A 144,179-nucleotide genomic window follows, 5' to 3' on the forward strand; every position below is an offset into this window, starting at 1 on the left:
ATGGACAATTGCCTTAAGATCCTTGGTTTTATATCCTCTGCTATCCGTTCACCAGGGTGTTGTCCCCTCACATGGGGGCGAAATGACCATATAACCTCCCCTCGGGCAGTGTGTTTGGACAGGGAGGTTAAATGGTCATTTCACCCCCATGTAAGGGGACAACACCTTGCTGTCCGGTCAGCGGACAGCAGAGGATAAAAATCCAAGATCCCTCACATTGAATACAGTTAGGACCAACACTCCTTCCCCCCCCCCCCTTCTTATATGATGTACAAACGTTTCTCTTATCTTAATCTAAGGCCGTACCTTTTCCATCAAAAAAAAAAAAATCTCATTGGCCTGCACACCCCCTTAGTTTATATGGGAAAAAGAACGTTAACCAGTTGTGTGGCCCCTGATTAACACGGGACCAATGAGAGCCCATAAGGGCATTCAACAGGGTAGGATTTTTTATATTCATAAGGGTAAGGTGGTCATTTACTTTTCCTTTGCATGGACGCAAATGCCTTGCAACTTACCTTCTTTTTTCCCTCATTATTATCATTTTTTAAGTCCGTAAAATAGCATAATATCAATGTAACGTACCTCTACTCCCTCTAGTAGTTGCAAAAATTTTGAAAAATAAAAATATAGTTTTTACTTATCGATTTCAATTTGTAGGGTTTTTATAGATTTCAAGTGCGAAAGCAAAGGTAAAACAACGTACATTATGACTAGGGGTGTCAATTGGTCCGGTATTGGGTTATTGGTCTAATTCTTTAACAGTTTCGGTTATAAGGGGTCAAGAACAGAACCGAACCAATAAATTAATCGATTCCAAACCTGAGATCCATGACCATTAATTAATAATAGGTGGACCGGTTCTGATTCCTAAACGGTTTCGAGTAGTTCAAAATTATTAAAAAAAAAAACAATTCTCTAATACATGTTACATATATTCAACAATATTACAATAAGGTATTAATTTCATTCCCATGAGATATGCAGCTCACTATCATTTTTTTTTCTCAACTCATGGAACTAGTCTATATTACCTCTTGTTTTGTGTTCAATTAAGTTGTAGGAATGCCACCACCCTCATAAGTTAGGATTATTTTAAAGTATATTCTTAAATTAACCCTCCCAAATGGATATTTACATTAATAATCAAATCTTTGGTAAAATAGCATATGAGATAAGTGGTACCAATCAACATGAAAGACTAAAAAAATAAAGGGTTTGACTTCAACTCTCATGACTCTAAGTCTTAAGAATATTATAATTTATAAGGGTTAGGATGTGAATTTATAATAAAGGGTTTGACTTATCGATAGATTTTGAATTAGACCAATACACTTCTTGGGTGGGTTGGTTCTGATTTGGTTCTCGATTCTAGTCCAAAATTGGCACCCTTAATTATAATCCTCCTCAGACCCACGGTGGCAGGAGTTGTGCACTAGCTACGCCTTTTATTTTAATTTTTTCTCTATAGGTTTCAAGTGACTCCAACATGATTCAAATAAGAATCAATGGAGACTGATCCAGTGTCTTATTCTTTTTTTCTTTTTTTTTTTTGGTAATTATCCTGTGTCTTAGAAGTTCTGAAATGAAGCTACATATCTGTTGGGCGGGAAAACTAGCTATAAAATAGTAACATTATTTAGGGTACATAGGGGTAGAGTTGTAAATTTAAATCAAACTGTATTTATGCTATGCACGGGAGTCATCGGGTCAAAAAAAAGCAGGAGAAAGGACGAAAAGAAGAAAAAGAAGAAGATGTTTAATGCAGCTTTTGGCTTTTTTTCCCTTGGCCGAAATTACGGCTTCCGTTTCGGCTACGTATATTCAACCTGTCACTTTGACAAAATTGCCCTTAATAACCTCACATTTCACATTATGACGAAATTAGGGCTTTGTTTGAGCAAAGGAATAAAATCTTACCACACGATGTCAACTGAGAGAAAATGCGTGGAACTGATATGCAGAATTGTACTGCTGGCAACTTGTCGGGCATGGTACGGGCTTTCAGATTTTCGATCCGTTTTGTTAAAACAATAGTCTATCATAAAAGTGCAAGAGATCGTGATATCTGGGTGTGTAGCACTTGCACCAGCATGGGGGTCAATGAGAGCATACACAGTCATATAGGGGGCATCAACATAGATGTGGTTTTTAAATTTATGGGATGCAAGGTGGTACTTTCACACATTATTGGGTCTGGTTTCAGGAACCAAGTGAATGGCTAGTATTTTTTTTTTTCATCATAAAATTATCCAAATTATAATGTAGGAAAAATTACTTGTACACCCCATGTACTATTGCCCGATTGCTTAGTACCACCCATTTTTCAAAAAACTTACTTGAACATCCCCTGCTTTTTATGATTTCTTTCATGTAGGTCCTGTCCATTAGTCAGCCATTGTTTAGTGATGCCGCCATGGATTAGAAAAAGCCTAAATGCCCAAACTACCCTTTAAAGGTAGTGACATGACCCTCATACCCTCCTCCTTCTTCTTCTTGCAACCCCACCGCCCCTGTCCCCTTTTACCCTCCTCCTTCTTGTTGTTGAGGTTGGGACATGGGCAACAAAGGAGCTTGTGATTGAATCTGTATTCCAGCTTTACCTGTTGTTTTGAACTTTCTTTTTATTTTCTTGCCCCTTCTATAGATTGATCAAGCAGTTAGTTCTTCTATCTCAGATTTTTGTTTGTAGCGCTAATTGACTGTAGCACTAAATTTTTAGAGAGGTTTATGATTTTTTCCTCTTTGTTAGATTGTTAATTTTTTCCCTCTACCCCCGTTTAATTATTTCTTCTTCAGAAACTCCTTTTCTCGTTACTGTCCTAGGGTAACAACAACAAACCCTTTCAAACCCCTTTCTTCCCATCTCCCAACACCCCACCTTTCCTCTTCCTTCTTCCCCGTTGTGACAATGATTCCAAAAAAAAAAGTTGATTCTGTTAAAAACAGAAGTCGAACTGAAACCCAACCCTCCCCTGCGTTATCAATTTCCACCTTCTTTTCGATTTCCATTGAATCCCAACACCATAAAACCCTGACCCATCCTGTCACGCTTCCATCCCGATGTAATATATATGCTGTCACATAGGGGGTGACTGGGACAACCCGTGTGATCCCACTACCTACCAAGATCACAGATACAGTGTTCCGAGCCACAGTCCACCCTGTCATCACATCTTGATAACAGATGGGAACGTACCAATATGGAATAAGTTGTCCCAGATACAGAGTTAGCGGAAGCAAAATTTAATTAAATCATGTGAAATTATAGAGCATCGGTTCTCTAATGATAACACATAGTACACTGTTTATAAATGTAACCAATCAATCTCTCCTATAATTAAACACATAGTTTATACTTGACTGCGGAATGAAGACAGAAAATTAAATGATAATTAATTGCCACAAGAGCACCAATCTTGGGTGTACATCTACATCCAAGTCACAGTCACCGACTCCACTTGATTCGCATCCAACAGTGCTCATCTAAGTAGTATCTCCTGCATAACAACTAAAAATGGGTTGCGCAACGGGGTTAGCTACACTAGCTAGTGAGGGAGTAAAGAGGAATGCACATACACCATACAATCAATATCAATCAGAATGATGCATACTAATGTTAGATTCATTTTCCACCTAGCACACAATTCTATCGATCAAGTATATGCTACTGTGATAACTCTGGAGACACTGAGGGTCACTTATCCTATCGCCCCAGTGAAACCTCAATTATCATAAGGAGACTTATGCTGGTAGAAGCCATCATGACCACCCAGTGGTAGACCCCGATAGCCATCACTACCCCTGTCTTGGCCTCTCCCACCTCCACAGACCACATGTGCTCAGATTATCCAACACATAAACCCCTGTTGGCAAGGGTCATAGCATAAGGGAACAAGCATCCTAGCCGCAGATATACTATATGCAAGTCCTATCGTCCCGAGAGGTATTTCGGGTGCATCAACGTCCCATTCCATCTAGTACCCGGGTACCAGCACGGCACGGCACATACAGATCAGGATGACATATAGTAGTTTTCATAATTTAAATAAATTGGGGTTCCGGTACCGGCACACCCGGCACCGTAGTCCGATACAATGGTGAACATACTATCACATTCATAACAGTTCAAAATTGAATAACAATGCAATGCACACAATGCTTATAATTATATAATAGCATGCTTAAGATTTCATATTAAATATATATTCAAGTCCAACAAATCACCCAGAACCCACTCACCTAACACGGACATCGCCGTGTGTGGTTGACATGAATCTCACCTGGGCTCCCCGCTATCCATCGAGTTGGGTAGCCTAGGAATACAAAAACAATCATTAAAGCATGCATAGAAGGGTCCCACGCTAGGCCCTCAAGGTTAAAATTAGATTTCAACCAAGACAGCACGAGCAGACTCACGAACGGTTTCAGCAGAAGTGAGTCCGTCCTTGACTCTGTTCAGGACAAAAGGTAAAAATAGAGCAAGCGGACCCATGAGCGGAACATTTCACTTGGATCCGATTGTGCATCCGTTCGACATTAGAGACACACCTAAAAGGGAGCGGATGTGCTTCTTGGGTCCGCCCCTGCATCCGTTCATTCTCTGAGACACACCCGAGAGCAACAGGCCCCGGGCGGAGGCAAACAGAGTGAATCCGTGCCTTCGTCCGCTCAGGCTAAGGCACAGGGTTTGTACTGGGTGGACTGACGGACGGTACCACGATTGGTGGATCCGATCGTTCGTCCATCGGCAATCTCTTTCGAGATTTCAGAGGGCTTTTGCTCCGGCTTGAAGCTTGGAGTGCCCCAAGCTCTCAGGGACAAGGGAGAGGTGTCTAAGCCTTCCTAGGGTCACTAGGTCCTAGGCTCACCTCAAGGATTCCAAGATCTTACAAGGTTTGGTCTCACATTGGTCCAAGGGTTGGGTTTCATGGCTTAGGACCAAGGGTTCACCAACAATGGCTGCAATGCAGCACATAGAGGTCTAGATTGGCTCAATTAGAGCTCCCAATTAGGCCAAACATCACCTTGAGTCTCAAATGGAACCCTAGGTTAGCTCAAGCTCAAGAAACCATCAAAATCAAGGAGGGAATGGGGGAGAACTAGGTTTGGGGAGCTTACCTTGGTGAGATTCTCCTTCCAACCATCCTCTCCATCTCTCCTCCTCCTCTTTCTCTTCTCCCTTGGGTCCGGTCAGCTTGGGGAGGAGGTGTGGGGCTGCCAGCCATCTTGGCATGGCTTTCATCTTCTTCCTTTCCCCTCCTATTCCTCTCCTACTTCTACTTCTTCTTCTTCTACTTCTTTTTTCCTTCTTCTCCTTCTTCTCTTATCTCTTCTCCTCCACGATTTACTTAGGAGGAGGAGAGATAAGAGAATAAGGATTCTCTTATCCTTTTAAGGGTCAAATGGGCCTTAGGCTATGTTTGGTTTAGGCACCCCCAAACACTTAGTGGCCCTTAGGTCTTTAAATTAGTTTTAGTTAGGTCTTAGGGCTTGTTTGGCCTTAGTCATGACCATTAGGTCCATTAGGTCATGTTTGGGGTGCACCCTAAGTCCATAGGATTTAATTGTCCACTAAGGTCTGTTTGGATTAGGTTAGGATATATAAAACCCATTATTCATTTAAGTTATGCCTTGTGGGCCCATTTTCATGGTTTAACTAACCATCTAATGGCAAGGGTAGGGGTCCACATGGTCCAAGTGTTCAGTTATAGTGTCCGGGATACGGGGATGTGGATCCCACAGGAAAATAAACCAAAAAGGCAGATGACAAGACGGGTGGATCTTGGAGCGGATTCGATGCAAGTGAGTCTCTTGACTCCGATGTCGCTTTCAAAGCCGTGATTTCAAGAAAAGTTGCGGGGCTTTGGCCCACACTTCCAGAGCTTCGAGGGGATACTTTTAGTAATATTTTAAGTCTAAGGTTACAGGTGTTGGCCAGTGCCACCATGGCATTGCCCCTTAGGTAAAGGTCTAAACTATCTCGGGGTACAGGGGTATATTTAGAGTGCGGGTGTAATACATCCCACTCTTTTGATTCTTGCGTTATCACCCTTCCTTTTGTTTCTACAACTTCATTCGGCCCATCCCTTCCTCAAGGGTTTCACCGATTGAAAAAAAAAAAAAAAAAAAAAAAATTTAAAAAAAAAAAAAAACAACACCTGGTTTGTCTTGCGGTGGATTGGCAAAATTGTTTTGATAAGGCCCATCCTTACTGTACCAAGGGGAATGATGATTAGCAATTTTGATCATTAGATAAAAAAAAAATCATGGTATAGATTCGTTACATGTCAAATTTGATAGCCTAATTCAATCCAGGGCAAAGGTTTCCCACACCCCCAGTATGAACAAAAATTCACCCAAAAAAACAGTATGAATGAAATCTCCAATACCACACTAACCGGGGTGTACAAAACAATTTCTTCAATAAGGAGCCCACATGGTCAAGGGTGAAAGAAAATGTCAGTGCGAGCCCATATGGTCATGATGCTAGAAACTACGAAAAACCATCTTTAGATCCACATTGACGATGTGATATTTTTTCCCCTTCAATCAAATATCCTCTTACGTATTGGCACACATTTCCATCTATGCCCATGCATGCCTCTGGTACTCCAACAACTACCATGGACTCTTCATGGTCCAGAGTTCTTAAATCTATATATTGACATTTGACAAGTTTTGTTTTGGTTGAAATTTTACATTTGAAGTCTAAGGAGGAGACTTTAGGGTCTACTTGTCTACAAAATTTAGATCTTATTTGATTGCCACATGACAAATATTTGGATCGCCTTAACTAAAATTAAGGTGGATCCTACTAAAAAAGTTTTACTCATGTATATTCATCAAAACAACAATCGAGCCTATTTGCATACTACTTATTCATCAAAATAGTAGATTTTATAAATAGGGAGAGGGTTTCCCACGATGTCATTGTAGGGAGAATCTCCACGCCACACCAATGGTTGTGCGAAGAATGGTATCATTCACATGGAGCCCATTGGTTATGGTAGGAAAGACAAAACAGTAATAAAAAAAACATGGGCAATAGATCGTTGTCTGGTTGTATAGTGTCTATAGAGGCCAATGAGAGTGCACGCAGAAGGATCTATTTGAATGGAAAATTATCCGCTCCATTTTCCTATCCGGTCCATTTTTTCAAGTCCCTCTAATAAGGGGGAGGGGTTGGACCCCACCTGAGCAAGGGGTAGGGTGGTCATTTTTGCCCCCTATTAGAGGGACTTGGGGAAATGGACCAGACAGGGAAATGGAGCACATAATGATCCCTATTTGAATGGGGATTTTTAATTTCATTAGGGGTTGAATAGTAAATTCATGTGTTCTTTTTTTTTTTTTTTTTTGGTGGAACACGCATTCTTGTGACTAGGCGTAGGAGCCACACGACCAATTAGCATTCCTTTTCCCCAAAAACACATGAGAGGGTAATAATATACTAACGGTGATCTTTTTCCCAAAAAACATATGAGAGGGTAATAATATACTAACAATGTTCTTTTTTTCCTGTTTACCTAAAAAAAAAATGTTCTTTTTCCCAAATAAATAATAGACTTTGTTTAATAATAAGAAGAGGGCTCCCCATGATTTTACCAAAAAAAGGGGGGGAGGGGGGGCGGCGGCTCCCCTTGACATCAATATTGGGGGGAATTTGCACGCTATACCAATGGCAGTGAGGAGAATGGTGTCATTTACATGGGCCACCATGGTGAGAAGAAGAGAAAGAAAAATAATAAAATATCTCATGTGGGAGGAAAATACTACTCTGACCCTGGGCAGTTCTTTTTCCTTAATAATATTGAAAAATATATATATATCATTTGGTCAATTGTTTTCTGTGCTGGGGGCGCAGGCTACGCCAAACACATGGGGTGGGAAAAAATGACCACCCTGCCCCCCCTAAATGGTAGACCCATCAGCCCATGTGTCTGGGCATAGGTTGCTGTGCGGCACCGAGAATATCAGCCCATATCATTATTAGATCCAGCCAAAATTTTCAATACGGATATGATTTAAGATCCAAATTTGATTAAATTTAAGAGGATTTGCCTATATATATCAAATTTGACGGCTCCTCAATGGCACCATTCCAACAACCCACGATACTCATTAAAAGTTTTGCTACACTTAAACCCTACATTTGTTGACATCTTTTTCTATGTACTCAAGTTTGTGTTTGAGTTGATCAAATCACAATCAGGGTTTTAGGAATTGGTATCAGATTCATCGATCCATATTGATATTGGCTGTGACTAAAATTGATACTTGATTAATCAGCGAATACAATATGAATTTGGGGTTTTTGATAAAAAAAACAAAATGATGTTTTGATTCAGTATCACACCGAAATGCCGAACCATATTGGTATCAATATTGGTTTCATCAACGGCCAATACCAGAACCAATCTTGTGAATTACTTCTTTGAGCACAAGGTGCCAATACCAGAACTTAATAGGGAGGATTAGGGGAGGGGATAGGCCCCAAGGTGGTTTGAACTCACGACCTCTTATTTGAGGAACTGGTCTTTTGCCAACTGAACAGACCCCTTGGGGTTACGGTTTTACTCTTGTTTTATATTTGTGGCATAAGGTACCCCTTCGTCCCCCACCCCCTTAGTTGTGGTTAAAAATCTCTTATAGCTTTACCAAAAAAAACAAAAAAAAATTTCTCTTGAAGCTATGGTTAAATTTCCATTAGACAGATAGAATAGATTTAAAAATTCATGGTTCTAAGAATTGGTGCCTGAGTGTCGACATAGGCCAACACTGATTCCTGGCCGATCCTAGGCCAAGGATCGGTATCAACCTCTAGATTGGGTAACAATCCGGATCAGCGGATCTGATCCGGAATCACATTATAAAAAACCTATAGACCGATACAGGCTTATACTGGGCCAATCCAAATCAATATGAGCCGATACAGACCTATACTTACCGATTACTAGGCCAATCTAAGCCAAATAGCCAATACAGGGTCAATCCCAAAAAGTGATATTTGCAAGCCTTACAGGCTGATTCCCAACCGATATGGGCTGATCCGGATCGATATTGGTAGAGACCGATACCGATTCCTAAAACCATGGTCATCTTTGGGTCAACCTACCATGCTTAACTTATCAAGCTAATTAGCGTTAATTTCTTGTTAATTGGTCAAGTTAGGTAGGGATTTTTCTATAATCCTTATCTTCAATTTTAGTGTTAATATCAAATCAATGGGTTCTGTAAGGTTATTTGATTAATACCATATGACCAACTTTAAGCTAATTAATTATAATCAACAAAATGAGAATACGAATATTTCTTTTTCTATTTTGAGGTTACTTGAATCGGTTGTAAATATCTTTTTGTTTTAATTTTACATTTCACTTCAGTCGCATCTAACCAAACAACCCCATTAGAGTGTCAAATGTGTTGGCAAATTATTGGTCATGAGGTGTTTTGTCATATTTTTGGGGTTAAATACGCATACCTCCTAAATGGACCCAATATTTTTCATGTACTCCTAAGATTTTGATAATTCCACACGAACCCCTTGAAAATTTCACGTACACTCTCTATTTTTCAACCTAAAGCCATTTAGGTCCACGCCGTTAATTTAAGACGTTAAATGCTAACGGATTTGAAATTGAAGAATGTAAAATTCAGTTATACCCTTGTTAGGGTATGATTACCAAAATGCCTCATCTTCCCCAAAGCATTTCTTCTTTTATAAATGTTATACTACCACCACCACCACTACCATTGTTGCAGCAGCCACCACTAACATTGTCGCAGCAGCCACCATCACCCTTCATCAACCGCCTCTTCCTCTTCCTAATCCTCTTCTATTTTTCTGCTCCACTTTTCTTTTCACCACAACCGACATCACCTCCCTTTCTCTTTCCATTTCTAATATCTAGCATCAAACAGGAGCTACGAGCAAATAGAACACCTTTCAGTAGTATTAATACCGTCACATGGATCGTAAATGCATGAATATGATGTACCAAAAAATCTGCAGTTCCTAATGGAATAGGTAACAAAGCGACTTTGTGCATGTCAGAACTTACCCGACAAGGAATTTCGCTACCTTAGGACTGTTATAGTTAAGGCCACCATTCATCGGGGCTTCGATCACTGGCTCCCCTATCATCAGGTCACCAACTTCCTTGACCTTCCGGCACTGGTAATTTAATTAAAACTCTCAACCCAAAGAACTCACCCCAAGGAAATCGTCCTCCCAAACGACAAATGGACAAACTCCAACCCTAGCCCCAATCTATAAAAGCCCTAACCTTAAGATAATCATCAAGTCAACGATCATTCTTGCCATCTATATAACCTTCAGAGCTAAACCCACGAATCTGGCCACCAAACCTGGTCAAACCTGGTCAACTTTGAGCGCTTTTTAATTTTGTAATGAAATAAATATGTATAAATTAGTAAAAAAATCAGAAAATATAGAAAATATGAAAAAACCAGAATATACAGAAAAGATATGAAAAAACCAGAAAAAAAGAAAATCAAGGAATCACATATCAATGCATTTTGAGTTTGTACCATTGAACAAGAGGAGAGAATCAAGGAGTTGAGGATTTTTTACTCCTTTAGAATAAGGATTTACTCTTTACCGAAAAAAAGAATAAGGATTTACTATTTTACTCAAGTTAGTTTCTAAGTAAACCAACTTTATGGTTTTTTAAAGAGAAAATTACTTGGACACCCCCTGTACTAAGGCCATTTTGCTTACGATTACCAACGTTTGAAACAATTACTTGACACCCCCTATTAGTGTTTAAATGAAAATGTCTATTTTACCCTTATAACTATTACTGTTGAAACTTGGAAAGTGTAAATTATAGACTTGCCCTTTACATGTTTTAACCCTAAAAAACCCTAAGAAATTCAAACCAACTATCTTGCAACCATTGGAGAAGGAGCTTGGCAGTGCTCCATCGCCGGCGATAGGAGAGAGTGGAAATGTCTCAAATTTTCGGCAAGGATTGACCGCTGCAACTTTCGGAAAGGTATTTCTCTTCTTGTCCTCTCTTCTAATTCGTTTTGTATATGCTCTACATTACCTCTCTCTCCCACATGATCTGAAACTAGGGCAAATTCCATTGGTTTGGTTCTTTTTGTAAAATTAGGCCATAATTTGTTATTTCTTTTGTAAATTTAGTGCATAATGTGTTGGTCCTCTAGTAAAATTAGGGGATAATGTGTGGAATCGTAGAAACCTAGAAACAATTTTAAGGAAAAGGTAGCTCCCAATACTCCCCGATGAGTCCTTTGAGTCCGGAAAGTCCTCGGAGTGAGGCTCTTGACTCCATTTGGATGGTGCTGTTGACACCTCTATAGAGCAGTTGTATGAGAATATCTGTGAAATGCAAAGCTCCGATCAATCACCATCAAGGCGTAGCTATGGATCTGATGGTGATGAATCAAGGATTGATTCAGAGCTGCACCATCTAGTTGGGGGAGATATGGGATAGGTGGAGATAATGCAGGATGAGGAGAAGGAAAATGGTTCTGTCGAATGTTATTCTTGATAGTCCCTTCTCTCCTTCTCCCTCAATATCTTTCTCTCTTCTCTCCTCTCTCCTCTCTCCTCTATTGTAGTTACTGGTTGCATATCCTGGTTTGTTTCAATAACCAATATCAGAGTTGAAGTTTCAGCCCATATAGATTCAATTGAGTTTGAGTGATCATGTCAAGAAATAGTTAGAAGAGGAGATGGTTCTCAGATGGTTCTCTAATATGGCCTTTGAGAAGCCTGATTTTCAATTAGGAATATGGGTCAAATTACTTGGACACCCCCTGTCACCTATAGATTCAAAGGTGATCTTGTGTAGTCTGTTTTAAATTCCAAAGATACCATCTCTTCCATAAACCAGGTGAAAGCCTCAAAAATAAAAAAGAATGTTTTTTTCTAGATTGTGACATTAATTAATTGGATCAATTTTGCTTTTATTGTAATTGTTACTCTTTTTTTGCAGATATGATGTCTTCATCAAGTGTGTGTGATAGGACGTATGACGGGCCAAAGTATGTTAATATGGTCTGTAGATGTGGAGTAAGACCTGTTGTGAAGATATCGAAGTTTGTGGATAATAACCACAAGCTTTATTACGCATGTGGAGGTCCTAATAACAAATGTGGGTTTATCTCTTGGTGTGACCCCATTAATCCATACCCTACTGTTTCTCCGGTCACAGAAGCACCAATAAACAATCTCAATCCTCCTGAAAGTCAACAATCGAATGATGAGATGCAAAATGTGAAGCTGAGAGTGCTGATGTTGGAGAAGTTCAATGAATCACTTAAGTGCTTTGGTCAATTTGTATTTGTTTTCTTTCTTGTAATCGTTGTAGCTGTTATTGTGAAATTAATGTAAAAGTATGATGAAGAGCAACATTTATGGGCACTGGTACTTATGCTTTTTGTGTAAAAATGGGGTTGAAATGATTGGAGAAGTAATGAAATGTTTCCTTGGTTCACAACTTTGTATTTGATCTGATTCTCTATGGCTTTTGTGTAATCTAATCAAAGCATTTACATCTAGGAAATGGATAGCTCTTACCTAGACAAACTTACTAAATATTCAGTGCAACCACACATTAGGTTGGAATGCTCATATAAGGGATACTTGCAATGTTTGCTTGCAAAACAAAGTAAATGGATGTACTCCATATTCATCATCCATTTCCCAATCCATTAACAACACATCCCCCGCTAACTCTAATTAACAATAACCTGTTGAATCCATGAACTAAAAATCCATATTGAATACATCCATATAGGTCATTACATCCATATTGAATATATGAACAAAACAACCTGTTGAATCCATGAACTAAAAATCCATATCACAATCCATAGGTCATTACATTAATGTCAACTCCCAAAATAAACATCATCTAAACCAGTACCATTATCGAAAGAGAATTAAACACACAATCCATAAAACAAACCCAAATTTTTGTCTTGTTCCTCAAATACAATACATTCATTCCCAATGTCTGAAATAAACAACAACTATATTTGCTGCCATATTTCTATTCATTTATTCTGCTTTTCTACTATTTTTGCTTTCCTCCTTACAATCTTGGCAGTCATTCTGTCCCTTATCTTGTCTTCTGGACACTCAACTATGGTCACATTAGATGCCTGCGATCTAATAACTCTCTGAGAGCTGCATGCCTCCTCTTGGGTTTGGGTCTCAGTTCTTGTTTTTCTCTACATAAACATGAATGTCATCAGTCAAAGATTAAGTAATGAAAGAAGCTTAAATACACTTTCACAATCAAAATTATACCTTTACACCAGCTATTCTAGTACTAGATCCTCTCTTTTCCTTCACTAATTCTCTCTGGACTTTTTCCTATATTAGCATGAAATTAAATCTCATCAGTACTTCATGGCTCAGATAAGTATACATTATAGGATAAAAAAATCCAATAAATATACCTGCACAACAGCCTTAATCCTACTACTAGATGTTCTCTTGTCCTTTACTAGTGCTCCTTGGCCTTGTTCCTATATTAGCATGAAATTAAACCATAATACATTAGAGGGACACCCATCAATACTTCATGGGCTCAAAATAGCATGCTCAAACATAAATATAGGATAAAACATTAAGAAATTATACTTACACAACTGTAGACACTGAATTTTGTCACCCCCATGGCGATGATGGCGATGGGACACGGATGATGGACATCATACTCCTCTTTCCCTTTCCTAAGACCCAAAAAGACAGGGCCCATGGGTCCAAACACATCCAAAACCCCAAAAAATCCCATTTAATGCTTAAAAAGTAGGAAGAGAGGGACCACATTGTCCACGGTGTCGTGGACAGTGCCCCACGGCACCATGGAGGCCTCCCACGGTAAGGGTGTACCGAGCCACGCCACCATGGAAGATTATGACGTCGGTAGGATGACGTTGTCTACGGGGCCGTGGAGAAGTCCCCCACGGCGCCGCCGCCTCCGTGGAAGATTATGACATCGGCAGGATGCCGTGGAGATCTCCACGGCGCCGTGGAAATGGGACCTCCCCTATAAATAGGAGGGTCCCCCTCCCTTCATTTCAAGCAATCCCAAGCTGAGGGAGACCCTCCCAGCTCATTTTTTTCCCTCTATCAAGCCTTTGTGAGAGAGTTTTGAGCGACGTTCTGAGTTGTGGGTTGATCCTTTGATTACCCACTTGAGTTGCGGGTAGATCCATCGATTACCTGCTCGAGTTGTGGGTAGATCCGTTGATTACCCACCCATCTGAAGAGCGATCCCATTCCGGTCAAGTCGTTATTCCGTCTGTATACGGGTAACGAAAGGTCCTTTTTATAGCGATTGTTCTATCCGATTACAGATAACGAAACTTTCTCTTTACTAGCCGTTATTCTATCCGCTTACAGACACATCCAGAGAGCCATTACCCTATTCAAGAAACCAGGTGTTGGTCTACTCGTTCGTCTTCCCCTGAGCCAGGGGGTCGTCAAGATTTGAGGTATACCCCTGTGAAGGTATAATCATTGCATTTTAGTCGTTACAATATAGTTTTTTGTGTTTTCCCGTTTTAATGTATATATTGTAAATATAGGTATAATGTACAATATATGGCCTCATTGTCATAGAAAGAGAGAATATTCATCCTTTTAGCATCTATAATAGGAAGATTGGTTTTCGCCGGGCAAGATAGGTGCTTAACACCTTCCCATGCTTGTAACATGACCCCTTACCCAAATTTTTGACCAGACCATATGGAGCTCTATAGCCCGTTTTCGTTCATAATGGATAGGGCTACATCTATTGGGTCCTAGGCCCTAATCCTAGGTGGCGACTCTTCATTTTATTTTAGTATTTTTATGAAGTATGACTCTTACCCCATGATAATGTATCAAAATGACCCCCACAATATCAGACCCGATAGTCTGTTGCAAATAAGGCTGAGGAAACCTCGTCGCAGAGGACCACGGTACTTACAACAACAGCCTTAGTCCTATTACTAGATGCTCTCATGTCCTTTACTGGTGCTCCCTGGCCTTGTTCCTATATTATCATGAAATTAAACCATAATACATTAGAGAGACACCCATCAATACTTCATGGCTCAGAATAGCATGCTCAAACATAAATATAGGATAAAACATTAAGAAATTATACATGCACAACAACCTTCGTCCTACTACTAGATGCTCTCATGTCCTTTACTGGTGCTCCCTAGCCTTGTTTCTATATTAGCATGAAATTAAACCATAATACATTAGAGGGACACCCATCAATACTTCATGGCTCAGAATAGCATGCTCAAACATAAATATAGGATAAAACATTAAAAAATTATACCTGCACAATAGCCTTAGTCCTACTACTAGTGCTCTCTGACATTTCCTTTTATTGTGGCCCAACTGCTTGCAGGTGTCACATCTGACAGTTCGATTCCTCTTTTTGAATTCAACAACAGGAGTCTCATCTTGTTCTCTTCTTCTATTTACATGAGGTCTACCAGGCATCCTTTTCTAAAGAGGAGGTTGCACCACATAGTTCATAACATCTTCTCTCAACCCATCCAGAGCAGGAAGTGGGGCAATGAACCCCGCATATGCTGCCATATACTTCTGCATATTGTAATATGCATCACAATATGTCTCAAGTAACTCCTTTTTGTGTAAGATAGCTGCTGCTGCATGTTTGCATGGGATACTAGTAGACTCCCATACTTTGCAACAACATGTACGATCTTTTAAATTAACCACACATCTACTTCCAATGTTGTCTATCACTTCATACTGAAAGTCATCTGCTAGTAGGACCCAAAAGATCCTAGACTCTTCTTGGACCTTGTTTAACTTGCTTTTAGCTTTTGGTGTTAATGTATCATGATAAGTGCACCCCCTTGAATATATTTTGTAAAATCTGTCAATTAGTTTGCTCCTTAATTCATCAACCAATATGAGAATGAGTTTGTTACTCAGATCTGTAATCCAGTTGTTGAAGGACTCACTCATATTATTTGTAATATGATCACTTCTCGCTCTATTGTCAAAAGTATGCCTAACTCACATGTCTAGCTTATTTCTCATCAACCACAGGTAGGCATCATTATCAATCTCCTTGACTGCATTCATTTCCTTTCAAACACAACAAGAGTGTAGGATCTCAACACTGACAACAAATGATTCTTCAATAACAATCCAGAAATTTTTTTCCTGAAATTTTGGTATAAATGCCTACTGTAACACCTTTGATGTGCATGTGGGAAGGTTGCAGTATTGCATCTGACAACCCCTACAACATATAAAAACAGAGAGTCAAAGTCAATCATTTATGAGTATTCATTTGACAAGAAAATTGAATATATCCATAACTATGAAGTTAGATTTTTTACCTTCTGTCTATCTGACATAAAGATCAAATCATTTGTACCATTGTGGAGAGCCTCTGCTAACATCTCTAGAAAAAACAACCAACTACTTTTGCATTCAACCTCTACTATTCCATATGCAACAGGATACAATGAGTTATTCCCATCAACAGAAATAGCTGAAAATAAAACGTCTCCATATTTTCCCTTTAGGTGGCAACCATCAAGTCCTATAAAGGGTCTACATCCCCTAAAAAAGCCTTCACTGCATGTTTTGAAGCAAACAAAAAGCCTCCTAAATCTTGAATTTTCAGACATGTCTTGCCTGTTATCGTATCTGAGAATGAACATGCTCCCAGGATTCTTTTCTAAAACCAAATCAGCATAATGTGGTAATATTGCATAAGAATGAGCATGGTTACCTTCATTGATTTTTTCAGCAATCTTTTTTGTCCTCCACAACTTCATGTAAGTAATTGTAAGACCGTATTCCCCAATCAAAAAATTCATTAAAGGTTTCACTTTCATTTTCGGGTCATTCTGGAGTCAATGGTCTCACCTATTCATATACAAGTGGCATCCTTATTTATACTCAACTTTGCACATGTATGTAAAGCATTATATGACTTCACCATAAATGTTTTACCATTATCAGCAAGGGAGGCATAAATTCTCCAAGGACATCGAGAACTTTTACACAAGACAAACACTTTATGTTTCTCATTCTTTCTTCTCAAAACCTCAATACCCTCTTGTATTGCATACTTTTTGAGGGTTTTCCTAAATGCATATACATCAGCAAACACATGACCAACATCAAACATTATCTTACCTTTAACAGCAATACCTTGTGCAGGCTCCAAAAAACTCTTCAGAATCATATTCAGATAAGTCACATGGAGACACAACTTCTGTGCCATCACCATCCATCAAACCATCAATCTCAATTGGAACATCATTACCATCAATACCCTCATCACTCCCATCATCACTCTCTTCATCACTCACCTCATCACTCCCCTCATTAGAAACAACCATGCATACACCACCACCCCTTCTGACATTATGCTTTGACCTATTATACCAAGCACTATCTCCTAGCAAAGCAGTCTGACCATAATCATCAACTATGGAAGCAAATTCACCTTCTATATCTCTTTGATTTTCCTTTTCTCTTTGACTTTGTCTTTCTCTGTAGATTATACTATTGTGAAACCCATTGATTGTATAAGTCTCACTGTCAGAAGGACTTTCTTCAGTATCATGAACATAGAAATTTATGTCATCCAAACCATGAGAAGTAAAATACTGATACAGAGCGTTATCATTTGTCACTTTCACTTCACCCTGGCTCAGGAGTATACTTTTGACCTTGAATTTGAGATTATGTCCTACAGGGACATGGTCAATGACTGAATGACAGATGTAAAAGACCATGTCCACATACCTATATCTATCTGGGTCAAACCATTTTCTTTTCACTATACCATTCCAGTGGAAATAAATAGGATACTCCATGCTCAGTGTTGGACATTGGAGAAAAAAAAACCATAATACATTAGAGGGACATCCATCAAGATCACCATATTACATAGACAATACAATTCAAATTTAGATAAAAAAAAAAGCATAATCTTCAAGTATGTAAAAATTTATTGCTGTATAAAATCCAACAATCCAAAGTAAGTGTGTGTGTATGTGTTCTTACTGTTATAATAAGAAAAGTTCATGTTTAGACAACACTTCTTAATCTCCAACCTCAACAATGAGCTTCCTCAACAATGCAACTTACTACCTATCTTGAATCAAGACCCAGATTTTGATACACAGACATGCAAACAGGAAATAGGGATTACATATGTATTTCTTTACTGACTATTGATATTCTCAGGGATACAATGAAGAAAACTATACACCCACCACACACACATACAGAGATCATATATCAAGTTCACAGGGAGACTCTACTCAAAGTGGAATCTTTATTTTTTTTAAAGAAAATTTACTCAAAGTGGAATCTGGTTGAAACATTGAGACAATAGAGTGCATGCATCTAGTGTGTTTGGATATGGCCGAATGAGACTTAGGAAAGCAGAAAATATGGATAAAGCACAAGTCCAGAAAACTGACAAAAGATTATTTTATCAACCCCATCAACTATGAGCCAAAGTAAATTTCCTAAGGTGCTGCAATGCGGGTCATTCATCTAAAGTAATGGAAGGATGACTATTAATCTAAAGCAGTGACACTACAACACAAAATCAAAATATTCAACGAAAGGAAAAATCGCCAATATATTATTATAAGTAGTGGGAGAAAAAGCTAATGTTGCAGAAAAAGCCTCAATTTCAAGTGACAGAACAAAAAGATAAAAAAGGAAGTAAAATAAAACTTCTTACCTGCTTCACATATACAGAGATTCAGAGAACAAGCAAACATGTAGGGCTGTCAAACTTTGCTTAAGCATAGAAATGAAAGTGCCGCTCATAGCATACACACAATCTTCTCTTTGGATTTTCTCCAAACATGTGGTGGATATCACAGTCTTTCCAGTTCCAAAGAATCAGATGGTGCTTCAACCGAATTTGGGAGATTCTGCCTATGAATGCTGGATTGGAGTGTGGTTGTTACACACTCGCCGCTGGAGTTAGGGGAGCGGTAAGGTGAGGTCGCAGGAGGTAGGGTCGAGGTTGGGGCACCACTGAAGGTTTAGTATGGCTTACGATGAAGGTTCTAGGTTAGGGTTAGATATAAGAGAGAGGGATTCAACAAGAATTTGTGGTATAAAGGTTAGGGTTTTGACTCGGAAGATTTTTGATTCAGTCTCGTCATATTTTACCTTAGCCTAGTCTATATGATTTTTGACCAGGTTTTTCAAAATTTTAACCCGACTAGGATGGCTCGCCCCAGTCAAAACCCGATTTTCCAACAATGGCGTGTCATTTACCCCAAATAAGAATTAAAAAAAACAAACATCACCGATTTCAAATAAAATGATAAAATAAAAATAAAAATTCATGAATACCGTTAGATTGCATTATGATCATATGATGTCGTCAAATACACAATGGGGTGTAGTGTAGTCGTGTAGGCCAGTCGGAAACGGTATATGGCCGCAGGATCATCCATCAAGAAAACCCTAAACCTCATATTTTCCAAAAGCCCAACAGGCAAGAACTGCAGCTTCCCTAACCCATTTCAAATCCCATGGATGTGAGTTTGAAAGCACCGGTCCACCACCAAAAATTTCACAAATGCTAAACACAGATTCTCTTCATCACTGCAACTGAAGTTTACAAGCTCTAACATTCATCAGAAAGGATTGATTCACACTAATGGCCACTAAGCTTTTTTCTCCTTGGCAATCTGGGTTTTTCTCTAGGATTTCTGGAGTTTCTAGCCGCCAATCCTCCCTCACCTTCCTCCGTGGATTATGTTCAGAAGATACGTCTTCAGTCTCAGAGATCCCACCAATCGAGTCTCAGTCTCCTTCGACTGAATCTGATACAGCCCCGAATGTGGATGTGAAGGAAGAAAATGCAGTTGGAGGAGTTGAAGACAACATTCCTCGAAGAACCTCACGTGGAAAGCATCCTCCAAAACCAGAAAAATTAGAAGATACAATCTGCCGAATGATGGCTAATCGGGAGTGGACAACTCGATTACAGAGATCGATCAGGGAGCTTGTTCCTGAATTCGATCACTCTCTTGTCTGGAATATTTTGCACGGAGCCCGTAACTCTGAGCATGCTCTGCAATTCTTCAGATGGGTCGTTAAGACTGGTTACCGCCATGACCGATCGACCCACCTGAAGATGATTCAAATCTTGGGCAGAACTCGGAAGCTCAACCATGCCCGATGCATTCTCTTTGACATGCCCAAGATGGGTGTTGAATGGGATGAAGATTTTTTCATTGTTCTTATCAGTAGTTATGGAGAAGCTGGGATTGTTCAGGAGTCAGTAAAAATGTTTCGTAAAATGAAGGAATTGGGTGTGAAAAGAACTGTCAAATCTTATGATGCTTTGTTCAAAGTGATCATGCGTCGGGGACGATATCTAATGGCGAAACGGGTTTTTAATGAAATGCTGAGTGAAGGGGTGATGCCAATACGCCACACATATAATGTTCTGCTCTGGGGTTTCTTCCTTTCTTTGAAGGTGCAAACAGCGAATCGGTTCTTTGAAGACATGAAGAACAGGGGAATTTCTCCTGATGTGGTGACATACAATACAATGATTTATGGTTATATCCGGGTGAAGATGATGGAGGAGGCAGAGAAGCTTTTTGTGGAGATGAAAGCGAAGAATTTGAACCCAACTGTAGTCAGTTACACTTCCATGATCAAAGGATATGTCTTGATGGGTCAGGTTGATGATGGCTTGAGATTGTTTGATGAAATGGCTTCTTTTGGAATCAAGCCAAATCATAGTACTTATTCAACCCTGTTACCAGGGTTGTGTGATGCAGAGAAGATGCCTGAAACTCATAAACTTGTCGAGGAGATGGTGGAGACACACCAGGCTCCTGAGGATAATTCGATATTCTTAAGATTGATCTCTTGTCAATGCAAGTCGGGTAATTTGGATTGGGCTGCTGATGTGCTCAAAGGGATGATTCGATTAAACGTTCCAGTGGAGGCAGCACACTACGGCGTCTTGATTGAAAGTTTCTGTAAGGCAGGGGCATATCAGAGGGCCATCAAGCTGTTGGACAAGGTTATTGAGAAGGAGATCATCTTGAATTCATCAAGTTTGTTAGAGATGGAATCGAGTGCATATAACCCTATAATTGAGTACCTATGCAACAATGGGCGGACGGTGAAGGCGGAGGTTTTTCTCCGGCACCTGATGAAAAAGGGTGTTCAGGATCCAGTTGCATTTAACAATTTGATCCGGGGACATTCAAAGGATGGAACCCCAGATACTGCTCTTGAGATTCTTAAGATCATGAGTAGACGTGGGGTTCCTTCAGATGCAGATGCGTACAAGTTATTGGTTGAGAGTTTCTTGACGAAAGGGGAGCCAGCAGATGCTAAGACTGCTTTAGATGGTATGATTGAAACTGGGCATCTACCAGATCCTCTACTCTTTAGCTCAGTGATGGAGAGTCTGTTTGATGAGGGTAGGGTTCAAACTGCAAGTCGAGTGATGAAAAGCATGGTAGAGAAGGGGATAATGGAGAACATGGACTTGGTTGCTAAAATCTTGGAGGCCCTGCTCACGAGGGGTCATGTTGAGGAAGCCCTGGGAAGAATTGAGCTGCTGATGAATAATGGCCATGTTCCCAACTTTGATAACCTTTTGGTTAGTCTTTGTGAGAAGGATAAGACAATTGCTGCTCTCAAGTTGTTGGATTTCGGTCTGGAAAGGGATTGTAACATAAGTTTCTCAAGCCATGATAAAGTATTAGATGCACTTCTGACAGCCGGAAAGACCCTCAATGCTTATTCCATTCTCTGTAAGATTATGGAGAAGGGTGGGAACACGGATCGTAGTAGCTGTGAAGATTTGATCAGGAGCCTCAATGCAGAGGGAAATACAAAACAAGCTGATATTCTCTCAAGGATGATCATGGGAGGGGAGAGCATCCGCAGTGGCAAGAAGGGGAAGAAAGTTGCGGCTAGTATACATTGAGTTCTGTTGAATCACTTTCATCATTTTCCTCTTATTGTCCAATTTGAGGATAGATTGGGCTGTGGGTTCTACTTGGAGGAATCATTATGGGCGAAATAAATTTGTAACAAATTTGATTTGGTTTCTTTTTTTGATTATGGCCCTTTTCCTGTATCCTTTTCTCTTATTCTGTTTGAATCTTTTGTTCCAAACAGAGGCTCAGTCTCGAAGTTTCAAGTTATTTACCAAAGAATTGAAGGGATTTATTTCCTAGTTCTCTTTTTGTTATAACTTAATTTCTATCATCCATTAGTCTTTCTGTTTGTATCATGAAAGAAACATTACAAATTCTAAAGTCTGGGGGATGTTATCTTCTGGTGCATTGATAGAGATAAATTCTTTATGGGTTTTATTGCTTCACTGAATTGTCCAGTTTCTTTGTCCAGTTTTTTCAGCTTGGTTGCAAAAATATTTCCTGCAGCCAGAAGGGGAAACCCATTTTGGTAGCTGGAACATGTCAGTTACATTTTTCCTTTGTTTTGGAGTCGACTGTAGATAATCCTAGGAAAATAGTTCTTCTGTGATGGTTTCCGATATCTTGGGTGTTGCTTTTCACGCTATGACATAGAATTTCCAAAATGATTGGTTAATATTATTAGTTCGTTAGTATCATCTATCTACTTAATTTTGGGGAAATGTTTGTCATTTAATTTTTTTTTGTCATGTAACTGTTAGCTGATCATTCATGTAATGCTGTCTTACTATCTGATTGTAGGTGTTATATGATATAGAGGGCAACCTATCTGCTTTTGGAATATGTAATGCTGTTTTATTCTAAACATGAATAAATGGAATCAACTATATTTCAGGTTGATATGAGCAATCCAATCATCATATATCCTTATTAAATCGCCATGATACTTCTAAATTATGTGCCCAGTACTCTATTGGAGCAAGGCTTTGTCTTTGTTGTTTAATTGTTGAAAAATAGGGTTGCGAGTAGATTATAGAACATTTTACACCAGGATTTATTTAAGGTAGGGCATGAATGGAGTGGGCATAAATGAATCTGACTTATGTCCAAAGTCTATAGAAAAATCTTTGTAATGATAACCAATAGGTGCTTCCCAAGACTTTTGGAGTTGAAGTTTCATATTTATTGTGAAGGTTTTCAATCAATGTATCATCTTTATTACCAACCAAGCTGATATACGAATTCGGTGTTCCAACTAATTCCATCCTTTCAAGTGAAATAGTACCCATTAGAATATTATTTAATGATTATCCTTTGTAACTACTACTTTGTCATATATTTCTTTGGATGTCTGATATTCACAAGTAAATACCTGAAAAATATTTGTTTGATCATTCTCTCTCCCTCACCCTCCCTCCCATAAGGCTACACGTTATGGGTTTGTAACAGACGATCTGTCGACAACAAGTTAGCCCCCCTCCCCCCCCCCCAAAAAAAAAAAAAAATCTAATCAGAATTTAAAGAGCGAACAAATAGATACAGAACAGTAGATAAAAACAAAAAAAATCTATGATGAGTTCTAGAGAATAGCAGTTGGAGATTGATTTTGTCTGTGAGTCTCGATTAAAGGGCATCGGGTTGTCATCGTAAACCCTCTTTTTCTCAATTAAAGGGCGTTGGGTTCTCATCACATACCCTTTTTGAGGTGGTTTGATCTATAAACAGCAATTGGAAATTTATTTCATCTGTTGTTCCTCCTCCTGCCTCGTTGATGCCTGCATTCAACAACAGCTTTGAGAAGGGTCAGTCCCATTCCAATCTGTCGTAGGCCTTTAACATGTCTAATTTTATGATAGCATTGTGGCCCAAGACCTTTCTATCCAGATTCAGCATTGACTGATAGGCCAAAATAGGCTATTGACTCTTTCCTTCTCCTTGCTTTCAGGTAGACTGGCTAGTCCGATGTGACTCCTAATAATAGAATATGAAGATTCGTAGTCTTCCTCCCTATCCTTTTTGTATTGTCGTGGCAACGGTGGTCGAGCTGATCGTAGGAAAAGAACTTGCTAATCCAGGGATCTGTTTCCAGCTCTTTATAGGAAGCAAGCAAGAAAGGAGGAGAGCATTTCATTCTCCCTGATCTGTCTTAAATTGGGGAAACAGGATTTTCGAGAGTCAATGCCTGTTCCAGATGAATTGGATGGCTTACCTACCAGCGCGCGGATAGATAGGGTGGCCGAAGCGCGAAGGGATGGATGTCTGAGTGGTTGAAAGAGTCGGTCTTGAAAACCGAAGTGTTGATAGGTCTTTGAAAGGCGGCTGCAACAGCTGCAGTAGCATGAATGTCAACTGTCTTTGCTGCCCTAACATCTCTAACCAACACAAAGCACTGTATGCACGATGAGATAGTAAAGGGGTTTTATTCGATAGTCTCGAAGGTAATTCTGGTCATACAGACAAAGAATGATGAAATTGCACCATTGATCTCTCGAAGCGTGAATCTCGGCAGCGCCATTGTGAACAGCCCCGGGGTGCGCAGCATGGGATGCACATCATTTTGACTCAAGCGAAAGCGAAACGTGAAAAGCAGTTGGAGATTGATTTTGTATGAGAGTCTCGATTAAAGGGCATTGGGTTGTCATCGCAAACCTTCTTTTTCTCAATTAAAGGGCGTGCAACAGCTCTAGATCTATACTCTGTTATTTGCCCCGGAATATGATCTGCTGCTATGATTCTGATTCAGAGAAGCCCCAAATCGCAAGCCATAGGTTTGATTGCTTCCCCTTTATTTGTAATAGATTCACAGCTCTAGATCAAGACTCTGTTATCTGCCCTAGAATTTGATCTGCTGCTATGATTCTGATTCAGAGTTCTGGTTCTTGTAATCTGAACTTTTAGGATGATGGAACATCTTGATTTTGCTGTTATTGTTTTTATGGCTGAGGCCCAATGCTGTTACTCTTGAGCCATTGTATGTTTGGCAGGTACCAATTCTACGGATGACACAACATAATGTTCAAACTGTGTAATGTAGGACAGAGTTGAAGGTTCAACCAGTCCCAAAGCAGGATCTGGATTCAAGGGAAATTGGTTCAGTTCGATGGGTTATGTCTGGGATGGTTTGATAGGTTAGAGTTTAGGTCAAGTGTTAGGTTTAGTGTGAAGATAAAAGGGGTTGAGCAACTAAATCTGCAGCAGGGTTGTTGTCCCTGTCGATTTGAGTTGTAGCCTGAGGAACAGGGTTTGAATGGAATTTAAGGAGATTTTCTATAGAAGGCAATCTGCAGGTCAGATGGGGCTAAGCATGGGATCGATGGAGGTCTTGGGGAGGGGAAGGTGTGCTCAGAATTTGGAAGACAGTTAATGGCTGGATTGAGCAGGGGAAAGAGGTGATGAAATTAGAAGGTTGGTTCTAAAATAGAAACTAAGCAGGAGATGCAGTGGAGGCAGCAGCAGTGAGTTTCGGCTGGAGTAGAAAGGTCTTCTAAGGTCTTGAAAGCTTTAAGAGGATGAAGAACAGAAACAAGAAGGGACCTCCTGGGCTTCCCACCACAAAGAGTCAGCTAGATCAGACACTAAGGATCAAACACCAAGGAAATATCTCATAGAAGCAGAGCAAGCTTGACTGCAATGTTGAATAGCAAAATCGTTCTTGCCCTCTTGGGTTGCTTTTATAAACTGAAATAAAGAGAGCAAGGATTCAAAATTGGAGAGTCTCAAAATTAGAAACTTCCAACTTTGGACCTTACTTGAGTTACAGGACACTACCAGCCCAAATAAATCATGGCTGATGTGAGACTGACTATTCTAATAACAACTTAAATAAATAAAAGACTCAACTAAACTATGGGACCAGACTGACTTAAATTAAACCAGCTGAACCAACCGGTTCACTGGTTCATTACAACTACTGCATAATGGCATTGATATGTGACGCCCATGGCATTGGTACCCATGTAAATATCGTATGTTTATCAATTTGTTAGTTAATTAATCAATGCTTTCAGTTATTAGATTGTTGGTGCGTTGTTCCATTGCAACTTAATGTACAAGAGTTTGATGTGAAATAGCACAACTGTTCCAGACCTTATACTTAATTCATTTACATCTTTTCCAACTTCTGATAGTTCCATATAATTCATATTTTCAATTGTAACTCTAGGTGAACACCATTTGTTCATATCGTAGATTTCTAATATCTCTTCTTTTTCCGTTGCTTTAGAAAGCATTACTGATTTCTTTCTTCTTTTTGGAGCATGGTTGCTCAAGAAAACATTTTGCTAATCTGACAAACAGAAAGATATATTCCTTTCATATTTTGTAATTAGTTGTGTACTCTCTTCTCCAATCCATGTTAATACCTTTCATTTCTAATCATTTGTTTTGATTTTGTTGTTTTCCCTGGATCTCAGTGGGTGTGAAATTTACAGCCGAGGGACTAGATGTCCATCAAGTCAGGGCTTACTGAGAAAAAAGAAAATAAAGAAATGCATGGTATTCTAAATGAGTACCTTGATATTTGTCTTCATGCAGAGGTATTGCGTATTTTTCTTTTCCTTCAACCACTTTTGATGTTGGTTTGCATTGCAAAAACAATGGACACTGTATAGTTAAATAAAGCAATGCCCATTTGTGAATTGACATTTTATTGTTATTCCTTGAATCCATTATTTCAAAGATGCAACCTGCTATTGTTTCATTACTTAACTAATTATGGATCGTATCTTACAAAAAAAAAACACTGATTATGGATCATCAATTGAACAATGATTCCGACACTTATATGATTGTAATTTTGGCGTTAGGTTTGCACGATTTGATTAGGTTTTACATGCATAGTCTAGATCTTGTATCAAGTATGACCGTGGATAGAGCCTATTGGAGGGCAAGGATCCATGTTGCAGACCCCATTTATCTGAGATTCTCCTGACTTGCTGGGCTGTGCCTCTTTCCTCTTACTTTCATCTGTCTTTTATTTGCCATCTTTCTGTTGTCATTTTTCATCTTATTTCCCATCTCTTCATTCCCTTTTTTTTTTTTTTTTTTTTTGTGTAGACCTCAGTTTTCCCTATTTTGTTCTGTTTGGATCCATGTAGCCGACCCCATTAAGTAGGGATAAGGCTGAGTTTGTTGTTGTAGGTTTGCATTATTTGATTCTCCTAGTTTTTAAAACCCACTTTATTATTATTTCTTAAAACTTCCATTTCTTCTAAATCCAAATACCCCAAAATCTCTGCACTTCATACTTTATTATGCGGTTCAACTACTGTACCCATGTCCATGAACTTCATTTCTGTTGCTGTGACATTAGATTTCTGCGATTTTACCTTGCTGTGAATCTGCACCCATTTATTAATTCGTACAACATTTTTTCCAAATCCAAACACCCCCTCTTCTCCCACCTCCCCCCCCCCCTTTCTCTTTCGCATTAATCTCTGGCTTTTTCCCCTTTTTTTTTTTTTTTTCTTCTTATTTAGTGCCCGCGATTAGCAAATCTGATGGATTCAGATGAATTTCCTGGCTTACTTTAATGGGCGAGTTGTTTAATTTCTGGGCTTTGCTTCTCCATTAGTTTGATACGTTTGACTTTTTTTAATACTCAACTACTGAGAAACAAGGAATTATTTGGATTCTCTGAACTCTTTCCTAAGTACATACTACTTTGAAGGGATAGAGCCAATAAAAAACAGTGTTCTCCTTATCTCTCACAACTATCGACAGATACCTTTTTGTGCTTGGCTTTAGCTTTTGATAAAACTTACAGTTGGATGTTTGGTGAATCAACATTGACGGAATATTGATTATCTACTATAAATTCATGATTTACTGTTAAAAAAGTGTTTGTTCTCCCTATTCTCAATAGCACAAAAGGGGAAAAAGGCGTTCTCTTCGTTTTGTCCTCATCAACCTCCTCTCTTTACACTCTTGAGTTATGTTAGGAACTTGGAGGCTTCAAATCTTCAATGCAGTAATCTGCGAAGGGAAAAGAGGGGGGGTTATAACGGGTAAGCTTCAGCATGCACTCATCCATCCATGCTGTCAGTTCGTATTAAGCTTTTAAATGGCAATTTTTTTTGAGAAATTGGCATGGAGGGTAATGTCAAGATCTACTAGATTGTCATTCAACATGTCTCTCTCTCTCTCTCTCTTCAACTCTGTTATTGCAAAGGTGCGCTCTTCAACTTTGTTATTGCAAAGGTGCGCTGTGGTCACTCATAGCCATAGGTGGTAGCATGACTTGAACAATGTTGGAGATAGCATTGTGGTTATCCCGTACAAGCTTTTTTAATATTAAAAACTCTATTGAGTATTTGATATTTTAATTGATTTCCAGATTGGTGTCACTCTTAGTGTCAATTTAGAACTATGCTTCTTGTGATCGATCGATTGCTTAGCTTTTAGAGAACTTACAAGCACTGCAAAAGAGAAGTACTTTGTCCTTTTAATTTCAGCAACAACCCACTAAATGTCCATTCCTGCGTTGACCATGAATGGTCACCCTCAAACTACACTGATTACCAGGACATTCTAATTTAGTTCCTTTTAATGCTGGGAATTAGCTATGCAAAGCTTGTAAATTTGCCTCCTATAATTGGTCTTTGTGAGTTCTCCTTTTTTATTTAATAATGGATGAGTTTTTCTATTTCCTTTTCGTTTTTCCCCTAACCTTCCATGAATGGGGATTTATGCCGACTCCAGTATTGTTCCATCCATTGATCTGGTCCTATTTTTGAACTCCATTTGTTATTTCCTGTTAGCTTCCTTGCATTACAGGTTGCAGCCAATACAACCTTCTACATGATATTGTATAATGAATACAGAATTTAGGTCCATTGTAGCAATTGCATTAAACTAATCTTTTATGATAATTATTACTCTATTTTTGAACTTGGTTCGTTGATTTCCATCATCTTATTGCAGAAGATTACAACAAAGGGAATCACATGATAGACTGTAACAGGGAGGTTTTTCACTTGAAGCTTTCACCCATGCCAAGTCCAATAAAAGAACTGCAACCCTGACATCATAAGTAAGCCTTTCTTTTCCTTATTCACTCTTTACTTATACATTCACCTCGCCCTGCCCCCGGCCGCGCCCCCACCCCCCCACCCCCCAAAAAAAAAAAAAAAAAAAAAATCGGCTACATGTTATTGTGTTTTAGATTTTTCTGTCATTACTTCTTTCTCTCTCTGCTCGCTGTACTTGTGGATTTCTTTTGCTTTTCATATCCTTGGCCCCCCCCCCGCCCCAAAAAAAAAAAAATAAAAATCAGCTGCATGTTATTGTGTTTTAGATTTTTCTGTCATTACTTCTCTCTCTCTCTGCTCGCTGTACTTGTGGATTTCTTTTGCTTTTCATATCCTTGGCCCCCCCCCCCCCAAAAAAAAAAAAAAAAAAAAAAATCAGCTGCATGTTATTGTGTTTTAGATTTTTCTGTCATTACTTCTCTCTCTCTCTGCTCGCTGTACTTGTGGATTTCTTTTGCTTTTCATATCCTTTTCACGTGCGATCTATAATTTTGTGGATTGCAATTACATGTATAGAAACAAGTGGAGGGCAAGGATCCATGTAGCCAAGTCCATTTAGTTGGGATAAGGCTGAGTTGTTGTTGTATAGAAAGAAGTGGGAACTGGGAACACATTTTTTTTTATGCAGAGAAATTAGGTTTTATCTCCCGATTGAGGTGTGGGTTGCAACATGTTCAACTCAAATCTCAGGTTAACATAAAGGATAGAGATATGGGTTTGATGCACAGACCTGATCATGGAGATTGAAGGAAAATGATTACCCCCCCTTTTTATTTTTTATTTTTTATTTTTATCCCAATTAGAATTTACTTTCCCAGACCCCACAGTGGCTGTAGCCTTGTGCACTGGATACCTTTTTTATTTTTATTTTTATTATCCCAATTAGAATTTACTCTCTTAAATTCTTATCATAAGGTTGCATATTTTAAATCTACTCTTTCATTTCTCTCTCTCCTCCTGTTGAGGTTTTAAGGCTAGCTCCTCTCTCAATGTCTTCTACTCTTCATCACATCACTCCACTTGTTAGGAAACCTTATATACATTCCAAAATTTTCACTGAAAAACTAACTCCTATTGATCTTTACCATCTTATCTCAAAGGATTTGAAAATGAGAATGATATATAACAATCAAATACGGTAGGAGAAACTTTATTAGTATATATATGAGTTCCGAGAAAGTTTTTTGAGGTGGCATGGTCATGTTCAACAGAAGCATTTGGATGCTCCATTACAGAGGAGTGATTTGATTCAGATTGAAGGAACTAAAAGAACCAGGGGCATACCTAAATTGACCCTAGGTGAAGTGGTGAGGAAATGCATGCATAACTTAGGCCTTGTATCAAGTATGACCTCGAATATAACTGATTGGAGGGCAAGGATCCATGTAGCCGATCCCATTTAGTTAGGATAAGACTGAGTTGTTGTTGTATACTTGTATACCGTTCTCCTTTTACAAGGACATGGTCCTTGATTATTCTAACTAATCAAGGTATTTGAATCCTTTTTTCTTCCATAAATTTATTTTTATTATGTTTCTATCTCTGTTTTCAGTGGTTAATCTCTTTCAATCTCTGATTTTGTGCTTATGAGTTCTATGTACAACTCTGTCATGCTTATGAGTTCTATGCCCAACTCAGTGCTCCCTCTCAATCTCAGTTACTCTCTCTCTCTCCTATAAGGTAGTAGGTAATCGATGGACTATTACCACTTCAATGAGACACAAAAAACAAACCCATGACACAGCGAATGAACTGAGACACAAAAAACAACCCCGAATGAACTGAGTTACCACTTCAATGAGACACAAAATGGAAGTCCATGGCTCTTACTTAAGTATTCAACATGGATGGAAAAAGCCTTCACCTGTTCAATACATAAGCAGGGGCCACAAAAAATTCTTGACCATCCAACCTTATGGGATGGGAACTTGATGATGCTATTTGAAGACCATGGATTTGCCACGACTTAATACCCTATTCCCTAACCATTCAAACAATTCATGAAAACCTTCACTCCATCATTGTTTGTAGGAAAAACACTGTTGTTGCTATCTGTCTGCTTCTGTGTTATAAGTTGGGGACTACACTGGACTATCTTCAACCTTACCATAGGATGGGAAACTGGTTCTGTTTTTTTTTTTTTTAGGGTAAATTACACGTCACCCCTTGATTTTCAAACGAAACTCAAATCACCCCTGTATTAGATCCCAATATGATAAATTAGTCACTACCGTTAGTTTTATGCAGTTAAGTGATGATGTCAACCAGTTAAATAAATTAAATCCCTAAACTACCCTTGTCTAGTGTAGAATTACTTTTTTACCCTTGATCTAAAAACCCCAAAACCAAGTGAAGTCTTACTTTTTTTTATTTTATTTTAATTAAAACAAGGAATTGGAGAGGGAATATTCCCTGTCCTTCTTCCCCAACTCGCTAAACCGAGAATGGAGAAAACCCATTTAGGGTTTTAACAACCACCATCCCGGTCTCTTGCGGCGACCGAACCAAAGGCCGGGTGCCAAACTCAGGTACAGCGAACGACCGTCAGGGTCCAACAGCCATAACCCCGGCCTCAGATGCCTGTGAAACCCCAAAAAACAAAAAAAAAACCCCAAACCCTTTTTCCCTGTTCGGTGAAGGAAAAGGGGTTGGTGTTCAATGATTTCAACGAACCCACCTTTTCCTCTCTCATCTCCCTCCCATGTTGAACCCTCACTTTAGGTTCCTGCTACAAAAACTAGATTTTTTCGATATGGACTTCGTTGATAACAAAAATTATGCCTGTAAATTTTGATCTTTATACCCAAATTAGGTTAATTAATGGTATAAATTTCAGATCCATAGCTATTTCTGAATGGGTTGTTTTAGAATCAAAGAGAAATTCGCAAGTTAAGAGGAAGAGGAATGAGGGTTTGAAAAGGGGAGAGCAGGCGGTAGCTAGATGGAGGAAGAGACGAACTCACAAGCAAGGAACCTTTTTTTTTCCCCCAGCTTTTAATTTCTTATAAGCATTGTGATGCAGTTGCCTTAGCCTGGCTGGATTGGCATGACCCACTTTGGAAGCCCAAACCAAGGATTGGTCCTAAACCGGTTTTCTGGTCTGGCAAGGGCTGGTAGTTTAGTTTAGGATGCAATATTTGTTTTATTTCTTGGGTAGATTACGTAGGAGCTTATTTGGTAGTTTCCTTTTCTTAAATATGTCTTATTTTGGTAGTTTCCCTTTTGGTTAGTTTCTATTTTATGTGAGGGTATTTTCCTTTAAATTGATGTACTACGGTAGAAGAGTCAGACTTGAACATTTGATTAATGAGAAGATTTATTCGTGAAGCTTTGTGAGAGTGTGTGTGTGAATGTGAGTTCCCTCTTCCCTCCCCTCTTTTCTTCTAATTCTTCTACTGTTCCCTCCGTGAAGCCCACCATAGCAGACCACCCTCCTTGGTTCTGCATTACATTTTGAACAGAATCCACTGTTAGAGTTGTGAGAAGTTATGTAAGGGTAGTTTGGGAACTAGCCTTTTGTCTAGTTGCCCCATTATGTATTTTTCTATTTTCTCCTTTCTTACCTTGTACCTCCCTAGGGAGGTGTATGTAATATTCTTATTTCTAGTAATGAAGTAATATAGGTGTTAAGTGTAGAGTCATTACACTCTAACACATTACAACCGAATCCTCTCTCTTGTCTTCTCCTTCTTCTTCTTCCTCCTCCTCCAACATCCTCTCCTTCTCCTACTTACATTCCTAAATCTAAAATCTAACTTGGTATCAGAGCATTTAGGTTTGAGAGTCCTTTTCGGCTCCTCTCTTTTATTCTTTTTCTTCTCTTTGAGATCCTAGTTCACAAAGGATTTCAAGGAGAAGACTCCTATGTAAGAAAGCTGTTAAAGAAGCATGAAATAGGTTTGATATAACCTCTTCAAGTGTTTGCAAGTGTTATCTGAGTAGTGTTGAAGCTCCCATGATGTTTTGAAGTTCACCCAGTCTCAGCTAGGGTTACTACCAGCTACAAGTTGTAGGTTTTGCTTCTCCTTCTCTCGGCATGTGTTTGGGGCTTGGAGTAACTCACTAGGATCGTACAAGGGTCCTCTTTATGCGTCTTGTGTTTTCCCTTGATGGATGAGAACCCTATTTGAGCATAGCTCATTTTCATGGTGCTCCTTTTTCTGCCCAGGTAAAACCGAGATTACCTTTATTTCTTGCTCTTGCTTTTTTGGTGTACAATGGGCTTCTCTCTTGGTGGAAGAATGATAGTGGACACCTTGTTTGAGATATTGGAGCTTGTTTAAGTTAGTATTACCTCTTGGAAAGTGTTAAGGACCAGCTTATACCTGTCTTCTTCCTTGCTGGAATTTTTGTTTTGTCTCGGAATCCTCTATTTGGGTTTAGTGTGTACTCCCCACTTGCTGTTGGTAATCTGGTTTATGGTTAAGTGTTGTTTCCCATACAATATAGTTGATTCGGGTACATCTAGACTTGGTTCGGTTGATTCACAGCCCACTCTAGCTGCTTCTCAGTTGGTTTATGAGAGCACACATACACAGATTTCCTTTGTGAAACTTGATGGCACTAACTACTTGGACTGGTCACACTCTGTGAAGCTTTCCCTTAGGAGTAAAGGGAAACTTGGGTACATTACTGGTACTATTAAAGCTCTTGAGCCTGGTTCACCTACCTATGACAAATGGGAGACTGAAAACTCTATAGTCATGACTTGGCTAATTTTCTCAATGACACTCGAGATTGGGTGAAGGTTTATAAGAAAAGAAACTGGCAAAGCAATCTGGGACAGTATCTCCCAGACTTTTGATAGAGTGGGTGACTCTGCCAAGGTCTATCAGCTTCATAAAAAAATTAACTCAATGAGGCAGGGTGACAGGACCATTTCTGTGTACTACAATGCTTTTCTTAGTCTTTTGGAGGAGTATGACCACTACAGGGATCTTCACTTGACCAACCCAGAGGATGAAGCAAAGGTGTATCGGACTCTTGAAAAGGAGCGTGTCTTCACTTAACTTGGTGGTTTGAACCCTGACTATGAGCCAATCAGGCTCCAGATTTTAGGTCGGTTTCCTCTTCCATCTCTTAGTGAGGTCTGTAGTTACTTACAGAGTGAGGAGACTCGGCGTGTTGCTATGGAACCAATACCAGCATCATCTCTTGAGAGGTCAGCTCTCAATTCTAGTTCTTTCCGAGACACCTATGAAGGTGGTAGGGGCCAAGGGCCTAACCATGAGGAAGACAGAGCAATGGAGATAGTTGGTGCCAGTGGACTTGGGAGAGACAGGTTTAAATGCGATCATTGTGGGAGAACTGGACACATCAAGGATAGGTGTTGGTCTCTTCATGGTCGTCCTCCTGGCACACGAGGTCGTGGTGGCCGTAGAGGGGGGGAGCTAGAGCACACTCTGTGATGACTGAGGCAGATACTACACAGGATGACTCCACTTTGGCAGATGCAGTGTTTCGCAGGGTCATGTCACAACTGAGCATATGTCTTGAACCCACAGTGGCCAGCTCTTCTTCATCCTCAGCTTTGTAGGTCTCCACCTCAGCTTCTACTGCAAACCAGTGGGTCATTGATTCTAGTGCCACTTACCATATGATTGGTACACCCCATTATTATGATTCCTATACCATTTGCTCTGGTAAGGATAAGGTTAGGGTAGCTGAGGGCTCCCTTTCCTTCATATCTGGTAAGGGTAGTATCCCTGTTACATCATTTATTCCCCTTTTTTCCGTTCTTCATGTCCCTAACCTTACACTTAATCTTTTATCTGTGAGTCACTTTACTAAATCTCTGAACTGTTGTGTCACATTTTTTCCTTTTCACTGTCTTTTTCAGGATTTGGTGACGAAGAGGATTATTGGTAATGGACGTGAGGAGCAAGGCCTTTACCTTTTTGGCCCACAGCTCAGTCTTATGTGTGTGGACGTAATGATAGTAGTTCTGTGGAGTCTGTTATGTTATGGCATCGTCTTCTTGGCCATCCATCTTTTGTTGTAATGAGGAAACAGTTGCCTTACTTATTTTCTTCTATTGCTTCTTCTCATGTTTTTCAATGTGAACCATGTATGTTTGCCAAACATTGTCGTTCTTCTTATCCATATCATGGTAATAGAACTGCTGTTCCTTTCCATATTGTGCATACTGATGTTTGGGGACCTTCTCCTACTAGCTCTTTATTTGGATATCATTATTTTGTGTCATTTGTTGATGATTTTTCTCGTGCTACTTGGACTGTGCTTATGAAACATAAAAGTGATGTTTGTGATGCCTTTCAGAATTTTTATCAGATGATTCTTACATAGTTTGATACTCGTATCAAAATTGTTCGGTCTGATGAAGGAGGAGAATATATGTTTGATGGCCTCCAAGCCTTCTTTACTAATAATGGCATTATCCATTAGCTCGTGTGTGTTGACACACCCCAACAAAATGGGGTTGCTGAGAGGAAAAATTGCCACTTATTGGAGGTCACTCGTAGTCTCTTGTTTGGTATGCATGTTCCCAAGACCTTCTGGTCTGTAGCTCTTCTCACTGCTTCCTTTCTCATCAATCGCATGCCTACCAAACTTTTTGATTTCAAATCACCCTTAGAAATCTTATCTCCACAGGTTTCTGCTTCCTCTTTTCCTCCTAAAGCCTTTGGCTGTGTTTGTTATGTGCATGTTAACAAATCACATCGTACTAAACTTGATCCCAAAGCTCTCAAGTGTCTTTCTTGGGTACTCTTCTATAACCAAAGGTTACAAGTGTTATCAGCCATCTTCTCACAGGTGCCTAATCTCCAAAGATGTCACTTTCCTTGAGTCTGTCTCTTTCTTTGCACCATCTCAGCATCCTCTTCAGGGGAAGAATTGTGGAAATGAACAGGCTGCTGATTTTCTTCATTATCCTTTGCCTATCTCTCCCTTTAAGCTTGACATTGGAAAGCACAGAGCTCTGGATGTGGATGTGAATACAGATTTGGTTTACAGTGGTAAGGAGAAGGATTACCACATTAAATACAAGAGAGGTGAAGGCTTGCATAATGAAGGAAAGAAGACCTACCAAGGGTCATCTTTGGATCCAGATCCACATCCCGAGATTCATTTTCCTCAATCAGGTGATATCCCTTCTCCTCCATCTGATTTAGACCTTCCTATTGCTGTTAGAAAGGGGAAAAGAGCTTGTACTAGTCCTATAGCCTAGTTTGTTTCCTATGATGTTCTTTCTCCTGCAGGTCTTGCCTTTATTGTTGCTCTCTCTATAACTTCTATTCCCAGGAATGTTACTGATGCTATGTTTGACTCAAAGTGGAGACAAGCTATGTTTGAGGAGATGATGGCCTTTGAAAAGAATGGTACTTGGCAATTGGTGGATCTTCCCAAGGGACGTGTCCCAGTTGGATGCAGATGGGTCTATACTATCAAGTATAAATCTGATGGTACTGTTGAGAGATACAAAGCAAGGTTGGTGGCCAAGGGATACAGTCAAGTCTATGGGATTGACTATCAGGAGACATTTGCTCTTGTGGCTAAGCACAACTCTATAAGAGTTCTTCTATCATTGGCTGCCAATAAAGATTGGCCATTATATCAGTTAGATGTAAAGAATGCCTTTCTTCATGGTGACTTGGAAGAGGAAGTGTACATGCAACCCCCACCAGGTTTCAAAATACCTTCAGTTGAAGGGAAGGTGTGTCTCCTCAAGAAGGCACTATATGGACTCAAACAGTCACCAAAGGCATGGTTTGAGCGCTTCCGACAAGCTATTTTGAAGAATGGATATTCACAGAGTCAAGCTGACCACACTCTCTTTACCAAGCGGGGCAATGGTACCATCACAGCCCTCATTGTCTATGTTGATGATATTGTAGTCACTGGAGATGATATGGCTGAGATAGATAGACTGAAGATCTACTTGGCTAAACAGTTTGAAATCAAAGATCTGGGTCCCTTGAAGTATTTCTTAGGCATTGAAGTATCAAGGACCAAGAGAGGAATCAACAGATGTCAACGAAAGTTTGTGCTTGATTTGCTGATAGAGACAGGGATGTTAGGTTGCAAATCAGCAAGTTCTCCTATTGAGCAGAATCACAAACTAGGAGAAGATTGTGGTTCTTCTCTTATTGATGCAGGAAAGTACCAGAGTCTAGTTGGAAAGCTTATTTACCTTTCTATGACACATCCAGATATTTCTTATGCAGTGGGAATAGTAAGCCAATTTATGCATGTCCCCAAGAGTGGTCATTTAGATGTTGTGTATCGTATTCTTAGATATTTGAAGTTGTGCCCAGGGAAAGGACTGTTGTATGCCAGGCACAACCACCTGAGAGTGGAGGGTTTTACTGATGCTGATTGGGCTGGATCATCACAGACAGGAGGTCTTCCTCTGGCTATTGTACCTTTGTGGGAGGTAACTTGGTTACATGGAGAAGCAAAAAACAGCCAGTTGTAACTAATCTAGTGCCGAGGCAGAATTTAGAGCTATGGCTCATGGAGTGTGTGAACTTATATGGTTGAAAAGACTTGTTCAGAAACTAGGATTTGCCACTAACAGCCCTATGAGACTTTACTGTGACAACAAGGCGACTATTAGTATTGCTCACAATCCAGTGCAACATGACAGGACCAAGCACATTGAAGTGGATCGGCACTTTATCAAGGAAAAGATAGACTCTGGATGCATCTGTACTCCTTTTGTGAAGACTGGTGATCAACTGGCGGATATCTTCATCAAGGCTCTTACCTCTATTTAGTTTGGTACTCTCCTATGCAAGCTGGGAATGCATGACATTTATTCTCCAGCTTGAGAGGGAGTGTTAGAGTTGTGAGAAGTTATGTAAGGGTAGTTTGGGAACTAGCCTTTTGTCTAGTTGCCTCCTTATGTATTTTTCTATTTTTCTCCTTTCTTACCTTTTACCTTCCTAGGGTGGTGTATGTAATATTCTTATTTCTAGTAATGAAGTAATATAGGTGTTGAGTGTAGAGCCATTACACTCTATTCAGTTTGGTACTCTCTCTTGTCTTCTCCTTCTTCTTCTTCTTCCTCCTCCAACATCCTCTCCTTCTCTTACTTACATTCCTAAACCTAAAATCTAACTTCCACTTCCTTTCCTGTGAAGAAAAGTAATCCCAACATATCGTTAATTATTTCTTTGAAATTGCTCTCTCAAGCCCAAACTCCATTGATTCTTCATGGCTGGAAGATATCGAAAATGATGGACCATTTTTCTGTTTTGGTTACTTTCCCATTTGATTGCTTTTAATATGCTGCTCTCTTTTTTCTGTTTTGGTTAGTTTCGCATTTGATTGCTTTTAATATGCTGTGTGAGTTTGATTGTCCCTATCATTCATTCAAGTGTCATGACAGTCAGGAGGGTAAATCTCTAAGCTTAGATGCCCAGGTGGTGGAGAAGAAGATGATGTTTGCAAGTCAGTTGCAGCTCTACAATGGAGTAATGTTTGCAGGTTTCGATCATGGCTGTGGCGGTGGCAAAAGGAATAAGGAGAAGAAGAGCAGCAGAAGCAAAGAGGGTATCTAAAGTGCATTTTTTACAAACGTTGGGTACCTCAATTGCCATTGTTTATCTTATTATGGTTGAGGTTAAAATTGTCATTTCACTTTTTGGTTTGATTTAAGTTAACACTGTTACTTTAGAGGGGGATGGTTGAGTATTTTCAAAAACCAGGGGGTGAGTTGAGTTTCGTTTGAAAACTAAGGGGTGTCGTGTAATTTACCCTTTTTTTTTTTTTATAATTTTAGATGAGTAGTGTAAGGAATGGGTATGAAATTAATCGATTCCTATTTAGTGGGGTAAGTAAGTTGCAGTAAAGATGAGTAAAGAGAAACAGAGGGAGAGAGGGTAGTCTTTCCTTTACGGTATTATACACTAATGATGTATGAAACACGAAGCTGTCAATCAGGCTCAGGGAACACCCCTCTTAAGTTAATCATATGGGTACTATTTTCTACTCCAACCGAGCATTCATGTCCTCCATTAAAGACTTTCCCTATTTTAGTTATGCTTCGTTTTAATAAGCTTGAAGGCCTCTTCTCTCTCTCCCCCTTTCCCCCCAAAATGAACTACACTTGGTGTGTGTTGTTTCCTGTATGGTGTATATATATTTTTTTGGTAAATAAATATATTACCGAATCCCAAGAGGGGGAAGGGAGAAAAGAGGGGGGGGGAATATACAAAAGAAGAAGGGGGAAAGAAAGAGGGGGGGGGGGGAGAACAATCAACCAGACCTACGCAAAGGTGGGAGACTGCAAAAGATGCCAATCAAGACCTTAGGAGACAACAATATGCTTGTTCCTTGGGTTATCCAAAAAATGCCTATGACGAATGCAATTGAGCTTAGAGGACACGTCAAAGGAGATGTGTTAGAACTGTAGGGGTATTTTGGACCCTTTTCTTATATTTTTTTATGTTTCTATTATGTGGGCTTTAGTCCCACATTGCTTATTTGTAATTCTGTCCACTATTCTCAATGATATAAATAAAGAGCTTGGGGTGATCATTAATCATCCAAGCCTTACTCTAATTCTAAATCTGTTAACATGGTATCAGAGCAGGTTTTGAATCAGTCCTCTACCTTCTATTTTCAGCTCCCTCTTTCTCTTCTCTCTCTCTCTTCTCTCTCTCTCTCTCTCTCTTGTCTTCTATTCTCTCTGTTCTTCTTTTGTTTTCTATTCTTCAATAGGGCAGCACTGATGAGGTGATCCATTGATCCAGTACAAGTTTAAGCAAGCACTTTACGGGCTGAAGCAGTCACCTAGAGCTTGGTTTGGTCGGTTTCACAAGGCCATGATTTCTGTGGGCTATAAACAGAGTAATGCTGATCACACTCTCTTTATAAAGAGGGCTGGAAAAAACCTCACTGTTCTTATAGTCTATGTCGATGACATTGTGGTTACTGGCAACGATGGTGATGAGATCAACCGGTTGAAGAAGTTTCTTGGACAGGAGTTTGAGATTAAAGATCTAGGGAAGCTACGGTACTTTCTAGGGATTGAGGTTGCCAGGTCTTCTAAAGGCATCTTTCTTTCCCAAAGGAAGTATGTCCTAGACTTGTTGTCTAAAACTGGTTTGTTAGGATGTCACCCTTCAGATACTCCTATGGAGGCTACTGTTCGTCTCAAAGAAAAGGAGGGTGAACCTGTTGATAAAGGCCGGTACCAAATACTAGTGGGGAAGCTGATTTTTCTTTCATACACACGTCCAGACATTGCTATTGTTGTGAGTACTGTGAGTTAATTTATGCATGACCCCTATTCTTCTCATATGGAGGCTGTTCTTCGGATTCTTCACTACTTGAAGTCAGCTCCTGGAAAAGGCATTCTTTTGTCTCCTTATGGTCACCTACGGGTAGAGGCACATACCGATGCTAACTGGGCTGGTTCTGCAGATCGAAAATCTATTTTTGGGTATTGTTCTTTCGTAGGGGGCAATCTTGTCACTTGGTGTAGAAAGAAGCAGAATGTGGTGGCTCGTTCTAGTGCTAAAGCAGAGTTTCGTGCTATGGCACAGGGCATTTGTGAGTTACTTTGGCTGAAAGGTTTGCTACAAGACCTTAGTGTTCCTGTTCATCTTCCCATGCTGTTGTACTGTGATAACAAAGCTGCAATCAGCATTGCTCACAATCCAGTACAGCATGATCGCACTAAGCATGTTGAAGTGGACAAACATTTTATCAAGGAGAAGTTGGAAGATGGATTGATTTGTTTTCCCTTTGTGAAGTTTACTGATCAGGTTGCTGATATTTTCACCAAGGGATTGTCTGGAAAATTGTTCCATCCTAATCTAGTCAAGTTGGGCATGATTGATAACTTGAGGGGGAGTGTTAGAACCGTAGGGATATTTTGGACCCTTTTCTTATGTTTTTTATGTTTGTATTATGTGGGCTTTAGTCTCACATTGCTTATTTGTAATGCTGTCCACTATTCTCAATGATAGAAATAAAGAGCTTGGGGTGATCATTAATCATTCAAGCCTTACTCTAGTTCTAAATCTGTTAACAAGATGGCTTTCCAAATCAAATCAAAAGATCGAGAGTTGGAAGTCCATCTCCTGAGGTTTCTTTTCATCCAGATATGATAAATAACGGCGCCAAAAACAAGCTTCCCAATAGTTTCACAAATAGAGGTCCCAGAGAAAGTAATGTTCAGCCAAAGCCATTCTCGCTCGAAGGTAAGGCTTCTCCTGCTACGAAGCCATATCGAGGAAAGGGCTTTTTTCCAGATGGGGGAGGTGAATGGGTAAGCAAAGAAGAGGTGGGGGAGGTCTTCATAGCCATTCTAACATAGGATACAAAAAGGGGAGACAGGGATATTGTGGCGGATGAGGAAATCTTGGGTGGTCAGACATAGTCTAAGGGTTCTCCAGACAGTGAAGCTGTGGCAAGGGATGTGGCCTTTGAACCAAACTTAGCTTGTGCCAAAGGACAAAAGGGCAAGAGTCACGAGTAAAGTTCCAGGCTGAGCTGGAGGTGAAGAGGCCGTTGGGGGAAGGGAGCCGAAGAACCTTATTCGCATTAGGGGGGGAGTGGGAAGGATGAAGAGGAGGGAGGGAAGCCCATCTTTGGGAGAGGATAGCGGGGTTGAGAGAAGGGGGGGTCTAAGAGCCTAGAGAAATAAGGGATGAGAGAGGGGTTGCTTTTGGGAGACCAGAAGAGTAAATCGATCTGGGACCAAAGAAATTATAGAGGACCCCTAAAGGGTGCCATGGGTCAAGCCAAAGAGAGGTGGTGGAACCGTCAACAATGGAGGTTGAGATACCGCGGAGGGCGAGGGACCAGAATGAGAGAATCTTACGCCATATCCAAGAGGAGTCAGATGGGATAGAGACAATTCAGATGGAGTCCGTCTTGAAGAGGTGGGAGTAAACCCAATTGACCCAGATGAAGCCCTGACGGGAGGAGATTTTCCAAATAAGCTTGAGAATGCCGACAGTATTAAAGTCACGAATGCGACGAATGCCAAGACCTCCCTTAGATTTGGGAAGACAGATGGATTTCCAACTGATGGGGTGGAGGAATTTAGAGGTGTCAGTCCCTTTCCAGAGGAAGGCACAGAAGATGCGCTCCATAGCCTTGATGGTGGCTTTAGGGATGCTAAAGATACCACTCCAGAAGATATGGGAAGCTTGAAGGACCAAACAAATGTACTCAAGTTTGCCTGCATAGGATAGGATTTTACCTTTCCAAAGTTGAAGACGCTTACAGATATTGTTAAGTATGGGAGTGCAATGATGGCTAGACAGCCTGGCAGGAATTAAAGGGGGGCCTAGATATTTAACATGAAGAGATCCGATAGAGAAGCTAGTAAGACACAGGAGGGTCTCTTTGTCAGAGTCTGGAATGCCAGAGAGAAAATTTTTGGATTTGAGGAGATTGATGCGGAGACCCGAGAGAAATTTAAAAAGACGGAGGGAATCCATGATGGCAGAGATAGAGGATGGGGAGGCCTTTGAGAAAATCATCAGGTCATTTGCAAAGGCCAAGTGGGTGAGGTTGATATGCTTGCATTTGGGGATAGGGGAGATGAGATGGAGGTCAGTTTTGGATTGGAGACTCCTAGAGAGGATTTCCAGGGCAAGGGGAAAAGAAAGGGGGAGAGAGGGCATCCTTGGCAGATGCTGACTTTAGAGTGAAAAAAGCCGGCGGGGGAGCCATTGACAAGGACAGAGAAGGAAGGGGAGGAGATACAAGCATAAATCCAATGCACAAAAGTGGGGGGGAAGCCCGTATGAGAAAGCACATCGCAAATGAAGTCCCGACGGAGGGAGTCAAAAGCTTTATGAAGGTCAGTTTTCATAAGGGCCGCCAGGGAATGAGATTTGCGATCAAAACCTAGCACAATCTGAGAGCATATGATGATATTGTCCGGAATGCTTCTGATAGAGATAAAGGCCAATTGATTGGGGCTAACAAGGGAGGGAATGACCGCTCGAATTCTATTGGCAAGGATCTTGGCAATGAATTTGTAGAGAAGATTGCGGAGGGAAATAGGACAGAAGTCAGACAGAGATGTAGCTCCATCCTTTTTAGGGATGAGGCAGATGAAAGTCTGATTGATCTGAGCGAGCTGGCTAGGCTTGAAAAAGAAGCTGTGAATGGCTTTGAAGAGATCTCCTTCAATTGAGTCCCAGTAGCTAAGGAAAAAACCCATGCTGAAATCGTCAAGGCCAGGGGCTTTGTTAGATTTGTGGGAGAGGACAGCCTTAGAGATTTCCTCATTAGAGGGGATGGTAAGGAGGGAATCAACTAAGAGAGGAGGGATAAACTTATCGATAAGGCCAGAGGGGAGGGGGGAGAGGGGGGATTGAAAAGAGAAGAGAAAAAGGAAATGGTTTCCGACTTGATTTCAGGACAGAGGAGAGAGGGGTCTCATCGAGAGCATGAAGTAAGGTGATGGAGTTGAAGTTCTGCCTAGCTTTAATGGATCGGTGGAAGTAGGCAGAATTGGAGGCTCCGAGATCCAACAACTTAATGCGGGATTTTTGGCGCAAGAAACTTTCCTTGAGGAAAGAAAGAGAGGATAGTTCCTCGGAGAGCCGTTTCTTCTCAATGGCAAGATCAGGGTTGAGAGGGTCCGATTGGAGCTTAAATTGGACAAGGGAAAGATTTGTCCGACAGGAGGAAAGCCGGGAAGGAAGGTTGCCAAAAGTGGATAGATTCCAACTTTTAAGGGCCGACTTGGTGTGGCGGAGCTTCCTAGCTAAGGCTATGAGAGGGAAGGAGACAGGGATGCGCCAAGCTTTCAGGATGGTGGGGAGGTAGAGGGGATGGGAGGTCCACATGTCAAAGAATTTGAAAGGGATGGGACCAAAGGAGGAATAGGGCTGAAGAAGGATGTGGCAAGGACAGTGGTCAGACAGATCCTAGAGGAGGAAAGAGGCATGGGAATGGGGAAGGGAGGAGAGCCAAGCTTCGTTGATGAGGAATCTATTAAGCTTGCAAGCAATGCGATCAGGGCCCACTCGGCGATTGTGCCAAGTAAGGGGAGAGCCCAACCAGTGGAGATCCTCAATGCAATCATTGAAGGGATTGAAAGAAGAAGGATCAATGGGCCTACCCCCAATTTTCTCCGATTGGGACCTCACAACATTGAAATCTCTACCAACTCCCTAAGGGAGGGAATCCATCCCAGCTTTGAGGAGAGAGAGATCAGTCCAAAGGGACACATGATCGGCAGCCTGGTTGCAAGCATAGATCACGGAAATAAAGAAGGAGGTGAGGGAGTTAGGAGTGGAGAAACGGAGATGGAGAAGCTGGGAAGAGGAGTGAGAGATGGTAATGTGAATTTTAGAGGGGTCCTAATGGACCCAGATACGACCGTTGGGGGAATGGTTGTAATTGGACAGGAGAGACCAAGAGGGGGCAATAAATGCGGTAATGCGGGTCGCATTCTCCTAGAGAACACGAGTTTTAAGAAGAGTGCAAAAGGAGGAGTGGTTGGACTTAATGAGGGATCTAATATCCTGATGCTTGGCCAGGGAGTTAAGACCCCTGAAATTCCAAATAAAATCAGCCGACATGGGAAACTAGAGGGAGAGGGGCAATATCGAAGATACGCTAGATACGAATTGTGCTTCTGCTATGGCGGTCCCCCCCTCTCGAAAGGCTCACCCCCTTGATCCCCCTCCCCTACCAGGGGTTCCTGTAAGTGGGACAGCGTCGTATGCTTCTGTCGTTACTCGTACAGCCTCTCTGCCACCTGTCCATGTTGAAATTAAAAAGCCCTCTTCGCATTTTGGAGACCCCGCGGTCTTCTTCTCTAAGGAGGAACTCGCAGTCTCTGAGAGGGCTTTTACGACGTCGCTTGTGGCCAAGTGTAGTTACGGGAAACCGCCTCTGTTCCAGATTAAGGACCATCTACAGAAGATGCTCTTCCTGAAGGGCGATGTGTTCGTTTCGACCCTGGACCCTCGCCATGTCCTGTTGCGGTTCTCGAACCAGGAAGATTTCGGGAAGGTTTGGCTTGAGGCCCGGTTGCATATCCAGGGCTTTTTGTTTCGCTTCATGCGGTGGTCATGCGATTTTGTGTCTGGTTGGGAGTCCTCAATGGCCCCGCTGTGGGTCTCTCTGCCGGGGTTGCCAGTCAATCTATACCAGGGGAATTTTCTCGTCTCAATTGCAGGTGCCATTGGCAGAGTTTTGCATGTTGACGGAGCGACGGCTAATTGTACTAGAACCATGGCTGCGAGGGTGTGTATGGAGGTTGACCTGCGTGCCTCTCTCCCATCGAGGATCTGGATTGGTTGTGGGGCGTCGGGGTTTTACCAGAAGGTGATCTAGGAGAGCAGGCTAGCCTATTGCGATATTTGTTCCAAGCTGGGGCACAGGAGTGATGAGTGCAGGAGACCTGTTCGCAGGAAGGAAGATGTTAGAGCAGGTGAGAGTGCTGCCGCTGCTGCTATCGCTAATGGAGATCAAGTTGACAAGGACAGAGCTGGGGTTTTTATACCTAGGGGAGAGGGAACTTCTCGTGGAGGTACTGCGGCTTCTGGTGAGGTTGCACCTAGCTTGGCGAGGCCTCGCCGTCGTAGGGGAGGATGGTGGCGAGTTGCAGGTCTACGCGAAGGGGTGGCCAGTGATGCCCTGCCTGCTACTGGTGCTACGGTGGACAGGGAACTTGAACCTGCTTGCGAGACGGAGTGCCCAGCGATGGTTGAGGGCGACTCTCTTCAGCCTGTGGGGGAGGATATGCAGCCCAGCTTTGTTTTCGAAAATGCCAGGGTGGAAGAGGGACTCCAGCTGTCGCAGCCAGTAATGGAGGAGGGCACTCAGGCCGTGGAGGAAGGTGAGTTATGTGCTGGCAATTTTGAAGTCAGGGGTAGGGATGTCAGGTTGGGTAACCCGTGCTTGACGATGGTGGACCTAGTAGCCTTTGGCCGTTCATTTGGCAGTGACAGTGGTACACTCAGCTCTCAGTCACAGCCTGAAGGGGTCAGCTCGCAACACTATTTTGCACATAGAGTTTTACCGTTGGGGTCCAAGGATGATGGCTATGTCTCAGCCATGCCCGAACCTGAGTTGGAGCGACAATAGGTGGTGGAGAGTTTGAGGGCCTTCAGTTCCACTCTGGATGAGAGGGTTCGCATTACACTTGGGAGGTTAGAGCAAGGGAGCAGTGCCTCCGCGCCAACAGGTAGGCGGATCCGTAGTTGTGTGCACCCCAAAACTGTATTCCTTGGAGCAGCTTTTATGTATGACAGGAAAAAGATAAAGAAGACTAGGCAGGGAGGACATAGCAGGGATACGGTCCAGAGACGTGTTACGAGATCGATGCGATCGACGGATGCTCTTCGCAATGTTTCCTTATGAGTTGCATCTTTTGGAATGCACGAGGTGTTGGAAATAAGCCCACTATTAGGCGGCTGAAATCTTTGGTGAGTTTACACAAGGTGGACATTGTGGCTATTGCTGAACCTAAGGCCCAGGCTGCGAAGGCTCGGGTTGTGATGAGGAGGATTGGACTGGAGTCTTTTCATGTGCTGGACAGGCTTTGGATCTTTTGGAAGGCCTCTTTGACAGTTCGTGTGGTAGAGGAGCATGATCTGTTTATTACCCCTGAATGTGAGGAAGCCAGCAGGGGGACATTTCTTTTTTCTTTTGTCCATGGCCATTGCTCGGCTGTGGAAAGAAGGGTCTTGTGGGAGAGGCTAGAGATGTTCTCGGGGGAGGTGACGCACCCTTGGGCAGTGGGGGGTGACTTTAATGCGGTTGTGTCCCCCTTGGAGAAGCTGGGAGGTCGACCGGTTTGTTCGCTTTCTGTGGCGGAGTTTGGGTCATTCGTGAGTAGGGCTGCCCTTGTTGATGCGGGCTATGTTGGTAACTTGTTCACGTGGACAAATAATCAGGTGGGGGCGGGTAGAGTGATGACAAGACTGGACAGGTTTCTGGTTAATACTGCTTGGTTGACTACCTTCCCAAGGAGCTCTGTCACCCACTTCAACAGAGCGTGTTCAGATCATGCGCCCATCGGGCTTTCCTTCATGGTTGTTGGACAGCAGGCCTACTCTTCTTTCAAATTTCAACAGATGTGGCTCAGGCATCCAGACTTTCATGATTTTATCAGGGATCAATGGGCCCAGCCGGTCTTTAGTTCCCCTCTCTATATGCTGTTTTTGAAGTTAAAGATCCTTCGTAGTGTGCTGCGAAAATGGAATGAGGAGGTCTTTGGCAATATACGCCAGAAGGTGAGGGACGCAGAGGACTCTGTGTGCAGAGCGAAGGTGGCTTTTGACCAACAAGCCTTTGAAGAGTCTAGGGAGGCGTTGGTGGCAGCAAAGGAAAATTTGAAGGAAATACTCCTACAGGAGGAAATTTTCTGGAGGTAGAAGTCCAGGGTGACCTAGTTAAAAGAGGGGGATCGAAACACTAAATTCTTTCACGCTATGGTGAATGTTCGACGGAGGCAGGCATACATCTAGAAAATCAAGGGGGGGGGGATAGAGAGTGGATAACGGACCCTAAGGGGATCCAAGAGGAGGCGGTGCGGCATTTCTCTAACATCTTTACTTCTCAAGGTTGTGGTGGATGTTGACCTTCTTTCTGTGGTTCCCAAGGTTGTCTCTGAGGCTGATAATGCAAGACTTCTAGTGTGGTCCACGCTGAAAGAGGTCAAGGGGGCAGTTTTCTCCTTGTCTTGTGAGAGCGCGCTGGGTCCAGACGGCTTTACTGGCTATTTCTTCACCTCGTGCTGGGATGTCATGGGTAAGGAGGTTTGGGCTGCGGTCCAGGACTTTTTTTGCTGGAGGGGAGCTACCCAGGAGCTTTACCTCTGCAAACTTGGTCCTCATTCCTAAGAAGGAGAACCCCGAGGTAATGTCTGATCTCCGTCCTATTAGCCTTTGTAATTTTGCTTACAAGATTATTGCCAAGATCTTTGCATCCAGGCTGGCAGGTATCCTTCCTTTAGTAATTGCAGAGGAGCAAGGAGCGTTTGTGCAGGGCAGAAGTATTCATGACTCCATTTTCATTGTGCAAGAAGTGGCCCATGACATCAACAGGAAAACCAGGGGGGCAATGTTATCCTCAAGCTGGACATGGCGAAGGCCTATGATCGCCTGGAATGGGTCTTTCTCTGGCAAGTCCTCGCAAAATTTGGTTTTAGTGAAGCTTGGATCAGCTTGATTAAGAAGATGGTTATCAACTATTGGTTCTCTACTGTGTTGGGGGGCAAACAGTCGGGTTTTTTCAAATCATCTAGAGAGGTGCGGCAAGGTGACCCCCTCTCTCCAGCTCTTTTTATCATCGCTGAGGAGGTTCTTAGCAGGGGAATTAAAAACCTGTTTGTGGAAGGGCATGCCTCCTTTTACAAGCTCCCTAGAGGGTCCCCGGGGATTTCTCATTGTCTCTTTGTTGATGACACGATCATTTTCTCTAGGGCGCTCAAGGGCTCACTTAAACAGATCATGGGTTTCCTCAGCCGATATGAAGGCTTCTCGGGTCAGCTGGTCAATAGGCAGAAGAGCTGTTTTGTGTTGAGTGATTTGGCCACGTCGACTAGAGCCCGCTTGGTTGGAGAGATTACTGGTTTTCCTAGGAAGGCTCTCCCTACCACTTACCTAGGAGCACCCCTCCACTCGGGGAGGTTGAAAATTTGCCTGTTTGATGGGTTGATTGAGAAGATTCGATGCAAGGTGGTAGGGTGGCAAGGGAGTCTGCTGTCTACAGGAGGCAGGATCACTCTTATAAAGCATGTGCTGTCCTCAATTCCACTTCATGTTCTTGCGACATTGGCTCCACCCAAGGTGGTGTCTCGGCATGTCTATGGTATTTTTGCTGATTTTCTTTGGGGCAGCTCGGAGTGGGGAAAGAGAAAGCACTGGGTTGGATGGCAGAAAGTGTGCAGGCCAATTGAGGAAGGTGGGTTGGGGATCAGACTACTAGAGGATGTTGGACTTTCGCTTAGGCTCAAAGGCCTATGGAGGGTTCTAGGGGAGCGTTCTATTTGGAGTGATTTTTTCAAAGCAAAGTTCTTTAAAAATCAGCATGTAGTACTATCAGAGGCACCTAGAACTGGCTCGAAGTCTTGGAGGCACACTTTGGAGCATAAGGAGGTCCTTTTAGCTAACTCCAGGTGGCTGCTAGGGGCAGGTAATATTCACTTCTGGCTGGACAACTGGACGGGTTTTGGTCCGCTAATAGACACCGTAGACAATGGGCTTGGGATCGATGTGGGGCTGTGGGTAAAGGATGCCTTTAGTGAGGACGGATCCTGGAAGCAGGAAGTGTTGGACAGCATTGACTCTGAGGCCATTAGAGAGTATATTTCATCAGGATCTTTCTTCTTGTCGGATTGTGAGGATGTGCTGGTTTGCACACTCTCTAGTATGGGTTTGTTCTCTACCAAGGAGGTTTGGAATGTTGTGCGGGGTCAGTCTCCAACAGCTTCCTATGCGAAGTGGATTTGGAACCAGCATGCTCCCGGTGAAGATGGGTTTCTTTTCTTGGCAGCTTTTGAATGGAAGGATACCCACAGATGATTCTTTGATGGCGCTGGGTATACCACTAGCTTCAAAATGTTTTTGCTGCGGAAGGCCCTAGAGGGAGATGATGGACCACTATCTTATTTCTGGGGGCACGACGGCTAGAGTTTGGGACCACTTCTCCAGATTGTTTGACATCACCCATCTTCCCACCCAGGATGCAAGGAGCAGGATTTTATTCTGGCAGGGGTTGGCAGGTGGACATGGCCTCAGTGCGTTTATTACTGGGATTCTGCCATCCCTGATCATTTGGGAGCTCTGGAGGGAGAGAAACTCTAGAAGACATGATGACAGGAGGCGGACAGCCAACTCCATTATCGAATGCATCAAAGTCTGGATGAGGGAGTTGCCCTATCTGGCCAAGGTAGGCCCCCATGGTTCTACAAGGGAAGATTTGATTTTACAGTGTCTGGGTGTAGCTGTTCCCACCACTAAGAGCAAGCGGCCCATCCCGGTTTACTGGTGCCCCCCCTTTTTCTTAGTAAAGTTAAACATTGATGGCGCTTGTTGTGGTAACCCTGGCTTGGGTGGAGGAGGTGGGATCGTTAGAGACTAGCATGGGGAAGCGCTGGCAGCTTTCTCTAATTTTTATGGCCCTTGTACCAACTCACTGGTGGAACTCAGGGCGCTGAGGGATGGCTTGAGACTGTGCAAGGTGTTGGGATTCATGGAGGTTGTGATTAACTGTGACTCAGAGGCAACGGTTAGAGCAGTGAATTAGATGAGTTGTAGCTTGTGGGGAGGATGGTACTACTACAAGGAAATTCAAGGTTTATTAGCTTCTACTCGGGCCAACGTGTCATTTGCCTACCGGGAGAGCAACAGAGCGGCTGACTGGTTGGCCAAGTGCGCCTGTCAAACGAAGACTTCGATTGTTTATCTGCCGGAGAGCATGCCGATGGGTCCTTTTCAAGCCATTCTCCGTGAGGACAAGGCTGGTCTACTTGTCCTACAAAGCTAATGGCTGTTTTGTTTTTGTTACACTTGTATGGGGTGGTTAGGAAATCTGGAGTGGTGCTCATGTCTTGGGTTGGGGTAAGGCGGAATGTCCCCCCCTGTATTCTTTATTATTTGCTCATGATTTTAATAAAAGCTTAGGGGCCAGCCCGGGTCCCAGGTAATATTTGGGAGAGGGGCAAGGATTTCGAAGGGGGGGGGGTAATCTTGTACCGTCTACGAGAGTAGGCAACGGCCGGGCTGCTAACAAATGGCCAACGAGGGGGAAGGGACAGAACCGCACCAGGGAGAAAGGGATGGAAGTTAGCGGACAAGGTTGGATGGCCAAGAGTAGGGGGGGGGGGGAGGGGACGGGGACACAAAAGAATCTAGGGGTGGATCTTGGGGGATAGGCAAAAGGGAAGGGATGAGAGGGTCGGAAATGGATCAGGACAGGGTAGGAGTGGGAAAGGATGTGGGTGGGTTGGGGTAGTGTTTTTGGTAAAGATGGGCTGGGGGTTGGATATTGGGAAGGTTATAAGTGAAGAAGGATTGGGGACACAAAAGAATCTAGGGGCCAGAGGACAACATATATTATTATTCAACAAAACCAACTAGAGACGGACACCCTTTGAGTGGGTGAGAAGTTATAGATCCTGCTTTCTGGAATCTCTTATTCGGATTGTGTAGTTTAGGTATTGAATCTTGGGTTTGTCTGCTTCCATATTTAATTATTTATGAAGCATTGAAATAGTTATACATGTGTTGGAACAGAGATCCACTGTAATAAATCCTGTTGCGTTAAGCAGTGTAACAGTAGCAGCTAAAACTTTTGTAGTTTAAATTACTAATGAACTTTTTGTGTATTTTATTAGCTGTGCTTGTGTTTTCCCTTCTCTATCTCTCTGCTTGTTGTACATTTTTTTTGGGATGGGAGAGGTCTGGGGGGTTCTGGGTTGGGGGAAAGGGGGGGGGGAGGGATTGTTTCTGATGCTTTTTTTTTATCAGTACAGAACACTTTTATTCTAACCAAATCTGACCCAAATTGACTGGGCTTCGTAGCATTTGCTGATGAGGGACATGACTTGACATGACTTAGTCATGCTACCCTTACTAAGGCTTTTTAGATCTGATTGTTAGAGGATCCAATTATCAATTCCCTTTTTATTTTCACATTATCTTGTGGGTTTTCCAGGCCAATTCTTGGTTGAAGGCATTATGTAGGGACTGTAAACTGGGAACAAATGATACAGAAACTGTCAAAGACTATTATAGCAAGTAATAGCATGTATGCATATTCTGGGAAATGTAAATAGAAAATATGAAAGTATTCCTTGCATTAGTATATTTGGAGCTCAAATGTGACATCAGATTATTCATTCATTAATGTAAATAGTTGGCTCAATAATCCACAATTAAGCGTTTCATTATTATAACTTGTTGCATTGAGGGTTAATTCTTAAGTATATTGTTTCTCTAACCTGGGGAACCATCCGTATTCTGATTTGATCATTTCCTTCCCATAATTCTGCCGTAATCTTTTTGGAAAATAATCATTGATTTAACAGAGTACCTATACAACAATGCAGTACCTCAAGTAGTGTTCAGTCCTTGGCTGTGAATTACTGGAGTTATTTTTCTCAATGCAACAACTGATTTGTCTTGATGCATCAAAATTGTCTGGAAAAACCACTCTTTGGAAGACCCATTAATTGCTCATTATTCTTTACTTCTTTTGCAGCTCTGGGAATGAACAATTAAGTACTGATGTTTGCTCAGTGTACCAAACTTATTCAAAAGGATGTATGCATATGAATATCATATTTCTGTGTTGTGATGAAAAATCATATTTCAGACATATGGGTAGCAATCTGCTGATTAGTAACAAATTTAATCATGAGAAACTTGCTGGGTCAAATTCACACTCTCCCTTGCATACATCTCTCACCTCCCCCCATCCCTCTCTTTCTCTCTATCTCACATACACTCTCTCACAAACACGCACATACATTCTTGTCCACGTGCAGATTTACTAGTTTGTTTATGTATGTGTACTGTTATTGTGCCAAAACATTTGTAGTTATGGCCATAAGCATCTTAAGTTTTTGATGCAGATCCAAGCATCCGCAAGAAAAAGCAGCCCTAAGATTAGGGCCTAGTATTTGGAGCCTTAGGGCATCTTTCTTATAATTTTTATTTTTGATTTTTGCCTTAAAAAATGTTTTTGGTTGCGTTTGGTATCATTTATGGAGCCTGTTTCTATTTAAAAAAGGTTGAAAAAAAATCAAAAACCAAAAAGAGATTGAAAGCCATTTATGATTTTTCTAAGAAAACTGTTTTTCGCTATTTGTGCGTTGAACTTAAGAATTTTAAAATGCATGTGTTTGCAACGGCTCTATGGTGAGGTTAAATTTGTAAAATGCCAACATAAACCTTAACTTGTCCTTCGTCCCGTCATCTTTCTTCTTCCTTCCCTTCTTAACTTGTCCTCCGTCCCGTCATCTTTCTTCTTCCTTCCCTTCGATTTCCCAACATCCCATGTCTCTACCTGAATAGCATCACCACCTGCTCCCATCTTTCTGAAACTCTAATTCAAATGCCCATATCTCAAACACTCACAGAACAAAACTCTTTTGGTCTTCACTGCAGCCCCGATATCTCGAAGCCAAAAACTAAATAGAGGAACACATCAACACAACAAAGAAACCCAGTTGATTCATACTCTCTCAATCCTATCAGAGAATCAGGAATTTTCATATATTGTTTTCTCTCAATCTCTAGGGTTTCAGCTTCACCTTCCCACCCTCTACTCCTATTGTGATTCGACTCTATTTGATTGGGTTTGTTTCAGTTCAGTTACAAAAGGAATTAGGGTTGGGGTTCTGTTGTTTCGGATCCCTCAAACAATGAGCTGTCAACGCCGAGATGATCGAAGATAGGGATCTCGGATTCCTGCTTGTACTGGCCGTCAATAATGGGTTCCTAGAGGATCTACTGCTACTATTTTCAACCCACCCAACCCACCTCCAATCTTCAATTCAAATGAATCAAATCCCAATGGAAATGGTGGAGACTCGAATTACAGTTCCGCCCCTCCTGGGGGTCGGCATAGAGGTGGCTTTGTTCGTCGAAGCTACACGGCTCGGTCGTCGTATCCAAAGAAGGAACCAGAGATTCTGGAGCCTTAGGTGTTCGATGTCCCGCAACTTGTGCAACAAATTCTAGATAAGCTTGCGAAAAGGGCAGTTGAATGCATGATTTGTTATGACATGGTAGGGAGGTCTGCCCCAATATGGTAGTGCTCGAGCTGTTACACCATTTTCCATCTCAATTGTATAAGGAAATGGGCTCGAGCACCGACTTCTGTTGATTTATCTGTGGATAAGAACCAGGGCGTGAATTGGCGGTACCCTGGTTGCCAGTCGGTGCAGCTGCTGACAGAGACGGAGATTCGATATGTTTGTTTCTGTGGGGAGCGACCAGACCCTTCTATGGATTTGTATCTGACGCCGCTTTCATGTGGAGAGCCCTGTGGGAACCCATTGGAGAGGGAGGTTGCAGGCGGTGGTGATTGCAATGATGATGATGGGTTTAAAAGTTATAAAATCCATTTTACACAGAGGTATACCAAACCTATTTTTGAATACACAATCTATTATGTCTAAACTCATATCCCTTTTCCGTCAAGGTATAGACACACCTATCGTGGCGGCTATATTTGATAAAAGGTTCCTCAAAGAGCCACTAAATGCCCTAATTGGAGGAATCGAATCAAACATGATTAATGGTTCGGTTTGGTTTAAACTTAAACCAAATTTCTTTATTTCCATCCATGACCCGAATCTTTGTGATTCCGTGGTTTTAAAAATTAAAACCGGATGGACATGCATGAAAGCTGATTTAACTGTTTTAGCGTAATTATGACTTCATACCCAACCCCTTGTTATGCCGATCAAGAACATCCGTATGCTCATAGTGTTCATGTTATTTCTAATACAATTCTTAGCAGTACGTTAAATTTTCTTGTTGATTTAAATATATTACATAATGAAAAATCACAAAGAAATTAGATAGAATGGATATTATCTGAGTCGGTTGACACACAACCAAACCATGATCTTCCCCCAAGGGCCACATTTTTATGTATAAGTACTCTTACTGAAGACCCTGACCCTGATGATGATTTTCTTTATCTTAAAGAAATTATGGATCATTGGAAAGATCGTTACAAAAATAGTTCCGATCTCGATGACCAGACCCGAATTTTGGGGATGATGCAACATCTCTATGCTGACCACCAGCAGAGTTTTGAGGCACATAAATTCATTTTGTTTTCGGACGATGATGAAGAAACCATCTATGCCGAATCCTCTTCCGAATCTGACACTACAGATTCAGAAATTGAGGCTGAACCTCCCCCAAGTGACCCTGTAGAAGGAACAAGTTCCTCTAAACGTAAGGTCGACAGTCAGGATCATCTTAATGATGATGAAGACTTCCATCCTCAAGACGGAACGCGTATATCTTTTGGTGAATCTGTTTTTACAACCGAAACAGAGGGCCTTTACACCAGAAAGGATGACCTACACAAGTATGGGTTGGCTTCTGGGGGCACCTACCTCGATTTGACCCATATACCCATTAAGGATTATGATAAGGCTATTAACGAATGGGCACAAACCTTTGCCATTCTCATAGCCAACTACAAGACTACTTGGCAGTCTGAGAAGTTCATAGAATACCTCAGTGGTTCCCTACAGGGAGATGTTTTGCAATTCATCAGAAAGTATGACCAAACTGAAGAAGGCAAAGCAACCAAGACCAATCTGTTAATTTTACAACAAAATTTTGAAAAAATTTTGGTTGAATTTATGAAAATCATAAAAATCGAATTTTGTGGTTTTCATGCTCCTGATAAACTTATCGAGGATGTTACTTTTAATTTAACAAAAATTAAATTGAACAATCTTGATGAATTTGAGGCTTTTTCTAAAAAATATATGAGCCTCTATTAGTTACTTGATTCTGCCAAGTCTGAGTACTGGCGCGATCAGTTCTTTCCTAAGTTACCACCACCTTGGGATGAACTTTGTTACACAACTTATCCTGAATTTATCAATACTACTAAAAGTAGTGATACATTGGGAAATCGGATCAACTTTGTTTTCCGTCATATTTTGGACCACTGCCTCAAAGCAAGTGCAGCCAAGGCTATCAAGCACAAGATCTCACCAGGTCTGTGTAAAGATATGCTCAAAAATGAATTTGAATTTGGTACCAAACCAAGTTATCATAGGAAAACCACACACAACACCAAACGGTTTTCTAACAGAAGATATCGATGGAAACCCTTTACACAAAAGGACTTTTCATCCCAAAAAAGAGATAAATCGTTTACCAAAAAACGGTTTATTAAGAAAAAAGCTCCTTACACAAAGAAAAGCAAGTCCGACTGTACTTGCTACCTGTGTAATGAAAAAGGACATTTTGCAAATGAATGTCCAAATAAAAATAAAAATGCACGGAAAATGATAACATTCCTTGATGAATTTGATTATGAAGTTTTTTTATATTCTGAGGTTACAAACCCAGACGAACTTCTTTATGAACTCGTTTCTGAGTCAGAAGGTGATGATTCTAACATAAACGATTTCGTATTTATGACCAATGAATCAACTTCTTCTTCTGCTATCGAAATTACCAAAGTTTCGGAGGAAGAAACTGCTTCAGTCTCTCTTAACGATCTTGTTAGGGAAGATGTCTCATTTGACCTAAATCTTTTTGACAAGATAAAAGAGATCACATATAGCGAGGTTTACAAGCTGTCCAAGCTTAACCTCTGGAGTAATCGTTTCTTTGATCAAGCTAGTGGAAACACCATGGCTCAGTCAACAGACAATGCCAGTCTTGAGATTAATCTTTTTAACCCTGAACAAATCAAGCGGTTAATTAAAAAACATTCTAAATTGAGATATATTCATATTGGTGTCATCTAGGTTGAACTCACAGCCCTTTTCCGTCAAGGTATAGACACACCTATCGTGGCAGCTATATTTGATAAAAGGTTCCTCAAAGAGCCACTAAATGCCCTAATTGGAGGAATCGAATTAAACATGATTAATGGTTTGGTTTGGTTTAAACTTAAACCAAATTTCTTTATTTCCATCCATGACCCGAATGTTTGTGATTCCGTGGTTTTAAAAATTAAGACCGGATGGACAGGCATGAAAGCTGATTGCCACAATCTTGCTATTAGCTGGAAATGCTTACATGAGTTGACAAATGTCACCTCTACTAAACTTCTGCCTCCTCCCGATAAAAAATTCGTGGAGCTTTTTGACCCTCGGCCGTTTGAATAAGAAATTCAATCACGAGTGCTTAATTGGAGAGGTATTAAATTGCCCAAAGAATGGCTAATCAATGATATCCTAGACACTCCAAAGAATCTTAGGTTGGAACAAACTCCAACTTTTGAATTACAATCCTCGGGAAACAATCTCTACATAAAACGTACGAATTCTGTTTCTGGACCATCCACCTCTTCTCTAGGTCCTTCCTCCTCTTCTTTTCGAAAAGGAAAGCAACCTTTGCCTCCTTGTCTTTCGGCACGATTATACAAGAGTAATCAACAGCTGGATGAGACTGAGACTGACGACTTCGGTGTTGTAACCATTTAACCACTACATCACTGATGGATCTGACATGATTTTTTCGACTAACCAAAGTCCCAAAAATTATACCTATATTAAAGGACACTTTGTTTTTCCTGGATTTAAATCGTACACCCTTGATGTCCTTATGGATACCGGCGCCACAGGTTGTATATGCAAACACAATGCTATATCTGGACATTTCTGGATAAAAATGGAAAAACCTATTTTTGTCAGCGGAGTCTCTGGACCTTCTATCACTTTAGAGTACAAAGCTCTAAATGTCCCAATTACCCTTGGTGGTAAAGAGTTTTTAATACTTGAAATAACTTGTTTTCCCTCAATGCATGGTGACATCATACTAGGCACTAACTTTCTTTTTAATTATATGCCTATCACCATCTTACCGCGTGTCTTCCGGATACAACATCCTACGGGCACTGTAGATCTCAAATTACTTTCATCACACTATTATATTTGTGATAAGGATTTAGTCAAGAGCCAATCACAATTTCTATTATAGAACCAACCCATTGGCTTTATGATCAGCTCAAACCCAATTTTAGTGACAATCCTTTGTTACTATGGGATAAAAGCCCCAGGTTTTGCTCAATAAAACTGGATCATCCATATGAGAGGAATAGGGATCATGCATGAACTGACTGACCATACTTACAGCAATTGCTATGCCAGGTCTTGTGTGGGAAAGGTAGATTAGTTTGCCCACTAACCGCTGATAACCACCCTTGTCAACAGGTTCACCGTCTTTCTCCTTAAGTTTTGTAGTAGCATCCATAGGAGTATCTGAAGGATGACAACCTAGCAGCCCTGTTTCAGTCAATAGATCAAGGACATATTTTCTTTGAGAAAGAAAGATGCCCTTTGAAGAGCGAGCAACTTCTATCCCTAGAAAATATTTGAGAGGGCCTAGATCTTTGACCTCAAACTCACGACCAAGGAGAAGCTTTAAATCCTTGATAGCAGCACCATCATTACCAATCACCACGATATCATCCACATAGACTATGAGAAGAGTAACCTTGTCACCAACTCGTCTGATGAACAAAGTGTGATCTGCATTGCTCTGCTTATAACCTGCTGAAATCATAGCCCTATGAAATATGCCAAACCAGGCTCTATGCGACTGCTTCAGCCCATAGAGAGCACGTTTCAGCTTACAGACCCTTCCCTTAGTCCTGCTATCAGAGAGGCCTGGTGGAATGTCCATATATACCTCCTCCTCAAGCTCCCCATGGAGGACGGCATTCTTTACATCTAACTGCTGAAGATCCCACCCAAGATTTACAGCACAAGATAATAACACCCTGATAGTGTTGAGTTTTGCCACTGGTGCAAAGGTCTCCTGATAGTCAACTCCATAAGTCTGAGTGAACCCCTTTACAACCAGACGTGCCTTATACCGATCCACTAAACCATTAGCCTTCTGTTTGACCACGAAGACCCATTTACATCCCACTGGTTTCTTCCCTGGAGGAAGAGCCACAAGATCCCACGTATTATTTTTGTGTAGTGCTCTCATTTCTTCCAACATTGCAGCCTTCCACTTTCCATCTGTATATGCTTCCTGCCAAATTTTAGGAACAGAGATAGAAGAAAGAGAAGATACAAAAGCACGAAAAGACGGAGAAAGAGAGCAATAAGAAACAAAGCAAGATATGGGATGTAAAGTGCAAGTCCTAGTACCTTTGCGATGAGCAATAGGTAGGTCGGAAGAAGAGGGGTTACCAGAAGATGAAGGATTCGGGTCTGGAGCCAGCAATTGGATGGGTACTGGTGCTAAAGGGGATTGTAGCTGCCCTCTGTTGGATCTGCCCCTTGTATAGGTGATGATGTTGGAGTTATCAATTCTTTTCTGAAATTCACCAATAGTTCTTTGGACAGGAGTCAGCTCCCCCTGGATAGGAACATTAACAACACTATTTTCTATCGTCTCCCCCTGTAAAGGATTCCTATCAGGTGAGGGAGGAACAACCAAACCATCCAAAGTAGGCTGGGCAGTAGCCGTGGGTGGTGGTAAAGAAGGCTGGACAGCAGCCTGAAGAACCTCCGATAGAGGAATCTCAAAAGGCACATCTTCACTAGAACTCTCCCCTTGAAGAGGTGGCGAAGAATAGTAAGAAAGGGACTCATGGAAAATAACATCCATACTAACTATGGTACGGCAGGAAGGGGGATGGTAATACTTATAACCTTTATGGGTCGGAGAATAACCCAAGAAAATACAATGGAGGCCTCGAGGTTCAAGTTTGCCAGGAGATCTAGTATCTCTAGCATAACAGACACAACTAAACTCCTTGGGAGGCACAATAAAGGAGAAATTCCCAATTAAAATATCAGAGGAGCTACGAGAGTTAAGAACCCCAGAAGGTAGCCTATTGATGAGATAGGCCACAGTGAGAACCACATCCCCCCAATATTGAGATGGGATATTCCTTGCAAACATCAAAGCCCTGGCCATCTCTAACAAGTGGCAATTTTTCCTTTCGGCCACACCATTCTGGGCAGGGGTATCAATACAACTAGCTTGATGAAGGATGCCATGATCAGCTAAATAATTTTGAAATTGGGATTCTGTATACTCTGTTCCATTATCACTTCTCAATACTTTAAGAGTAGCCTGGAACTGAGTTTGGACCATTTTATGAAAATGTTGAAAACATGAAAAAACTTGATTTTTTGTGTGCAGAAGATATACCCAAGTATGCCTAGAATGACAATCAATGAAAGAGACAAACCAACGATGGCCAGAAATAGATGGTTTACGACTGGGGCCCCAAACATCAGAATGCACCAAATTAAAACAAAAAGAACTCCTTTTATTTGAAATGGGATAATTTGAACGTGTCTGTTTGGTCAGAACATGAGCCTCACAAAAAAAGTCATCCTTAGTACGAAGGGTGACCAAACTAGGAAATAAATGAGCTAAAATTTCTAAAGGGGGGTGACCTAACCTAGAGTGCCATTGGTAGAGTTCAGAAGAGACCATGGAGTTTTGGTGTAGTAGAGAAGGCAATCGTGGTGGAGAGAAGTGACTGTCATCAAGCAAGTACAGCCCACCGTGCACTTTATCCAATCCAATCGTCTTCCCAGATTCCAGATCTTGAAACACATAATGAGAAGGAAAGAAAGTGACTTTGTAGTTAAGATCACGGGTAATACTACTAATGGAAAGAAGGTTAGTAGTAAAGTTAGGAATGTGCAAAACAGAAGACAAGGGAAGAGAGGAAGTGCAGTTGATGATTCCTTTTCCAGATATGGAAGAAAGGGAACCATCAGCCACCTTAACCTTGTCTTTCCCAGAAGTGGGAGAATATCTATGAAACAAACCAGAGGAACCGGTCATATGATCTGTAGCTCCAAAATCTATGATCCAAGGATGGGAAGCTACAAAAGCACAATGACCTCCAAAAAGAATACCTGACCGGGCAAAGTGTGAACTTGAAGGAGCATGAGGACTGGCAGGAGCTGATGTAGTAGAGGCAGTAGCAGCGGAAGACCTTAGCATACGTAGGAGTGCCTGTAGATCATCCTAGGATAGACCAGTGTCAGTAGCAGGGGCTGCAGTAATAGTCTCAGTCTGATGGGCCTTGGTCTTTGTCTTTGTCTTGGTCTTGGCAGCCCTCTTTGCTTCAAAGTCAACCGATTTCCCATAAAGTTTCCAGTACTTCTCTTTGGTGTGATAGGGTTTGTGACAGTGCTCACAAACAACAGTAGTAGAATCACCAAGAGAAGCAGTTCCACTAGGTCCAGGAGTGGCAGGGGTAGCAGCCTTGAGAGTTGATCTATCAGTAATAGGAGGGTGCAACATGGCAGCCCTACGGTTCTCCTCAGAGGACACCAAGGCATAAGATTGTTCAAGTGTGGGAAAAGGCTTATGGCCCAACACTTGAACACGAATCTGATCATACTCCACATTCAAGCCGGCCAAAAAATCATATACTCTGATTTTGTCCACGTGCTTCTTATAGGAAGCAATATCAGCCACTGTAGTAGGGTAGAAGTCAGAAAAGTGGTCCAACTATTGCCACAGACTGCGGAGAGTAGCATAGTATTTCAAAACTGAAAGGTCTCCCTGAGTGGTGTGAAGGACCTTCTTCCGAATTTCATATACTTGGGCATCATTGCCAAGCTGCCCATAGGTTTCCTTGCACGCAGCCCAAATCTGCGAGGCAGTGTCCAGAAGAAGAAAGTTATGTTGTAGATCTGAAGTCATAGACCTTATCAGATAAGACATAAGAACCCTATTATTGGCAAGCCACTTTTCCTAAGCAGTCCTTGTTCAGTGGGCATAACCCCAGCGCCATTAATGTGGTTGGTGAGACCACGGCCTGCAATGGTAAAGGAGGTAGATCTGGACCATAGGAGATAATTCGAGCCATCAAGTTTAATAGGATTTGGTGGGAAGCTGTGGTAGTCTGTCTTGCTGTGACTCTCATTAAGGGGCTGATCTGAAGTAGCTGAAGAATTGATCGAATCACCCATACTGACAGCAAATAAGTCCAATATATACTTCAAATTAAGGGCTGAATCACCTCTCCAAAAAATAGAACCAGTAGTACAGGAACAACCCTATATCGATATTGTCAAGGTTTTGAACAAAACCCTGAATTGCTGAAATCGATGAAGGATCCAAGAGACCAAAAAACTGAAGTGAATTGGCTGAAACTGAAGTTGAGGAGCCCTTAATAAAGGAAGAAAACACCTGCAAAAAATCAGGTTCAAGAGGTGGCAGTAACCCCAAGATTGATAGGATTCAGGGTTTTGAAAAAAACCCTGCGATGGTGGAATCGATCTCAAGGAGGTCTTCAAAAAATTGAACTATTGAAGCCCAAAGTGCAGTCGAGTGGGTCTTTATAAGTGGAGAAACAGCCTTCAAAATTTCAGAAACAACAGAGGGCCCAAACTCCTAGATCGACAATTGTCAGGGTTTTGAAAAACACCCTATTTTTGTAAAAATCGATCTTAGGAGGTCTTGAAACTGTGATTAAATCTGAGATAAGAACTTGAACCAATAAGAGGAAAATCCTGCTGCAGGTTGTGGTCTTCAAAGGGAGGAATTGATTCCTTGTAAGAGAAGTAGAAGCAAACCCCAAAAACTGAAGCTCCAAATTTTGCAGGCTGGAATGGTTGGTTCCTATCGAGCAGAATTATAAAACATGACTGAGGTAATGAGGGCAGCAGCTGGATCGCATGATCACCTCATCAGTGCTGCCCTATAAGGGGATGGAGAACAAGGGAGAAGAGAGAAAGAGAGAGAGGGGAAGAAGATCGAGAGAGAGAGAGAGAGAGAAACAACTGAAATCGAAGGAGGGGAAACAGTCCCTAGTTCAAAATCTGTTGTGATACCATGTAGAGAGACTTGAACTTAGGGAAAGGCTTGGATGATTTGAGTCACCCCAAACACCTCTTTATTTATAAGAGTAAAAGAGTAAACATATGTACATGAGCAATGTGGGACTAAACCACATACAAACAACTAAATAAATAAAGAGGAAAAAAGTCCAAAATACCCCCACTATATTCTGGCCCATATCTAACACTACCTTTCTGTTAAATATGAAGAAGAACATAAAAAGGATAAGAAGAAGAGAAGAAGAAGAAGAAGCAAGGGATATAGAAGAGAAGGGGGGGGGGGTAAGGGAATGGCCCTCTCAGCTTGGGTCTTTCACCCACAGCTATCCCAATTGTTGAAACATGGAATTCCTCCCGTAATCGATGGCAAACTTGGCCACAACTTCTATTCTCCAAAATTTTGTTTCTATTACAAGAGGGGCTGCCTAGTTAATGGAATAGGTCAACTTACAAAATTAGAAACTTAAGAAATAGTAGCTTCTAAATATGTACAAAGAAAGTTAGAACCACTCTACCGTAGGATCGATGATAGGTTGCAACAGAACATCAAAATAGCCATAAAACCAGAATTAGTAACTTAGAGAAATAAAACCAAATCAGCCCGCAGTTTGGATCTAGACTTGGATCGAGTGGAGGGTATGAGGAGAGGGCCTTGTGCTCCAAATTTCAGCCTATTATGATGGCTGGTTGCTAAGATATGAATTGGAATCAAAATTAGAAAGTTTGTTGAGATCTTGCAAACCAGTGGAAGTCTGGTCACCAGACCAAGATCAAGTGTAGGGCCTAGTGTGGGGACTTTATGGTCTAAACCTCTGCAGAAACTGAGGAGGGATTATGGAGTTGTGGGACCTTGAAGTTTGCAACCAACTGCAGCAGAAACTGGAATCCGCAGTAGTGCAATCTCCTTATTTGATCAGCAACAAGAGTAGCAGCACTCAGAAGTGTAAAGGGGTCTCAATAGTCTTCAGTTGATATCTCCAGAAGCAGCAACAGTCACAAGCAGCAGCAGTCACCTACAGGGAATCGAGCAAGGTAGCTTGCAGGAGCAGGAGTCTTTGGAATCAATTGAGGATGTATTCTGATCTTCAGGTTAAGTTCTTAATGAATTGTTGTAAACACAAACAGAAGCAACAATGGAGATCGAGCAGGGGTAGGACCAATTACATATGGTAAAAGAGGCTTCAAAATAACTTCTTCATGTCTCATCCAAATTTTAAACTGTTCCAACTCAAAATGCTTCCAACTGAAACAAAGATAACTGTTGGAATATGGGTATATCGTGTGACATGGGTCGATCCATAATATAAGATCGACCCATGGGGTGTTACTTCTATTTTAGTTATTTCCCATTCATAGTTCCATTCTAACTCTATTTAATTAGTTGGAGTTAGAGTTATAGAGTTAGAGTCATATTTGTAATAGGTTCCAGCTTTACTATTATAAATACATATCGTGGAGGGCTATCATAGTAAGCCATTAACTTATTTCTACATGGTATTAGAGCCTAAATTCGATATCTGAGAAATAATTCTGACCTCCTCCATCGTCTCCTTCCATAATTGATCTCTCCTAGATCAACTAATCCATAGTCCTAAAACCCTAAACCAACTGAGACCCTTCTTCTCTCTTCTCTTCTCTAGTTTCCTTTGTTTCAAAGGGGCGGTACTTGGAGGTGATCAAACTATGATCTAGTGCCTGCCCTAGAGCCTACCTCCTTTCTTTTATCCTTTTTTTTTATGATCTCCATGCACAGCAAGATCCCTGTTTGAAGTTTAGAAGACATGCAGATCTGTTTTTCGAAGCACTGCAGAATTCCTCTCGAGAACTGCAACTTCATCTTGTTCGAAGATCTGCAGACTCCTTTTTTGTTTGAAGACCTGCAATTTTTTTCGTTGAAGAGTTTTTTTGTTGAAGACCTACAGCAATTTTTTTTTTTGTGAAGACCTGCAGAATTTTGTTGGCAGAAGTGCAGTTGTTTTCTACTTGAAGACCTGCAGATTTATTTCTGTAACTCTGCAGTTTATCCTTGTTCGAAACAAATCTGCAGTTGTTTATTTACACAACCTGCAGATTTTTATTTTTGAAAGCCTACTATTTTTTACCTACTGCAGAATTTTCTGCAACTCTCTGAATCTCTCAGTTATTGAAGATCTCATAGTATGCCTGACTCAGATGCATCTACCACCACCACTGGCCAATCCTCTACATAAGGAAACCATCATGACTATCCTTCTTTTCCTGTCAGCCCGATAAAGCTCGATGGCACTAATTACTTACTTTGGTCTACACAAATGTTTCTTTCCATTGATTCAAGGGGCTATAAGGGATATATATATGGTACCACTGTCAAACCCAGTGAAGCTGGTCCATTACAAGACAAGTGGAGTTCCCGCAACTCTCTTGTTATGGCTTTTCTTCTTAGTGCAATGACTCCATCCATTACCCATGGCTATACACTACTTGATTCAGTCACAAGAATTTGAAAAGCTGCTAAAGGTACCTATTCCCAGGTAGGGAATGATGCACAAGTTTATGATATTCAATGAAAGATCCATGCAACCAAACAGGGCAAACTTACTTTATATGAATACTACTGTGAACTCCGTAGCCTGTGGCAAGAGCTTGGCTATTATGATAACTTTCAACTTGATTGTCCTTCTAATATTACCAAATTTCAGCTTAGGGAGGATATATTCATAGTATACACTTTTTTGACTGGCCTTAATGTGGAACATGATCAGCTTCGGTCTCAAGTTCTGAGTCGTTCACCTTTTCCCACTTTGGAGCAAGCCTACTCTATGATACAATTGGAAGATACTCGTTGTTCCACCATGTTACCACCTACACAGCCAGAGAGATCTGCTTTTCTATCTTCTAAGGGTAACTCTTCTAGTACACATTCCTCGTCTAAGAAGGAACCTCTTAAATGTACTCATTGTGGAAAGGAACGACATACTGTGGATTTTTGCTAGAAGTTGCATGGTCGGCCATGACTCTTCTGACGGTGGTGGTCGTAGTCGCGGTAGAGGCCATGGTCGTGACCGTGGTGGTCGTGGTGGCACACAAGCCCATCTTTCTGAAGCTACTGAAACAACCCCTACTACCACACTTTCTGCAGAGGAACTTGTGGTCTTTTGTCTTATGATGACTAACTTCACCACTTTATCTGCACCTGCCTCTACCTCGACTGTGGTTCCTTCTTCTGCATCGAACCTTGTTCTCTCCAAACCAGGTATTTCTTTTGCTAGTCATTGTGCTTCGGCATTATCTCATCCTTGGATAATCGATTCCGGAGCCACTGACCACATGACCAAATTTATTTTTCCGTTATTCTCCTTGTTCTGGCAAAGATAAAATTAAAATAGCCGATGGTTCTCTTTCCTCTGTCTCTGGGAAGGGAGCCATCCATTGTTCTCCTTCTTTATCTTTGTCCTTTGTTTTACATGTTCCTAAGTTAACTTCTAATTTGCTTTCTATCAGTAGTTTAACATCTGATCTGAATTGCAAAGCTATTTTTTATCCTTCACATTGTGTCTTTCAGGACTTGGGGACAGGGAGAACGATTGGAATTGGTAAAATGCGTGGTGGTCTTTACTTGCTTGACGATGATCTTATCTATAATCATCAATAAATCGGGACAGGCTCTTCTTCGCTACTTCACTGAACATCATTTATCTGAATTGCACCGATGGCATTGTCGACTGGGACATCCACCTTTAGGGACCTTAGCTAAAATTTTTTTTTGCTTTATTTCAGCATTGTAACCCTCACTCTTTATTATGTGAGGCTTGTGTTTTTGTAAAACAAACTTGTTCTATTTATTCTAGTTCAAATAAAAGATGTTCTAAGCCTTTTTCTATGATTCATTCTGATGTCTGGGGTCCCTCACGTACCTCTTCTATTTATGGTTTTAAGTGGTTTGTCACCTTTATTGATTGTCATACACGCACCACTTGGGTTTATTTGATGCGACACAAGAGTGAAGTTTTTTCATGTTTTAAAGCCTTTTATAGCATGGTTCAAACTCAGTTTCAAGCTACCATTCAAACTCTCAGGAGTGACAATGGTCGTGAATATTTAGATGGAACCTTTCAATTATTTCTAGTTACTCAGGGTATTATTCATCAAACCAGTTGAGTTGATACTCCACCCCAAAATGGAGTGGCTGAATGCAAAAATAGACATCTTCTTGATGTAGCTCGCTCTATTATGTTTGAAATGCATGTTCCTTCTCATTTTTGGGGAGAGGCTATTTTGATAGCTGCCTATCTTATCAATAGGATGCCCTCTCGGGTACTTGACTATAAGTCCCCTCTTGATCTTTTGAAGGGGTCTTCCACCTATATTATTCCTCCAAAAATTTTTGGATGTGTTTGTTTTGTTCGCAACCACTATGCCCATGGTAAACTTGATCCCCGCGGGCTCTGCTGTATTTTCATTGGCTATTCTTCCACCCAGAAAGGGTATAAATGTTACCATCCTACATCTCGTCGTGTTTTTGTTTCCATGGGTGTGATTTTTCATGAGGTGGTGGCTTTCTTTCCATCTTCGGCACCTCTTCAGGGGGAGTCCATTCCTACTTTAGAAGAAGTGCCGATTCCTATTCCTCCTCTACATGAACCTATTGATGACTATCATGTACCTTTAGATGATGATGTTCAGGGGGAGCAGCAGGTACAACCAGCAAAATACTTTAGACAACAGTATTATCGAAAGAACAAAGAAGGGCAACAATAGCCCACCACTGCACCGTTACCATACCAAGAGTTATCCTCTAAACCAGGACCGAATGAAACCTCCTCTGGTAATAATTCTAATCCCTTAGATGCTGCTCTTTCTCCTATTCCTTCTGATCCATCACTTGATCTACCCATTGCTCTTAGAAAGGGAAAAAGGTCTTGTACGCAACATCCAATTTCACAGGCTGTTTCGTATGAATCTTTATCCCCATCATTTCATGCTTTTGTTTCCTCTTTATCTTCTGTTTCCATACCACAGACTTGGCAGAAGGCATTTGCAGATACTAGGTGGAAGGAGGCCATGCTCGAAGAAATGCAAGCTCTAAAGAAGAGTGGTACATGGGACCTTGTCATACTTCCACCACAAAGAAGACTGTTGGCTACAAATGGGTCTTTGTAATTAAACAAAAACCTGATGGAACTGTTGATCATTTTAAAGCAAGGCTGGTTGCTCGCGGATTTACTCAGACATATGGGATAGACTATTTGGAGACTTTTGCACCTGTTGCCAAAATGAATACTATCAGGGTAATACTCTCTTGTGCTGTGAACTTAGGATGGAGTCTATAACAACTTGATGTTAAAAATGCTTTCCTCCATGGTGAATTAGAGGAAGAGGTATATATGGATATTCCTCCTGGTTTTTCATCTGCTGTAACTCAAGGCAAGGTTTGTAAACTTAAGCGTGCTTTGTATGGTCTGAAACAATCACCACGTGCATGGTTTGGTCACTTTCAGACGACAATGTTGACATTTGATTATAAATAGAGCAACGCAGATCATACCTTTATTTATCAAGACATCGGGCAACATTATTACTCTCCTCATAGTATATGTTGATGATATCATTGTAATTGGAAATAACTCTGCTGAAATTTCCAAGTTGAAGAATTATATGGCCAAGGAATTTGAGATTAAGGATCTAGGCATACTTCGCTATTTTCTACGGATTGAAGTGGCCCATTCTTCTTAAGGCTGTTCTTATCTCAACGCAAGTATACTCTAGATCTTCTTTCTGAAACTGGCATGTTAGGCTGTTCTCTTGTGGATACTCCCATTGAGGCAAATGTTCATTTCCGAAACACTGATGGTGAACCAGTGGACAAAGGGAGATATCAAAGGCTGGTTGGGCGACTAATTTATTTATCTCACACTAGGCCTGACATTACCTATGCTGTGAGTCTTATCAGTCAATTCATGCATGATCCTCGGTCTAATCATCTGGAAGTGGTATTCAGGATTTTGAGATACTTGAAGTCAGCTCCTGGAAAAGGAGTGTTATTCTCTCGTCATGAGTATTTACAGATTGAGGCCTACACTGACTCAGATTGGGCTGGTTCCCATGATCGAAAATCCACCTCAGGTTGCTGTACATTTGTGGGTGGAAATTGTGTTACATGGTGCAGCAAGAAGCAAACAGTGGTGGCCCGTTCCAGTGCAGAGGTTGAATTTAGAGCTATGTCTCTTGGTATTTGTGAACTATTGTGGCTCAAAACCTTGTTACAAGATTTGAGCATTCCTATTACTTTGCCTATGCGACTCTACTGCGACAGTAAATCAACAATAAGCATTGCCCATAATCCAGTGCAGCATGATAGGACAAAACATATTGAAATTGATTGTCATTTTATCAAGGAGAACCTGGATAATGGGACGGTTTGTGTTCCTTATGTTCAATCTGGAGAACAGCTGGCTGATGTGTTCACCAAAGGTTTAAGTGGAAAAGTTTTTCAACCTCTAGTGTGCAAGTTGGGCATGACTGATATCTACGCACCAACTTGAGGGGGAGTGTTGGAATATGGGTATATCGTGTGACATGGGTCGATCCATAATATAAGATCGACCCGTGGGGTGTTACTTCTATTTTAGTTATTTCTATTTTAGTTATTTCCCATTCCTAGTTCCATTCTAACTCTATTTAATTAGTTGGAGTTAGAGTTATAGAGTTAGAGTCATATTTGTAATAGGAGTCCTATTTGTAATAGGTTCCAGCTTTACTATTATAAATACATATCGTGGAGGGCTATCATAGTAAGCCATTCACTTATTTTCACAATAACAGATCCCATTACTCTGTTGATGACCTCTCTGCAGTGTGGAACTTTCTTTCTGTAATCTTCTTTCTTTTGGTTCTTCTTGAGTTCTCATCAGGGTTTCTTGTCCAGCATATACTTGATCCCATCTCAATGATACTAATTCATTTGAGTTCAAGGAGCGAATGTAATGGTCAGTTCAAATGTATGACTTTGGGATGTTGGTTGTCTAACACAAAGGAGCATCCTTTGCCTTGACAGGTAAAGTAGGATGAGAATTGGATGGACTTGGGAAGAAGAAGAGATGGAATACCTTAGTTATTTAGGTATCTAAAATAAGCTATTGCACCTGTTGTGGACTTTGTTTTTCACTACTGACCACCTGGAGCAATGATGGTGGAATCTAATTCTGATCTCATTTTGAACCTGATTACCCATGTGGACACTGGTGCAGTCCATATCAACATCATACTCTAGTTTATACGTCGGAACAAGGAGTTACTATATACTTTTGCTAATCAAGATGAAATAATCTCATAGAGCCATTGCATCCCCCATTCAGTAACAGTTGTAGTCACCCTCAGCTAAACTGTTGATCAAATCCAGGTGATTTTCTAATCCTAAGACAATTAGGATGGCAGAGGATTCCTCTTTAAATTCACCTGCTGCCAGCGTAACACAAATGACAAAACTAACATTCTGATCTTATGGCCTTTCCATGATGACCATGGTTTTCCCAGTTAAACTAAGTTTAATGGTTTTCACTATCTTTATTTGAGGAGTGTGTTAGAATTGACAATTCTACTAATCCTTGTAATGGAGTTGATGATACTGAGGTGGCATGTAGCCTCCCTTTCCAACTTCCCTGTTATTTTCCAGCTTGTAAGAACGGGCAGATTTGCTTTATTACAAAGAAAATACAAACTTATAACTAATACACTCTTACAAGAAATAAAATCTGTTTCTCCCATGATTATTTGTTGTGAAGGGGCATGTTCTATTTGCATTTTTTATTTATGTCTCATTTAGTAACATCTTACAGTTGATGGAGAATCTCTTTTATTGACTTATTGTAAAGAGGTACCCATGACTTAGATGTGCTACAGGTGCTTTTGCTTCCAAAATTTTGACACCAAAAAGTGATAAAGAAGATCAAATGCATTTGATCTTTAGTTTTTTATTTTTAATCTAACTTTTGCATTACAATGGAGTTGATATTGCTGAGTGCTACCCAGCTTCAGATGAACATAGTCCTTTCCATTACTCTGTTGATGACGTCTCTGGAAAGGTTGCTCGGACCCTAAAATCTATTTATGCTTTAGTCATCTAAGCATCAGTCTAAAGGTGTTGGTATTGTGCACTAAGTGGTTTTGAAATCTAGGTTCAATGTAAGACTGCTCTGCAGGAGGAATTAGGTCTTGCTGTCTTACCTAATTGTCCAATGGTAAGATGTGAATCCTTAACCATGCATAGCTGAAATTGGGACAAACACTTTCTATTTTTATAATTGAACTTAAGCTGGGATTCATAGATTGGATTTATTGGGAGACTGGACTTCCAAAAGGCTGTTGACCTTACTCCCTCAGCAATTCCAAAGCTTATGCAAGATGACATCCAGTTTGTAAGTCAGTCTTCTTTTATTCTCTTATTTAATGTTCTTAAAATACTCTGGTTATCAAATCCTATCTTTTTTTGGGAATATACCCTTATGAACTATCATCTTTTGTTTTAGCAGTTAACAAACATATAAACTCCTAACCTGAAGAACCTCAATATATACAATAAAAAATTGTTTGCTAGAAAGATTCAGGTTTTTAATTTCCAGTTGTCTCCTGCTTATAATTTATCCTTTAATTGGGAGATAACTAACTCAAACTATCTTATCCATTTTAGATTATGCTTGGGTCAGGGTACCCATAGTATGAGAATTGGATCAGAACAATGGATTCTACTTATAAAGACAAGTTCTGGGGTTGGGCTGGTTTTAATATTCCTATATCTCATAGAATAACTGCGGGGTATAGAAATGAACATCTGCAATATTTTTGTACCTATTACAAGACTTCTTTACTTACTAATAATAACAATGTCTAAATACTTGAAACTGTGCAGCTGCGGCATATTGTTGATGCCATCAAGATTTGAGCCATGTGGATTGAATCAGTTATATTCTATGAGATATGGAACTGTTCCTGTCGTACACTGCACTTGAGGGCTTAAAGTGAGTTAACTTTCAAGGAACTACACTGCCCAAATCATTTGTACTGGCCAAATACAAATGAGACATCTCTTTGTTTTTCTCTTTCTAATTGCAGAATACGGTGGTGGATTTCAACCCTTATGCTGAAGAAGGCAGCATTCAAGGTACTAGGTATGCAGTCTATTCTAAAACTCTTGGATTCGACATATTCTATTCCATGGTATTAGTTACTAGAAATTCAGAACTTGGTATCATTAGACACTTATACAACTTAAGATAATGTGGTTACCTCTTGTTGCAGTTCTTAAGTGGTTTCTTGTGCTTTGTGTTGTATTTTTTACGTTTTTAAATTAAAGATTCAGGGATATTTGGAGTTTTATCTCTGATGACACTTTTTTAGTTCACGATAGTAATATTGAACGGTCCCATTGGCATGCATCCAGCAGGAACCTACGAATTTTCCAATTATGAGTTGGGCGTGTTAACCATTCAACCATGGATGCTTAACAGGGATCATCGTACATCTTGAATAACCAAATTTCAATTGAAATGAAATCTTTGGGATCCAATACTTTCTCTCCCTTACTCAAAAGAACTAGACTGAACTCTTTCACACAAGAGACTCAGACATACTAGGATTGTGGTTTACCGACCAGCTCTTGTCCAGTATAAGGCTAGGAACTAAAACTGCAACGGGCAACATCAAACGGTAATACACAGCTACAAAAGACATTTTTTGTTGGGTGTCTTTTGAAGACACCCCTTGGTTGTGTCCCTTCCTCTCCTATATAAAGAGATGTGGTCTTGCCTTTTTCTTCAACATTTTTGGAAGCAATTTCAATTTCTGTTTTCTTCTCCACCATTGTTTGTCAATGTTAATGAGTTAGTGAGAATAACTTTATGGGTTCTCTATGTAATCACATTTGGTACTGCAACGTATGTGATTCGAGAGTTGTTTATCTTGAAGGTATAGGTGCATGGTCAACCCGGATTGCACAATTGGGGCATTTAAAAATCTTAAGGAGAGTATTGTTTGATGCGTCTCAACTTTACCATTTAATGTTCGGATATCACAAAAGGACGTGTATTGGTGTACTTCTTTCTACAAGGATCTTTTGATGCTATACCTATTGCTCAATATATTATATTTCTAGTCTTATACTTTCTACCCACCTTATTATATTACAACAATCTTAAGGTTTTTAGGTATAGAATACATTAAGAGAATGTTAACCGTATATATGTATATTTCATGAAATTGAACAAATGATTATACATGAGTTGGTTTGCCATTTGTCAATTATATGATCTTGTAAAAGAGATAGGTTACTATACGTTTTCTTTTCCTCTGTGTTTCCAGTGTTGATCGTTGGTACTGATATGCTTATCATGGCTAGTTGAAAAAACAATTATATCTTTGGCTTTGAGATGGGTACGGTTAATAACTTTTATTATGGATAATGGTGTTGGTATTTTGAATGGGCTGGAAAATCTATAACTTTGCTCTCACTCACCCATTAACTCTTGTTAAGAGAGAGAGAGGCATCGGTTCTTGGACCAAACCCGTGGGGAGTGTGACTCCAAACCCGTTGGGTTACACCCGCACGGCACCTGGCTGACCCAGATCAAGAAACCCAATCATGTGGGGATAGGATCCCCTTAGAGAAGGTAACAAACGTGTCCCATAAAGAAATAAGTTCTCCCACCGATCAACAATATAAAAACTCCCATTAATGATGGACTCTCTAGCCAGCCCTCTCCTAATATGACTCCTACCATGATAAGCTCAACATGGAGCGTAAGATTCACCATCTCCTAGTGAGGCACAACCTTTGCCTAGTCTTTAGCCTATAAATAGGAGGCTTAATGGTAAGGTAAAAGGGAAATCTCACTCGTATCTTCTTTAGTTATCTGCTGTTAAAGAGACCTGATTTAGACATATATATCGGAGAGTCCCCCACCCGGGAAGATCGATTCTCACTTGTTTACACGTTCCACTTTGTAGGTTGCATCTCGAAAGATCCACCTAATGTTTTTTTGATGCAACAGTTTCCCACTCAACTCTAGAAGAAGCGAACATGGCTGTGAATATTATTCATGGATGTTTATTTCATTGAAATTTGAAAGACGTTTATATGTGGCTAGTGCTCTAAGTTGGAATTTTATTTTGTTTTTTTTTTTTTGGTAGAATCGAAATTTGATTTATTTAGTACTTCAATGTGTTGCATTATGGTCATTGATAAAATGTTCAATGGAGTATGTGAGATTTTCTTATTGGTTGTATGGGCATATTCAATGGGGTAGAAATTCCGTAAGACCTGGCCACTTTAGTTTAACCTATTCTTTGGCGATTCAAACCAAGTGGATTCGTTTATTGGTTTGGTTTGTTGGCTTTTCAAGCCAATTTGGTAGTTAAGTTATTAAATGATTGTTAGTTGATCGTAAGTCTTGTTTATATGGATATTTGCTAGTATGCGTATGCATATAATATTGTGAACATGCAATTGGTATTGCTCAATTATTATGGTACAAGATGCTATGGAAGCGTGAGGGTTATAGTTTTTCCACAAAGGGCATACATATATTATTTTGACATATTTATATGAATATGGAGGACCTAATTATGTGAAGGTTATTGTGAGAATGATAAGTTGAATATCTTATTAAAGAAATAAAATAAAGTCAAGTAATATGCTTCGATTTAGTTATGTAAATGTTTGAAAGTAAATTACCTTGGTTCAAAGGTGACATGTATAAACATGTGTAGGTAGGGCGATTCATAAAATCAATAATATAAACATGGGTTACAGGTTCCACTAGGGGTGAAACAGGTAAAAAACCCAGCCCAACCCTAAGTTCTCGTAGCTCAGCCCAATCCAGCCCGGCCCTGATTGACCTTGATTGGGTTGGGCTAAGCCGTGTTGGCCCTGATTGACCCTATTTTTGTGACCCTAACTGACCCTTCTTTTTTCCATTTGCGTCGTCCTATGCATTAAAAAATTGAGAAACATGTGATTGGGTATTGGTTTGTTCATACGCAATTGACTATTGGATGTTTTTTTTTTGGGTTAAAAAAACTTAGTCCAATCTTAAAATTTTAAATACTTTCATTCAATAGATAATTAGACTTTTTTTGGGTAAACCAATAGATAATTAGATACTAAACAAAAATTGTAATATGTAAACACTAAATTGTAAAGTATAACCTAATACAAGGTCGGGCTAGGTTCAACCCGAGGCCTCAACCTTGGCCCAGCCCGACCTCAACCCCGGACCTGAAAATTCCAACCTTAACTCGCCCTCACGGTTGAAAAATCCAACCCAGACCCTGTTCGGACTCAGGGCGGGCTCGGCCCAACAGGGCCAAACTTACACCCCTAGGTTCCACCATGATTTTATTATTTTATGGCTTTACAAGAAGCTCAGATCAGAAGCCACATGGCTAAGAAAACCTAAATCAATGTCTTAATATCATGAAGACAAAAAAGGTAATGATTATGTCTTGAATATATAACCGGTGAGGCTGGTGAGATAACATTATCAACTCTATATAGTTAGGAAAATAATGTGACTAGACTTTAGATTATTAAGGTGATATCATCTAAAGGAATGAGCTTAAAGTTTGTGTCATAGATCATGTGAAGGACACCCAACCTATGTGAAAAAAGTTTAATCCTGAATTAGGTTCAAAGAGTAAAAACAAAGGAACCGGATGATCTGTTTAGTGCTACTAAAACTCGCTCATTCTAATTAGATGGAAAAGTAGTACAACCATAATAAAAGAAGGATGAATTATAGAATCTTAATCAAGCCGAATCTCATAAAATGTGGGTATGTGTTAAGTGTGGTACACACTGTGGGATGACCTAAGTAGATGTAGGAGGTGAGACCGTCTACAGAATAGAATTTTATAGTCGAATTCTTTAAACATCCATGAGACCAAGAGAGTGGAGAAGACCGGTTTTAAAAATGTTCGATTTTGTCATGAAAGGGAGTTGCATAAGATCGACTGGTAGGATATGGATGGTGTGCTTACTAGCTACACAAATGAAAAAAGGTTCAATAAGTCTTACTTCATCCGTACTGTACAATGAACTTCATCAAACCTAGTGTAGGTTCAAGTCCAGAAGACACCTGCAACGATGTATCCTACTATGTTTAATATATTTACTAGTTCAATATTTTGTTTTATTGCTATTTTGAATCATGTGGGGGATTGTTATATTTTTAACGTTTTTAAATTAAAGACTCAAAATATATTTTTTGTTGGATGTGTCTTTTGGAGACACCCCTTGTTTGTGTCCCTTCCTCTCCTATGTAAGGAGATGAGGTCTTGCCTTTTTCTTCAACATTTTTGGAAGTAATTTTGGTTTCTGTTTTCTTCTCCACTATAGTTTTTCAGTGTCAATGAGTCAGTGAGTATAGCTTTGTGGATTCTTTAGTCACATTTGGTACTGCAACCTATGTGATTTGAGATTGTTTTTATTTTGGAGGTGTGCAATTCATTTCATCACCTTATTTTGTTTAAATGGTTTCTATTAAGTTGAAATCTTTAGTTTCCTGTACTGTGAGAGCGAATCAAATAGAATTTCCCGAACTTTCTCAACTTATCTCCTAACATGGATGAATTCAAGACTAAGACTATGAAAATTTTGAAATAACAAGTGAAGTGCCACGAACCCGTTCCCACCAATGGTATGATACTGTCTGTTTTGGGAGGTATGCCTCACAGATTTAAAACGCGTCATACCAAATAAGGAGGACAAAACATATATTTGCATCCATGGCATATCCCCAGGCGATGTGGGATTTTTAGTGGTTCTACATCCACGCTTCCACTACGGATATATTTTCAACAATCAAACCCATCCCTGGTTCTGATACCAATGAAAGATAAAATATACATATTATATGTGGAGATCATATGAGCATACAAACTTGAACGGAGACAGGTATAGTGTCACGCCCCCCATCCCGATGTAAGATATTTTGCCACATAGGGGGTGACTGGGATAAAACACATCATCCCAATACCTACCAAGATCACAGATACAGTGTCCCGAGCCACAGTCCACCCTGTTATCACATTATGATAACAGAAAGGAACGTATCATAATAGAATAAAATGTTCCAATTACAGAGTTAGCGGAAGCGAAATTTAATTAAATCATATGAAATTATAGAGCATCGGTTCTCTAATGACAATACATAGTACAATTTCCATAAATATAACCATTCAATCTCTCCTTATAAATAAACATAAAGTTTATACATGATTGTGGAATGAATGCAGAAATTAAATAGTAAATAATTGCCACAAGGGCACCGTTCTTGGGTGTACAACTACATCTAAGTCACAGCCACTGGCTCCACTTGATTCGTATCCAACGGCACTCGTCAAGAGGTTACTTGCATATTAACTAAAAAGGGGTTGCACAACGGGGTTAGCTACACCAGCTAGTGAGGGAGCAAAGGGGAATGCACACACATACACACAACCAATTACAATATCAGAATGATGCATGCTAATGTTAGATTCATTTTCCACCTAACACAATTTTTACAAGTCAAGTATATACTACTGTGATAACTCGAGAGACATTGAGGGTCACTTGACTTATCGCCCCAGTGAAACCTCAATTATCACACAGGAACCTACGTCGGTAGAAACCATTAGGTCACCCAGTGGCAGACTCCGATAGCCATCACTACCCCTGTCCTGGCATCTCCCACCTCCACAGACCATAGGTACTCAGACTATCCAAGACATAAACCCCTGTTGGCAAGGGTCGTAGCATAAGGGAGCAAGCATCCTAGCCACAGATATACTATATGTAAGTCCTATCGTCCCGAGAAGTATTTCGGGTGCATCAACGTCCCATTCCATCTAGTACCCAAGTACCAGCACGGCACGACACATACAGATCAGGATGACATATAACAGTTTCATAATTAAATAAATTGGAGTTCTGGTACCGGCACACCCGACACCGTAGCCTGATACAATGGTGAGAATATTATCACATTCAAAACAGTTCACATTTGAGATAAATAATGTAATACGCACAATGCTTATATTTATATAATAACATGCTTAAGATTGCATACTATATATATTCAAACCCAACAAAGTCACCCAGAACCCACTCACCGAACATCGAGTGTTATTCGATGTGGTTGACATGAATCTCACTAGTGCACCAGCTATCCATCGAGTTGGGTAGCCTAAACATACAAAAGCAATCATTAAAGCATGTATAGAAGGGTCCTGTGTTAGGCCCCCAAGGTTAAAATCAAGTTTCAACCAAGACAGCACGAGCGGACTCACTGACGGTTGCAGCAGAGTGAATCCGTCCCTAACTCCGTTCAGGCCAAAAGGTGAGCGAATCCACGGACGGAACTTCTTACTTGGATCCGATCGTGCATCCGTTTGAATTCTGAGACACACCCGAGAGCGAGCGGACCCACGGGCAGATGTGTTTCCTTAGTCCGCCCCTGCATCCGATCGATCCCTGAGACATACCCGAGAGTGAACTGACCCATGGGAGGATGCAACAGACTTGAGTCCGTTCCATCATCCGTCCAGGTCATTTCATAAGGATTACACTGGGCGGATTGACGGGCGGTACCACGATTGGTGGATCCGGTCGTGTGTCTGTCGGTAGTCTCTTCCGAGATTTCAAAGGGCTTCTTCTCCAGCTTGAAGCTTGGAGCACCCTAGCACTTCAGGGTCATGGAGGGGGTGTCTAAGCCTCCCTAGGGTCACTAGAACCTAGGTTCAACTCTTGGATCCAAGATCCTACAAAGGTTTGGTCTCAATTTGGTCCAAGGGTAAGGTTCCATGGCTTAGGTTGAATGGCACTTCAACGAGAGGTGCAAGGGTATGCAAAGGCATCCCAAAGAGACTACAATCATCTCTCCAACAAGGGCATTGGGCCCCAAGTGGAACCCAAGCTAATCCCAATCTCAAGATTCAAAACCCTAAGCTAGTAAATAAGGAAATAGAGAGGGAGAAATAGAAGATTCACTCACCTCCAATGGAGAAGCAAAACCCAAGGCTAGGTGAGCCTTCTTGACCTCCTCCCTTCCTTTCCATCTCTTCTCCTTCACCTTCTTCTTCTCCCTATGCCCGATCAGCAAGAGAAGGAGATGTGGGGAAGCCAGCCATCTTGTCATGGCTTCTATCCTCTTCCCTTCCCCTCCTATTCCTCTCCTACTTCTACTTCTTCTTCTTCCTTCCTCCTCCTCCTTCTTCTCTTGTCTCTTCTCCTCCACGGTTTGCTTGGGAGGGGGAGAGATAAGAGAATAAAGGATTCTCTTATCTTTTAGAAGAGGCCTTAGGTCATGTTTGGTTTAGGTACCCCCAAAACACAATTAACCCCTTAGACTTTAAATGGGTTCTAATTAGGTCTTAGGTCATGTTTGACCAAAGTCATAGACCATTAGGTCCATTTAGTTAATTAGGGTATGTTTGGGGTGCATCCTAAGTCCATAGGACCTATTTGTCCACTAAGGCTTGTTTGGTTTAAGTTAGAATAGTAAAACTCATTATTTACTTTAATTTAAGTCTTGTGGGCCCACTTTCATGGCCCATTTAACCAATTAATGGTAAGGGTGGGGGTCCACATAGTTCAAGGGTCTGAGTATGGTATCCGGGACACGGGGATGTGGGTCCCACAGGAAAATTACCAAAAGGACAGATAATAGCACGGGCGGATCCTCGAGCAGATTCAGTTCGAGTGAATCCGTTCATGACTCTGGTGCTGCTGTCAGGGCCCAAACATCAAAGAAAGTTGCGGGGCTTTGACCCACACTTCCAAGACTTCGAGGGGACAGTTATAATAATATATTAGGTTCAAGGCCATTAGTATTGATCATTGCCACTTAGGCATTACCCTTTGATAAAGGTCTAAATTACCCCGGGCATAAGGGTATATTTCAGGTGTGGGTGTAACATATAGACATCCAAGATCCATGGATGAAGAACAATGCCTTCCTGAACGCTACCTTCACAATGACGGTTGTTGGTCTTGTCTACCCTCTTCTCTATTCACTTTAGGATTTTCAATGCCAAACATTTAATGGGCCTTGACTATATATAAAGTGAGTGTAGGGACTAACCCTACAAAAGGAAAGCAGAATTTGCTTTCCTATTAAAGGATATAATAGTTAGGTCCACATTGTAGTAATATTATCATACCAATTAAGTGTACAAAATAAATCTAATATTCCTGTAGTGATCACTTACCACTACTGGACTTAACAAGCTCACTCCACCAATATCAACACTTATCAATCTGGTTGTTAGAAAATCAAAATGATGACTATGCTAGCCCACCCAAAATGAAACCTTACAACAAGCCCTAAGAATAACAAATAGCATATGGACATTAATCAACACTACAACCTCTAAATAGTATCTATAGCAACTAAAAGAGTTATTTGATGAGGGAAAGACAACACATTGTGTGTTGTGTGTGTGTGAGAGAGAGAGAGAGAGAGAGAGAGAGATGATAACAACTTACCTCTACTAAAATGCAAATACCAGACAACGTCTGTAACCAACTAAGATTCACTCAGCAAAATGGAAAGGGAAGATGAAAACAAATTCTTATCTTGTAAGATTCGTCATTACATGAACGTCAATCAACATAGCTACTTTTCGGATCCGGCTCCTCTCTAGGGAGCCCAGCATCTAGGGAATGTCCAATGAGACATCCAACAATACTAGGCTGTTGGTTGCATCATGATGCACGCTGGGCATACATCCCCACATACCCAGTGCCGTCGAATGCCTCACTGGGCACTAGGGTCCCTGGAGAGGAGCCCGACACCCACTTTTCACTCTATAAATCTTTGGGGGAAGAAAGTCTCTTGGAGAGGTATATTGTAGACCATCTATATAAGATGCGGGTATTAGAATCAACCGATCAATATTGTTTGCTTTCATATAAAAGGATGGGATATTGTAGACCACCAAACCCCATAGCTAGGCAGCAATCAAGAAATGAAAGTGCGCATAGAGGCATTGGTTTGGATTTGATTTTTAGATTTCACTACAAGCTGAATGGTCTTCTTAAAAAAATATGAATAATTGAATAAAAATAATAAAAAAAATGCTTAGGGAGAAAAGAAGCATCTCAAACATTAATTTCACTATACAATAAGGCCTAATAACCTTGCTCTCTTTTTTCCTTAGGAATTATTCAATTTGTTTTTCTTGTTATTCTATTTGTTGGCTCTGCTTTACTAAACCATTGATGCAACGCACAATTTTCACACCACAAGCATAACTTATCCCAGTTTATAGTTATGCATCACGAACCCAACCCAAAAAAAAAGAAGAGAAAGTAATATGCAAAATAGAAAATAAACGTCATTGTTTTATTAAAATTCTACAGATCTATAAAGTGAAGAATTTTGATGCAAGAGTGACACACCAAGAGATGTTAACTTTGCTACAATAACAACAACAACAACAACAAAAAACTCAGCCTTATCCCAACTTAATGGGGTTAGCTACATGGATCCAAACCAAACAACGTAAGGAAAACTAAGGTTTAAATAGAAAAGCAAAGGGGAGAGAAAAGATGGGGAAAAGAGGGATGGAAAATGAGATGAGAAATGAAAAATGGAAAAAAAATCCCCACACGCCCAGCGTTGTTACCTCACTGGAGAGGAACCCGATGCCCAATTTTCACTCTATCGATCTTTAACTGAGATTATCATCTGGTATCTAGCATAACCGATTTCTAATCTTCAAACCCTCTCTGGATCCACTCAGGTTGGTCTCTCTCTCTCTCACTCAAATGTATAACACTTTGAGCAAGCAAGGTAGTCGGATCGGGAAGAAAGTCTATTGGAGAGGTTTATTACAGATTGTTAACTTGTATATTGAAGATAAGGGTGGACCGGGTCTATGACCGGGCCACCAAGATTGATACCATGTTAAATTTAAGACTGCAAACATAAACAATGGAAGAAAGTAAAGGAAGAAAGAAGAACACAAGTTTTACGTGGTTCAGGTCATAAGCCCTATGTCCACGGATCCAAGGCCTACCCAGCCATATATTTCACTATTGATTGAAATTTTTTACATCAATTGGCACCATATATGTAGAGGGTGAATGCACAATTACAAGAGATAAGTATGGTAGGTTATTTTAGGGTATCACCAACAATCTTGGTGAACAAGTCATGAGACATATTTGGTAGAATATCTTAGCGAGCCTACCCAGCCATATATTTCCTGGTAATTAAGGAAGCCTTATCACCAGCGAGTCTTGGTGGCCTGGTCATAGACCCGGTCCATCCTTATCTTCAATATACACGTTAACATCCCCCCCACGTGAAACTAAGGATCGTCCTCAGTGAGCTTGACACGAAAAACTTCAAAACGTGAAACAACAACATGCTTGGTGAGGTGGTAACGGTTTTGCATTGAACCAGCGTTGCATGGAGCTGGTGAGGAACATCAATATTGCATAGAACCAGTGTGTTTAGAGGCCATGAAGAAGCCCTCAACCTGAGGCACGCCCCAATAAGGGACCTCAACTCAAGGCACGACTCAAGGACGGCAAGAACAAAAAAGAAAGAGAGGGATAAAGTGAATAAGGTTTCGTTTTGTGGCCCAAATAGGAACCAAAGAGAAGAAGATGTGTTTAGGAGTGCTATAGTAGCACATCAATGAGTCAGGAATATGGGTACGGGTGAGATGGGAAAAGAAAATAATAAAAAAAAAAATTAAAGAAAGTCGGTTGCCAACTGGGTTTTGGTAGCTGAGAGAGAAATTTTAGGGAAGTTGGAGGAATTTTAAGATGGGATTAGGGGGAACTGGTTTGAGTTTTGGAAGAGGTAGAAACCAAAAGCGAAGGAAACACGAGGATGGGGATAAAGAAAGAAATAAAAGAGAGAAAGAAGGAGATATTAAAGAAAGGAAGACAAAAAATAGTGAAAGAAGGAAGAAGAGGCAGCGGCGGAGAGGGTGGGATTGCCAATATCGGTTATGGCTTGTTTCAAGGGAAGTTTCAGTGGGAGACAGATCAATGAACCGTTAATGGGTAAGGATGGGTAATATGGAAGAATAGGTAGAACGTGGATGATGGAATGATAGAAGGTAGTGGAATGATGAGGTGACCATGGTTATGAAAGAGAACAATGGGGTTGCAAGCCTGGGGAATCGGCTACGTAGCATCAAGTGGATGACAAAGATTGAAGAGGTAGTTGGACAGATGACCGACGTCTCCGAAATGTAGGAAAAAAATTCGAACAGAGACAAAAAAGGAGAGATGAGAGGCACAAGACCAAAACCTTAGAGAAGCCATTAGAGAAGAAGAAATTTTAAAAAAAGGAATGAGAGATTGAAGGACCGAACCTTTAAACTGATACCATGTTAAATTTAAGACTGCAAACATAAACAATGGAAGAAAGTAAAGGAAGAAAGAAGAGCACAAGTTTTACGTGGTTCAGGCCATAAACCCTACGTCCACGGATCCAAGGTCTACACAGCCATATATTTCACTATTGATTGAAATTTTTTACATCAATTGGCACCCATATATATAGAGGGTGAATGCACAATTACAGGAGATAAGTATGGTAGGATATTTTGGGGTATCACCAACAATCTTGGTGAACAAGTCATGAGATATATTTGGTAGAATATCTTAGATATGGGAGATAATTAAGGAAGCCTTATTACCAGCGAATCTTGGTGGCCCGGTCATAGACCCGGTCCACCCTTATTTTCAATATACACGTTAACACAGACCATCTACCTATGTTGTGGGTATTATAATCAACCGATCAATATTGTTTGCTTTCATATACAAGGATGGGATCACTGCAGACCACCAAACCCCTTAGGTAGTTGGCAGTAAAGAAATGAAAGTGCGCACAGAGGCATTGGTTTGGATTTGATTTTCGATTTCATTGGCAACTAAACAGTCTTCTTCAAACAATATGAATAATTGAATAAAAACCAGAAATATTGCTTAGGGAGAAAAGAAGCATCTCAAGCATTAATTTCACTATACAATAAGGCTTATGGCCTTTTATTAACCTTGCTCTCTTTTTTCCTTGGGAATTATTTTGTTTTTCTTGTTATTCTATTTGTTGGCTCTATTTTACTGAACCCTTGATGCAATGCACAATTTTCATACAAGCATAATTTATCCCAGTGTATAGCTATGCATCACGAACCCAACCAAAAAAAAAGAGAAAGTAATATGAAAAATAGGGAATAAACGTCAATGTTTTATTAAAATGCCACAGTTCTAGAAAGTGAAGAATTTTGATGCAAGAGTGACACCGAGAGATGTTAACACTGGTACAACAACAACAACAACAACAACAAAAAACTCAGCCTTATCCCAACTTAATGGGGTTGACTACATGGATCCAAACCATACAACGTAGGAAAAATTGAGGTTTAAACAGCAAAGCAAAGGGGAGAGAAAAAATGGGGAAAAAAGGCATGTGAAATGAGATGAGAAATTAAAAATGGTAAAAAGATAACAGAAAGATCGAAAATTTTAAAAAAAAAATGAAAGAAGGAAGTAAGAGGAATGAGGCACGATCTTGCAAGTCAGGAGAATCTCAGCTAAATGGGGTCTGATACGTGGATCCATGCCCTCCAATAGGCTCTATCCGAGGACATACTTGGTACAAGTATATACTTTATTAAAATCGTGGAATTATTACTTTTACAAAAGTTTAATAAAATCATTGTGAGTTTTCAATCGATCATATTCTTATGTTTACATTTTCTGTGGTCCAACTTACCTTTGCAACTATAAAATACATCAGAATCTCCTCCTAGGTGTGTATCTACACTCAATCAACAAAAGAACAGAAATTCAGAAAACATTCTAAGAACATAACAGAACAGACAAAATCAAGCTATCATGTTCTTATAACAACTTTCGTTGCAGCTAAATCAAGCTAACCTGCCCAAAATTTTTGCCCAAGGTTATGCTTGTTACACCATGATGATGATGATGATGATGATGATGATGATACCAATAAAATTAAATGATGCACAAGCCTTTGTACAAAGAGAGCATTATCAAAAGCTCAAGAAATAATTTCTCCCAATAGAAAATGCTCAAACTAACAAAGTTTTAATTATCAAAATTACAAGAATAAAATCTAATAGATGATCTACAAAGTAATTTTGACATCTTTCATCTTACCTCCTATGACAAAATACAATTGTTACACTATCCATGTTAAGAACAAAAGGAGAATAATAATAATAATAGGAATAGGAATAGGAATAACAATAAGAATAAGAATAACAATAATAATAAGAAAAATCTAAAAGAAATTTCTTAAGACATTCCTACACATATTTTCATAGATGATAGCTCCCAAGAGAAGGAGACTAATCAACAGAAGAAGAGTAAAGCAAAAATTCTTTCAGACGCCATCAACTAATGCAACACCTTTCAAATTTATGGATTATTGATTCTTCCATTTAGGACTTGAGATGAGGAAGAACGTAGAAAGGGAAGATGGAAATAAATTTCTAGGAGAGGATGGAGGTTGTGGCCTAGGACCCAAAATTTCTAATTGTGAAATGGGTGAATATGAAAGCTGAGGTGAAGGTTACTGAAAACTGGGGGAGACCACAAAGGATAAGGAGATCGAGGAGACAATAGATTCAAGAAAGAGCGATAAAGAGTGGGTGACAATAGATAATGATTTTAGTGGGTCGTGTTATGGGTGGTGGCAGCCTGTTTCCCTTAGTGCTAGCTAGAGTGATAAAGAATGGTTATCATTAAAAGTGTTTTGTGAAAATGTTATTTTTGAGAAAACTAAAAGTGTTTTATTTTGTCAAGTCGCATGTGATTGTTTGGTTGTTGTTTCTGTGTTGTGCTCTTACTATATTTTGTCTTACTGGGTTGTTTAGCTCACCCCTTATATTTATGACATCATAGAGGAATGAGGCGGAGGTATGCTTTTGGTGGGGAGTTCAAGGGTGACTCGAAGATTTATTTTTATAGTTTTCTATTTTATTTTTTAGATGGATGTAGTAAGGAGCGTTTTGAGATTTAAACTCTAATTAATTGGATTTTGGAGATTTCTTTAGTTTAGACAAACTTTAGACTGCCACCAGTAGAAGTCATTTGAGAGTTAATGCTATGGTTTGAATATTTTATGTTTAAAACTAGAATTTGATGATTATGTGTGAATGATTCTGTGTGATTTTTAGTGATCATTTGATCAGGGCCCGTGAGAGTTGAACCACTAACTGTAGCTGATTTGGGTCATTACACCTATGATCATTAAAATAAAATAAGGGAAAAAGATCTCTCCTTGGTGGTGTTTCTTATGCCCCTCTCATCATGAGACGAACAAACTCGAACCTTCTTGTTAGAAATCGAATGTGTTACTTGTTAGAGGAGCTTTCAAAAAACAACGCCTCTCACCTCCTTTCCATTATAAATCTTTATTTCACTCCTTTCCACCTCATCACTATTCGTTGTTGTAGTTTGTAGATCTATAAGCGAGCCGATGGTCGGATTTCTGGCAAGATAGCTTACCGGATATGTTTAAAATACTAAAATGAATCCCCTTCGATCTGGAGAAGGATGACATGGTCGTCTCTCCTGCTAGGGTTGACTGGAAAGAGACTCTTGACACACGTTTCTATCGTCTCCGTCCTTGAAACCCTTATCAGCTTGGTCAACAAAATCCTCTAGTCCCTCAATCCTCTCGCTACAATAATCTGTCTGTTAGGACTTGGTAGAGCCATTTGGCCGAAATTGTCGAGTCCTTACTGCTTCAGTTCCTCCCAGACGATTTTCTTCCGCCACTGTTGAGATTGTTCTTAACAAATAAAAAAAAAATGGATGATGCCAACAGAGGATTCATGCCTTGTCATTGCAATGAATTGTCAGGAAACACTGCAACAACAAATTTAAGAGGAGTGGAGCACCAATGATCTGGTTTATTCGTACAAAGCTAGAAAACATGGAAACATCGAGGAGTGGAAGAAAGAACTTGTGAATAGTGATGAATGATGAAACAATAAAATGGAAAATTTTATGCATAAATCGGGAGTAAAATTTTTCAGCGTCTTTTCTGGTAAAAACATGGGTTTTGATAAAATTTCACCTGACACAAATTTGACAATGTTGAAAACAAATGCTGGAAAATATAATTTTACGGTAAAATTTTCATTTGTATCTATTTTACGCTGAAACAAACAGAGTCTTGGGAATTATTCAAGTTGTTTTCTTCTTATTCTATTTATTGGCTCTGCTTTACTGAACTCTTGATGCAATGCACAATTTTTGTACCAAAAACATAACTTATCCTAGTGTATAGCTAAAAACACAAATTAATAGAGACAGTAATATGGAAAATAGAAAATAAGCATCATTGTTTTATTAAAATGTTACAGATCTAGAAAATGAAGAATTTTCATGCAGGAGTGACACATTGAGAGATGTTAACATTTGGTACAACATTCTTAGAATAAAGTTCACAAAAAGCGTGGAATCATTACTTTACAAAAGTATAACAAAACCATTGTGGGTCTTCAATTGACCGTGTTTTTATGTTTACATTTTCTGTGGCCCAAGCTAACTTTGCAACCATAAAAAGACATCAGAATCTCCTCCTAGGTGTGTATCTACATTCAAATCAATAAAAAAAAACCAAAAATTCATAAAATATTCTGAAAAAATAACAGAATAGATTAGGCAAAATCAAGCTATCGTGTTCTTATAACAGCTTTCTTTGCAACTAAATCAAGCTAACCCACCCAAAATTTTTGCCACAGGTTATGCTTGTTACACAATGCACATCTTTGTACAAGGAAAGCATTATCAAAGGCTCAAGAACTAATTTCACCCAATAGAAAATGCTTAAACTAACAAAGGTTTGACCGATAAAATTACAAGAATAAAATATAATCGATGATCTGCAGAGTTATTTTGACATCTTTCATCCTACCTCCTATGACAGAATGTAACAATAATAATAATAAGAAGAAGAAGAAATAAGAAGGGCTAAAAGAAATTTCTTAAAGAGATTCCTACCCACTCTTATACGTTACAATTTCACAGATGATAGCTCCCTAGAGAAGGAGACTAATAAGCAAAAGAAGAGGAAAACAAAAATTCTTCTAGACACCATCAACCAACACATCACCTTTCAAATTTATGGATTATTGATTCCTCCATCTAGGACTTGAGATGGGGAAGAACTCAGTAGGGGAAGATGGAAAAAAATATCCTGGAGAGAGTGGAGGTTGTGGCCCAGGACCCAAAATCCCTGATTGTGAAATGGGTGAATATGCAAACTGAGGCGAAGAGTACTGAAAACTTGGCGAAATCAAAGGGTAAGGCGACTGAGGAGACAATAGATTCAAGAAAGAGCTTGGGGATGGCAAGAGGAACTGAGAAGTTGGAGAAGGCAAAAGGGCAGGAGCATTCTCATGGGGAGAAGGAAAAGCATGAGTCGGCGGTGGTGGTGTCGGAAGTAAACCCGACGACGGCATGGGCTGAATTTGACGTGGAGGTTGTGTTGGCCTTGGACCTGAATCGATTATAGATTTCTGAAGGTATCTCATGTAAGCAGAGATTGGAGACTCAGCTGTGTTGGGCCAAGCTTGGTTACCTTGTGGAAGTGACGGCACTGGAGACATCGATGGTTGACCAATTAGAACTGGTCTAACAAAGTTGTTGTTAAAAAGAGGAGTTGCAGAAGAGGAAATCTGATGTCGGTTGATTGGCGTCAATGGCGGTGGACGGATCTTCTGCAAACGCATACTTGGAGATTTAGGTGGATTTTCCGGTGGTCGTGGCAAAGGGTCTTGCGAAGGTGAACCAGTCAACTGTTGAACGATGCTACGGAAATCGTTCTTGCTTATATTGTAAACTTGAGGTTGTGATGGTTGCTTTGTGTTTGTGAAATTTGGTTGATGCAGAGGACTCTTCTTGATATTCTTCCCCATTTTGTTAACACCCAGATGCTCTCCATGACTATTATTCCTCGATAAATTCGAATTCTCCATCTCAAGAACCAGTTAACACTCTTCTTCAAAACAAAAAAGATTGAATCTTTGAATCCACTAAACCATTCCCAGGCAATTCTAACAAAATTGACTAAACCACAGACGAGCAATAACAGTAAATCCGAAACAGAAATCGTATCCTCGAAGCAACGAAAACCCTCATTACCGCAGAACCCAAAAACAGAGTACTCTTTTTTATGATGAACTAAAAACAGAGTACTCCACTAATCTTTGAAGCTCAGTTTGACAGAAAAACTGAAACACTTATTAAAGCTTTGATCTTTCCATCTTTTCACACAATCGAACCTGATAAGGTGAACAAAAAAAAGGAGAGCTCAGAAAAGTTTGTATTTGACTTTGAGGGCCATAATAAGTCTATGACTACAGAGTGAGATGAGAGAGAGGGTCTTTCTATGATCCATCTCTTAGACCCATTGATGGATGTGAAGAGAATTTGAAAAACAGAGTTCAAAAAACCCTCAATTGAGAGAGAAGCCGACGAAAGCGTGAAGGTGTCAAACTCCCACAGCAGCCAAGTGGGTTTTTGCGATCAATTCCACAAGAGAGAGAGAGAGAGAGAGAGAGAGATGGTCAAAGAGGACAGAGGACCGGAGACTACGAAGGCAAGTGTCAGGTGGGTGGCGGCAACGCGTTTATGTGGATCATACATTAGATCATCCTTGGTAACTACCATTGGATTGGAATCTGAAGGATAAATGAGAGAAGGTTGTCAAGTGGGGTCCAGTTGATTTTCTACACGCTGGCGTAGATGTTTGCAGAGTTAAAATCCAGTTGGTGAGAAGAAGCCAAGAATCTGACGGATTTGGTCTTCTAGAATCACAAAAGGACATTAAAGATTTGATTTGATTTGATTTAAACCAAACGGCTGCTGGACCCTCTGGGCGTTGATTTTCTTTTACAGCACAATTTCTAGTAAACAATTTGATTCACTACCATTTTATTTGTCCTCACATTTGTACTTTATAGTCTTTATGACTTGGAGTAGAGGGAAGTCTACAGTTAAAGGAATCTCTTCTCTACACATGTTCCCATCATTCTCTCAAGTCTATTTTTATAATAAGGGTGTTAAACGGTGAATGACAAAGAAAGCCCAACTTTCCCATAAGCTTGACTTTCAAACCCTTCTTACCAAGGCAGCCATAGTTTCTTCATATCATTATGAGGAACTCTATTATATCTTTTAACTTGGAAATAGCAACTGGTAAGATTGCATACATTTTGCTCCTATCAGACCCTGCAATAGCAGGAACCTTGTGCACTGGATTACTCTTTTTTTTTTTTTTTTAACCAATCAACGTTAAGGGTTTTCTACGTTGGGTGAGTGAGAGTCAAAAGTAGTTCAAATTATTCAAATTTGCCTTTCCATGGGGGTGTGGTGGTCCTTTCGCACACCCTTGTGTCTGGGCGTAGGGACAACATACCACATGTGCTCAGGTAGTGATCTTTTTTCTATAATTGATAGTAAGACTAAATAATCATTTGGTTATGCTATTTTGAGCTTTTCTATTAGGTGATTTCTTCAACTATGATAAAGCGGAACTTGTAATCAAGTGGTGAAACCATCCATATAGCGGCATCTAGGCACCGTTAGCAGTTGGATAAAACTAGCACAAAAAACTCACTCGCTTTCTTTCTTGATTACCAATTGCCTTTCTTGATTACCAATTGCCAATTGAATCCTTTTGCTCCTAGCTGCTTCATAGAAAGAAATCACTATTTCTTTCCTCCACCGACAAAGGTTCATTCCGAGTCACAAGAGCATTGTTTTTCTTGAATGAAGGTTTCGTTTAAGTGGTACAATTTGATTCAATTCATGATCTTAGAGGTAGAAATCAAAATCAAACTGATTATTAAACAGTTATATATAATGAAATCAAACCAAATCGTTTATTAAAGCGATTATACGATTCCTAAATGATTTTATAAAAAATGTTGCACCTAACAATCTACTCTCATAGAAAAAGGCATAAACAATTTAATATATAAATCTACTCTCATATTAAAAAGCATAAACAATTATTATTATATAAACATACTCCATCTTTTTAGCTGATTGATAATTAGTTGGGTTGATGTTCTCTGTACCGCAGTGCAGCCTATGCCCGAATCATTATCGTCTAGGGTTCCCTGACCGATGCGATTCCCTAGTTCCTCTCACAAGAGGGGGGTGGGACCCACCCGGGGCATCTGACCGAACACTCTGCTCGGGTGGGGTCCACCCTCCTCTTGTGAGAGGCACTAGGGAACCACATCGGTCAAGGAACCGCATAGGAAAAAAATTTGCCTGCGTCCAGACACGAGGTCCTACCATTCAGGGGGGCAAGGTGGTCATTTCACCCACCCTCATGTGTCTGGGTGCAGCCTGCACCACTAGCACAGAAAATATTCTCCCTAATTAGTTTTAGAAAAAACATAAACAATTTCATCAATGTGGGGATAAAGTCATAGGGATGTCGAAGATTTGGGAGGGTGTTATTTATTTAAATATAAATCAAAATCTAATTGATTTAAACATGTTTTTGACCAAAATCAAACCATTTATTAAATAGTTTCACCGTTTGGATTAAACGGTTCAATTCAATTTGGATAAATGACTTCGATTTGGTTTTGACATCCTTAGGTCTTAGTATCTCTGCATCTCCCCGTCACTCTCCTACCGTCCCCAACGACATCGATCTCCCTCCCTCCCTCCTCTTCCCTCTTCCGTTTGGCTTTTTCTCTCCCTCACCGGGTCCAGCTCTCGCACCCACTACATCTCCCATCCCCGTCTCCCTCCCCTTCCCTAATTGAAAATGGTGGCGAAAGGAGGTAACCTTATGAAGCTGAAGTCTGTGATAAAGAAATGGCAGTCAAGAAACAAGTTCGTCCATAGCAACGACAGCTCGATCGTCACCATAAACCCTCCAACAACGAAGACTCCGTGGCATAGGCTGACGCATGTAGAAAGCTTCAGGGAGAATTACACATAGTATATGCTTTTAATTCTCACCGAGTTCATAAAAAAAAAAAAAAAAAAAAAGGGTAATTACTATCACTACCCTACACAGTCTATATTTATTAAAGGGGTAATTCCGTAATTACAATCACTACCCTACACTTAGCCTATGTTTACTAAAACTATCTTATCTTAAATTTCTTTTCTGCTTTTAAACTTTTACATCTCCTTCTACCCTCATATTTTTAAATACCCAGATTGCCCTTTCTTTTCACCTAGTAACTTGTTAATCTATTTAACCTACTACTCATCTTCTACTTTTTACTTTTGTTTTTATGTCATTAAAATAATAAAAAGTGAAAGCACCCACCCACTTCTTCTCTCTCCCATTTTTTACTCCGATGGTGTTTTTTTCTTCAATTTTCTATTAAATTAATTTTTTATTCAACATTTCATTCTCATTGTTCTTCTTCGAATAGATCATGGTTCTAAGTATCGGTATTGTATTGGGCAATGCATATCGATTTTGCTAGTCACCGATACCAATACCATGTCGATACTGTATCGATAGAACGGTACAAACAAGGGCTAAAATGGTTAGAAAACTTAATTTTTTGTAAGGAGATTCAGGGGTAATTTTGCCCGATACAACCAATCCAGGCCAATACCATATCGGCATAGTATCGGTTTTGCAGGTTACCGATACTCGTTCCAATACCGTGCACTAAAACCATGGAACAGATCAACTCTCTTCAAAAATAATAAAAAGTAAATTAAATAAAAACAGGAAGAGGGAGAAGAAGTGGGGTGCTTTGAAGAGAGTCGACGCACAGTATTGAAAAAGGTATCGGTAACCTACAAAACTAATACAATACCGATACAATATCGGCCTGGATCGGCTGTATTGGGCAAAATTACCCCTGAATCTTCTTAAAAAATGAGTTTTATGGCCATTTTACCCCTTGTCCATACCGTGCTACCGATACGGTATCGGTGACTAGCAAAACAAGTACGTATTGACCGATACAAGTGATACGATACCGATACTTAGAACCATGATCTGTTCGAACTTTGAAGAAGAACGATGAGGATGAAATGTTGAATAAAAAATTAATTAAATAGAAGAATTAAAGAAAAAACAAAAAAAAAAAAAAACCGAATGAAGTAAAAAACGGGAGAGAGACGAAGTGGGTGGGTGCTTTCATTTTTTACTATTTTAATGACAAAAAAAAGTAAAAAGTAGAAGATGAATGAGAGGTTAAATAGATTAACATGTTAGTAGGTGAAAAAGAAGGGTAATCTGGATATTTAAAAACATGAGGATAAAAGGAGATGTAAAAGTTTAAAAGCAGGGGTAGTTTCAGAAAAGAAGTATAAAGTAGAGTAGTTTTAGTAAATATAGGCTAAGTGTAGGATAGTGAAAGTAATTGCCCCTTTATTAAAACTACCCAACTTTAAACTTCTTTTCTGAAACAACCCTGCTTTTAAACTTTTACATCTCCTTCTATCCTCATGTTTTTAAATACCCAGATTACCCTTCCTTTCACCTAGTAACTTGCTAATCTATTTAACCTACCATTCTTCTTCTATTTTTTTTACTATTTTTGTCATTAAAATAGTAAAAAATGAAAGCACCCACCCGCTTCTCTCTGTTGATTTTTTACTCCATTTTTTTTTCTTCAATTTTTCTATTTAATTAATTTTTTATTCAATATTTTATCCTCATCGTTCTTCTTCGAACAATCGACCTGATCCTCATTGTGAACCAGTTCTTCTCCTTCGTCTCCGTTATAGGTGCGTTCCCTTCTCTGAAACCGATCCATCTTTCATGGATTCTCAACTGAAATTGCCAAGAAGGTAGAGACAATCTGATGATTGATATTGTGCCGTTCTATCCCATGTCTTTTGCTTCTGCGAATATGAAGAGGGAGAAGTAGAGTGACAACTCGAAAATCGCGTTGTTGGTTAATAAAAAATAAAAAACAGAGAAAGGTAAATTGAATAAAAAGAGGAAGAGAGAGAAGTGGGGTGCCTTGAAGAGAGTCGATATGTTCCATGATTTTAGTGTATGGTATCGGAACGGGTATCGGTAACCGGAAAAACCGATACGATACCGATACGGTATCGGCCTAGATCGGCTGTACCAGACAAAATTACCCCTGAATCTCCTTAAAAAATGACTTTTCTGACCATTTTACCCCTTGTATGTACCGTGCTATCGATACAGTATCGGCACAGTATTAGTGACTACCATAAACGGTACGTATCACCCGATACGGGCAATATGATACCGATATACTTAGAACCATGATCAGTTCGAAGAAGAACGATGAGGATGAAACATTGAATAAAAAATTAATTCAATAAAAAATTAAAGAACAAAAAAAAGAATGGAGTAAACAACGGGAGAGAGAAGAAGCGGGTGGGTGCTTTCATCTTTTACTATTTTAATGACAAAAATAGTAAAAAATAGAAGAAGAATGGTAGGTTAAATAGATTAGTAGGTTACTAGGTGAAGCGGAAGGGCAATCTGGGTATTTAAAAACATGAGGATAGAAGGAGATGTAAAAGTTTAAAAGCAGAGTAGTTTCAGAAAAGAAGTTTAAAGTAGGGTAGTTTTAGTAAATATAGGCTAAGTGTAGGGTAGTGATAATAATTGGCCCAAAAAAAAAAAAAAAAAAAAAACTATCACTGAGCGGTATCTGATCAGCATTTACGTCATTAACCACACTTTATTTTATGGTTTGGTGGATGTAATCGCTATAAGCTCGAAGATAGACTGAGGAAACTTCAAGAATATAGGGCTAGAGGTGAGATGCACGAGTTGGGTTATAATATACCTAAATAACGGTCGCCAATACTAGCACGACACATGGCAGACCACAGGTCTATGGAGTGACTCCGAACCTGTCGGGTTTCACCCACACGGCACCTGATCGAACCAGGTCAAGAAACCCAATCATGTGGAGGCACGATCCCCTCAGAGAAGGTAACAAACGTGTCCCATGAGGAAACAAGATCTCCCACTGATCAACAATGTGGAAACTCTCATTAATGGTGGACTCTCCAGCCAACATTTTCCTAATATGACAACTACAACGATAAGTTCAGTGTGGATCACAAGATTCACCGTCTCCTAGTGAGGTACAACCTCTGCCTAGTCTAGCCTATAAATAGGAGATAGGCTTAAGGATCAGGCAAGAGGACACACTCTCATATCTTCTTGAATTATCTGTTGCTAAAGAGAATTGACCTCGGCATCTGACAGTACCCAACCGAAGAAGACCAACTCGATCTCTCTTGCTTATTTGTTCCTCTTAGCAGGTTACACCTAGAAAGACCCATAAGACGGTTTCTTGATGCAACAGGTTACTATTATGCCTCTAAGTTGCAAATGGACGCACAGGACTTCCACTTCAGTGTGGCAAGGCTAAAGCTAACAGTGATTTAGGGATGAGATCATCGAGAAGCTGAAAAGGTTTGAATTGTCAGATAGTTTTGACCGTTGGAAGGGTTGGGTAGAATTGGGAACCAACCAATGCCTTGCGTAGCCTATAGACATCGCCAACTACAATCTACATTCTAAAGATGCAGATGTATTGGACCATACATGCAACCAGACAAGGGCAGACACGGGAAGGGGCGCTGTGCTCGTGCCCTATGAATTTGGCGGGGTAGGGGAAGATGCAAGGGCGTGGGAGGAGGGGATGCCGGAGTAGTGGTGGTGGAAGGGGTTCTTTGGAAATGTTTTGACTTTCATCTTAGTTTCTTCCACCATTTTAAGGTTCAAAACGAGAAGGTGAAGGGGAGTCAGAGGCAGAGAGGGAGGGGAGAAGGAGAGCCGGAGGGGAGAGTGAGAAGGGAGCTGCATAGTTCTCCCTTGAGATTCCATTAGAGGTGAATTTCAATTTCTTTTAAACACCCCCCCCCCCAAAATATTTTTTTTTTTTGCAAATTCTACCCCTTTACTTCAATTCACTAAATTGAGTTGAGATGGTAGATAAAAAAAGATAGTGAAGCAAACTACTTCAAGGTTCACCCGTCACCCTTAACCGAGAATCTTAGATGGACCATAAGTTACAAAATTTTTATGTACTGTTTTATTTTTGTTTTTACTCTATTTTATATTGATTTTTGTCTTGTAATTTATAATATCATATCGGATCAAGTTTCCCTCCACTCATGGTGAATGGGATCCCATTCACTGAGGGGCGGGAGAGGGCTGGAATGGGTATTGGGATTTGGGAGGGTATTTTGGAACATACTAAAACCCTAGGAGGGGCTTCTGATCCCTAGCATGGTAGGTGAACTGTCCTCTATGGGTGGAAGGAAACTTTGACCATATCTTATTCTTTAAAACTTGTATCATGTTTCCACTTTCTTCTTTTTTTTTTTCTTTTTTTTTTCTGTTCTCCAAATGTTTATGACTATTTTTTTCTACCACTTTGTTCAAATTAGTTGTTTTAAACACGAACACAAATTTTTTTGCCATTCCCCGTTTTAGCTAACTATGATCTAATCATGTTTGGTTGTGTGGCGTCAAGAAATCACCGAGCGGTCCTGCGAGTGCCGTCACCTGCAAAAGGACCAAGGGGTCAACAAAGAGAACCGGTGTGGTTCCGGCCTAGGGCTCTCCGATGCCAAAGTTAGATCTCCTGAGCAAACAGATGAATGTAGAATTCAATATGAGTTCAGATGTCCTCTCTGATGGTGGTGTACCTTTCCTTTTATAGTGGAGTATGATGATATGGAGAGTCCCAGTTTGATGGCGAGTGTACCGTTGAGTGGATAGAGGCCCTGGGTAGCAGGGTTCTATCCTGATTGGCCATCTCCCCACGGGAGGGAGTGTCCTGGTGGTATCAAATCCTTGGCGGATAGATACTCGTGTGTGGTGATAACGTCATTGGTGCTTGAATCCGTCTGGGTGACGTGACTTCTAAGCGGTGGCCCAAAATCTTGGTGGTAGCATAAGTTTGTAGTGACACGATTGGGTTATAGACTAGCGGCCTCGGTGTCCGTGTACATCACGTCTGCATCCATGATGCCGCGCCTAGGTGTGAGACCATGCCTGGGTGAGGCCGCGCATGGGTGCAGGCCCGCCTGGGTGTGAGACCATGCCTGGGTGAGGCCGCGCTTGGGTGAGGCCGCGCCTGGGTGAGGCAGCGCCTAGGTGAGGCTGCGCCTGGGTGTGAGACCATGCCTGGGTGAGGCTGCGCTTGGGTGAGGCCGCGCCTGGGTGAGGCAGCGCCTGGGTGAGGCTGCGCCTGGGTGCTGGCTGTGCCCGGGTGGGACCCCTGGTTGGTTCTCCTTGGTTCTGGAGCGGGTCGCTTTGTGACACGTAGTAGCCGCTAACTAGTTCGGTGAATCTTGGATGTATCATTTGTCCCCCACTCTCTTGAGATAGGATGTCCAAAAGAGTAGATGCCTTTATATAGTGAGGGCTCCGCTGTGAATGAACTTTCTTTGTGGGGCTTGCCTGTAAATCTGTTAGTGAGGTAGGAGAGGTTGGAGGTTCAAACCTTTCCTCCTACACTTTTCCTTCTTCTTTTTTGCTTTGTTTTTTGTAGATATATGTCCCCCTTCTTCACTTTCTCTTTTTTCACTTCTCATTTTTCCTCATAATTTCTCTTTCTTATTTTTTGTCTCCCACTTTTTGCTTTTTTTTTTTTTTGAATTTCTCCTTTGCATTGCACTTTTGTCTTTTGCCCTCTTTTTGGTGCCCACCATGTGCTTGTCCTTGGGTCACCTAGACTAGTGTCAACTTTTTGGTTTTTCTTCCTTTGGTTTTGGGTCCCTGTGCATGCCTTGTGCTCACTTAGTGCCTTGCTTACTTGGAGGGCTTGAGTGGTGCTTGGCTTGAGTGCCTTGTATTTGGTGGTCTCAGTCACTTGATCGTGCCCGTGGTGTGGTCGCATCGTCGTGTGTCTGCTCCCCCGTGCGATCGCCCTCCCCCTAAAGTTAGTTCAACCCCTTTTTTATTTTTTTTATTTTTTTTATGTAGGGCCGCATCTAGGTGAGGCCGCGCCCGCGGGTGTGGCCACGCCTATGGATGTGAGGCCCCGACTGAGGGTGTGAGGCCGCGCCTGGGGTGGCTGCACTTGCAGGCGTGAGGCCGCGCCTGTGGGTGTGGCCGTGCCTGCGGGTGTGAGGCCATACCCGTGGGTGCGATGGATCCTCATGCTTCTCCACTCTCCTTCTTCTTATCTATGATGGATCTGCTGTTTATACTTTGTAGGTGGTCTGCATTTCATTTTTCTTGTTAGCTTCTTGTCTTTGAGGGAGATCGCTTTCTCGAGTAAGTAGTCTATTCTTCTCTTGTCGTTCATGTTGTCTCCTAATGACCCTGGTCCTGCTTCGGTCGGGGTTGGATCTTCAGAGGAGCGTTCCCCAGGATCGCCTTCTTCTGTGTGTACTCCATCCTCTGTACCTTCCCCTAGTGCTAGTGATGGGGGTGTGGGACCTTCTAGTGTCTCTGGTCCTGGTAGGGATAGTAGGCCTTCTGGGGCGGCGTCCTCAGTTGCCGGTCCTGCTGATATGTTGGGTCATGTTGCTAGTATCTTGTCCCCTTCCGACTTGGTCTCCCTTTGTGAGGAGTTCCACACTCCCGCTGAGGTCATGTTACGTATTCCCAGACCTGGCGAGTATGCCTTCTCTCACCGGGCAGACGAGATCTGTCTCTACCGTGCCTTTTTCCTTCAGGGCCTTTGCCTTCCTATCCCTTGCTTTGTCGAGTTGGTGCTAGAGCGTTGGCACCTCACCCCTGGGCAGGTGTTGCCCAATTCTTGGAGGGTGATCCTGGGTTTCTATGTATTTTTCGCTCGCATGGGGCGTGCCGCCACTATTCCCTTGTTCTCCCACTTTTATCTGCTGAAGAAGGGGAATCATGGATGTTATCACTTTGCTCGCCGCGTGCTTAAGGGGCCCTATGCCTCTTTGAAGCCTCTCACAGGGATCACTAGCCACGTGAAGTATTGGAGGGATCGCTTCTTTTTTGCCATGGTCCCACGTTGCCCACTACAGACTGTTAGGGAAGTCATTGACCTCAAGAGGGTCAACCGGGGGCTTGAGCTGAGTGATTTTGAGGGTGACTCCCTCAAGCGGTGCCTGGATCGCGATCCATTCCACGTCCAGGAGTTGGACTCTGAGGCCTTCCTGTCCCTTTGGAAGCTGAGTCTAGGTAAGAGCACTGTCTTTTGTACTTGATTTGCCTGCTTGTATTTTAATATGTATGTCATCTGACTGGTTGGACGGTCTTGGCTTGATGTTGTCATGCAGTGGATACGCGTCTGGATTTCAGTTTGCTCCATGGTAATCTGCGGAAGAAGGCCACTTCTCAGGGTGGTTCATCTGCTGGAGTAACAGATGTTGGTGGTTCTTCCGCTCCTGTGGCTATTGGGGTGAAGCGAAAGGGTGGTCCAGGACATGCACATGTGACGAGCTTTGGTATATGTGTCCTCCTTCCCCGTACTTCTCTTGATGATGATGGTGTTTCGGGCTTTGTGCCTTCGCCTCCTACTGTCGCCCCCTTCGGGTCTTCTGTATTGGCCTTCTCCAAGGGGAAAGGGGTGAGTTCCTCCGGTGGTATTGCCACTGATCTTCCCGCTATGGATGAGTCCCTGGTGATCACCTTGGGTGTGCCAGAGGGTTCGACCTTGGCTGGGTCCGGCGTGTCACCAGAATGGGTGGACAAGGGGAGGCTTCCTACCGCGAGAGTAGCCTTGCAGAGGCTTAGTGACGCGTGTCTGGCCCAGACTCTCTACTATGATATGGCTTCTGTGAGTTATTCCTTTTGGCTTCTTCATGTTCGCTGCTCCTCTTATACTTAAAGTGTTTACCGCTTGTCATGCTGATTGTAGGTCCATCACCGTCTTGCTGAGACGGTGCTTCGACTGGAGGGTCATGCTTCTCGTAAGGTGCAGATACAGCGCACCCTGCGTGATGTGGAGAGGGAGCTCCAGGGACATATCGATGCCCGTGAGAGGGCCGAGCTCAGAGGAGCTCACGGTGGCGTCCGAAAAGCTCCTGGAGGCATCTGAGGAGCTTCGAGTGACCTCTGCCAGTGCAGCCGAGAGTTCGGCCAGGGTTCTTGCCTTGGAGGAGGAGCTTCATACGTTGAGGGGGAGTCATGAGGCGGAGCTGGCATCTGTAGGCGAGCGAGTTGTGGCTGAGTTCTAGGCGTCCCCAGCCGGCATATGAGGGAGTGATCCGGGACTTAGCCGTTTGTGTCCTGGAGGTGACCCCTGGTTATGACTTCTCCGTCCTGGGGTTCTTTGAGTTTGTTGCGGCGCTTCGTGGTGTTGCGGTGGTGGCGAGCGTTCCAGTGCCAGAGGTGGAGACTGCCTTGCCTGAGGGGGGTGCTGCTATGTGCCTTCTCGAGGTGGACCTGATGTCTCTTGTCGGGTCGGAGGTGACCCACCCCTTGTGGTCCCTTGACCCTATGGCCGTATCGAACTTATAGACGTCTTGAACCTTTTGTTTTTTAACTTAAGTTGTAACTATTATGACTTCTCTATGTGATTGCTGTTGCTTTTCTTTGATTGCACTGTCTCTTGGTGGTTGATTGCGCATTGGTGCCCTATGAACCTTAATAGTCATGGGACTTTGGTAGTTGCGTTGCGCCTTAGTGGTCATCAGACCTTGGTGGTATTGCGCCTTGGTGGTCGTCAGACTTTGGTGGACTTGCACCTGGGTGGTCACCAGACCTTGGTGGCAGTGCGCCTTGGTGGTCATCGAACCTTGGTGGCATTGCGCCTTGGTGGTCATCGGACCTTGGTGGCATTGCGCCTTGGTGGTCATCGGACCTTGGTGTAGTAGAGGTGACCCGATCGAGTAGGAGAAGTAGACAAGTATATCCGAAATCAACTATTTACTTCAAATGAAAATCTTTTGAATTATCCTTAAAAATTGCAAACCTACTGTATATTATGGCTGACAGCTGACTCTGTTACTGTTACTACTACTATCACTTTTATTAGCGGTGTTGCTTCAATGCTTCCATTGTTGCTACTACCCTTACTGATTGTATTTCTTCAGGTGCTCTGAGTTCTAGGTGCGGTCTACCTTCTTGCCCCCCGGAGTCTTCAAGCAGTAGATCCCTGGACGTATCTGCTTGGAGACTATGTAAGGCCCTTCCCAGTTGGCTGACAGCTTCCCTACCTTCTGTGGCTGTGATGCACTTGCCCTCCTTAGGACTAGATCTCCCTGGTGGAATAGCCTTTCCTTAACCCTGGCGTTATAGTACTTGGCAGTACGTTGTTGGTAGGCGACGTTCCTTAGGAGTGCTCTCACGGACCTCATCTATAAAGTCTAGGTTCGCCCATAGTCCATCGATATAGGTACGTTCATTGAAGTGCAGAACCCTATGGGACATGGCGCAGACCTCTACTGGCGCCAATGCTTCAGTGCCATATGCTAGGCGGAATGGGCTCTCTCCTGTGGGTGTCCGTACTGTAGTTCGGTACGCCCACAGAATGCTTGGTAGCTCTTCGACCCATTTTCCTTTGGCTCCCTGTAGCCTTTTCTTGACTCCTTCCAGCAGTGTTCTGTCGGTGACCTCCACTTGACCATTGGCCTGTGGGTATGCTACCGATACAGGCCGATAGTCGATGTTGTAGCTTTGACAGAATGCTTGGAATTTGGGGTTGTTGAATTGTTTGCCGTTGTCTGAGACTAGGATCTGTGGTACCCCAAACCTGTAGATGACATCATCGCGGACGAACTTCTCCATCTCTGGCTCTGTTATCTTGGCCAAGGGTTTAGCTTCGACCCACTTGGTGAAGCAATCAATCGCGACGACCAGGTACTTTCTGTTTCCCGGTGCTACGGTGAAGTTTCCTAAGATGTCCATCCCCCACATGGCAAAGGGTATGGTGTTGAGAATTGATGTCAGCTTGGTGGCGGGTAGATGGGTATTGGGGCGAACAACTGACATTGCTCGCACTTCTTGGCATATTGTATGGCCTCCTCTTGCATTCGTGGCCAATACAGTCCCTGACAGAGGATTTTATAGGCTAGGGCTCGTCCCCCCATGTGGCTTCCACATATCCCCTCATGGACTTCTACTAGGGCGTACTCTGCCCCCTTGGGTCCTAGGCACTGGAGTAGTGGTGCTGTTGCCCCCCGCTTGTACAGTACCCCATCTAGGACGGTGTACTTTGCAGCTCTCATCCTGATCTTCCTTGCCTCGGCCTTGTCTTCTGGTAAGATGTCGTTCAGGAGGTAGTTGAGTATGGGGTCCATCCAGCTAGGTCCCTCCTCGATTTCGTTAATCCGCTTTTCCTTATATGTTGGTTCATGTAGGATCTCAACATAGACTGCACTAGCCAAATTTTGGAGTTCATCGTTGGCTAGCCTAGATAGGGCATCGGCGGCGGTGTTCTCATCCCTGGGAACTCGAACCATCTCCAACTTCACGAAACTCTCAATCAATGCTTGAGCATGTGCTAGATATGATGCCATCCTATCATCTTTCGCCTTGTACTCTCCATTCACCTGGTTCACCACATGCTGGGAGTCACTCTGGGTGGATAGGTGTGTGACTTGGATGGCCTTGGCCACCCAGAGTCTAGCTAGCAGTGCTTCGTATTCTGCTTCATTGTTGGATGCCTGGAAGGTGAATTGGAGAGCATATTGGATCCGAAATCCTTCGGGGTTGGTTAATATGAAGCTAGCGCCGCTTCCTGCCACGTTACTTGACCCGTCCACGAACATGTCCCACGATTCGCGATCCTTCTCCTTGGGTTCCCCTATCTCTGGCTCGATCTCAGATAAGGTACACTCTGCAATGAAATCTACCAGGGTTTAACCGTTGATGGCTGTCCTTGGTTGGAACTTGATGTCATGCTCACTTAACTCCACTGCCCATGCTATCAATCGTCCGGAGACGGCTGGCTTGTGGAGTACCTTCTTCGGAGGTGGGTTGGTGAGGACTGTGATGGTATGGGCTTGGAAGTATGGTCGTAGCTTCCTAGCAGCGATTACCAATGCATAGGTTACCTTCTTGATCCTGGTGTACCTGGTCTCAGCATCAATCAGAACATGACTGACATAGTAGATGGGCCTCTAGACTTTGTCCTCTTCCTTCAGCAGTACTGCGCTGATCGCGACAGGGGTGGCGGCTAGGTAGAGCTACAATTCTTCGTTAGGTTCTGGTCGCCCAAGCAATGGTGGGCTCTCTAGGTACTCCTTCAATTCTTCGAACGCCTTCTGGCACTCTTCTGTCCATGTGAAGTCTTTAGGGCTTTGGAGGTTCTTCAATGTTTTGAAGAATGATAGGCACTTATCACCTGCCCATGACACGAACCTTGAAAGGGCGGCGACCCTTCCATTCAACCTCTGCACTTCCCTGACCGTTTGAGGAGGTGCCATCTCTTGGATGTTTTTTTATCTTGGATGGGTTGGCTTCAATTCCACGTACTGAGACCATGAACCCCAGGAATTTTCCTGACGTTACACCGAAGGCGTACTTTGCAGGGTTTAGCTTCATCTAGTTCCTCCTCAGTACTATGAATGCTTCCTCTAGGTCGGTTAGGTGTTGGTTGGCGTGGATGCTTTTCACGGGCATGTCATCCATATATACCTCCATGTTGCACCCGATCTATTTCTCAAACATCTTGTTGACCATCCTCTGATAGGTGGCCCCTGCATTCTTCAACCCGAACGGCATGACATGGTAGCAATAATTCTCCTTGTCTATCCAGAATGCGGTGTAGGACTCATCACCCTCATGCATGAGGATCTGGTTGTACCCGGAGTAGGCATCCATGAAACTCAACATCTTATGGCTGGCGATGGCGTCGATCAGTAGGTCGATCCTGGGCAGTGGTACTCATCTTTTGGGCATGCCTTATTCAGGTCGGTGTAGTCGACACACATCCTCCACTTCCCATTGGGCTTTGGTACCATGACCACGTTTGTGAGCCAGGTTGAGAACTCCTTTCTGATGAACCCCAATTGGCTCAACTTCTCGATCTCTTCCTTGATTGTTGCTTGTCGGTCGAGGGTGAAGTTACGCTGCTTCTGTTGGATGGGCTTCCTGGTTGGGTCGACATGTAGTCGGTGCTCTGCTATGGAACATTGTATTCCAGGCATGTCAGAGGTCGACCATGCAAAAACATCCATGCTCGCTTGGAGGAGGTGTCCAAGTCCCTCTCTCTGTTCCTTGCTTAGTAGCGAGCCAACCTGTACGACCTTAGAGGGGTCGTCCCTGCTGAGGGGCCATGAGATGACGTCTTCCATTGCTCTTCCTCTTCTTTCTGTTAGTTCATCTCTCTGGTCACTGACCATGTTCTCTAGGCAGAGTGCCATTCCGCGGGTGTTACCATTATTCTTCTTCATGAAGGTGGCGTAGCACTCCCTTACTTTCTTCTAATCTCCTCGGGCTTCGCCTACCCCATTTTCGGTGGGGAACTTCATCTTCAAGTGGAGTGGCGCTATGACTCCTCTAAGGGCTATCAGAGATGGTTGCCCTAGGAGGCCACAGACGTGACAACCATGAAGTTCACCATGATAGTCACTTGTCGAGGGTGTACCCCGAAGGTGACGGGTAGTTCTATGGTACCTCTGATGGAGGCGGTGGCACCTGAGAATCCATGGAGGTAAGTGGGCTCTGGTTTGAGCTGATCGTCCCCGAACCTGAACTATAGATAGGCGTCCAAGGAGAGTACGTCTACAGATGCCCCTGTGTCTATCAGTACCCTGTATACAGGTTGGTTGGCTACCTCCACCTGTACTACCAGGGCATCCTCATGTGGGAAGCTTAGTCCTTCCAGTACTTCATCCGAGAAGGAGATCACCGTCTCGGTCTTGGCTACCTTGCTTGGCTTCTCTGCCACTCCCACGAACCTGGCATGGGCTTTAGCCTTTCTAGTGGACTCTTGCCCCGGTCCTCCAAGTATGGTGAGGATAGGAGGTCCCTTGGTGCCACTAGGTTCTGTTGCATCTCTCCGCTCTTCTAGGCGGTCTCTCTCTTGATCTGTTCTTCTTTCTTCCCTTCTCGGTTCTACTCTGTCTCCATCACGACCTCTGTCTCCTTGGCCTGAGCGGTTGTCACGTCTCCCCTTCACATACTTGTTTAGGCTTCCTGCTCTTACAAGTTGTTCTATCTCTTTCTTCAATTGATAGCACTCCTCTGTGTCATGCCCATTCTCTTTGTGGAAGAGACAGTACTTGTTAGGGTTTCGCTTCTCTGGTCCTGCTGGCATAGGTCGTGGCCAATGGAGTAGGTCACGGTCTTGGATCTGCATGAGTATTTGGCACTTGGTGGTGTTCAGCGGTGTGAACTCAGGGCTGCTTGCCCTCTCACTTCTCTCTGGGCGATGGTCAGTCCTCCCAGATGGACGGTCGCCCTTCTCTTGTTGACGCTCTGTCCTCAACCTCTTACTTTCTTTACGGTCATCAGGTGCTGACCTCTTGTTGTCCTGCGGCTTGGCCTTGATTATCTTCGTTCTAGCTTGTAGTACCTCGGCCATATTTGCAAACTCGTTGCACCACTGCAGGAGCTCTTTCATAGTCCTAGTCTCATGACATGCCAGGTCCTTGATCAGGTCCAGGTCCCTAATACCTCCTGCCAAGGTTGCATGCTGGGTCTGGTCATTCAAGTCTCGAACCTCCAAGGACTCCTTGGTGAACCTACTAACATACTCCCTGAGAGATTCCCCAGGGTTCTGTACCACGTTCAGTAGGTTGAGGATGGTTTTCTTCTGCTTGGCACTGCTCTGGAAGCGGGTGACGAACTGTTCGCATAGCTCTGCGAATGAGCCTATAGATCTCGGTCTTAGCCTGGAGAACCATGATGTGGCTGCTCCCTTGAGGGATGCAGGGAATGCCCTACAGGAGACCACGTCCGACCCACCATACAGTGTCATCATGCCATTAAAGTAGTTGATGTGGTCATTAGGGTCCGTGGTACCACTGTAGAGTTCAAAGGTAGGCAGTCGGAACCTGGAAGGGAGCGTGGCTGACATGATCTCTGTCAAGAATGGGTGTTGTCCAAGTATGGAATGTGTCTCACCTTTGGTCTGCTTATTCAACCCTTTCAGCTTCTCATCTAGGTCGCAGAGTCTTCGATCGAGCTCCTCATCCCGTGTCTGTCCCTCACGCCTGGCAGGACGTTTACTGCAACCTTGTTCACGCTCTCTCCTAGAGGTCCCCTCCTGCCTTTAGTGTTGGCGGGATGGTGAATGGTCATGCCGTGATGAACCTTGTCGCGAAGGTGAGGGGCTTTCCTCTCTGTAGGTCCGGCTTCGTCATGGTATGTGACCTTCATCAAACACAGACCTCTGGACCGATCTCTCCGGGCTAGGCACCCTCGCCCTGGGTGTTGGTGTCCTCCCACGCTCTGACTGTGGCGGGAGGTCTCTTGTTCTCCTGGGATGCTGGGAAGGCTCCCCCCGCTGCGGAGTGGGGGTTGCCCGTCGCGCAAGTCTCTCTGATCCCACGCCCTTGGGAGATGATCTCCTAGGGTTTGGCTCTTATCGAGGTACAGACTCTGCCCTTGCTGACGGTGACATCCTTTGGCTGTGAGATGTCGCACGCTGTGTCAAGTAGTCTCGAAAGAGTTGCCGTTCTTCAAGGATTTGTCGCTGTAGGTCGTTGATCTAACCCGTTGCTGGTGCATTGGGGTCAGGTATCACCTCCACCACCACATCGTCTGCCTCGTTATTGTAGGGTTCGTCGACCACAAACTGGTCATTAAGGGGGATCTCTTCCTCCAAAGGGACATGGTCCTGGTCATTGGCTCTGCGGCGAGAGCACTCTGGGGGTGGTGATCCATTCCTCGCTACGTTGTTGGTGGAGGTAGTCTTCCTTCGTGCCATTGAATGAATATGGAAGCGAGCTAGTAGATGTAATGGCTAGCGTCATTCCCACAGACAGCGCCAATCTGTTGTGTCAAGAAATCATCGAGCGGACCTGCTGGTGCCGTCACCTGCAAAAGGACCAAGGGGTCATTAGAGAGAACCGGTGTGGTTCCAACCTAGGGCTCTCCGATGCCAAAGGTAGATCTCCTGAGCAAATAGATGAATGTAGAATTCAATATGAGTTCAGATGTCCTCTCTGAGGGTGGTGTACCTTTCCTTTTATAGTGGAGTATGATGATATGGAGAGTCCCAGTTTGATGGCGAGTGTGCCGTTGAGTGGATAGAGACCCTGGGTAGCAGGGCTCTATCCTGATTGGCCATCTCCCCGTGGGAGGGAGTGTCCTGGTGATATCAAGATCCTTGGCGGATAGATACTTGTGTGTGGTGATAACGTCATTGGTGCTTGAATCCGTCTGGGTGACGTGACTTCTAAGCGGTGGCCCAGAGTCCTGGTGGTGGCATAAGTCTGTAGTGACACGATTAGGTCATAGAAGAGCGGCCTTGGTGTCCGTGTACATCATGTCTGCGTCCACGATGTTGCTCCTGGGTGTGAGACCACGCCTAGGTGAGGCCGTGCCTGGGTGAGGCCGCGCCTGGGTGTGAGGCCATGCCTGGGTGAGGCCGCACTTGGGTGAGGCCGCTCCTGAGTGCAGGCCGCGCTTGAGTGTAGGCTGCGCTTGGGTGCAAGCCGAGCCTGGGTGAGGCTGCACTTGGGTGCTGGCCGTGCCCAGGTGGGACCCCCGGTTGGTTCTCCTTGGTTTTGGAGCGGGTCGCTTTATGACACGTGGCTGCCACTGACTGGTTCGGTGAATCTTGGATGTATCAGGTTGAAAATATGAAATCAAACTTGGGAAATGTTGGATTCTACTTATAATCAAGCACTACAATAGAAGATTCGTGTAATATTTAGGTGGAAATTAGCCAAAAAAACCAAAACGTATTTAGAGTAGAACCAAAAAAAAAAAAATTTTTGAGATTGCAAGCTTCAGTATAATACTCTACCAAATGTCAAATTAATGCCAAAAAAATGGTGATAAAATGAAATATTTTGAGCATTTTAGAGCATTAAAAATACACTTTGGGCCCAAATTTGACACTTGATCAATGAAGGGCATATATCCTCTTCATTTTCAATGTGTCAAATTTGACCAACTAGAGTGTCATGTGGGGCAAGCATGAGTGTTAGAACCCACTCCCATCCAATTTCAAGAACTTGAGTCCATTTGCTCATGAAAAAGAAATTTGAGTAGACCAACAATATTTGATTCTAGCTTCATGAGATGAGAATTTCAAAAAAGGAGAAAGTGTTATGATCCCTTTTTTTTTTGGTAAAGATTAAATCTATTCAAACGCAGGTAAGAGGCCTGTGGCCGAAGGCATATAAACTTCTTTCAGCCACGGAGTGGAATTTGACCAAACTGTCGTACACTGCAAAGACAGGGCCATCTGGGCTAGGGAATCCGCTATAGAGTTTGCTTCCCTAGGAATGAAAACAAAACTACAAGAATTCAGGTAGGTTTCTAGGTGTCTGATGTCGTCGATTATCGGTTGAATGAGAGTTGGCGATGCCTTGACGTTATCATTCACATAAGAAATGACGTTACTGTTGTCCAACTCAAGGATAAGATCATCCACCACAAGGGCGATCGCTTCAAGCAAACCAAAGCGAATCGCTAAGGCTTTCCCCACCTCTACTAGCTCAAAACTGCTCTTCGGTGATTTGGCCAGCAAAGGAGCACCAACACAGTCTGTAATGACAACTCCAATTCCACAGTTCTTGCTTCTCGGGTCGCGGGAAGCATCACAATTAACCTTCAAAACCCGATGAGGAGGAGACCAATGAACCATATCTCTGTTTGGACACTTAGGTAGCTCTTGGTTCCTGTAAACTGAAGTGGGCTAAGCCTTAAGGTATTCCCTATGAGCTTTACCAACTGCTTCAATAACCTCTTCCTGGGACCAATTTCGTCTCCCAAAAACGAGGTCATTCCTCGCTCTCCGCAGGTACCAAGAAATGAAGCTTAAACACCCAATTGCTTCTCGCCCCTCTTTCTTACCCAGGTTGTAAAGATTCTTCCACTCCTCCACCCAATCAGAGAATTTCAGTCTTGGATTAATAGAACTCCTCAACAAAAACTTACATCCAAACCACGTTGATTGGGCGAAGGGACAATGAATGAGAGCATGATCGACCGATTCCAACTCCTCTCCACACCTCATACATCTGCCGTCCACCCTAAGCTTTCGCCTCAACAAACCTTCCCCTGTCAACAAGCCATCACCGCAGGCACGCCATAAAAAGGATTGCACTTTGGGTAACGTGTTGCACTTCCAAACTTCCTTCCACGTACTCTCCGACGTCGTCCACCATCTCCCTTGGTTCAGCAAAGAAGTTGAAGGAGTTACCCTGCCCTCCTTAAGCTTCAATAAGTTGTAAGCTGATTTAACTGAGAAACGACCATCTTTGGATCCACCCCAAAATAACTGGTCTCCTGAAGGGAAGAGGGAGAGTTGGATATGTTGGATCGCCACCCGTACTTCTGGTGGGAATAGAGCTGTAAGAATCTCATCAAATCCGGTTCTCAGGGTCAATCAAGTCTGTCACCACCTGAAAGTCGCCATCATATCCTTGTTGATTTGGGACTCTAAAATCTAGAAGACCAGGCACCCATTTATCCCTCCAGATGTTAACACCTTCGCCCGAGCCAATCTTCCAATGCAAACCCTCCTCAAGAACTGTCAGACCTTCCAAAATATTTTGCCACCCCCAAGAAGGGTTGTTTCCTACGGGGGCTCTCATAAAATCATAGGCGGGAAAGTAGATAGACTTCATTGTCCTGCCCCAAGCAGATTCAGGCTCCTTCCACAGTCTCCATGCCGTCTTAGCAAGGAGGGCCCTATTATGTAAAGCCGAGTCCCTCATTCCCAAACCTCCTTTTTGCTTCGGCTGACAGAACTTCTCCTAGGACAGCCAATGAATCTTTGAAGACTCCTTATTCTCCCCCCAGAAGAACTAAGCTACCGGAGAGTTAGATTTTTTGTGGAAAAAAGCCTGGAGCTTAAAGTGAGCTACAACAAAGTTTGCCATAGGCATGGCCGAGGTTTTAAGAAGGACTTCCTTCCTCGCATGTGATAAGAAACATTGAGTTCCTTCAATTTTGTAGAGGTTCTATCATTAATTTCATGAAAAGTTGGATCTTATTGACACCAATCTCTAAGGGGAGCCCAAGGTATTTCGGGGGTCCATCTCCATATGGAATCTTGAAAATCTTGGAAAACCAGTGCTTCACATGGGGAGCTGTGTTTGGACTAAAACAAAGACTTGACTTCTTCACATTAATAGCTTGTCTGCTAGCCTTACAATAACAATCCATTTTGTCCTTCAAATTGTAAAGTTCATGCAACCTCACCTCGAATAGTAGATGACAATCATCTGCAAAGAGGAGATGGGAAATGGGAGTGCCTTTATTACGAATCCTGATGGCATGTATTAGACTCATTGACTCCGCCTGGGCAAGTAAACCACTGAGAGCTTGAGAGCATATCACAAATAAGGCTGGAGAGAGAGGATCCCCTTACCTCAAGCCTCTGGAAGGCTTCATCGAACATCTCATAGCTCCATTAATAAGCAATGAGTATTAGACCGAAGTGGTACAAGACATTACAAGAATAACAACCTTCTCATTAAAGCCCAACCTCAATAAAACCTCTTCAAGGAATGCCCATTTCACCCGATCATAAGCCCGCTTCATATCCAACTTCAAGATTTCCAGCTTCTTCTTAACCTTCTTCTTTTTCTTCACATAATGGAAAGCTTCATGAGTCAAGAAAATATTATTGGAGATCACACGCCCCGAGACAAAAGCTGATTGTGATTGAGAAATTATCTGAGGAAGAATTCCTTTCAATCTATTCGCCAGGATCTTTGTGACCACCTTAACTGCCACCCCATATAGACTAATAGGTCTGAAATTATCAATCTCCTCCGGCTGAGTAGTCTTAGGAATAAGGCAAACAAGAGTATCGTTGCAGTGAGACGGGAAAGCACCTGAGGAAAAAACACTGACAACAAAGGCTTACAAATCCACATGGACTAGGCCCGAGTACTTTTGAATGAAAATAGGGGGAAAACCATCAACACCCAGGGATTTAAGGCCCCCCATTTGAAACAGGGCTGCTTTGGTTTCCTCAATAGTTGGGGTAGTAGACATAATCACATTACCACTCTCCTCAATACTAGGCCTAATCGAATGAAGCACACTTTGTAGAGATATATCACAAACATCTTCTGGGGCAAACAAGGACTTATAATGACTTTCAAAAGCTCTATAAATATCAGATTCAGAAGTAAACCACTCATCGGACGGTAATTTGATTTTTAGGATGCGGTTTTGCTGCATTTGCTGAATTGTAGTAGCATGAAAAATTTTCATGTTCTTGTCTCCTCCTCGCAACCAATCTATCCGGGATTTTTGGTGCCAGAATTCTTCCTCACAAGCCATAACGTCCTCCAATCTCGCCACCACCTCATTTTCCCTCTCTTGAGATGCAACCGAGGATGGAAGATCTTGAAGATCAGCCAATTCCTGTTGAGCCTTATAAATAGCAATTTGAAGGTGACCAAAGACATCTACATTCCATCTTTCCAAAGTATTTCTGCACTTAGTAAGTTTATCATAGAGCCCTATATTTGTAGTACCAATTGGATGATCAGCCTAAGCCTCAAAGATAACCCTATCACAGTCTTTATGCTTCAACCACATAGCTTGGAACCGGAATGGTCTAGGATCCTTGTAAGGCTTTTTATCAGTATCAATTACTAGGGGACAATGATCGGAACCTACGACCGATTTTAGTGAACACCATAGCCTCTGGGAATGCAACTCTCGAATCCATATTGGCAAAGGCTTGATCAAGGCGAATACGGACATTTGCCGCTCCTACCCTCTTACTGCTCCATGTAAACTGAGGCCCTTGATCACCCAGGTCAATCAGCTGACAATTCTCCACCATTTCCCTAAACTTTCCAATGTCTTTACTCCTTGTGCACCTCCCACCACTCTTCTCCTTCCATATAAGAAAGGAATTGAAATCGCCGAAAACCAACCATTTCGAAGGCCTTCCCTGACCAATGATACTAAGCACATCCCACACCCTCTGCTGTTGAGTCTTAACTTCCTCAATGTCCCTTTTTATCTTGTGACCACTGAACACTATATTAATCCTCAATTTACCTTGTAACACATTTTTTTTTCAATGAGGTTAATAATGTCACGCCCCCATCCCGATGTAAGATATTTTGCCATATAGGGGGTGACTGGGACAATTCGTGCCATCTCAATACCTACCAGGATCACAGATACAGTGTCCCGAGCCACAGTCCACCCTGTCATCACATTTTGACAACAGAAAGGAACGTACTATAATGGAATAAATCGTTCCAATCACAGAATTAGCGAAAGCGAAATCAAATTAAATCATGTGAAATTAAGAGCATCGGTTCTCTAATGATAACACATAGTATACTTTTGATATATGTAACCATTCAATCTCTCCCATAATTAAACATATAATTTATACATGATTGTGGAATGAAGACAGAAATTAAATAGTAAATAATTGCCCCAAGGGCACCAGTCTTGGGTGTACATCTACATCCAAGTCACAGCCACCGGCTCCACTTGATTTGCATCCATCAGTGCTTATCAAAGTAATACCTCCTGCATATCAATTAAAAAAAAAAGGGGTTGCGTAATGGGGTTAGCTACACTAGCTAGTGAGGGAGCAAAGGGAAATGCACATACAACATATAATCAATATCAAGCAGAATGATGCATGCTAATGTTAGATTCATTTTTCACATAGCACACAATTCTATCGGTCAAGTATATGCTACTGTGATAACTCGGGAGACACTGAGGGTCACTTATCCTATCGTCTCAGTGAATCCTCAATTATCACGAGGGGACCTACGTCGGTAGAAGCCATCATGACCACCTAGTGGAGACCTCGATAGCCCTCACTACCCCTGTCCTGGCCTCTCCCACCTCCACAGACCATAGGTGCTCAAACTATCCAACACATAAACCTCTGTTGACAAGGGTCGTAGCATAAGGGAATAAGTATTCTAACCACAGATATACTATATGCAAGTTATATCATCCGGAGAGGTATTCTGGGAGCATCAACGTCCCATTCCATCTAGTACCCAGGTACCAGCACGGCACGACACATACAGATCAGGATGGCATATAACAGTTTTCATAATTAAATAAATTGGGGTTAAGGTACTGGCACACCCGGCACCGTAGCCCGATACAATGGTGAGCATAATACCACATTCACAACAGTTCACATTTAACATAATTTATGTAATGCACACAATGCTTATAGATATAATAGCATGCTTAAGATTTCATATTATATATATATTCAAACCCAACAAATCACCCATAACCCACTCACCTAACACGGGTGTTGCCATGTGTGGTTGGCATGAATCTCACCTGGGCTCCCCGCTATCCATCGAGTTGGGTAGCCTAGGAATACAAAAGAAATCATTAAAGCATGCCTAGGTGGGTCCCATGCTAGGCCCCTAAGGTTAAAATCAAGTTTCGGTCAAGACAGCACTAGCGAACTCACAGACGGTTTCAGCAGAGGTGAGTCTGTCCCTGACTCCATTCAGGCCACAAGGTAAAAACAGAGTGAACGGACCCACAGACGAAACATCATACTTGGATCCGATCGTGCATCTGTTCGACACCTGAGATACACCTAAAAGGGAGTGGACCGACAGGCGGATGCGCTTCTTGGGTCGGCCTCTGCATCTGTTCAATCCCTAAGACATACCCAAGAGCAACTGGTCTCGGGCGGATGCAACAGACTTGAGTCCGTTCCTTCATCCGGGCAGTTCAACACACAGGGGTTATACTGGGCGGACTAATGGACGGTACCACGATTGGTGGATCCGGTCGTACGTCCGCCGGTAGTCTCTTCTAAGATTTCAGAGGGCTTTTGCTCCAGCTTGAAGCTTGGAGTGCCCCAAGCTCTCAGGGAAAGGGGAGAGGTGTCTAAGCCTCCCTAAGGTCACTAGAACCTAGGTTCACCTCTTGGATCCAAGATTCTTCAATGGTTTAGTCTCAAATTAGTTCAAGGGTTAGGGTTCAAGGTTCAAAACCAAAGCTAAACAGCAATGGCTGTAGTTGCAGCACTATTAGGTCTTAAATGGGGTCTGGTCAGCATTATTAGGACTCCCTATTTAGAGCCAAGCATCACCTTGAGTCCCAAATGGAACCCTTGGTTAGCTCAAGCACAAGGAAAACTACAAAATACAAAATGGAAATGGAGAGAGAGAGGTACCAAGCTTGGAGTCTTACCTTGGTGAGATTCTCCTTCCAACCATCCTCTCCATCCTTCATCCTCCTCTTTCTCTTCTCCCTTAGGTCCAGTCAGCTTGGGGAGGAGATGTGGGGCAGCCAGCCACCTTGGCATGGCTCCCATCTTCTTCCCTTCCCCTCCTATTCCTCTCCTACTTCTACTTCTTCTTCCTTCCTCCTTCTCCTTCTTCTCTTGTCTCTTCTCTTCCATGGTTTACTTGGGAGGGGGAGAGATAAGTGATTGAGAGGGGTTTCCCTATCCTTTAAGGGGTTAGATGGGCCTTAGGCCATGTTTGGTTTAGGCATCCCCAAACACTTAGTGGCCCTTAGGTCTTTAAATGGGTTTTAGTTGGGTCTTAGGGCTTGTTTGGCCTTAGTCACAAACATTAGGTCCATTAGGTCATGTTTGGGGTGCACCCTGAGTCCATAGGACTTAATTGTCCTCCAAGGTCTGTTTGGTTTTAGGTTAGGGTGCATAAAACCCATTATTCCTTTAAGTTATGCTTTGTGGGCCCATTTTCATGGTTCAACTAACCATCTAATGGTAAGGGTAGGGGTCCATATGGTCCAAAGGTCCGATTATAGTGTCCGGGATACGAGGATGTGGGTCCCACAGGAAAATAACCCAAAAAGGTAGATGACAACAAGGGCAGATCCTCGAGCGGATTTTGTACGAGTGAGTCCGTTCATGACTCCGGTACTGTTGTCAGGGTCCAAACTTTAAGGAAAGTTACGGGGCTTTAACCCACACTTCCAGGGCTTCAAGGGGATAATTATAATAATATTTTAAGTCTGAGATTACAGGTGTTGGCCAATGCCACCGTGGCATTGCCTTCTAGGTCAAGGCCTAAATTGCCCTGGGGTATAGGGGTATATTTGGGGTGCGGGTGTAACAAATAGTGTCGTTTAACATGTGTACTTGAAAAATACACCTGACAATGACACCTTTTGATAATGACATAATGAAGTCTACTATTAGTCCAATACCATAACAAAGCGCCAACACCAATTCCTAATTATAACCATGTCCCTGCCACCACGACTTTTAATAGTTTTCTACGACCCATTTGTATGAACAATGATGCAAAAGAAAAGCCTGGCCATCGACGGTACTTGTTAAGAGCAACAAGAGGAGATTGATACTCAGGCCTTCCCCTAGATAGACCTAACCAACCTTCCTCAACAGTATTATGAAAAGCATGAAGAGTAGAAGATAAGGAGAAGTTAGTATGCTGAAAGATAAAAGAATTTCAGCTCTTCCAAATCTTCCATAATAGGGACACTTACTAAAGGATTGCGTCATTTGGGTCCGAAAAGGAAGATGAGGCTTCCAAAAACTGAGGAACAAAGTCCTTCACAGTATTACCTTCAAGCCTCTAGAATTCAATTTGAAAGGAGAAACAAGCCAACAATTGTATGCAAAGTTTCAAACAAAGCATGCTCAATAGATTCCTCATCCGTACCATGTAAAGGGCAAAACTGATCCAATACAATTCGACGATGAAACAAACACTTCTTAACAGCTAATAAATGGGAAGAACTTCTCCACAGAAAATGCAACAATTTCGGCATTAGAGGAAGCTTCCATAATGTGGACCAAATTGCAACATTTGAAGATTTAGCGTACCCTACAGATGCATTCATTGAAACAGAGCTAGAAAGATAGTAAGAAAAGTTAATAGTAAACAGACCATTTTTAGTAGGGTTCCAATCCCAAGTATCCTCTTTATAGAAAAGGTTGAGCGGAATTTTCAAAATAGCCTCCCATTTCAAGGGGGAAAGTTAGAGCATAAGACATGCTTATTCTATTGTCCTGTGTCATGACAAATGAGGTCCGAGACCCTACTAACCCCTCCCAAAGGAGGGCTAAATATTCTCTCATTCAATAAGGAGGGAACCCAAGCGGACTTGGCTCTTGTGCAGTTGTGGCGGGAGCTGCACAGGTGCAGCATGAAACCCACCCCAAATACAAGGGGGGGTCATTTCACATATGGGGCCCAGGTGGGGCCCACCTATGAAATGACTACCTTACCCCTATTTTTGCTATAATATCATATCAGACCGAGTTTCCCTCCCCATTCACCGTGGGGCAGGAGAGGCCAGGAATGGGTATTGGGATTTGGGAGGGTATTTTGGAACATACTAAAACCCTAGGAGGGGCTTGTGATCCCTAGGATGGTGGATAAACTGTCCTCTATGGGTGGAAGGAAACTTTGTCCATATCTTATTGTTTAAAACTTGTATCATGTTTCCATTTTTTTTTTTTTTTTTTTTTTTTTTTCTGTTCTCAAAATGTTTATGACTATTTTTTTCTACCACTTTGTTCAAATTAGTTGTTTTAAACATGAACACAATTGTTTTTGCCATTCCCTGTTTTAGCTAACTATGATCTAATCTTGTTTGGTTGAAAATATGAAATCAAATTTGGGAAATGTTGGATTCTACTTATAAACAAGCACTACAATAGAAGATCCGTGTAATATTTAGGTGGAAATTAGCCAAAAAAACCAAAACATATTTAGGATAGAACCAAAAAATAAAATAAAATTTGAGATTGCAAGCTTCAGTATAATACTCTACCAAATGTCAAATTAATGCCAAAAAAATGGTGATAAAATGAAATATTTTGAGCATTAAAAATACATTGTGGGTTATATGATTCACTTTGGGCCCAAATTTGACACTTGATCAATGAAGGGCATGTACGCTCTTCATTTTCAATGTGTCAAATTTGACCAACTAGAGTGTCATGTGGTAAGTTTGAGTGTTAGAACCCACTCCCATCCAATTTGAAGAACTTGAGTCCATTTGCCCATGAAAAGGAAATTTGAGTAGACCAACAACATTTGATTCTAGCTTCATGAGATTAGGATTTCAAAAAATGAGAAAGTGTTGTGATCCTCAATGTCCCTCTTTATCTTGTGACCACTGAACACTATATTAATCCTCAATTTCCCTTGTAACACTTTTTTTTTTCAATGAGGTTAATAGTGTCGTTTAACATGTGTACTTGATGACAATGATACCTTTTGATAATGACATATTGAAGTCCACTATTAGTCCAATACCACAACAAAGCCCAAACACCAATTCCTAATTATAACCATGCCCCTGCTACCACGACTTTCAATAGTTTTCTACAACCCATCTGTATAAATAATGATGCAAAATAAAAGTCTGGCCATCGATGGTACGTGTTAAGAGCAACAAGAGGAGATTGATACTCGGCCCTTCCCCTAGATAGACCTAACCAACCTTCCTCTATAGTATTATGAAAAGCATGAAGAGTAGAAGATAAGGAGAAGTTAGTATGCTGAAAGCTAAAAGAATTTTAGCTCTTCCAAATCTTCCATAATAGGGACACTTATTGAAGGATTGTATCATTTGGGTCTGAAAACGAAGATGAGGTTTCCAAAAACTGTGGAATAAAGCCCTTCACAGTATTACCTTCAAGCCTCTAGAATTCAATCTGAAAAGAGAAACAAGCCAACAATTGTACGCAAAGTCTGAAACAAAGCATGCTCAATAGATTCCTCATCCTTACCACATAAAGGGTAAAATTGATCCTATACAATTTGACGATGAAACACAAACTTCTTTTTTTTTTTTTTTTGGGTAAACGAAACACACATTTCTTAAGAGCTAAAAAATTGGAAGAACTTCTCCACAGAAAATGCAACAATTTAGGCATTAAAGGAAGCTTCCATAATGTGGACCAAATTGCAACATTTGAAGATTTAGCATACCCTACAGATGCATTCATTGAAACAGAGCTAGAAAGATAGTAAGAAAACTTAATAGTACACAGACCATTCTAAGTAGGGTTCCAAACCCAAGTATCCTCTTCATAGACAGGGTTGAGACGAATTTTAAAAATAGTCTCCCATTCCAAGGGGAAAAGTTAGAGCATAAGACATGCTTATTCTATTGTCCTGTGTCATGACAAATGAGGTCCGAGACCCTACTAACCCCTCCCAAAGGAGGGCTAAAGATTCTCTCATTCAGTAGGGAGGGAGCCCAAGCGGACTTGGCTCTTGTGCAGCCATGGCGAGAGTTGCACAGGTGCAGCACAAAACCCACCCCAAATACAAGGGGGTGGTCATTTCACATGTGGGGCCCAGGTGGGACCCACCTTTGAAATGTCTACCTTACCCCTGTTTTTGCTATCGTTTAGCGGAGCTGCACTTGTGCAGCTCCCACCACGGCTGCACAAGATCTTTTTCCTACTCAAGCATACCCAAAATATTAGTAGAGAGGTTCCATTCCCCACTTTACGACAAAGACCTTTCACCAATAAGTCTCTACCTTTAACCAGCCCATGCCATGCCTAAGAGCTATTCTGCCAAGTAGAATAGTTCAAAAAACTTTATGGGGAAAAATATTTACCCTTCAATACCCTAGCCTATAAAGCATCCCTATGATTAAGTAACATCCAACACTGTTTGGTTAACAAGGCAAGATTAAAACATTTAAAGTCCCTAAAACCCAACCCTCCATCTTTCTAACTCCTACAAATATGGTTCCATTTAGCCGAAAAGACCCCCTCATTTGAGCTGTCTTTCCATGAGAAACGATTAACAACTTAACTAAGAAGCTGTCAAGTAGAATTTGGAAGCAAAAAGATGGACAAGACATAAGAGGGGAGGCAAGAAGCCACTACCTTAATTTATAAGATAACCTATAGGGGGTGAATAGGTGATCACTAGTGAAATACATTTTTTTCTAAAATTATTTCGACTATGCTAGAATTAAGCAATATAACAATTCACAAAATAAATAACATAAGTGCACAATAGAGAGAGACGCAAGATTTTGTAGTAGTTCGACTCCAAGAGTCTACTACTACTCCTCTCAACCTTGAGAATTCCACTAGTATTTCCTTTCAGTACATTAGGTGGGGAAGAACACCTTTACAAATCTTTTTAATAAGAGGATCCTATGTCTTTTTAGGATAAGAGAATCATTTGCACTACCTAAGTTCGGTCTAGGCTAATGTAAAACAACTTACTCATCTAGAGTTCAACCAACTCAAGAACAAACAATAATAATTATAATAGAAAAGATAAGAGTTATCTAGGCAAGGAGTGTGAGAGGTACTCCTTGCACTCTAAAGTTCAACAAACTGAAGAAAAAACAATAAAAATTACAATAGAGTTCAACCAACTTAAGAGCAAACAATAATAATTACAATAGAGTTCAACCAACTCAAGAGCAAACAATAACAATTACAATAGAAAAGATAAGAGTTATCTAGGCAAGAAGTATGACATGTACTCCTTGCACGTGTGAATAATGATATGGAATGAATGCACAATGAAAGACTTTCTTTTAGAGCTCCTCTTGATGATGTAGACTTCAAGGAGAGGGAGAGAGAGGTCTTCAATGTTTAAGTCAACCTTGATTTGGCTTGACAAATTCTTGATTCAAGAGTAATGGAGGCCTTGAAATTGATTTTTTCACTCTCAATAAAATGCTCTTTTGGACTGTAGTGGATAGTGAAAAGGTTTGACATTGTACATTATCTGTATTTTAAAACAACAACAATAATCATAACCTTATCCCAACTAAATGGGGTCGGCTACATGGATTTGAAGAGGTCATGACATAGAAATAAGAGAAGTAGAAAGAAGTAAAAAGTTAAAACAAAAATTACTAAAGTAAAAAAAAAAAAGAGTAAAAGGAAGTAAAAAAGATAAAATAAAATAAAATTGCTATAGGTAAAAGGTCTAAGCAGTAGTCAAAGCAGCATCCCAGGAACATCTCCCTACAAGGGGTCGGCTACACGGGTCTTTGTTCTCCAAACAACTCTATCTGCAGTCGTACTATGATCGAGCCCTACCACATACATATCCTTTCTTACCACTTCTCCAATGGTCATTTTAGGCCTGCCCCTACCTCTTTTAGCTCCTTCAAACTAAATTTGGTCACTCTTCCTTACTAGTGCATCTATGTGTCTCCATTGGACATGATCATACCACCTCAAACGGCTCTCACCGAACTTGTCCTAGATTGGTGCAACTCTCAATTTGGTTCTAATACAATCATTTCTTACTCTATCTCTCCTGGTCTTGCCACACATCCTCCTCAACATCCTCATCTCCGTTACGCTCATCTTATTTATATTACTCTTTTTAACAGCCCAACATTCCGCCCGATCAATCATCGCTGGTCTTATTTATAGACCTCATTAAATGGTCTAAAAGACATGTGACTTTTAGCTCCAACGAATATAAAATGACTATATTTTTGTCCTACCGATCAACCTCCGGATCTATCAGTCGATCGGAGAATGACCGTTGGGTTCGACTAGGCCTGCCGGTTGATGTCCGATCGATCGGTATGTTCCGGTCAGCCAGAACATGTATGTCGGTTCGTACTAGCAACCTTCTAACGCTTCTGGTCGTAAAAGCTTGTTTTACTTTTCTGGCCTATTTCGGTAACCTGTTTATGTGATTTTATTCCAACTTCTTTCTAACTTATACTGAGGTCAATGAAGGATCATTGAGTGCATCCTAAGGTCTCTAGAGAATGCATATGACTTATGATGTGCAAGTGCATAGTACATTATGAAATTGTGTTCTAAGTGCAAACGAGCATCTTCATAACTTCTTTGCTTTGTGAGTGCGCTGGTACTTGAATTCTTCAAGAGATGTTTTCCAATCTTCAATTTATCTTTTGTGTAAGTGGCCAAGATCTTCTAAGTCCTTTCTTGAGCTTTAATTGTTTCTGATGCTTGGCTACTTCAATTAATCACTCACATAATTAGTAGTATATTCATGTGATTGTTATCATCAAAACAATTATGTGGAGAGGAACATTTCCAATATAATTAAAGTTTCTTTTTCCGCTATCGATAAAAGGTTTCCCTTCCAACCAACAATCTTAGAGTGGTTTTTTCCACAATGTTTGAAATTATTAGCTTTTTTGGACTTACCAAATTCAGTGGGAATACCAAGGTACTTCCCGTAATTAGAGACTTCCTTATAACCTAGCAAAAAAAAAAATTTTTTTTTGGTTGAAAACCTAACAAATTACTAATGGAGGTTTTGACGTTTGGATGGGTTAAAGGAATGAAACTGATGTTAGACTTGCCTAAGATAATCACATGACCAGACACATCACAATAGTCTCTAAGAAGGCATGCAATAGCTTGATTGTTCGATATCCTAGCCTTTAATAAGAAGAGACAGTCATCTGCAAAAAATAGGTGAGAAATGCAAGGGCTCTATCTACTAGTATGCACACCAGAGATAAGTGAGGAAGACTTAGCTTGGAGGAGCTTGCAAGAGAGAGCTTCTTGTTACAAATGAACAAATATGGACTGAGAGGGCAGCCCTTCCTCAGCCCACAATGAGGAATGACCTACCCAATTACACCCCCATTCAATTTCACATGATATTCTACAGTAGTAATACACTACATAACCCAATTAGTTCAAGTTCTTAAAAACCCCATCTTGAGCAAAATTTGTTCATGGAAAGGCTTCTCAACCTTATCATATACCTTACTAGGATCAATCTTAAGTCATATAACCACTCCTACTCTTAGAGAGCCTCATCTAGTGAAGAATCTCATGAGCAACATATATTTTATCGAGATGGCCCTAGAGGGTACAAATGTACTCTTGAAGGGGTTAACCAAGCTATCCAACAAGCCCTTGAGTTTGTTAACAAGACACTTAGCAACTTTTTTATAGAAAACAAAACACAAGCTAATGGGACGGATGTGGCTCATATCCTTAGGGTGAGGCAGGAACGGGCTTTGCCAAGAAACTTGGCTGACTTCAGATGGAGAAGACATGTTGGTTGTGCTTAAGAATAAGGACAATAGCAGTTTTTTTGATTTCCTCAAGCATAACCCATGACCGAAAAACCGCTAAACAACCTTTACCACGGTAGGTTCCATAATCTTCCAATGAGATTGGTAGAAACTGTCGAGGAGACCTTCAAGCCTTGAGGCTTTATAAGCTCCAATTTGAAAAGTAACAGTTGATCTCACAATCTGAAAAAAGTCTACAAAGGGCCAAAATTTGGGAATCAGAGGTACGAGGACTATTACAATTAAGAAACTCAGAAGCATTCCTAGGCATTGAGCTATAAAATAATTGCTAGAAGTAATCAATTACATGAGAGTTTAAACCGATAGGATTAAAAATCCACACACTCGAACCATCCTTAACCCTAGTGATTCTATTTAAATGCCTTCTCCGAGCAATAGAAGCGTGAAAAAAGGAAGTGTTCTGGTCATTCAACCATTGAATTCAAGATCTTTGTGTCCAATAAAGCTCCTCTTGATGCATGAGATGAGATATTCCAATCTCTTACACAAATCAACCTCTAGAGCACCTAGAGTAGCTTGATTGGTATTGGATTGAATTTTCTTTAGAGCCTCTGTGACCTTAAAAATCTCAATCCCGGTATTTCCATAAACCTCTTTATTCCATTTCCTAATTTTTTTTTTGGTGAAAAGAAGATCATTTATTATCACGAGAGTAGCTCAGGGTGTCCAAATTACATAGTTTAGATAGCCATGGAGTGGATAGGGCCCATTCAGTCCGTCTCTCACAGGACAAGCCCTTCCGAGCCAGGGAGTCGGCCACGCTGTTATTCTCCCTGGGAATACGGCTGAAATTACAAGATTCCAATAGGGGGTACAAGAATTGAACAACCTAGAGAACACTTAAGATTTCAAGGGAGGGTGGGGGGGGGGGGGGGGTGGGGCTGTGGATCCATTTAATCGGCTCGTTGCTATCAACTTCAGCCTCAATATTGATGATACCCTCAGAGAGACTTTGAAGGAGACCTGATCGCAAGGCCATGGCTTCACCGTTAATGACAGATGTAAAAGAAGCAGGTTCCAAAATGGCTGAAAATATGTGACCATGACAGTTTCTGATAATGAAACCAAGATCTCCTATATTGTTCTTCATTGACACATCTAAATTTAGCTTAAAGCTGTGAAGCTTTGGAGGCTTCCAAGAAGGAGAATCATGAAGGGGTTTGGAAATCTTACCAGGAGCTGAATCTGCTGATTGCTTTATAGTAGTGGAATTAAATTCTAGGAATTCTTTCTCAGCCCGGTAAAGAACATCTATAGGAGATCAATCCTTTCCACCAAAGATGATGTCATTTCTAGCATGCCAGATATTCCAACATATATATGCTGAAAGACCTGCAGTTTCGTTTCTCAATTGCTTTCCACCTTGAAAAAAGGATTTCCAATCCTTAATCACAAGTGCAAGGTAGAGATCATGATGTGGAGGAATAAAGGATAGTTTTGAGCCAAACCAGATTGCATGTGCGAAGCTACAATCCAGAATAATATGATCAACATCCTCATTGGCGCAACCACACCTTAGGCAAGTGGAATCAATGAGAATTTTCCTCTTTTGTAAGGCAGCAGATGTAGCCAATCCTCCGTTGTAGGGCCTCCCAAGGAAGCTCTTTATCTTTGGGGCCAAATGGCATTTCTGTAAATACTTCCAAGTCTCATCTAGGGGTTTAAATTGGGCTCCTTGAGATGAAGAAGAAGCAGCAATAGAAAGTTGAGCATCTCTAATATTACATAAAAGATGATAACCAGATTTAGCACTATAGATGCCATTCTTAGAGCCTCCCCATACATGGTAATCTGGATTAGGAAAGAGCCCCATCTTAATCTTTAAGATGGCTGCCACATCCTCCTGATGGAAGAGATCATGAAGAATATCAATTTTCCAAGTACGGTTCCCTTGATCAATCAGCTCTAAAACTAGTAGCAGACTCTGGGGGTTTATGATGGGGATATTTTAGTTTGAAATTAGGGAAAGATGGAATCCAGCAATCCTCATAAATGTGAATCGAATCCCCTGTTCCAACCATCCAAATGAGACCCGCCTGGAGCACCTTCAATGATGCTATGCCATCCCCAGGATGGATTAGAGCCAAGAGAGGCAGATAAAAAATCAGATCAAGGGAAGTAAACTTGCTTCAAGAAGGTAGCCCAATGAGAAGTGGGATCAAAACATAAACGCCACGCCAGTTTTCCAAGTAAAGATCGATTCTGAATTGCTGGATCACAAAAGCCCAGCCCACCCTTATCTTTGGATCTACACAAGCGTCGCCAAGAGATCCAAGGAATACCATTTTGACATTCAAAATTCTTCCCACAGAAGAAATTAGAAGATAGTTGGCGAATCTTGGAGTGGTGGGAGGCAGACATTTTGAAATGGGAAGCAGCATATGTGTTGAGAGAAAGACCCACTGATTTGATCAACATTTCCTTCCCAGCATGGGAGAGGAGGTTTTGTTTCCACCCCTGAAATTTAGAAGTGGCTCGGTTTGAAGAGGTCATGCTTCACAGATCTAAAGTCTAAGGGGAGTCCCAAATATTTTTTTGGACAGCTTCCATATGGGACTTTTAGAATCCTAGAGAACCAGCATTTGAACTTAATTGGTGTGTTTGGGCTGAAAGAAAAAGAGGATTTACGGAGGTTAATTAATCCCTTGCCCGCTAGCTTGACAGTAAAGGTCATGACACCCTTTAAGATTGTGGATTTCTTCAAGCGTTACCTCTGAAAACAAGAGACTATCGCCTTCAAATAGGAGGTCGGTTAGGGGGGCAGTCCTATTGCGAATTTTGATGCCATCGATAAGACCAGTTTTCTCTGCCTGAACAAGAACAACACTTAGGGCCTGAGAGCAAAGAACGAGCAAAGCCGATGATAAAGGATCACCTTGATAGATGCCTCTTGAGGGGATGATTGAGTCACGTGCCACTCCATTTATCAGAAATTTATAGGAGACTGATGAGACACATTCCATTACTATAGAGACCCATTTGACACTGAAACCATATCGAAGCAAGACTTGTCTAATAAACCGCCATTCAAGAGAGTCATAAGCCTTTCAGATAGGGCGATAAGCTCCGTCTTCCCCTTGCACTGGTGTTTGATATAATGGAATGCTTTGTGTGCCATAAGGATGTTGTCCGATATTGTTCGATGAGGAACAAAGGCTGATTGAGCCGGGGAAATAATGTTATCCAGGCAGGTCTTGAGACGAGATGCTATAATCTTAGTGATAATCTTGATTGAGACGTTACATAAGCTTATAGGCCGAAAATGCTCAACTTTCTCTGGTTGAGGAGTCTTTGGAATTAGGCAAACCATAGTAGTATTTGAAGATGGGAGCATTATTCCAGATTTAAAGAACTCCCGGACAAACTTTCAAATATCATCACAGACGATGTCCCAGTGGCATTGGAAGAAAGCAGGGGGAAGGCCATCAGGCCCAGGGGATTTAACAGGGGCCATGGCAGATAAGGCAGCTTTATTCTCTACAACATCTGGGATTCTACACAGTAGCTCATTAGTATAATCATCAACAAAGGGGGAGATGGGTTGCAGCACAACATAGAGAGCATTATCATCCATAGCTTTTGATGAGAAAATAGCTTTATACTTCCTGTTTACCTCTTCCGTAATGTCTTTTTCGGACTAAGTCCAAGTTCCTGAATCAAGCTTCAATTGGAGAATTCGGTTTTGATGGCACCATTAGAGAGTTGAAGCATGAAAGTACTGGGTGTTTCGGTCACCATATTTTAGCCAGAGGTTCCTTGATTTTTTATGTCAGAAAATCTTTCTCTTTCAAGTTCAATTGCTAGAAGGTCTTGAACCTCTTTTTGGCACTCCTGATTAGTAGGAGAAGGGGGGGCAGTCTTGAAGCAACTCTAACTCTTTCTGTAAAGCTCCAATTTTTTGTTGAATGTTTCCAAAGGTTGTTTTGTTCCATTTGGAAAAGAAAGATTTCACATTTGATGTCTTTTGATGCAGAACTTCGCAGGCTCTTCCAACTGTTGGAACTGACCAGGCTTTTCTAGCAACCTCTTTGCATTGAGGATGTGTAAACCAAGCTGCCTCGAATCTGAAAGGCCGAACTCCAAAACTACAACCTCCGTTTGAATCCAACATTTTCGTAATTTATGGAAATACCTCGATTTAATAGTATGATCAATGGAAACTCGGAATTCCATCTAAAAGAACAATCAGGTGGTACTACTTTATTTTAATAGTTGAAGAAAAACCTCACCTGATGGAAGCTTTAAACTCCCAATATCCAAAAGGGAAATTATCAGTGCCACCCCTTGACGTTTGCCTATATTTTAAGACATATCCATTAACTATCATAATATCAACCATTACCCATTTTTTAACGATGTTAACATATAAAATTTCTTTGACCAATATACCATTTATACTAAAAAAATAAGAAACCTATTCTTAAACAAATTTCCTATTTTACCCTCTCCATCTCATCCTCTACCTCCACCTCAACTTCCACCCCCCCCCCCCTCATTTTCAGGCACCACGGCCCTGCTTTGCAACCCCCACTCCCACTCCCCACTACTCTCCCCCACCACCGACCGTCCCTACCAATCACTCCCATCCCTAAACTTCCACACTTGCAAGTCTATCGGTATTGAGAACAATAGGAGCAAAAACAGTAATGACCAGCAAGAACAAAACGGACTTTCTTAACATCATATTTTCTCTTGCTGCACCCGAAAGCAAAACCAGAAAACCACTTCCACGATTCTAGTTCCAGACCAGACAACTTTCTTAGAAGGTTTCTGCTTAGGCATTAATGAAAAAAGTAAGACTTTGAATTGATCTTCCATTCAAAACCAGAAACAAATATTAAAAAAATTTGTCATCACAGACTCGATAAAAATCCCATCTGGAAACATTGTATTATACAAATTAATAATAAACAAAAATGAAAGAAAAAGAATGTAATGCCTGGGCTTTGTTAAAGAAGACTTCGTTTTTGGCATGCATAAGAATCTCTGTTTCTCCTTCTTTGATAAGAAGCAGGGCGGCGATTGGCACTGCGGTTGTGGTAGTGGTGCTTATATCTCTCTCTCAGATCAAATCCAAAGAAAAAATTTTGTTTTCCTTTTTTCTTACTCTTCCTGACGCATCATGATTTTCTCCAACTACTGTTCCTCCGTCTTTCCTTTCCACCTATCCCCCTTTGAATCTTCCCATCCCTTTGCCTAATCAAAAATAATTTAACGCACTAAAAATGCCAGGGATAATAATATGGAAATTATAAATTGCTATATGGAAAGTGAGAGAAGAGGAAGGGGGCTCGCTGCTACAACTCAAGCTTGTGATCAATTGAGAGTGAGACTGGGAGAGAGAACTTGCCTCTGCAACTCGAGCTTGGTTGGAAAACTGAAGGATGTGCAATCCGATGTGAGGAAGATGGTCACCGGAGTAGGTCACAGTAGGTTGCAGTGGATTCTCCAAGGTTATCGGTGGTGTGACGAAGAAGAAGGGTTTGTGGGTGTTTTAATTAAAAGGGTAGATTAGGTACTTTGCCTACTAAGAAGGGTAGAATTATCTTTTAAAAAATATTAAATTGTTGACATCACCACTTAATAGTTTTTAACTATCGGTAGGGGGTCTGTGTGGAATTACTTTGGTAAAGCAGGGGGTGGCGTTGATATTATGGTAGTTAGTGGGTGTGCCTTAAAATATAGGCATACGACAAGGGGTGGCATTGATAATTTTCCTATCCAAAATGAAATTTGAAGTAACATATGATGGAAGCTGGAATAAAAGAACAAGAAGTAATGGCACGGTTTGAAACGGAAAAATTATCCTGATTGAAACAGGGATTAGAGTTAATGGGATTGTGCCATAGATGTTTCTTCTCCCTTCCTATTTCTTTTCTCCTCCCCCCAACCCCAACCCCAACCCCAACCCCAACCCCAAACTATGAATCAAGGTCGGTACTGTATTGGCCAAAAAGGAATGCATTTTCTGAATCTATGCTTGATATGAGCCGATACGGCTTGATATTGGTATCGGTATCAATGGTGCCATCAATACTGATATCCTATAACCTTTCCCCCCCACCCAAATTTTTATCTGCTGTTGTAACTGGAACGCTGCTGTGCGCATCGTGCGGCACAGCAACAACCATGTGTGCACAATGGGCCCCACTGTGCACACATGGCAGTTGCTGTGCCGCACAATGCGCACAGCAGCAGATAAAGGTCCCCCTCCCCCCCCCCCACCTCCACCTCCACCTCCACCTCCACCTCCACCTCCATCTCCATTTTAAGCAAACACAAAATTCTTCTCTTTGTTTTATGTTCTAAGATTGAAATACATTGTACACATGTATTGCATCAATAACATATCCATGCCTAAATATATAGCAAGGTGAATTTAGGCAGACTGAATTGGTTTCGAGGTGAATTTACATGAATCCGAAACCAAATCAATAAGGGAAAGTTTGGTTTCGGTCTGCTTTAGTTCGGGTTATTTCGATTTTCTCTTATTGGGTTGTTATTGGTTTGATATATATATATATATATATATTTTTAAATGGTTTTCAGTTTGGTATCGCTTTTATATTGGCTTGAGTTTGATTTTGGCCCGGTTTTTCATGTTCAATATGTCCGATTTTCAATCGGTTCCCTAATACTCCAAACTAAAGCAGGCCCATAAGAATCAAACTTTGATTCAATTTAGGCTTTTTCCATCAGGTTTAGTTGGTTTGAAAGGTTGGGTTTGGAGTTTGACACCATGAAGGGATGGGAGAGAGGGAGGGGGGAAATTATCCTCTCCAATTCTTTAAAGTGTGATAGTGCGATAGTACTAAGTGGAGATGTCGATACTTGACAGTTGCTGTATCCAACGGTCCATGTCAATGATATTGAACCGTTGGATGAGGGAGGGATGAGGGAGGAGGGAGAGATAGAGAGAGAGCGGTAGAATTACTGCCGTGGCAATTCAAACCTTACTTGCGGTTTACTGCAGTTCTTTTCTTATTCATACTAATCAATATAGAGGGGTGGTGGCGCAGTTGGCTAGCGCGTAGGTCTCATAGCTGTCTGAGTGATCCTGAGGTCGAGAGTTCGAGCCTCTCTCACCCCATTTATTTTTTTCCTTAATAAGAAATCTTATCAACAGTTAGATTGGCATTTGAGGGTGTTTAGATAAATTCCGTTACATCATGTTTATCCCAATTCAACTGTTCTCGAGCTTACAGCACCTGCATTTGCCACGTTTAGAGCTTTGCATTCTTTATAGTTCGGCAGTAGAGGATTTGGATTGTTCTTCATAGCTCGGGATATTTCTAGATACCACTGGATCAACAATGAAGCTTTTCTTCTCAAACCTTCTTCTCTATCCCTTCCTTCTACCCAACATCTACAGCTATAAGTGTCCCTTTTATCTCCCTTAATCTCCAATCAAAAAATTGAACAGAAGCTGATATCTTAAAGAGCATTTTGATCTCGTCGATAAGGTGTTCGTCGAAAGGTCATGGAATCACTAACCAAGGACATGCAGAGGGTGCTCAACTTCCCAGATCAGATGGAGAAGATGTTGCAACCGCCGACCCGTCGCTACGTCAAGAACGCCAAGGCCATCTTCCGCACACCCGCTGACATCTTCGAGCATCCCACTTACTACTCCTTCGTCCTCGACATGCCTGGCCTTGAAGTCAACAACATCAAGGTATGTATCTTATAATGTCTGCAATTGCTCGAAAACCATGGGATTGGGAAATGGGTAAGCAAGGGATTGATGGGTTTTGGGTTTGGATGGTGGTGGTGATGCAGGTGAAGGTAGAGAATGGGATTTTACATGTGGCAGGGAAGAAGAAGAAGAAGGCTACTGCAGCAGGGACAGAGGGCGAAGAGGTGAAGCCCATCAGAATTGAGAGGAGGAGAGCAAGGTATTTGAGGAAATTCACGCTGCCTCATGATGCACAGCAAGAGGATGTGAAAGCCACTTACAGGGATGGAGTGCTCATTGTGAATGTTGCGAAGAAGCCCATGGAAGAGACAGCTAAGCCCAAGACTGTTTCGATCCCTGTCTCTTAAAAAATTGGGTTACTTTTGAGAGAGATTGTGGGTATGTGGGTTTGTAAGATAATTGGTGTAATCAGTATCTTCCCTGTTTTCTGAAAGCATCCTAGTTTTGATGAAATGGTGGTTGTTCCAATAATTGACATCTATTACATGTGTCAAGATTGTGTTAGAATGGTGGTTGTTCAATATTTGACATCCATATTACACTTCTGTAGATGGGATCCCTTTATTAATATCTTCACCCTTTAGACAGTTTTCTTGAATCATGACTGTCTATCTCAGATCTTAATCCATAATGCGCTAGACACTTGTTCACTGTCTATTCATTTCGTTGCCTGCAAGCAAAGCGAAGTGGAGGAAATTGGAATCACTTTTGATTGTTTAATCTATTTAAAAACTTGGAAGGGGAAAAGGTTCTCTAGGCTGCCCACCTCTCTGTATCCTTCCGCCTCACATGAAGTATCCTTGTTGCCCTCGTTGGTAAGATAAAGTCAAACCTTATTGGTGTGTTATTTTACATTGTTTGCTCACATAATCTTCTCCCTCAAAACTTATATTATATTAGATAAGGGAAAAGAATGTTGTTTGGTCGCATGGTTCCTATGCCTAGACAAAGTAGTGTGCAAATTTACCATCTCATTCCGCCCCCATGCTGGTACATGGCACTACTCTATCAGACAGTGATCTCTTGCCCATTAGATAATTACATTTAGGAGATGATCGAACTTCCATTGGTGCGGCCCATTATATTACTGTATGCGGGTGGTGTGTCTATTCCTCTCTCAAATTGTTTTTTCGATAGGTTTTATTTTATCCTATTCTATGGGGGAGGGGAGATGTGAACAATGAGACTTGAACCCAAGACCTCCTAGTAGCAATGGGTTTCCATACACCACATGCTACCAATTGCGCTAGGCACTCTTCCCAAAAAAAAAATTGAAATACTTTGGATGTTTTATAATGGAAACAAAAAAAATCATTTTTAAATAAATAAGATTGTACATTAGAACATATATTGCTTTTTTTTTTTTTTTTTTTTTTTGGGATAAAGGAACATATATTCCTACTAGTCTTACTCAACCTCGCACGTCATACTATTATAAGCTACTAAAATACAATGCCTATGTTTCTTTTCTATACATATTGAGTTAAATCTAGATTTAAGTTTATAAATAGGGTAAAAGAACGCTAACCGATCACGTGGTTCCTATGCCCAAAGACAGGATCAGGTGAACTTAGTACTCAACACTTATTGAACTAAAAAATTTCATTCAATCAAATACTACTGCATATGCTCTTATTGGCCCCCATGCTTGTGTAGGCATTACATGATCAAATAGTAATCTCATGCCCATATAAATATCATACAATAACGGCAGCAACATCCATGGCCCCTCAGATTATCTGAATGACCATCATCCATCCTTCATCCAAGAAACCAACTCCACTATTTGTCAATACCTCCACATCATCCTTGTCATGCCCCATACCACCCCTTGGGAGGATTTAGGCAAGTGACCTAGATATCCTACGACATCCTCCAATCCCCAAGGATCTAGAAGCAGTACTTACACGTCACAAACCACACATTAAGGTTAAAAGATGATAAAAGGATATCAGAGTGCCATGGAAGATCGAACTACCCACAGATGATTTATACCATCGATATAAAATCCCAAATACCTATGTTATACCATATACATATCCATTTATGTTCAATAAGTACAATATCTTGGTAATTACACTTCTTGAAAGAAAGAAGCTTAAATATTAACAAAATCGTCGCTAAGTAACGAGATGAGGACGATCTACAACTCCATCGACAACTTCATCATCCATTGGCAAACCTGTACCTGCAAAATCAGCTAAAAGAGAATATACAAGAGTGTGAGCTCCACCGAGCCCATGAGAAAAACATATAATCATGCATGCATATGCAACCACAATCATATGAATCCTACATGAAAATGCAGTCTAGTTATTTATTAGCCACTTAACATCACAACTAGGGCAGGTTAGTGCTACTACAATCCCCAATACATGTATCTCTGGTGCGGGCTTTTAACCCCTTCCTGCGATACACCCATTGAGTTGTCGGAGAGGACCAGTCAGCTCCCGTATTCATATCCTAGGTCTGCCCGACTAGCCCTCTGTGATTAACCTGTGAGGTAACCATCCTTTTTTATTTTTCTCTTTTCTTTTTCTTTTCTTTTGTTTGGCTTATAGCCATAATTCACCTTTTCGGTGTTATAATATTTCTTTTCTTCCCAGCATATCGCTCGAGGTTATATGGTCGCTCTCACAGGCATCCAACACCTTAACCCCTGTTGGCAAGGGTGTGTAGCATGGGTGATGAAACTCTAACCCCATGTCTATATGGCATCGTATGAGTCGGGTGGTGTCAACCGCATCTCATTCTACGGGCTACCACAGGTCTCATTTCCAAGGCGACTATGGCATCTAGTCTAACAATCACAATCAGCATGGAATATTCAAGCAGAGTTGATCAACAGTTACACAGTATTGCATTGTATTTATAAGACTTGAATTAAACATGAATCATAGTGTTAATATTTATGTAAATTAGATTCTGCATATTATTCATGTTACACGTACATACACAATGACATTTCACTCACCTTGGTCTGGTTCTATAGGTTCAGTTGCTGTTACAGTTTCAGTCTATGTCTGGCAGTGGACCCCGAGCGCGGGATCAAATCCTAAAGTATTAAATCATAAATGTGTTATTTCATATTCAAACTGTTTTTAAATCTCCTAGTATTGGTCTAGGCTCACTGGTCTGACTTGGTGCTCAGTCTATCATCACTTGGAATTCTCTAGGCCTTGCACTGGGCTTTAGGCCTATGTCCTGGTGCATCATCCAGAGAATGTGGTCTAGGGTCAGTATGGTAATTACCACTATAGTACATGATTCTAGGTCACAACAATCTTACAACATAGTCCCCAGATCAGCAATGCTGCAGGACCAACACAGACAGGGTTTCTAAGCCCTACGGGGCCCACTTGGGTACCCAAGGTGTTCATAATTATGGACAGATGTGAGGAGGGGTATTTTGGTCATTTACCACCTCCTTACACTGTTTATAGTCCATAGGTGAAAACCCCAAAGTAAGATCTACAAAAATAACCTTTTTAATTCTCTGGGTGATGTGTGCATCACGCAGAGCCTGTTTAGAATGTGAACAGGCCCATTTTCGTGGGTTTTGCACCATAGGCAGTGCCTTGATCGACCCTACATGCATGTTAGGTCATTGTGGACCTCATGAGGGGTGGTTTGCAGTGGTCCCTTCGGATCTTGACCTGGGCCCACCAGTTGGCAGCCAAGAGCTGCCCAGGCAGCCCAGTAAATAGTAACCCAGCTGAGTTCTAGCTTCAGGCCATGATTTGGGCTATATGCAAGGGCAGATTTACATGTATAATCATGGTAGTAGGCTATCCTTACCAAGATCCAAGCAAGGGCTAGCCTGTATGCACAGATCCAAGCCCAAATTGCCAGATCTGGGTGCAATAAGGCAGTGCAGCCTGGCACAGGGATGGGTTTCGGTCTCAGGTGAACAACAGCAACCAAAATCACCCCAAAACGCTCAGATCCTCCATGCATCATGTTTGTATGTTGGATCTGAGGCAACTCATGGCAGCCCCCAGCTGTTCTGGGCTACCCATGGCCAGAAATGCTACCAAAACTCAAAGTTTCATGGAGAAGAACAGTAACAGCGGCATAATAGCAGGTATAAGTATAGTTTTATACCTGGACTGGGTTGAGGATGGCTGCTGGGGCTGAGTCTTGGAGGCAGGTACAGCTTCTCCTCCTTCTCTCTTCTTCTTTTCCCTTCTTTCTTCTTCCTCTCCTTCTCTTTTCTCTCTTTTCTCTCTTCTCTTCTCTCCTACGGTTTTAGTAGTGTCTAGAGGTTCTAAAACTGAGCTGGGGTCCTCTATTTATAGGACAGCCCCTCACTGAGGCCTGTTTGGCTGCTTAGGTCCCTTTTCAAAATGCATTTTTAGACTGATTCTCAGTCATTCTAGGCACTCTGGTGGGGTCCACAGGGGTCCAAGGGTATGTGGTGGTTCCTAAGACTCCCTTCAACTTATGGAGGGTGTCCATGGCCAGTATGGGTGGTCCCCATACATCTGTTGATTAAAATATCCATTTTTACCACTCTAGGTGATGTCTCTAGGTGATGTGTGCATCGCCCAGTGCATCACCCAGAGAATACAGCAAGGCTGTATCTCAGTGGGGCTTGCACAGGGGTTTAGCCCAGGGTCTAGGCCTTACACCTACACCTCACCCAGGGTAATTTGCACCTTTTTTCAGGTGTGGGCCCCACATTTATGAAGAGGAGAGAGAATACCTGGAGTCCAAGCTGTACATTATGCTGTGGGCTGTACAACTGCAAGGGTCTGCAATCTATCTTCTGACAGGTATGTAGGAGGACATCCTCGGGGGTTCTCCATTAAATTCAATCACTGGAATGATACTTCACAGTGTGCTTGGATGCCTTGTCAGGGGTTCCTGTCCTTCATTTAAATTCCCAGCCAGTCAGGGGCGGGTTTGACAATCCTAGCCTATATCTTTGGCATCCTGCAATACCAAAGTTCATAGAAGCCACAAAAAATTGGAATTATACAATCATTGATAACCACCCTACATCACCATTCTGAGGGTCCATCTCTCCATCGCAAATAATCAAATGTCGACCCATAGTAGACTATTCTTGATTTTTTTTTTGGGGGGAGTCAAATGGAAAGTTATGCATTAGAAATATAGTAATGATCAATTCAAAGTACATCCCAAAGAAAGTAAGGAGGCAATCCACCCATTTACAAAGTAATGAAATATGAAAAGAATTTCAAAAGCAGCTAAGATATGCACTGAAGATTTTGTAGATTGCACAACATGTATAATAATAATAATAATTGAATGAAAGTATAAAAGTAAGCTCCAAATGTCATTGTTTGAGTTAAAATAATACCGCAAGCGTACGGGTCAATCGTAGCTACGGGTCGAACACGAGGAGATATACGCCACTCTATTTAACTAACTTAAAAGTAATGCAAAGTGAACCAAATTAAAGTGTTAAATTAAACTAATTAAATTAATAAAAATTAATGCATCCTAACTCATAAGCATCTAACAAAATTAAGGGATTAAATTGGCGTCCTAACCCATGAGCATCTAACCTATCAGACTAATGCAAATTGAAAGCAATAAAAAACACAGCCACACATAATAACCACATAAAAAGGAATAAGGGAATAAAAGTGCATCCACAAACCACAACCATATAAAAAAAATAAAAGAAATAGAGGGAGAAGAAGAAGAAGATAGAGAGAGATAGAGGAAAGGGAGAATGAGATTAAGGGTTTAGAGAATGAGATACCTTGATGTGCTTGAATACTTAAATAAACTCACCATGGCTTCCTCTTCTAAATCTCCATGTCTTGTCATCAACATAGGAACTTAGACTAGGAAGCTCCTTATGAAATCAAAATTAAGAACTTAAAATCAAAACTAAGAACTTAAGCCAAAAATAGGAAAAGAAGAGAAAATTTCACTAAGTGAATGAAGTAAAAATTACACTAAAAAACTGAATTAAAATTGAACTAAAAACTGAACTAAAAAACTAACTAAAAAACTAACTTCTTACAACCCAAAGGGCAAGGGGTATTTATAGGGAGAAGAGAAGAGGGAAGTGTAGGAGAAATATTCCCTAAGAAAAAAGAATATTCTCTTCTCCTTCCTCTTTTACAATACCTTGAATCCTAAGAAAAAAAGGAAAAAAATAGAAAGAAGAAGAAGAGAAAATTGTTTACATAGAACTTCTATTTCTAGAAAAGTAAACTTCTAATTATAACAAGTGCTTCTTTTTCTTTGTAGATATCTTCTCCAAGCAATAAAATCAAAGCATCTTTGATTTTTCAACTTTCCATAGGTGAGAGAATATTTTTCAAAATAAGTCTATCCCAAGTAGAATTTCAGAAGTGCCCTTGAGAAGTTGGAGGAGAGAGAGAGTAAGGGTGATGACTAGGATTCCTTCAAGAATAAATAAAATACCCGTTCTGTCCTTCAGGAAACTTGGAGCATGGGGTGCTTATATAGGCCTCACCATTGTGTTCCTTGCGAAAAATCACCCAAAATAGACCTAAATTTCTTCCAATTTGGAGTTCGGGAGCCCAAGATATCTCAAGTTGAAGTTGGACTGTCTAGAGCCCTCCAAATGGAATCTTTCGGGTACAGGAAAGATAACTTCTGGTTATTGCGTTAAGGCCCCTAGAATCCAAACTTCTGCTTCATTTTGTCCCCGGCCGACTGTCAATAATTACAAATAAACCCTTACAGACCATTTTCGCGCGTCGTTACGAAAACGGCCGTAACTTCTTCGTTTCAACTCGGAATCAAGTGCCGTTTGAACTGTTAAGAAGCTGACTCGATGGGCTACGCATCCATACCATTAACACCTCTAAAGAGCTTAAAAACATTTTCTTAGCATCATCTCCTCCATTTTCACAAGAATTCACCTAAAACCTGAAAAGCACAAGAAAGCACCGAGTAACTCTGTCCAATGTGGTAAAATGTATGCTTTATGCCCTAAGATTTCACACATAAATGTGCTCATCAGTCATGCATAAGCGGTGAAATTTCCATGGTGGATTAGAAAGATGTCTTATCAAAAAAAAAAAAAAAGATTAGAAAGATGTCTTACTTATTTAATTAAATCTGCACAATCTGATTCCACCACCAAGTCATGAATCTCCAACTCCAAAGCAAGCAACAAGCCTAGTCGATCTCATGGCTACACATTCATAATAAAGGGCAGATCTTGGTATATCTTTGAGAGCAACACCTGTCAAGAAAAAACCTTGATCATCTCAGATGAGAGCACCAACAGTTGTTCCTTTAATGAATGCACCATCAGAATTTAGCTTGACATATCCTTGTATAAGAGATTCCCAGTGAGTAATTCCCTATCAGGGATTGATCATAGATGGATGTTTGTCACTGAAAGTGACAGCCAAGTCTTGCATCATTCTGTTGGTCAAAAGTAAAGTTTCTTGTGGGTTAGTAGAGATATTATTGAAAGCTTTTCTATTTCTTGTGTGGCATATTTCCAAGAGAGAATAGTATAAAATTGGGCTAGCTTTCTACAATCTCTCTTACAAAAACTAGGAACCTCAAACCAAGACCTAACCATGTACAAAAGTAAGGTAGGATATTGAAAGCCGAAGGCAATATGGATCCAAACCAAGCTAATTTAGCATGGTTGCATGACAAAAGGGCATGAGCAACAGTTTCTATTGGTTCATTACAACATGGGCAAGCAGGTTGGAAATTTAATTCCTCTGAACCAAGTTGGATTTAACAACCAAAGCATCATGACAGGCTCTCCAAACAAAAGATTTAATTTTTTTTTGGGGGGGGGGGGGAGATCATGACTCCAAATTGATTTCCATGTAAAGGAAGAAAGATACATGATAGTTATCATTGAAAAATATAATAGTCATACATCCATTTGGTAATAACAACCAATAAAGTCGAAGGGTTAGGTTAGGAAGCAGAAAAAACAAATTTATGTTGAGGGAAAGTCCTCACACACAAACTCCATCATCCATTGTGATGATATTAAGTTTTGATGATAAACCAAATTATATTAACTCTTGTTTGAGATGGATAGAATCCCTATACAAGAGCATGGCACCAATTGAGGGGGAGCTCAATTCAAGAGATTGATGATCAAAGCAATTGAAGCCATAGTCCAAGTTTTCAAGATATCAAAGAATCATGAAGTAAGAAGAACACATCATAAAAACAAAAGTGAAGCAATGGAGCTCAAGACTTGAAGTGTATTGAAGACTTAAATTTGTATTAATTTATTCATTTGTTCTTATGTCATAAATTGATGTAATGCACACACGCACACATGCATACATATAGAATGACCTTAGGAGGTTTATTTGAACTCATTCCATATGGCCAAGACCAGTAGAATCGTTCTAAGTCAGTCCAACAAAGGACTTAAACCTTTTCAGCAAAAATGCTGATTTGGCATACCGAATCTGGAAATGATAGACCTTTTCTATATACAATCTCATACATGATTTTTTTGAGAGCAAACGGCTTGCTCCGGATTAGATTTGGCATACCGAATCATGATCCAACATACCGAATCAGAAAATCTGACCATTGGATCACTGGCTATATCCCTATGTCATTTTGGTAATTTGGCATACCGAATTGGAATCGGTATACCTAATTAATGCTGTTTTTGAATCTGAACTCAAGAAAACTGCTCACTATTGGTTTGAGCTCTCAAGTCTATAAATAGGCTCTTTGCTTAAGCTTATAAGCCATCCATCACCATTACTAAGAGACAACATCATAAGCTCTATCATTCTAAGTATCATAGTTTCAAGTGAGTATGCATTGATCGCAAGCATTCATTGATCACAAGCTCACACATGTAAGCTCCTCCACCACATCAAGCTTCAAGCTTCAAAATTGGAAGGTAGCACATAGTTCTATTAAGGTTGAGGTAATACTTTTACTTATTAGTTATTTATGATTGGTTGAGTCCTCTTGCTCGAAATCAAGAGTTATTTAAAGTTCTCTTGCTCGAAATCAAGAGTTGTTTAAAGTCCTCTTGTTCGGAATAAAAAATTGTTTGAGTCCTCTTGCTCAGAATCAAGAGTTGTGTAAGAGTAAGAGTCCTCTTGCTCTCTATCAAGATTGTTTTAATTAGTGGAATTCTCTCTAAGTTAGAGAGGAATGGATGTAGGCATGATTTGGCCAAACCACTATAAAATCTTTGTGTTATTTGTGCAATTGTTTTAATTTGTATTAATAACTTATAATTCTGCAAAAAGATTTTATTATCTACTAGTTTCACTTATTCACCCCCTCACAATTAGTATTCTTTGCCAAAGTATTTTTAGGCCGAAGCCATTCACACGACATGTTATGTTTTGAACTGAGTCTTAATAAGACTTATTCTTTTTAAAACTCCATATGAACTATTTCATGATTGACTTCCCAAAGTAGACTATTTTAAAGTTTTTGGTTGTGCTTGTTTTATCTTAAACACAAAAGATAATTTAGAAAAATTTGAAGAAAAGGCCGATGATGGCATATTCCTAGGCTATTCCACAAATAGTCGAGCTTATAGAGTATTCAATAAGAGAACTCTTGTTGGAAGAGTCTATGAATATTAAATTTGATGAATCAATGGCTAAAGAAAAATATAAAGACTTAGACGAGGAAGATGAAGATGAAGATGAAGTACTTGAAATAAAGAAAAGAGTAGAAAACATCTCTCTACAAGAACTTAATGAACATGAACATCAACTTCCAAAGGAAATTAGATCCATCAAAGATCACTTTTTTGACCTTATTATTAGAGATTTAGAGAAAGGTATACAAACAAAAAGTAAAATTCAAAATGTTTGTTCAAATACAGCCTTTATCTCTACCATTGAGCCTAAAAATGTAAAAGAAGTTTTATTGGATAGTAATTGGATAATTGCTATGCAAGAAGAGCTCAATCAATTTGAAAGAAATCAAGTTTGAAAATTAGTACTAAGACCTATGAACAACAAAATAATTGGAACAAAATAGGTGTTTAGAAGCAAAACTGATGAAGATGGAAATACAACAAGAAATAAGGCTAGATTGGTTGCACAAGGCTATAACCAACAAGAAGGTATTGATTTTGATGAAACTTATGCACCTGTAGTTAGACTTGAATCCATTAGAATGTTACTTGCATTTGTATGCTATAAGAACTTTAAATTGCATCAAATGGATGTTAAAAGTGCATGTTTAAATGGTTTTATAAATGAAGAAGTGTATGTCATTCAATCTCCAGGGTTTGAAGATACCAAATATCCAAACCATGTCTATAAACTCAAGAAGGCATTGTATGACTTGAAACAAGCTCCAAAAGCTTGGTATGAAAGATTGAGTAAGTTTCTTCTTGAAAATGAATTTTCGATGGGGAAGATTGACATAACTTTATTTGTTAAAAAAAAAAACAATGATTTAATTATTGTTCATATTTATGTAGATGACATAATTTTTTGTTCTACAAATGAAGTGCTTTGTCATGAATTTAGTGAAACTATGAGAAATGAATTTGAAATGAGTCTAATGGAGAAATTGAACTACTTTCTAGTACTTCAAATTAGATAAACTCCTAATGAGATCTTCATTAGTCAAACTAAGTATCTTAAAGAACTTTTGAAAAAGTTTGACATTGTTGGACAAAAATTTGCTAGTACTCCTATGAGTACATCAGTTAAAATGTCCAAAGATAAAGATGGCACTCCTGTTGACCCTACAAAATATAGAGGTATGATAGGAAGTTTACTATACTTATCAGTTAGTAGACCAGACATAATGTTTAATGTCTGTGCTTGTGTTAGGTTTCAAGTCAAACCTATGCAATCTCATTTAAGTATTGTAAAGAGAATCTTCAAGAGGTGAAATTCGACTTGATTCTGTCGAGACCGAGAAGCAACTTGCCGACATTTTCACTAAACCCCTAAGTGAGGAAAGATTTAGCATGTTAAGAAGAGAATTGGGCATTTGTAACCCTTTTGAATAAATATATTTATCATAATACTCATAATCCATAAAATTTGTATTTGTTTCACCCCGCTTTTTGATAATGCCAAAGGGGGAGAGAAGATGGATGTAGTTATTTCGATTATGCAATGAATTTAAATTTATGTTTTTATGCAATTGATGTCATGTATTGAAACTATTTTTTTACAAATTGCACTATTATTGACTAGTATTTGTCATCATAAAAAAAAGGGAGATTGTTGAGGGAAAGCCCTCACATACAAACTCCATCATCCATTGTGATGATATCAAAGTTTTGATGATAACAAATAAACCAAATTATACTAACTCTTGTTTGATATGCATAGAATTCCTATACAAGAGCATGACACTAAGTGAAGGGGAGCACTCAATTCAAGAGATTGATGATCAAAGCAATTAAAGCCATAATCCAAGTTTTCAAGACATTAAAGAATCATGAAATAAGAAGAACACATCATAAAGACAAAAGCGAAGCAATAGAGCTTAAGACTTGAAGTGTATTGAAGACTTAAATTTGTATTAATTTATTAATTTGTTCTTAGGTCACAAATTGATGTAATGCATGCACGCACCCATGCATATATATAGAATGACGTTAGGAGGTTTATTTGAACCCATTCCATATGGCCAAGACAAATGGAATCACCCTAAGTCAATCCAACAAAGGACTTAAACCTTTTCAGCAAAAATGCTGATTCGACATACTGAATCAGAAAATGGTATACCGATTCTGTATACAATCTCAGACATGATTTTTTTGAGAGCAAACGGCCTGCTCCGGATTAGATTTGGCAAACCGAATCATGATCTAGTATTACCGAATCAGAAAATCTGACCGTTGGATCAACGGCTATATCCCTATGTGATTTTGGTAATTCGGCAAACCAAATTGGAATCGTTATACCGAATTAATGCTATTTTTGAATCTGAACTCAAAAAAACTGCTCACTATTTGTTTGAGCTTTCAAGTCTATAAATAGGATGTTTGCTCAAGCTCAAAAGCCATTATCTATCACCATTACTAAGAGACAACATCATAAGCTCTATCATTCTAAGTGTCATAGTCTCAAGTGAGCATACATTGATCGCAAGCTCTGATCACACTCAACTCAAACTCCTCCACCACATCAAGCTTCAAGTTTTAAAGTTGGAAGGTAGCTCACACTTCTACTAAGATTGAGGTTACACTTTTACTTAGTAGTTATTTATGATTGGTTGAGTCCGCTTGCTCAGAATCAGGAGTTGTTTAAAGTCCTTTTGCTCGGAATCAAGAGTTGTTGGAGTCATCTTGTTCGGAATCAAGAGTTGTGCAAGAGTCCTCTTGCTCTCTATCAAGATTGTTTTAATTAGTGAAATTCTCTCTAAGTTAGAGGGAATTGGATGTAGGCAGGATTTGGCCTAACCACTATAAAATCTTTGTGTTATTTGTGTAATTGTTTTAATTTGTATTAATAACTTATAATTCCGCAAAAGATTTTATTACCTACTAGTTTCACCTATTCACCCCCCTCTAGGTGAATTCACAATTTATTTCGAGTTAACCATATGAAATAAGAAGATATAGCAAAAATGGAAAGCATGATCTTACAATCAGCTTTAAAGTAAAGAGCACTACTACTAAATTAAGGATTTAACCAATAGAGCAATAAAAGGAGCTTTAAGAAACTTTGTGCGCATACCCAACGGTCCTGCAGTAAAGAGATGTTTAGCAAACTCCTAAGATAAAAATAGATGTCACTTTGTTTCCGCCTCTTTATTAAAATAGCCTACAACTCTCATCAACATCATTATGATTTGAGAGATCTTGGATTTTGAAGAAAATAAATCAATCCTGTGAGGTGATGATTTTGAAAATTTTCATTCTAGTATTGACTGATTTCAAAAAACAAAATTCACTTTCTTTCTCTTTATTTATGGAGGCATAGGACATGTTGCCAATGTATCTATTTTCACTTCTTTTTCTTTTTTGTCATAGGGATATTTATTTATTGGATCTTATCTTTATTTTTTTTTTCTTTTTAAATTGTATCGTATCTTTTCAATGCTAAAAAAAAAGTTACCAAATGGTCTTTACATAGCAAAATTTGCTGCATTCAAGTGGAGGTTTTTTTTTTTCCTGTTTTTTCATCATTTAGGGGGAAAATTGAGAGGTTTTCTTGATGAACTATAGGGATATCAGTGGTATCTTGTGATAGAATAAAAACATTCAAACAACGTAGATAATACACATAAGCATGCAAATCAATACAGAGATGAGTGTTTTAGACATATCCAGACCATGGTAGGAGAAGACTATTTGCACGAACACTCTTCTGTCTATGATGGCCATTGGTCTTGTCTACCTTCTTCTCTCTTCTCAACTCTAGGGTTTCTTAGTCATGTGTCAAACAGGTTAATACTAGGGGTGTCAATTCCAGGCCTGACCCAGTAGGCCATACCGAGCCCGCTCAGTTAAAGTCCAGCCCGGCCCCGCCCAACATGTTTAATAATCGAGCGGTCCTAGTGTGGGGTTCTAGCCCATCGGGAGCCCAACTGGACCAACCAATTCTAGGCCCGACCTAGTCCCCCCGATTATAGCCTCACCTAACCTAACCCTTGTAAACTTCCCCTCCCCTTCCCTCTCCCATTCAGATCATTGCATTTGGAATCTCTGGTAGAGATGGACCTTGACTCCCTACCCACTGAACACCCATAGAAAAATTATTTATGGTGGATGTATGGGAGCCCCACCCCTATTTTAGAGACCTTAGTATAAATTGTTCCGTGTTCGAGGCACCTTTCATGGACATCATCCCATTTAAAGATCTTATTATAAACTATAATATCAGAGATAAAACAATCAATTCATAGTATCAAAATGGAATTTATTTCAATTTAATGTCTTCAAACTATAATATCAGAAAGATCTAAATCCGTATCTATCTCTGTTTATGTGTTCCTTTTTGTTATGAACTTTTATTAATTTCATTTTATAATCCTTAAGCCCACTTAAAGCCTGTTTAAAGACCATTTAGATTTAAACAGGCCCATAGCTTGGTTAAGACCCGATTCTAGTACATATTATAGCCTGAGCTTGATCAACCCCGTCCAAGCCCAACCCAATTATCTAAACGGGTGGTCACATTACAGGCTTCAAGCTTGGTTAAGCCCGATTAGGCCTGACTGAGATCGACTGAGCCCGACCGGTTAATACCCCTAGTTAATACCCCTACAAGGAAATAAAATATCACCTTTCCCATTAAATGATATTAGAATCAGATTCACACATATGCATAAATATTCATACTAATTAAGGCGTGTCAAACAAAGCCCAATAACCCAATATAGAATCACTTTCCAGTATTAGACTTAACCAACTTTTTTTTTTTTGTAAGAGACTTTACAAACTTACTCCAATAATAGGCAACACTTCACTAACCCGGTTTTTTTTTTTTTTTGGTTACAGGAGGTATCCAGCCTTTGGCCGACTAAATCCCCAAGGGCTCATGTACGACGCAACACATACGAATCGGGAGATACTGGGGACCCCATGTTCACCAGGGAGTTTCCTCTTAGGCGGGTGGCCCCAAGGGGGAGGCTGAGTCGAACTCAGGACCTTCGGCTGCCTTTGGCCTCATCCCTTGCCAACTGTTCTGCCCCCTGGGGTTCACTAAACCGGTTTTATAAAACATAAGCAAGGACTATGCTAGCTCACCAGAAAAGAGAACCTCACAATCTCCCACTTGGGAAACATATGTCATTGGTTTTATATTTAAAACATTTTATTAAAAAATTTCTATGAATTAGACAATTAGAAGGTGACCACAAACAAGAAGTGTTGAATGGAGTATGCACCTTAAGCAAATGCTATGGTCCAATGAGACTACAAACAACCAACCATGCGGATCATCACATCTGAGAAAATATGGGATCAAAGACATCAAAGAGCTTGTACACTCACCAACTTAGGTTGCATAGTATAAAAGTATGGTATGGAAATCAAATGCAATAGTGATCCCAATTTCTAAATTGGTCTAGGCTTTAAACAAAATAAGCCCAGTGAGACAAAAATAAAAGATCTCATCAACAATAGGCGTCTTTTCAAAATA

General features: G+C 41.1%; 3 protein-coding genes, 1 long non-coding RNA gene and 1 other non-coding gene across 7 annotated transcripts in view; 3 read left to right on the plus strand and 2 right to left on the minus strand.

The window, feature by feature from the left end:
* The first annotated feature begins 19,658 nt into the window (after positions 1–19,658).
* LOC122664549 (pentatricopeptide repeat-containing protein At2g37230) lies at positions 19,659–22,170 on the plus strand. Its single transcript, XM_043860407.1, has one exon. The coding sequence runs from the start codon at positions 19,695–19,697 to the stop codon at positions 21,993–21,995; it is 2,301 nt and encodes a 766-aa protein (XP_043716342.1). The 5' UTR covers positions 19,659–19,694; the 3' UTR covers positions 21,996–22,170.
* An 18,349-nt stretch (positions 22,171–40,519) lies between these two features.
* LOC122665317 lies at positions 40,520–53,071 on the minus strand. The gene is made up of 4 exons (XR_006333471.1): positions 53,006–53,071; positions 52,177–52,180; positions 49,444–49,455; positions 40,520–40,531 (listed from the first exon to the last, which is right to left on the minus strand). It is a non-coding gene; the product is annotated as an uncharacterized LOC122665317 (long non-coding RNA).
* A 34,437-nt stretch (positions 53,072–87,508) lies between these two features.
* Positions 87,509–88,482, minus strand: LOC122664836 (protein HAIKU1-like). 2 transcript variants are annotated; one of them, XM_043860844.1, is made up of 2 exons: positions 88,092–88,482; positions 87,509–87,995 (listed from the first exon to the last, which is right to left on the minus strand). In XM_043860844.1, the coding sequence occupies exons 1-2, from the start codon at positions 88,411–88,413 to the stop codon at positions 87,565–87,567; spliced, it is 753 nt and encodes a 250-aa protein (XP_043716779.1). In that variant the 5' UTR covers positions 88,414–88,482; the 3' UTR covers positions 87,509–87,564. The 2 variants fall into 2 exon arrangements, with proteins under 2 accessions (XP_043716779.1, XP_043716777.1); XM_043860842.1 differs by having other exon boundaries at positions 87,509–88,482.
* Positions 88,483–128,446: 39,964 nt separating this feature from the next.
* On the plus strand, positions 128,447–128,532 carry TRNAM-CAU. Its single transcript is given in 2 exon segments — positions 128,447–128,484; positions 128,497–128,532. It is a non-coding gene; the product is annotated as a tRNA-Met (tRNA).
* Positions 128,533–128,837: 305 nt separating this feature from the next.
* Positions 128,838–144,179, plus strand: part of LOC122664640 (17.6 kDa class II heat shock protein-like) — a 20,300-nt gene continuing 4,958 nt past the window's right edge. Inside the window, exons 1-3 of one of the 2 annotated variants that reach the window (XM_043860552.1) lie at positions 128,838–129,117; positions 129,222–129,512; positions 139,941–139,944. In XM_043860552.1, the coding sequence (XP_043716487.1) occupies positions 128,923–129,117; positions 129,222–129,485 (459 nt within the window). In that variant the 5' untranslated portion in view covers positions 128,838–128,922 and the 3' untranslated portion in view covers positions 129,486–129,512; positions 139,941–139,944. Of the gene's footprint in view, positions 129,118–129,221; positions 129,513–136,509; positions 136,523–139,940; positions 139,945–144,179 lie in introns of those variants that run through there. The other variant, XM_043860551.1, reaches the window with a different exon arrangement.

This window comes from Telopea speciosissima, chromosome 6 (genome assembly GCF_018873765.1).
Source record: "Telopea speciosissima isolate NSW1024214 ecotype Mountain lineage chromosome 6, Tspe_v1, whole genome shotgun sequence".
Classification (NCBI taxonomy): Eukaryota; Viridiplantae; Streptophyta; class Magnoliopsida; order Proteales; family Proteaceae; genus Telopea; species Telopea speciosissima.

Coding starts and splice junctions, on each gene's coding strand:
- LOC122664549 (XM_043860407.1), top strand. CDS start 19,695: ATGGCCACTAAGCTTTTTTCTCCTTGGCAATCTGGGTTTTTCTCTAGG.
- LOC122664836 (XM_043860842.1), bottom strand. CDS start 88,413: ATGGAGAATTCGAATTTATCGAGGAATAATAGTCATGGAGAGCATCTG.